At 38.3% G+C, this 144,179-nt stretch overlaps 1 protein-coding gene across 1 annotated transcript; it reads right to left on the reverse strand.

Moving 5' to 3' along the window:
* Positions 1–1,504: 1,504 nt before the first annotated feature.
* LOC140245588 (von Willebrand factor D and EGF domain-containing protein-like) lies at positions 1,505–121,033 on the reverse strand. Its single transcript, XM_072325152.1, has 31 exons — positions 120,970–121,033; positions 110,384–110,547; positions 106,746–106,971; positions 91,356–91,415; positions 80,866–81,002; positions 75,661–75,759; positions 73,684–73,773; positions 71,217–71,352; positions 70,596–70,813; positions 68,846–68,919; positions 59,960–60,023; positions 57,266–57,475; positions 55,908–56,122; positions 54,637–55,565; positions 53,287–53,423; positions 52,389–52,526; positions 52,112–52,210; positions 51,432–51,546; positions 50,208–50,476; positions 49,110–49,347; positions 48,110–48,250; positions 37,224–37,322; positions 36,532–36,627; positions 34,058–34,153; positions 26,603–26,698; positions 23,259–23,354; positions 21,929–22,024; positions 19,720–19,815; positions 19,163–19,258; positions 13,849–13,963; positions 1,505–1,532 (listed from the first exon to the last, which is right to left on the reverse strand). The coding sequence occupies exons 1-31, from the start codon at positions 121,031–121,033 to the stop codon at positions 1,505–1,507; spliced, it is 4,737 nt and encodes a 1,578-aa protein (XP_072181253.1).
* Positions 121,034–144,179: the final 23,146 nt, after the last annotated feature.

Here is a 144,179-nt window from a genome sequence, read left to right on the forward strand (position 1 = left end):
GGGCTGGTAATTGTTCGAGTAATCCCAGATAATTCAAATCTAAGTGGTCTAGGTTTTCCAGGCCGTAAAAAGCGGTGGAGGACATTTTGCGAATCGGGTTTGACGCGAGTGTGAGATATGTCAAATTAGATAGAAAAGAAAATGGACCTTCTACCACAGAAAATATGCGATTTTTTGACATGTTTAAAGTCTTTAGGTGGCCAACACGAAAAAATTCTCGAGGAATCTGCTCAATTTGATTTATAGACAAATCCAAGAAGGTCAAATGTTCGAGCTTCGCTGAAAGCTTAAAGTCCAAGAGAGAAATCTTGTTGTCGGACAATACCAGCGTGTGCAGATTTGGAACATGTTGCAGCACTGGTTCCGCGATTGTAGTCAGGAAATTTTCTGCCAGGTCCAGTATTTGTAGGGACCATAAACCGTCGAATGAGCGATTTTTTAAACTTCTTATCCTGCATGATTTAAGATATAATGACGATAAAACATTGAAACCCTTAAACACTCCTTCTGATAGAATTGATAATCTGTTCCCTGTCAGATATAACATTGTTACGGGAGGAACTTGGAGAGTGGTGTTGAATTGGAAGCCGCTTATTCGGACAATCTTGCTACCTTGAAGATTCAGATATTCCAGTGAATCCATGCCAAGAAATGAATTGAATGTCAAATTTTCTAGATTATTTCTATCAAGATCCAACCTCCTTAATTCCTTCAAACGCTGAAATACGCCATATGGAATATATTCAATATTGTTTTTATACAACTTTAGTCGGGAGATGTTTGCCGTAGTTAACGGAGAAAAGTCATTTACGCTAATGCTGATGATGTTGTTCATCCCAAGGTACAGTATGTTGATCCTTGTTAGACGTCCTGTGAAGCGAAATTGGCTCCCAGAATTGCCATCGAAGTTTACCTTTGACGAGGATCGGAGTTTGTTTAGTGCTGCAAGGGGAATGGTCTTGAAATCATTATGAGCAAAATCAAGAAAAAAGAGATTCGGATTCATTGAAAATGTCCCTGCATCCATGATTGTATGATGACAATAAGATGATTGTAACCCAGGATTAGTTCTTCTAGGCGCCGAAGTGGATAAAAAGCTTCCTTCATGATATGCTTTAGCTGGTTTCTCAACAGTTTCAATATTGTTACTGCAGGCACATCAACGAATGACTTATTGGAGAGGATTTCAAATTCGTTCATAGTCAGGTCGAGAACCGTTATGTCTGGCGGTAGATAAGACGGAACTTTCCGAAGGCCGCGATTGCCGCACGATGCAACAAAATCTTGGCCTTTGTGCTGGAGAGTGCAGAGATGGCTGGATGAATGCCTGACTGATTCTGTGGACAATGCACGGGATTCCGCGGGGCAGAAGAGAAGAATTGCGAGGAATCCTGCTAGAAATATAAAAGTGATTGTGAAGGCTTGGCGATCGAGTCCTTTGGTGCGTCGTGACATTGTTGCTGATGGTGTAATACGGGACGTGGATAACGACATGTTCACGCCTCTATGCAACCTCCCCTTCGCTGCTCTGCCTGAAACAATGCAAAGAAAATAATATGGGGGAGAGAGGAACACATTATAGCGCCAATCAATTAACCCTTCCTATACCAGTAATAGGTGAACGCGTTTAAGTGCACAGTTTTTTTCTATTGGAACAAGAGGGCTGTTACGCTGAATGTATACCAGAAGATATCAGCATAAAATTTGTTATAGCGTGTAAAATGTGCGCAGTACTGATGTCATTTAAGTTGTACTGTGACATTAAATGCAAGACATGCAGAACTCAAAACGGTAATTAATCACGTGAAATGTAATATGATAAATATCATTTTGTGGTCAACATGCCGTAAGAAGTGAGCACAACAAAAATGATTTGATGCAAAGGATAACCGTCAACCCCCCCCCCCTCCGTAACACAACATTAGCCTCGTGTTCCCTTTGAAAAACACATATCGAAAAAAGTTTCAACTTTGAAAAAAAAAAAAAAAAAAACCTCCACGTTTCATAAATTTACATATTCACACCTTTACACAGCACGGGAAAACAATATGAAAACTCGAAAATCATATTAGTAGAAAAGAAATTAATATAACTTCCTGCAGTGTACACGAAATAAAAACAAACCTAACAATCCATGTTAGATCTTTGTTCCCCTATTGCATGTATTGGGTTACCAAGAGATAAATTTGGTGTCCAGACACGAATTTTTTGTGGCCTCGGGCCACCGGGCCACTAAAAACACCGCAGGAGCCCAAAAATCGGACTTTTAACTTAATTGGATTAAAAAAAATGGATTATTAAGTCCAATTTTTAGGCTCCTGCGGTGTTTTTATATGACTGTTTTTACTTTTGATATATATATATATATATATATATATATATATATATATAATGATACATATATATACATATGTATATATATATATATATAATATATATATATATATATATATATATATATATATATATATATATATATATAATACTATCTACCACGTAGCCTGTACAATTTTCGGATTCACCGATACATTTTTTATTCATGATGACATCCTGTTACAATCATACATGTAGAACAATGATATAATGAACTACTAACAACTACTATTAATAATCAACGACTAAGGTATTGCTTACCTGCTTACCTGGAGAACCAATCTCTATTTCCAAGCGTGAAGATGTGTCAAAAGAAATTCTTAGGGCGAGACTTCCTGTCTCAGGATTTACCTAGCGAGTAGTTAGAGTTTATTTACTACACCTTTACAAGTCACAATGAATGCCTACCTTCTGGTGTCCCTCTGAATATAAGGGGAAAAAGTGAATAATACCCTTTGCTGATGGATTCTGATAGACATTAGCTGCAAGCAATAACACCTGATGACAGTCTTCTCATTTTTATCTTTCACTTCTGTAAACCTGCGTCGGTAAAAGCATAGACTCCTATAACGCCAGTCCATTAACTCTTCCACGACAAGCTCTGCCAACGTGCCATAGACATTGCATCCTTTCACGCTGATGATGGTAACTCATGAGCTCACTAGCGGCAATTTGATTCCTCTCCGTTACCGGAAGGCACCTCCTCCTTTCTTGCGATTGGTTCTCATTGGTTCGCATCGAAAGTAACAGCATTGATCACTATTCAATAGCTGTGTCGTCATGAGGACAAAAAGCCAACACAATGCCCTCTGAGGTATCAAAGTCATAAGATATCAAGATAAAGATAATCATTGATATCAAGATATCAATTCGCGAGCTTCTTTGTGCAAAGTACTTCTAAAAAGGCAAAAGTACTGTGTGTCGCTTGTGTGTTGACTATGTAATTCTGCGTGGACTCTATTTCTTTTCAATCACTTCCTTCTCGTCCATTTGTTGCTACTCCCTACTTCCCATGTCCCATATAAAGCTATAAAATACAGGTAGTGCAAGATCGGAACTCCTAACAGAACAGATGTTTGAATATTTGTTTTATTGTTGCTGTTGTTGTTGTTAATTTTTTTTTAAAAAATTGACTGCCCCTAAATCATGCGATGGACAATGGTGTGTATATGATGGGTGTATATCTATATCTATATCTATATCTATATATATATATATATATACACACATGTATATATATTTACATATATATATATATAAAATAGCATACATACTTATGATACAAGCCGGCAGTGCATGACAAAAGTTATAGTGCACGCAAAATTAACGATTGCAAACGATAACCCACTATCGATTTGATATCGGTTTTTGCTCCCTCATTTTAATCATCGAGTACTTGAATCCCGCACCTTATCAACGCGATTGCGCCACAACCGCGATATGCTTTGCTCGATATTATCGTTATTCTCAATTCTCGCAGGCTGGCTATGCCAGCAACTTATCTGTGTGGGACTAGACTTTCAGCGGTAGATTTAAACATGGAAGCTGAAATGAACAGGTTCGCTACTTTTAGAGAGACTTATCTATATAAACAGTATCTTAGACAATAAGGACACAAAGGATGCCATCAAATACGCCCTACGAATTTTGGACTCCTACTGTTCTGAAAAAAGGAATCAATCCGACCGATATTACTGAGCAAGTCAACCCAAGATTTGTGCCGCTTTCTCCGTACATTCTACGCGGAAGTGCGCCGTGGAAATGGGCAGCGTGTGGTGTGTACAGTATACGCTAAGCGCTCTTTGATCACGCTACGCTATGAACTTTACTACGACATTCACAACACACTCTCGGAATCCGCATGTGTAGCAATGGGGCCTGGCACGAGCCTTGTGTTTAAATCCAGTAGATCCCTAATCCTACAAAACATCATCTAGTCCTGGTCCTGGACCCACAGTGCAGTAAGTAGGGCGTCTAACGTGTTACTGTTAGTGTTACTGTTAGATCCATGGTAGACCTATTGTAGGGTCAAGTGTTAACTAGCTCTGTCGCTCGCAAGTGACGTACAGTACAGTGTACGTAGATCTAGTATAAAAACGTTAGGCCAGGGCCCCTACAGGCCTAGACCTAACCTATCGTAGGGCCTAGAAAACGTTATATACAACCACGTAGACCCTAGACTCTATAGGCCTAGTTGAATTTGGATCTTCAGGATTTTGTCCACACAGGTTGAAAGAAACTGGTATTATTGTTTGTGTAGACACGTGTAACTGTTAGAAATGATCTAGGCTTATCTTGCCTGGGTATGTATGCTATTTTATATATCACATAGTGCATGACATCTTATTGCACTATAACAAGTACCAAGCACCTCCAAATTCTGAATTTGCCCTCAGGCAATTATATTCAATTCGGCCTGCGGCCTCATTGAATATAACTGGCCTTCGGGGCAAATTCAGAATTTGTCGGTGCTTATATTGTTATAGTGCATTCAGCCTCATGCACTATATATATAATATATATGTACATATATATGTCATAAACATATTCATATTTATATTTATGTTACATACATACATTCATGCAGACACATGTGTTATTTGTGTATAATCTACTAGTATTTCACTCCTATCCCCACATCTAGCACGAATTCAATGCTCAACACAAGGTGACGAAAAGTGTTAAAGGGATGGTATAGTTTTGGTTGAGACCTAATTTCAGGTTTTCTACATCTTTTTTTTTTTTTTTTTTTTTTTTTGGTGAGATAATGAGAAACCTCATATGAAAATATGAAAGAGCATGTAATTCCATGAGGGATTCAACGTTTATTTGATGAAAATTTGTTTTGAAATGGCCGAGATATCCAAAACAGAGCGATGCTAATAAAGTGTGGGACCCATATTTTATTACGATCGCTTTGTTTTACTTTGTTTTTGGATGTTTCAGTCATTCCAAACCCGATTTTCATCAAATAAACTTTGAATTCCTCTTAAAATGGTATGCTCTGTACTATTTCATGTGTTTTCTTTGTATCTCGCAAAAAGTTAAAAGCCCAATTCTCATCTCCACCAATACTATACCATCCCTTTAATGTGTCACACTTTTAAGGAGTATAATGTATACAGTTTGATTGAAAAATGGGTTAAACACCATGACATCACGAGGAATATTCTTGAATTTATGATTCAGAAAATCCCAAATTTCATTAACATCTTTTAAAGCAGATTTAATCCCAAATATCTCAACTTAAAGGACAAGTTCACCTTCATAGACATGTGGGTTGAGTGAATGCAACAATATTAGTAGAACACATCAGTGAGATTTTGAGCAAAATCGGACAATCCGTTAAAAAGTTATGAATTTTTGAAGTTTCTGCTCAGTCACGGCTGGATGAAAAGACTAACATAGCTTGTGATGTCACATGAGTACAACGATATAAGGAAAGAATAAAGAAAATTCAACATATTTCCATTTTTTTTCTCGCATAACAAAAGAACACTCGACTTCTCTCTTTCAGAAGGCAGGGGGAATAATATTACCCTTAACATACGTCAGTAGCAAGTCGAAGAAATGGGCTTTTTATTAAAAAAGTAAAGTTTTGTGAAATTCTCTTTTTATTTTCCTTATATAGTTGTACGCATGTGATATCATACACTGTCGTAGTCTTCTCATCCAGCAGTGACTGCGCAGATACTTTAAAAATTCATAACTTTTGAACGGATTGTCCAATTTTCCTCAAACTTTCACTGATGTGTTCTACTGATATTGCTACATTCTCTCAATCCTTATGTCAATGAAGGTGAACTTGTCCTTTAATGAAGAACGGAGAATGGAGTGATCTCATTTTATGCTCACACTCTTCATCTATTTAGTACAGCATAGTGACAGTAGGCTACATACAATAATTGTATTTCACAAACAAAAACAAACACACAACAAAATACAGACAAATGGTTAACCCTTACTGCGTCAGCTTCAGACTTTTGAGTTCAACTGCACGTCAAAAAAAAAAAAAAAACACACACACACAAAGAAGAAAACATTCACACATGCGCGCGCGCTCACACGAAGCAAACAAACACACACTATACCCGAAGACAGACACATGAGTAAGCGAATAACGTAGTGTACAAGAACCAAGTGGTTATAGCAAATAATTTTATGTAGACTTTATACATGTTCATATCGACAACACTATTTGATATAATAATTTCACAAGATGACAAAATATGAACGCACAAAGGCTTAGCATCACATACGAGAAGAAGATGTGCACCACAAATGAAATATATCTATACAAAATGACGGTATACATACTGGTTTCCTGTAAAAAAAAAAATGTGAAATGTCCCTCAATCAGAATGTATTGTATTCTTAAGGCATATAACCTACCAGAAAAGAAGTACAGGAAAGTCTTAACCTGAATTCACAGCAGAACATGTGTTCTGACATTTTTTTTTCTTTTTTAATGTTCAACCGTTCCTAAATCCTGAACAGTATACTATAATGATAGCAATCGTGGCAATGGGTGATTTCAAGTTCGGTGCTAGTGCTAGTGCTAGTGCTATAGCGCTGAACTTGATATCACCCGATGTTTAACACAATAGGTGTTGAGAAGTGTAAGTTTGTTGCCACGTCTAAGTTTAATAGGGACAAAAAAAATCAGTTGTATATTATTGACTACACTTAGATAAGAACATAATTGCCTGCTATCAATGAAAGGTAACTAGACTTTTATTCTTGCTTTCACACAAAATCTTATGTGAAAAGCACATCGGGTTCTACATTCAGTACAGCATCATATTGTGTTGTGCTCTGCTTGTTTTGTTCATAGGCACCTATAGTACAACATTTCAACGACAAATTTTAAATTTTACGTGGAAAAACAAAGAAAATCAAAGTCAGTACTTAAAATTTTTATTGCGTCGGTTCCATATTAAACACAACTGAACAGATTAAATCAATGCTTTATATGCACAATGCGGCTTCCATTTATGGAGCATTCCATTTATGGAGTCCATGCGCACACACAATATTCACAACGCAAACACACATCGGTGACATACAACGCGGTATTACATTTATAAGGAATAATTATATTCATATATTTGTACGCTACACAGAACATTCAAAGACAGTAATCGCATTACATTGACGAGTTATAAGAAGTAAACAAACTTGAAAGACTGTTTCAGTTAGATTAACCTATTATCTCATCGTTTTATCTGTCCTCAAACTACTAAACGGGTTGTTATTTGCAAATGTAGCCTTTCTGCGTTATTATTCTGATTCCCAGAGTAATTTATTTATCAGCTCGTCATTTTGGAGAGAACTTCAAAATAATGTATTCACAGTAAAGGGATGGTGACGGCCTAACGAATGAATAATGTCTTGCCTAATTTCTTGGCAACTTTATGCCATTCACCAGTTTATTATATGAGCTAACAGGAGTGCATGATAGACGGGAGGATTTATTCTTATACTCGGAAGGACAGTATCAAGGATCGTGGACATTAGCAAATAAGACTTCACATTAAATGTAGTCCCGAAAACTTTGATTTAAGAGGTCATACTTGTATCACGACTTTACATACGTACATTTTGTTCCATTTCAAGGGATAATCTTTATTACCGATCAGTAAGACTTTTCGCATTCTATACAATGTACAACATTTTTCACACACACAGAAGAAAATAAGGAGATCATTAATTTGATCAAGTTGGCGTCCTTAAACGCCCATTGTTTCAGCGGCTAAAAGAAAAAAAAATCCCCATAACAAACAACAATTACAATCACTGGAAGTGACATTGCATTTCTTGTCTTCGTTATGTACTCTATCGAAAATCGAAATGCAATTAAAAGGTTACCATACACACTCAACGAATCATTCTGAAACATTATACATATTCAAAGCTGCAACGTTCTCATAGCAGCTCGGCATGCTATTTCATCGATGCTACGACAGCCTATATGCATAACACTTATAATAAATATTCATGAGTTTTGTATACCTTATATGGACCATGATCAAATACACCACATGTGTCGCCTTTACGATAATTATATTTCGCAAACTACACAAACTGAGTAATCGTACACAAATGGCAGCAGCAGGCTCGCGCGGGTGCGTTTCTGATAATATTGGTGTTGTTTGTTTGTTCTTTAAGAATTAAGTTTGTATTCTGTTGTCCAACAAGTCGTGGGTCTTATGCACTGAGCTACCACAGCGCGTAAATGTACTAAAAGACTCCTTAAAAAAAAAAAAAAAAAAAAGAAGAAGAAAAGAAAATAACATGTATCCGACATGTACATTAATGTAATAATTATTATCCTTACTGTTCCTTTGGTAACTATACAATAAATGTGAGACGCAATGAAGTAAAATCCTCATGAAAAGGCACCAAATCTTATTTTCTCTCTCTAAAAAAAAAAAAAAAGATGAAATGTATCACGTAACCAAACGTCTTCACATTTGTAGACATCATATCACAATGACCCAGACTTTCTTTTTGGTCTGTCTCTAAGCAGAAATATTCACACACAAAAAGAGTCAAAATCATCCTTGCTAGACTCGACTTTTCATACTCATTGACTTACAAGACACACACAATTGTCAATTACCCCTGCTCACGTAAAGTGAATCCCAGAAAAAAAGGCACATTTGTAGTTACTATTGCTGTAATGGGAATATGAATATCTTCTGAATCCATTCTTGACTTTCTGCGTCATGAATACGTTGCATGCTTTTCAGCTGACGATGAGGGCAGCATTCATATGATTATATTGGCAGTGAGGACGAAAAAACAAATAAGAAAAAAACAGCAACAACGTATTCAGTTGAGGGACAAGTTTATAATGTTTGATATGATCAAACAGATTGCAAACACTAAATCTGCTTATCTGAAAGTGCACGCTGTATTAAACAAGTTTGCTGACTAGATATAGGTGGAAGAGAGAATGCTCGTGAAACGTCCTAACGGTCTATTTCTTTGTGTGTGTCTGTTTGTTGTTGCTGTTTCTTTTCTTTGCTTCGAGGATTACGGAATTATGATTCTGATAATCTTGATAAGCATCAGCCAGACCTTTGTTTCTAACAACAACACACACAGATTATAACACATTCTACACCCACGCTGTAGACAAGCTTAGCTGACAATTCCACCGGCTGAGCCCCAGGCCGAAGTGACAATCACATACGTGGATGAGACACGGTTCTAAAGCTGTTTAAACAAGCTATTACTGGAGCATCCTTCAAAGTCCTGGGCGCTTGTGGCGTGTAGGGAATCGTCCTTGTTGGCTATTAGAGCAGCTTTTATGCTTGATGAATTCCAACAAGTCCATTCAGATGACTGGTGATGAGCGTGATGGTTATTTACAATGTTGAAAAAAAAATGCTGTCACCATTCTTAAAAGATGGGTACCATTTGAGAAACATAGAACCAAGTAAGGTAGCGTTTCAAGTGGTTGATTTGCCTGTTGAAGTTGATGTCTGGGAATATCTTCAATATAACATCACATAATCCAAGGCCTTCTAGGAAAGCGGGAAAGCTAAGATATTCTGTTCAGTTTTTGAACTCTAGATCATTTTGTTTTTCGAACGATTGACCTATCAAATAAAGTTTCCTTGCTTTTCGTTGATATGGTGATTAACATTGCTATGTTTCCCCCTCTCTCCAACCATTGTTATTACGTTTTTCCGTACTGCAGATACTTTTAAGAAGGAATATCTGAAATTTGCGATGTCTTGTGCGTTATAACCATACTGTGGTTGTAAAGTGATAAAGCATACAGTTGGAGTTATTCTCTTTTTCTTTTGGAAATCATTGGTGGTGTCCAACAACAACTGAATGCTTGGCAGGACACGTATGAATAAATGACATCTAGGGAACAGTAAATATACCGCAAAGCGAAGAATCATGTTTATGCCTGACTTCCTCCTATACGTTGCGGGAAGTAAGTTGTGTACTGTCTATCTATTCAAACACGGGGAAATGTAGCCCCTGCCTATTAAGTTCAACTCGTGGTTCGTACTTCACTAGTGGCCCATGTGAATACAATGCCGATAATTTGCTGAGGTTGTGGCTTTGAGACAATTATCAAGATTTAAACGAGACGAACTCGTGTGCTGTGTCCTGCGCGTGGATTGTAGAGTAGGGACAACATTATGTGTGGGACTTTTGTTGAACTCCCTGAAGAGAAATACGAGGGAGGACTTGTTTTATATCGATCGAATCAATTTCAGACATGACAGTCTGGGCAATGTCGCTTGAAAAAAAAAAATCCATCTGTGTTTGCATAGAGATCGACAAACCGTCTAAACGGTATTTCTCTAATAGTACTGCACGGCCGTCCTTCGGCGTTATCTATATACAACTCGTTTAAATTCGCTGGCCCCCAATGACACGAACGTAAGCATTTCAAGTCGATTGTTCTAGAGTGAATACTTTCTTTTCTCAAGAGAAAGCCCTTTAAGCTCACATACAATCACTACTACTCATACCATTAAATGATCTATCTCTATACCTGGAATTACATTTGGAAAAAAATAATAGAAGTCCATTCTAGGGCCGTAGATCACTATGCTATCTATTATAATTCTGTGACATTTTGATTGTATGGTGTCTACAATGAAGACAGAGATAAGACAAAGATCGATACAGTGGCAACTGAGTTCTATCCGGTTTTTAGAAACAAAAGATGTCGTCTCTAAAAGCTTCCATGCCGCTTGCACAACGGTTTAACATTTTAGCGCCTCTAATTTCTAACTAGATTCATGGCGCACTGAGAATGTTTATGCCAATGCCTTCATCAAAATTGAGGCAACCATGTTGCCATGTTGAATGGTTAGCGGTACACATCGAAAGCGTCCATACAATAATTCACCCAATCACCCCCAATTTCTTAAATCAAATGTTATAGAATGAGAGTTTGATACTATGGTAGTATATTGTGTGAAAATGACATAGGATACAATGATTACATGACTAACGTCTAGTCTCTACTCACGTCACTCACAGAAGGTCTTGAGAATGACTTTGAGAACACTCTGATAGCATCCAGTTGGAAGCTATAGTCTTTAAGACACACCAGAGTAAAGTGAACTCTGACGGAATTTGTACGCGGCACTACCTTATAAAGTGAAATGAACGGAAACTACAAGGGGATTTAACGAATTGTGGCAACCAAAGAAGGGTTTGAAATGTCCAACAAAAAATTCCAGGTGAAAAAAAAACCCCGAATATCATAACTAAAGATGTAAGAAAATCGTCAATGTTTGTAAAGCAAAAGTGAGCAATCACCGTAATGAATATGTATGACGTCATTGTAGTCGCAACGCGTAAAAGAACTAACACGTGTACTTACAATGCAGGATAAAGTTCATAAACGTCATTGTCAAATGTAAACACAGAGATGCGATATTATTGGGCCCATTAACATGATGACCTATCTTGCTACAGCTCCAAGCAGAAGGTGTATGTAGTTAACGTTCAAGATTCATCAGAAAATAATTGTCCGAAGCAGCACCCACATTGTCAGATTGTGCATATTAAAGTCAAAGCATCACGAAAACGTACAAAACATAATACACACTCCAGGGACAACAAGGCACACACAGCGAAATTGTTTTAGTTCAAGTCGAAAAAGTACAAATAGACAAGACATATTTTTCCAATCCGAGGGAGAGAAAAATAAAAAAAAACTCCCTAAACTGAAGTCATGATGAGAATAATAATCATGATAAAAGCCAATGTGATATTAAATAACTTAATACAGGGAAAGCATCAAGTCTTGTTACATCAATATTGTAACGAGATTGCAAAATATATAAAGCTTTGGATGACGTCAGTATGCATAGCGTTCAGTCTTCTGTTTGAAGTAGACGACCCTATACTTGACCCTCTATTCGCCGTCTAAATCTGCACGGAAAGCGTGAAAGATGGACGAAAGAAACAAAGAAACAAATAAGCAAAATGTGCTTACATCTATTATGCTGTGCACGTTTAAATTCAATGTAGGTGTGGACATTGCATAAGAACATGCTTATAAAGACTGCAAACAAAATAATCATCAATGTTTCCTTGCACACTGTAATATGGGTAAATCAAAGAAGGCATTGCAGTTGTGCTATGGTGTGGAAGTAATAAAAGTGAAAAAAGAATAATATACGCCTACATATCGGCATTTCCACGAAGTAACACGATGGGTCCACGATGGGTGGGAACGTGCATGACGTGCGCCTTGTGTTTTATAACTCGGCAATGACGTTTACTAACCCACACATCCGCGGTTAATAGCAACATAGTGGGTAATACAAGTGGACTCAATCCAATCTCAGCATCTTCCGTTCAAAAGTCCCGCAAATCTTCGAGTGTCCACTACTATACCAAGGAGGTTCGAGAAATGGAGTCACAACAGTCTTATTCGCTTTGATCCCATGCTCGAAGCCGCCACTCAAAAATATTTGAAGTATGTGTCAAACTGGATCTGCCGCTCAGATGCGAAAACAATTGACTCGTGTCTCATTGCATAATCACCAGCCACTTTCCAAGGAATATATGTCTTTGCGATGGTAATTACTTTTCGCTATCCGTACTTACAAATGATGGGCGGTAGACAATGGTAAAGGGGGTGCTGTTCGTTATTCCGAAGGTTCGCTATTCCGAAGGTTCGTTATTCTGAAGGGTCGTTAATCCGAAACACACAAATTCCCTATACCTAGTGGTTCGTTCATCCGAAAATGAAAAAAGGGTTCGTTAATCCGAACATTTGTGGCGGTATTCCGAAGGTTCGTTATTCCGAAGATTCGTTAATCCGAAAATGAAATTCGGAACAATGAACCTTCGGAATGACGAATCTTCGGATTAAAGAACCTTCGGAATAAAGAACCTTCGGAATAACGAGCTATAACCGGTAAAGGTATGAGGGTGCGCGAATAGAAATTGCTCAAATATTGCTGAAATAGATATCAAAATTACTCGACTGTACGTGTCTGTACGCTAATCTGACATAGTGATTACATATTGATTTATAAAGAACTATACTTGAAGATGATACCATATTAGTTTCATTTGGCGGAAATAAGGAGAAAAGTGATAAAACCGGCTTTCCATGAGGGTAAAATTTCAAACACTCTCACAAAATACAGCCCAGATTTAAACTTTTGCACATATTTTCGAACGGAATTGACTTTTGTTTCATATGCTTTATCATTAGGTGAAATTTCATTGCATTTGATATATAAACAAGCAGCATATACCCGATATTATGTTAGCGTTAAAAATGAATCTTCAGATTGCTCAGAAAGATGGCGGCTTCAAGCATCGAACATCAAAGGCACAAATGCACCTGTGGAATTCTTTTGTCCATCCATAGAAAACTGACAGCTGTTTGAATAATATTATAGTCAGTTGTAACTCCATCTCTCGAACCTCCTTGATTATACCACGCAGCTTTAACTACTGGTAATAACTCACCTCGTGCGCGATAGCCGGTGGTGCTGGCATTGATTCCCTCGGTAGCCCTTTCTACAGGCACACTTGCCAGGCTTGACACATCTTCCGCCGTAGAAGCACGGGTTCTTGCACACCGCTGTGTATTTGCGGAAAGAACAGCACGAACATGTGATTAGCATATAGGGCAAAACAGAAAAAGAAAAAGAAGAAGACATAATAAGTTCCATATTTGATAAAACTGCTGACATTACTGATAGATCGGGATGTTTAATGCTGTATTAAACTTATGGGAGAATTGTGATATTATATAACCTCACTAAATTCAACTAATTTTCATGAGCAGTTATGACAAAAATCACCTCTTTTTTTTTTCAAATACATGAAACATTTGTTGGGGTGTTTTGTCATGGTTTTACATGTTTTATGATAATAAAGTTAACATACGGTAGTGGGCCCCTAATAAAATCATTCCCTGACAAGCCCGACAGGACATTATACATTTGTGACGCCTTTGATCATGTGAGCTAAGAGTGAATGTCATTCGTATCCTAAAATTGAAAGGTAACCACTTGCGCAACAGGAACTAAATCGTACAGCCTATTCATTCACACTTGCCTGTTGACTTCAATTCCCAAGGATTACCAAGTCTGATATTGATTACAATAGCTTTCATAAGGGTCTTAATTTACCGATCCAACAATGATCATAACACTAAATATAAGATCAGTTTCATCGGATGCAAATAATAAGCTGTTAGAACTCAATCAAAGGCTCTGTAACTTGCTTATTCTGCATTCAAACAATGACTTTGTTTCTCATTAGACATTTGTTGCAAAACTGTACACAAATGAAATCGCGCATTGCTCTATATTTAGTGCATCTTACACGAGGAAATAACTCATATGACCACAGGTTATCATTACTTTCGCAATTACTTTCAGAGATTAAAATTTACAATTAAAGATTAAAATCAAATCAGATCAGATCAAATCAAATCAAATCGATTCAACTTCAGATAATTCCCAATATCACCTCAATTATCTGAGTACACGAAATCAATGTGATAAAAAAGACCACAAATTTGAAAGTAGAAGAGAGAGAGAGAAAAAAAAAATCAAGTGCATAACTTCTTTTGAAGGTTTGAACAAAGTTTGTGATATTGGAAAAGAGAGGCCCACATTAAAGACAAGCTTGAAGAAATGTGGGCAACTCATATTGATTCGAAGTACAACGATGGGAACACACAAGAGCACACAGAAGTAGGCCTACATTACACACCCTCTATAGCACACAGTGATAGAGAAAACAAAGAAGGAATGCGTGCCAACAACATTATACCATGTATACCGTCATTATCACTATGTCGTAAGAACATAACCTCGAATATATCTTTAAGTTGTCCCCATGATGTCTCAAAGTGTAAAGATCACTAATTTCGATAGAGAGTGGGAAGTACAGCCAGAATAGGTTGCGGGAAAAGACCACAAAGCTTCGCCAAAGGTCTTGCCAAACCACAATAACACGTCGATATTTAGTATCAAGTTAAGAGTATAGATAGTAAGATGAGACGACTGATCCAGATTCTGTTCGCTTTCAGAACAACGCCTCCACTCCATGTCTAAGTTGACTTTCGTACACAAACTAACATCTATAACATCTAACTCGTCAAAGTCGGATATGGAAAAAAAAAAAGGTTTCGAATCGTCATCTCCCCCCCCCCCTACACACAGACACAGGCACACTCCCGTCAGAGAAAATGGAGAGAAACACACACACACACACACACACACACGCACACACACATACGCACACACAAAGATAGAATACAGTCAGAATCACCGAAGGCGACATCGCACAAGTTTTAAAATCATCCATCAATAATGGGAGAATATCCTACCCCGGAAAAAAAAAAAAAAAAAAAAAAATGAACTTGTGTTCACTTCATTGTGTAAGTCGAAATTCACGTAGGTCGAATTATTTTCTCTGGTCCTTTATTAAACTTGACCCATTAAAGCGATGTTGACTGTAGTAATCTATGTCGCCATCGTGGTGTAGATGAGCTGAATGTTTCATCACCTCAGAGCCTTTCAAATGGTTTTGTCCATAAAATTTAATGTATTACATCAAACAGTTTTTGGTCAATAATTTGGCACATACTATATGGACTAGCACTTCTCCAGTACATCATGATTGCTATGTTTTTTTACAACATAAACACGTTAGAAATCCCGCATTTTTACATGAATTTCAGCTATAGTACCGACGTACGTGTGTGTGTCGAACAATCACATACCTGCGAATCCTCAACATAGTTGCGACTAATACATTTTTTTAATGGAAACTTGTGAAGTGCTACAGTCTTACAACGTTTTTGTAGCTGTAGATCTGTATTCAATAAATCCTATGCTACATAATCTTATCATTATTATGTTGAATGGATTACAGGCTGTTTATCTAAGCCCCCTGATACATTCAGTCGCTGAATTTCTAAACGTGTCACACCGGTCCTGCGACTGGTCTATCTCGCTCTCTCTCACTCTTGTTTTATTTTCTCTCTCTCTTTCCGTCTAGACGGAGGCCATATCAAATCATTGTGAAACTTAAGGCGCTGATCAATTTTGCAAACTATCAGCAGTCGTACGCTTTCGGCAATGGGCGATCATTACAGAGACAATACCCGGGAAACTGCACCTATAAGGTAATTTGATATCATCCTTTGACGTGTGTGTGTGTGTGTGTGTGTGTGTGTGTGTGTGTGTGTGTGTGTTGCTCTTGGTTTTAAAGGGATGGTACAGTATTGGTGGAGATGAGAATTGGGCTTTTAACTTTTTGCGAGATACCAAGAAAACACTTATGATACAGTACAGAGCATACCATTTTGAGAGGAATTCAAAGTTTAGATGATGAAAAACGGGTTTGGAATGACTGAAACTTCCAAAAACAAAGTAAAACAAAGCGATCGTAATGAGTGTGGGTCCCACACTTTATTAGAATCGCTCTTTTTTGGATATCTCAGCCATTTCAAAACCAATCTTCATCAAATAAACGTTGAATTCCTCATAAATATAAAAGAGCATGTGATGTCAAGAAGGATTCAACGTTTATTTGATGAAAATTGGTCTTGAAATGGCTGAGATATCCAACAAAGCGATTTTTATTAGGATTTTTTTTTACCTTGGTTTTAGATATCTCAGTCATTTCAAACCCATTTTCATCAAATGAACTTTTGATTCCCCCTAGAATTGTATGCTCTTAAACATCTATTTTCATAGTGAGGTTTCGAAATAACTCGCAAAACGTTACAAGCTGAATCTTCACCTCAACCAGTACTGTACAGCCTATTTAAGGGAAGTCGAAAACAAAATATGGTGAAATCACGCACGATTTTTGATGAAAACAATTATTGTCTGCAGTCTGAGTGCGGGGAACCACACAAGAAGTAATATTCAACTACACCTCGAGGTTAGTCAAAAAAAAAAAAAAAACAACAACAACAACAACAACTGATGTGAGCTATCTAAAAAGCTCGCCAAAAATTCTTACAGAAGTATGGCTATTGTGCTTGACCGAAATACCAGTATATCGCATGAACGGAAGAAAAAATGACTATTAATCCACCATGCTTTCAGTATGACATTTGAAATCTGAATGGTTTTAATGCGTGGTGAATAGGGTCGATGATACCCGAGGAAGAATTTGCCATAATCCGCTTAGGTGGAGCAATGGATTATCTTCCAATAGACCACCAAGTCTATGTGATAAACTTCGAAGAGAGAAAAAAAAAAGTATGCTCGGATGATTTGTTCAGCAAACGATTCTTTTGATTTGACAGAAAACACTAAAAAGCGCTGGCTTTACATGTAGACGGGAAAATGGAAACTAATGCTAGACGACGAGTTGAAGAAGCGGTACGCGTCCAGCATTGAATTTTAAAGGCTAGAATTAGGTCAAGAGATTAAATGTGACCATATTATTATCCCCCTTTTTAAGAATGAGAATGCATTCTTCAAGAATATGTACGGTTCTGATAAAAAAAGTGAAGACACAGAAAGAAAAAAAAAAGCCTGTAAAACTGAGCGGATCCGTTGACAAAGAAAAAAAAATAATGATCATAATGTTATAAGCAAAACACGAAGTAAAAATAGGTGAAGGAACAGCTTAAGTTTCCTGTGAAGACACAGAAAGTGAAGACACAGAAAGAAAAAAAAAGCCTGTAAAACTGAGCGGATCCGTTGACAAAGAAAAAAAATAATGATCATAATGTTATAAGCAAAACATGAAGTAAAATAAGTTAGGTGAAGGAACAGCTTAAGTTTCCTTGTGATTGTTATCGTTCATTTACTTATGAAGGTAGAGTTTTTTTTTTTCTTCTTCAGCCATGGAACTGCAAATGAGCTTAATGGTATATAATCGTATTAGTCGCAAAAACCCACCATAACTTCTACCTAACGCACGGTATTGTGATGTATCTTTTATTTCTCATTCTTAATGTAAACTTATCGTCCAAATTAAACGTTTCAGGAGCCAACACGTGGCTAGGAGTCAATATGTCTAAGTGGACACACATGTGATCGTCAACCAGGACTTAATGGCCTTCTCTAATCAGCGACTCAGATACCATCTATACATCTAACCCCCTCTACAAAACGCCCACTATCTCTTCATTAAAAAGCATCTTTATTTTGGTCCCTTCTTGAATCGCAACAGACAGACGGTCTTATCAAGATAAACATGCTTACATGAATCTCCGATTCGCTATGTTCTAGACTTTGTCAAGCCAACGTCAAATGATGGTGATGTCGGTCCCGCATACTGTTTTCTCTAACCTTATATTTGATTATAATTTACAACATCCCTACTCTATAAATCTTGTCATGATATCAGATGATATCAGAGTTGTTCTAATCACTAATGTTGTGGACGTAAAAGTCCCAGATTGTTTCGCATCCTCTACTTTCCTTGCATATTCTGTATCTATGTTATTGCATTTGGCACGTCGTTTGGAGAAAACAAACCTGAAATAAAAACGTACCAAACCAAATCAAATAATATGACCAGTCATTTATTGGCATTGTCAATGTGCGTTTCTAGGTACATGTATATCGCTTCTTTCTATCCCGAGTTCAAGCACAGCGCATATATCCCCTAAAAATCTTTGAAGTATGATTCACCTCAAGTCATACAATGAGAATACCATGCAACAATAATCTAGTATCAAAATTCCTGTAGTTTGAGACTAGCGCCTTCATTTTTTTTTTTCAATTCATTTTCTACTCTTGTTGGTGCCTTCTTGGGGGGGGGGGGGGAGGTGCAATTTATATCAACTTTCACTTACGCGTCTGACAGCTGGAACCGGTGTAACCTGGCTTACACATGCAAACGTTTGGTTGGACACACTCGCCGCCATTCCGACATCCAGACGGACATATTGCTACAGGAAGAGAGGGAGAGGGGGAAAAATAAATCAATTAAATAATAAATTAAAATACAAATTATATATATATAATTATATATATATATATATATATATATATATATATACATTTTTTTTGGAGACAATTAAGGGTAGGGTTACACTTTCACTCCGAAACTAATAGAAGACAACAATTTATGGCATTACATAATCAATGTTCCACCTTTGACACTATTCACAAGAAACAAACGGGGTTGCTGACTTTGTGATATGAAATGGATGAATGTAAGTGTCTCCCGACCCCTTCTCCTTTCTATGAGAGAAAGAGAGACACACTGATTGGAAGAGGAAGAGAAGGAGGGAGAGAGAGAGAGAGAGAGAGAGAGGGGGGGGGGGGGGGTGAGAGACAAAGAAGGACAACAGGCCAGAGTGAACTTCAAGAATATTACACATTCGACGATCTACTTGTCACCACTGACCTTTGTGACACTTGCGACCCCTGTAGCCGGAAGGGCAGGAACATCTTCCGGGGGAGACGCAACGGCCGCCATTTTGGCACCTCGGCTCACAAGTTGCTGCAAACAGAGCCGGAACGGTATAAAACAGGAATATGTGTTATCATGTCTTTCAGTCAATGCGTAAGCTCATTTGTTTGCCCATGGAAACTAACAAGACAATAATATCCTTTCTTTTACTGAGGCTGATGGTTAGCTAAACTGTCGACATAATGCAGGTCCAAAGGACATCATTATCATCAAAAGCGACAGGCGGAAAGTTAATTCCACTACAGCACAGATTTTAGATTATGAAATTATGTATACTCAGTCAATTCATTAAAAAAGAAATATAGTTTTGAAGTATGGTCCTTTGAATTTATGATTATATAAATGGATTAATATACAGGTGAGATAAATGGATAAATAACATACATTTTATTATACATATCTAAAATCGTAATAATCGCATGAACTGGTCAAGTATAAATGCAGACAAAAAAAAAAGGTTGTAGCATCTCTCACACGTTTACAGGGATATGAGAAACGTCGCTTATATAGAAAGTAAAATGTTCATCTACTAAAGTCATATACAAATAAATGTTCACTAATATAAGTAAAAGTGCATTGAAAAAGAGGAAAGTGGAATATTCACCACAAGCGTCACTTGCATTGAAAAAAAAATTGGATAGGCGAAACTGTGATTGACATGGACACATCGGATGAGTCGCTCATGATTAGATTGCTATTATGACTCAAACTATATCAAATGGACATTAATGAAAGTAAAAACGCATGGTAAAAGAAGGTCTCGTGAATAGTAATTACACTTTAATAAAAACAAAAAGTACTTGATGGGGAACCTGCGGTTTACATTGACACTCAATCCCATAAATCTTTAATGATAGACTGTTATTATGACTTAAAGCCATATGAAAATAATGAGCACTAATGAAAGTAAAAACGCATAGTGAAAGAAGGTATAATGAAAAGTCGTCGCACTTGAATGAAAAGATTGATAGACGAAACTGCAAATCACACCGACACCTAATCGCATAAATCGTTGATGACCGATGAGGCATTTAAAGGGATAACACTTCACTAACTCGTTATTATTTCTTTTACTTGGGAATGTATAGTTTGATACAGTCATTTCTCAATTGAATGACCTAGCATACATATTCTTCTCGCCACTACTTACATATTTGTCATTATTCTAAATATCACTCTGCCCTTTAACAGCTGTAATGATGTATCTTAAATCGGTAATAATCATGTAGTGTGATATGTAAGAGCAATAGTATTATGTGATGTTGCTCTACGCTAACATGCTATTATGATTGAGCATGATGACACAAGCCTGTTGTGCATTTCGACATAATAAGGTTATTCATATTATTCTTTCCTTCCCTCCCTCCCTCTCTCTCTCATTTTAATCTATAAACATTGTTACAAACATGCATATATACATACACACACACACACACACACACACACACACATATATATATATATACCAATATACATAAAGGCTGCAATAACTACGTAGGAAAACTATTGGATCAAAATTTGGATCAAAATTTATGAGTTTAATGTTCAAAACTTAATTTTCGAAGTCTAGATATGCTACTGCAACAGCGCTAAAAATTCTTCTACAATACTTCTACTACTACTACGAACATTACTATTACTACTACTGCTACTACCTCTGCAATATTATACCAAAATATACATGTAAATGCACATTAGGTGCTTGGAAGAATTATCCACCCTACAATAATTTTTCGCCTCGTTTTGAATTTTGAACAGTCAGAATTCACCTCGTGTCTTTTTGATTGTTCAAAAGTTATTGAGGGTGGATAATTTCTCTAACATTCTACCAAATAATGTGTATCACTTGTTTTATAAAATGGTGACATGATTTCGATTCCGTGGCAGCCAGTTTGCAAAACTCGCGCGCCAGCACCAGTCCCAGGCTAAATGAACTGCACACACAAACGTTACATTTGTAATACACAAGCAATACCGCTGAGAGCGGTCTTGAGTACCGATCATTTAGTATAATAACGTCCGGTCAAAAGCACAGTTAGGTCCTTTAAAGAAAAATAAGAAACTAGTCACGTGACAGCTCTCAGCGTGTCATTTTGATAAGATCCATATCACATGGTTCAACTACTTGAATTTTAATTCTCACCTCTTTCGCATCTTCTCCCCGTGTAACCTTTCGGACAGGAGCACATGTCTTTCCTCACACAGGTTCCTCCATTACGACACGATAATGCGCACATGGCTTGGTAACAGACGAGGATAGGAAAGATAACATTTAAGAGATTACAAAATACATCGACAGATGATGATTAGACAAAGGGAGACACAATGTTTAGGAACACATACGTAAACAAGAGCTAAGACGGACGTACCAAGACATTAGATAGATAGATAGATAGATAGAGATAAATAGATAGAAAGATATAAATAGGTAGACAGAAATAGATAGATAGATAGATAGATAGATAGATAGATAGATAGATAGATGGACAGATAGATAGATAGAGAGGCAGAGAGAAAAACTAAGGGAGATGGACAAGAAAGAGAGGGAGAGAAAGAAAGTGAGAGAATGAGAGAAAGAAAAGATATACAATTATGCGGAGGTGAGTGAGAAGTGGGCATCTGCATACAGAGAGGAGTTAAATGTATAATTTGTTCTTCAAAGGTATAAATTATCAAGATGAAACAACTGTATCAATCACCAGCGATCAAAGATAGTCCCCGGTGAGACAGATATTAATGGAATATCTCTCCCGCGAGGAATAGCGAGATGTCCTTATACATCTCAGAAATTAGTCTGAATACACTTTTCCTGACGGCATTGATCAGAAAACGTGCCTTTCAACAGCGAGACATTTGTCAAAACAAATCACTTTTTTTTTTTCAAGACACAGAAATACGCAAATTCGCGCGGGGAACACGTGAAGCAAATTGCACAGACATCCGCTTCGAATGTATGAAATTCATTCGCAAACGAAAATTCATGCTACGCTTTCAATCTTTTCGATTTATGCATTGTTTCCTTAAATGTATCTCAAATTTTATTTCTCCATTCGATTATCTAACATTCATAACATTTTATCTGCTCATATTTACTTCATATTTTCTCTATTCATTATCAATCTGTAAGTTCATCTCTATAAAATTTCCTTGATAATAACTGGCTAATGATTAACATCATGTTTATACAGAGCATAGCTAGAATTCTCAAGGACATACCAGTTCAAAAATTACAAACATTTTCTTGAAAGAGAGAGTCTAAGATGACAGAAAACCATGACACTAAAGCTTCAGAATTATCATATTCCTTTAACAATAGCAACAATAATAAACAGTGGTCATACCCACGTACACACACAAACACACATAGACACATATATAAACACACACCTTATCTTCAAAAAATATCAGTATCATTATTACCAGTATAATTATTATCTGCGTAAGCAGACGTCCCGACATATACCTGTACCTACCTCTTTGACAGTACTGGCCTTGAAACCCGCGCGGACACGCGCACACACCGGGCCGAACGCACGTGCCTCCATTGCGACACATAGGTGAGCATGTTGCTGTTCCGAGACGAAGGTAAAGGAAAAAAAAAATGCCCAGATAAGATTGTACGTAGCTATATGCATGAAGAGGCGGATATAAAGACAAGTACACTCTCTAATATCTAAAGATGTAATCAAAACACCTTGTTAATCTAAATGACCAAAGTCAAGTTTCATGACTGTATAAGGAAAATGTTGTTTTTTTTTTCCATTATGGTTATAATGAGATACTTTATATTATCCTTATCATTATCACTACTACATTATCTCAACGAAGATACGAGTCTAGGGTGAGGATATTCGGAAATTAAGGACTTTCTTTTGGCACAAAAAAAAAAAGAAAAAAAAAAGTTAAGCACTAAATAAATGACGAGGCAGTCACGTGTATCCAGCACATTTAACAACCCATAAAATGATGAGTTTACCGACTTTGAATTGATCATACCGTCATATTATATTTTGTACCTGATCTTACGATTCCTCCTAACTTTCTTTCAGAATAGGTGTATGATGAAATATGTTTGATCTCAAATCACTTTATGTCTTAACGTGCTTTTCGTTTTGTGAGAGTATGAACACTATAATTGCGCGTAGGCTTACTAGACTATGGACAGTAAAACAAAAACAAAAGCAAATAAAGTAACCTTAATTGACCAAATACTTAGGACTTCATTGGTATTTATAATGATGAAAACAGACAAGGAATACACCTAATGGGAATGACCCCGAAATAACCAATGGAATTAAAAGTAAATGTAGAGAAAGACAAGAACTCTAGAAAGCAGAAGAAATAAAAGATACCAAATAGAAGAATAGATCTCTAAAGACAGATATAAGAACAGGAAGGTAGACAAATAGATGGATGCATAAAGATATTTATATCCATAAAGTACATCTATGGAGAGAGAGCAGGGAGGTGCTTATAGCACTTCCCTGGAGAGAGGGAGACATATGGCTTCACCTCCACGTGAATCTCTACTTGCATTTCCTTACCGTGAAAGGCAGTATTGTTTATCATATTGTCTGCTAGGAGCAGCTAATATGAACCATTCTTCTTTTTTTTTTTTTTTTTTTTTTTTGGTAAAAGCTCATAATTATTATGTTCTTTGCAGAATGAAAACAATGTGAAATTCCTAACCTGCTTTCTGAAACGATGATATTGGATTGCTCGTAAAGACACACAAAAACAGCAACAACAACACAACAACAACAACAACAGCTTATGTTTGATAGTTCTTGTGTCCATAATAAGGGAAGGAAGAGAAGAAAAAAAAAGTAATATGTCACAAGAAAGTTCTGAAAATCCCAAATTATCTTTTTACATCTACACCAAAGCAAAACGTCACGCAACTTCTTGTTAACAACAAATACACAGATATTACTTTTTATTGCCAACGAGTTCAAAATCAAGAACAACAATAATAGTACAGAGCACGAGCACGTTGCTCATTCCCCTCAGAATAGACAGGCCCCGCTATAATACACAGCGCCTCTCTCATCGATTTTGTTACATCGCTGCCTGAAGTACCTAGCGTCCAGCCGCTGCATCGTGGGGGGGGGGGGGGGGGGGGAGAAGAAAATCCTCGTTTAGTTTGGCGCAAACGTGACCGAGGGCTCACGTTGCCACGGGAGCACGTTCTTGCTTTTGCATTCATGTCCGTACCTCGTGCCTTTGAATTGTTTCATCCCATCAGTACCCTATGTGCTACCTTCTACTAATGCGCCATGAGTTCTACTCTCCCCCTTCATTTTCGTGAGCATGCCGTCTTTATGTACCGGTAAATTCTAAATCTCCATTATACGTAACTTAACCCAAATAAGGAACGGAAAACGGCTCTTCCATGTTGTAAATCAATGGAGAATTACTACTATCTCGAGAGCAACAAGGTGCTAACGCTGAAAGAGCACGTGAGGCGAAGACTCACTGATTCTAATAATTTTTCCCTGATATCAAATATTCACCAATTTCTATCTAAACATCATAATAAAGTCCTCATTTCGAAAATCAAGACACAATGAAAGTATTCAGCATAAATAAAGACACTGTTCTTTTGAATTTACTCTTGATGTCACGGCGACGTTTTCTCAAACTTACTTAAAAGAATCATAAAAGAAGAGGCCCGTCAATCCACACTCTCACCTTTTCCTCGAAATTCAGACTGAAATCATCCCGCATATTGAGAGACTGAGTCTAATCGATATCAATATGATCTTTACAATATCCTTCCACCCTCTTAAAACGAACTTGAATTAATGGTTTGTATAGCGGTGTAATAAATGGGCAAGCTACTCCGTGGACACTTTTCTAATGATTACCAAGAATCGCACTGAAATGACTAAAAAGAAGAAAACGAAATACCTAAAAAAAACAAAAAAAAAACACACACACACACACACAAACAAACATGGAAAGACGTGTGAAAAGTCACAAGAGGACACCCGGAATTGAGTGAATTACCCAATATCAAGTGAGAGTCACAAGAAGACGAAAAATCATTTGAGAGTCATTGGAAGGTCACAAAGTGATCGATGGAGAAGGTGAAAATGAATTGAAAGCCAAAGACGTTTGGAATATAAAGTCTCTAGTTACCCCTTTTCCCGAGCAAACGAGACACACATACACACACACACAAACAAAATAAAAAGGTATGGGTGCATCATCAGTTACAGTTCGTTATTCCGAAGGTTCGTTAATCCGAAGAATGAAATAAGGTTCGTCATCTCGAAGGTTTGTTACTCCGAAAACGAAAAAACATTCGTCATTCTGAAGGTTCGTTAGTTCACACCTTCTTTCCATTTTCCGGATTAACGAGTCTTTGGACTAAGAAACTTTAAGAATTACGCCACATTTTTATTTCATTTTTTCATTTTATTTTCTCCCCCATTTTTACATAAACTTCGAACTGACAAACCTTATTCGGAATAACAAACGTCACTCATATCATCATCATCATCATCATCATCATCATCATCATCATCATCGTCATCATCGTCATCATCATCATCATCATCATCATCACCATCATCATCATAATCCACACAAACACACAGTGCGTTTTTAAGTATGTGGGAAGATAAGATGTAAACGATCATCAACCATATCATCATCATCAGTATCATCATCCTTATCGTCATCATCATCATCATCAGTATCATCATCCATATCGTCATCATCATCATCATCACCATCATCATCAACAGACACACAAACACACACCGCGTTCTTAAGTATGTGGGAAAATGGGATTTAAACGACACTGACTTACGAGTAGAACACGTCGGCCCCGTGTACCCATTTCTGCAGATGCATCTATCCGGCGTAACGCAGTAGCCCCCGTTCATGCAATTCAAATGACAAGACACTGTGGGAGATAAAGAGAGAGAAAGTGCGAGCGATTAGGAGAATATTCTACATACCTGGGAGCCATTTATCATTCCATTATTACAAAGGCATCATTTCGAGGAAAAAAAAAAAAACCCTAATTGATATACCAGTGAATATATAAACATACAAGTCCGACATTCTGGAATAGCCTTGACTCTAACATCACTGAATCGTTGTCACTGAATTGTTTTAAACGCAAACTGAAAAGATTCCATGTACAGGTTTATGTCTAATCATACAACATGCAATTTTATTCGAACTTCCTCTTCTTTATCAGATTCGTTGTTTATTAGGTATTCCGGGTTTGCTTTTCGTTCTTTTTACTGAGTCATTTATGTCAAGGCTATTCCTGAATTAATGAATCATTATGTATCATGTGCATTTTTGCGCATTCATACAGTTACATAACTATGTTGCTCGGGTGACGAGGAATCCTGCAAACGCAATACAGGTGGCTATTTCGTTATGCTGTCATGTATCTTATTTGCTTCTCTTGCTCATTTTGCTTTCTTTTCCTTTCCGTCATTTTCCTTCTTTTCACAGTTTTCGTTACTAGGTTGTTTGTTTAAAGAAGACCAACCTTTTCATCTATGGGGACCTACACATTACAAGTTCTGCTTTTTAGTAGGTCCCCCACATTTCACGTTTGTAAAATTGTCTTCTCTTTTATTCTTTGTAATTATGACGCTATGTCCAGTCTGCTGTTTAATCGATTGTATCATGTTATTTGTATTTGAGATGTGGAACAATAAAATGAAATAAAATCAAATCAAAACATAGTGAAAACATTCCTGCACGAAATTGGTATCATGTTCGGAATTTTTGCTAACTGCAAATGATACACATAATGATATTCTACGACCGCAAGCACAATATTGATACTACTATCTAATTGAAAATGGGGTTTAAATAAAAGAAATAAGTAAAACGTACCACTGTGAAACAATCACAATCATAATTAAAAAAAAAATAATGTTCTAACACAGCGCTTCTGTGCACACGGAGATATCGTTTGTTCAGAAGCCGTATGGATATACACGACATCGTCTTGACTTGAAACTATCTATACCAACGTCTGGATATATGCGAAAAGTTTCACAGGATAAAGATTTCGCGCATTATTGCGTTTCATGAGAAGCTCATGAATATGTATGATCTCCCCCATGCGCAGTACGAACTTTTACGCTTTTGGCATTGATTGTGTGTGGTACGTTCGTTCCGTTGGATTCAGTCAGCAGTTCGCGACAAAGCTCCGCCTATCTATACGACGTATGACTATCGTAGTAAGCTCTCTGAGCGAATAAACTCCGCAAGCAAGGAAATACACTAATGACACCTATGAAATCCAATAGCCAAACGTCGTTTATCCGTGCGTCGTATATCAATAACAGAACTCTTTAGCGCACAGAGGGGGGGGGGGGGGTGGGGGGGGGGCAAAATACATATGGCTTTGTCATTCAAAGACAGCGAAAGTACCGATGACAATGATTGGCTGAAATCCCCCAACCATCAGAAGATGTGGAGATTTCTTTTTGATGTCTGTAGCATGGATGGGGGATACATCGAAATTCCTAAAAAATTACGATGTCAAGCTGTTCGACTTCTTGATCCTAGGTGTCCCACTGCAAGTCCCACGAATCGACCTGGAGTGTTTCAAAAAACTGTTCTTAAAGTTACAAACGACTTAAGAACGACTGGTGATCAGTTCTTGTGCTGAATCAGTGAAATTCTAATGAGTAGAGTCGTTCGTAGCTTTAAGATCAGATTTATGAAACATCCCAATCTGGTCATGGCACTGCACATCTAATCCTCGGTATCGCCAACTATACCTAGGTGACGTGCGCAAAGCAGCGTTTTAGATGAACTATGGGATACCTGAGGGGACAAATTTGCCCCGGCTTTAGCTGCATATGCACTTAAGTCAAGTTCTGTCTCAATCCAGATGTATTTTTTTAAATTTATTTTTTATTTATTATTATTATTTTTTTTTACGATTTCTTCGCTTTCCATTATGTGACCAGCACATTGAAGCCTTGCAGTAGTGAACCATGATTCTACTGACAGCAAATCAGGAAAAAAAAAATGAAAAAATGTCAAACTCTTTTTTTTTTTTTAAAGTTGAATTCTAAGCGAATAAACAAGCCGGTTGCAAGCATCAACGAAAGAAAAGCAGACGAAAATTGCATTGAATTGTATACATGAACACTGAGACACGCGCAAGACAAACGGAAGTGACAATGGCATCGAGGAATCCCACAATGCATCTGTGACGGACCTTTTTAGCATCCGCAGAAAACTTGGCAATACCGAGGATTGCGCAATCCTCCTCAGATGTCTTTACGCGTGAGAGATGTTCAGCTTATGTAGTATGCTTTTAATTTATGTCGTTGTGAAAAAAGAAATGAGGCGTTCTACGAAAACAACGTCACTGGCAACGAGACCCGAAATGGATCATGCCAATAGACAACTCATTCCGACATTGTAATCCTAGAAACTGTCCAAGTACTCTAAGATTTTGCTGAAATATACGCTCATTTCTTATTCGCTTGTTACAATTTCATCGATGTCAAACCATGTAAGTTTTCTCTGAAAGCTAAGAAGAGTTTCATCGTTGGTAAAGATACTTCTTGAAAACGTGTGTGGAGAAGACAAGGGTTATCCTCTTCGATGAAGATGGTGATGACTATGATGTCATCGTTATCATCTTCTTATCATCATCATCTTTATCATTATCATGATTTTCAAAATGAAATAATATTAACAATGTTAACAATAATAATAATAATAATAATAATAATAATAATAATAATAATAATAATAATAATGATAATAATAATAATAACGACAATTAAACGACATAAAAAACAACGATTTCTCATCCAATGGACTCTTAGAATAATCGATTGTATGCTCCTTAACATTAAGTGTTTGCTATAAAGAATCTTGCAGAAAGTTAAAGGCTGAATCATTATATCAACCACTACTATACCATCCTGTTATTTACGAAAAAAAAAAAAACATTTGAGAAATTTTGAGAGTGAAAAGATTCTGGAAATACAGAAAACCAATATAAACTGTGGCATGAAATAATCGATTTCAAAAACGATTAGCGAGGAGATACTCCGAGCGGGAAGGTTGGCCCGACTCGGACATATTCGAGAATCCTCGTAATGATTTGTGTATATCTTTATCACTGATCTCTATGTAAGTACACACACAGCCGAGGAATCTCGACTCAGTTGACCACTACCTATGATAGAGCATACGCTTCGATGCATATTATTCGCTGAAGGGCGCCACCTGTGGTTTTTGAACGTACCCCGATGGGCAGCGATTGAAGATCGATTCAATCGGGGCCACCCCAAAGAGATTTTTCTCTTTTGGGGAAAAGCTCTTTGGGCCACCCATGTCTCCTTGAAGCGCGACCGCGTCTTTAATGTTCAGATAATCAGTGACTTTGGACGATCACGTTTAGACGAACGTGATAACAAACAAGCTCTTTTATAAGCCTGAAAACCTTCTATTTCCCTTTTAAGAAGTATATAAACAGTGCATGCTCAAGAACTTTTTTTTTTTTCTGGGGAGACAGAGACAGATGTGTGTGATCATTATCGTATAGTTTCTAGAATAAAACAATTAGTGGCAAAATGATCAAAAAACATATAGCTCAATCAAAAATCCTATCTTCAAAAATTCTTATGCCCTCCAGGGACACAGCCAAATAAGGAAATTACGAAAAATGGGCAAAACTAAATAATTCAGTGAACAACAACAGCAACAAAAACAAAGGTATCCGCCAAAGGCAGGCCTAAATAGAAACATAATCATGAATTATAAGGGGGAAATATAATTAATAACGTGCTGAAGGAAATGAAAGGAATGATTGTGGTAAATGAACGTATCGAGAAGGCCAGGAATGACTAGGTAAAGATATTCCCGATCTCCAGCTGCGTAAATACACACTTTTTTTATTTCTTTTTTTTTTTTGCCAACAGAAGGCAGCTTTAGAGCAAGACGAGTCAGAATAGTCAACAAGGCACATGGTTTGTCAAGGTCAGCATGTAGAATGAACAAACAAGCTGGTTGTGTGTCGCCTAATAATGGGTTCCAGCACTGCGCACACACTCTACTATACAGCCCAAATACATATGGGCAAGTTCGTGTGCTCACACGTGGTAGGGATACCGATTTCTGCGTAATTACAGGCGTTGCCATGGCAACAGACAACTTAAGGTTAAAAAAAAATCCCGAGACATGCAGGGTGAAGCGCACATACTTAAAATGGCTTCGAAACTTTCTTACTGCCAAGTTCAACTTACTGATAGAAAATAAAATGTTGTTTGTTGCGGCGTGTTAAGTTTTGTTCTTTCATTTTTACTATCAGAGATGAAAGACGACGAATACGGCTCATTCATCAAACTTTGTCTGAAGAAATACCGAGTAACCCAGTAGCATAATTTCAGGAGATGAAAGAAAAAGACGCTTCATACTAAAACATTAAGAATGAATGTCTACCACGATCTAAGACGCTAAATTCCTTTTACATCATAGCTTGTGTCTGCTTCCAGATCACACTTAAAAGGAAGAGTAAAAAGGAAAATAAACACAAGGCAAGTGCCAAATTGTGTCTCGCCCATTCGCGTACAAGGAATTAATATTTTTTATAACTCCCAGAAGTTAATTGACCTGCTTATGACCTTTGACCTTGTGGTGACCTTCATCACCCCAAGGGACATTTACCATCCAAGTTTGGTCACAAACTGGCATAGGGATCAAAAGTTATGAGCCACAATCAAAACGCGCCCTAAAAACATAACATTGGGCCCTAAAAGTTTGTTGACCCCTGTATGTGACCTTTGACCTTGTGACGACCTTCACCTCCCCAAGGGACATCTTCCATCCAAGTTTGGTCACAAACGGACAAAGGGATCAAAAGGTATGAGCCATAAACGAAATGCGCCCTAAAAACTTAACATTGGGCCCCAAAAAAGTTCGTTGACCCCTGTCTGTGACTTTTGACCTTGTGGTAACCTTCAACTTCCCAAGAGACATCTACCATCACCCAAGTTTGATTGCCATTGTAGCAACATGTGCTGAGTTACGTGTGATAAGAGAGTCTTGTAAGTAAACTTTAACATATGACCTCAAACGACCTTTGGCCTTATCATGTGACCTCTTACGGCACCATAACATGAAGGTACCGCCAGTGCATCCATCACCCAAGTTTGATTGCCATTGTAGCAACATGTGTCGAGTTACGTGTGATAAGAGAGTCTTGCAAGTAAACTTTAACGTACACTGACCTCAAGTGACCTTTGACCTTATCCTGTGACCTCCAACGGCACCATAACATGAAGGTACCCCCAGTGCATCTATGACCCAAGTTAGGTTGTAATCCAAGCAACTTATGTGAAGTTATTTGTCAAAAGAGAGTCTTGCAGGTAAACTTTAACATAGAAAAGAGAGTCTTGCAGGTAAACTTTAACATTTGTGACGGACGACGGACGGACGCCATTTGGATCCCTTAGTCTCGCCTTCACCTCCAGTGGGCGAGACAAAAAGTTAGTGTTTTGGAGTCCTTTTTTCCATTTTTAAATGTATATATGTAATCTATATATACATATATTTTATTTTTTTTTTGAAGAGTTCATAATCATACCACGGTAAGGTTTTACAATACCACACGAAATTGATCAAAGTGACTTAATTAGATATTTTGAAATGCATGAAAGAAGATATCCCATGGTACAAAACAAACAATACACTGCTGATTAATTCGGTTGGGAAACAAGCGTTCGCAGTTCTCATATCGTATTGCTTGATTTTTCATATTGATACGTTTAACATGGTTCAATGATATACAGTTTCCTCTCGAAATGAAGTTGATTCAACCTTCTCTTTTGCTTTTTTTTTTTTTTGCTTTTTTCTTGCACATGTATCAATCAGAGAGATCGTTACGCTAAATGCGGCATGCGCCTTCGTTGTGAAACAATGCTTCGAAAAAGCGGGAGCAGGGACCAGGAGCATGCAAACAGGCACTGTTGTGTAAATCAATAGAAAGGATCCATGGGGGAGGCCAAAGAAATGCTTGATTCAACCCAATCAGCACCAATATTTCAAGCGTGTTATTGTCTTCAAATACGGACAGGTTGGTTATGGTAATGAGGAGTTCAAGAAACAAACTATACAGCAAATAAACGTGCGAATTAGTGCAGAGTGCATGCATGAAACCGGAAATGGTCTTTTAACTGTATTCTAACTGGGGGGGGGGGGGGGGGGGAGGTCAAATGTCATAATGTAGATTATTTCAACTTTTAACCATTGAAATTAATCAATTCTAGTGTAAATAAGCCTGAAAAAGTGCATGCAACAAATTTTGGCAAAAAACAATAGAAAACAAAAGGTCGAAAACACAATAAAATACATAAGAAATTAACAAAACAATAAAAAACAAAAGAAATTGATTTCGATTGTGCTAATTTTTTTCAAGAAAATTGTTAGATGTGTCTTGAGGAATTCTAACACAAAAATTTAGCAATCCTCCAGTCTTTTTAATGGAGTTATAGGTGAAAATATGATTTCATGCACAAATTTGCATAATTAAATTATTAAAGATAGAAAGGCAATATTCTTCTATTGTATGACCATGTTATCTTGTAGTTTACATCCAGCTCTATCTTCAGGCAAAATTTCGCGGCGATCCCACGATCGGCGGCCGAGATCTGAAGGGGGGGGGGGTCAAATTGACCCCCCCCCCCTCAGTAAAAACTTGGTCTCAAATAGCCCAGTTAGAATAGGGTTAAATGGTGAATTCACAAGCTTTTGCAGGAGATGCACTTATTCAGAGCAGCAAACCGAACACGTTACTATCTCTATCCATTGCGTGTGTTTGTGTGTGTGTGTTGTGTGCGTATAATTGCAAAGCACCTCATATTTCTCAGTGATGCTTGTTGGCAAAAACTCCTTTTCGACTGCCACGTATAACGCACGGGACTGTCCTAACATATAAATGCTATGGAATTTTTTAATCATGCCATTGTGTTAAATACTGTATTTTTGGTTTATGATGACTAGCATATCAAGTAAAAATGACATCAAAACGAACAGCTGTTTATCATCTCGAGATTCAAGCGCGCAAAAATTGAGATAGTGAAGCTGCTATAAGATTTTGATAGCGCATGCATGGATATGGCTTTGAAATCTAGCTACATGTGACTAATATGACAGAAGAAAAAATGCATGGATTTCTCATGCCGTCGTGAATATTTGGCGAATGTCATTTTGGATGATATATGTTTTATAATTTTTCATTAAATATTTCTTGAGGTGCACTTACTAATCTCACACGTGCGTCCCGAAAACCCAGGCCAACAGTGGCATCTGTTAAAAGCTGTGCAGCGACCATTGTTTAAACACGCAGGTTCACAAAGTGCTGTGGTGGAATGTGAATAAATTTGCAATAATAATATCATAATCATTATTCTAAAAGTTTTGTTTCTGATCCATATAACTCTGTGTACCTTTTCATATACTTCCATTTTCTTCTCTTCCTCGCCGTACGTTGAAAAGGCAAAGAGTAGTAGTGGTATTAGGGCGACAGAGAAAGCACAAGAACAAAGCAACGAAAATGCAAGAAAACAAGAAATCTAACAGCGAAAACAAGGAGACGCTGTGGTTAAATAAGAGCTGATTATTATCACAGACCTTGATACAAAGAGATTGTGCGATAACAACACAAAACTTCGGCCCATGAAGAGATATAAGGACATAAACTCTACTAAACGACATATGATTGAAATGCAGTGGGCCATTAATAAATCTGAGGGTGGACGTTGGACGAATAAATTGATATGACCTTACCGAGGCGGACCTAAGACAGCAGAGTCTGAGAAAATTGTGATAAAATGATTTTGTGACTGTTTGTCGCTTTCTTTCAGTGCCGCGATTCATCGAGCTCAAGATGTACGAGTATATCATTCAATCGCTAGATTTCCTTGCAGGAAAAGGCTGGTGCCCATGGAATGCTAAGATTATTTCAAATGAGGTAAACACGTTGCAGGAAATCAAGGTATTACAGTACGGATGTCTGCGTAACTCCTCCATATACCATTTGTAGCTGTTTGGATACAGTGCAAATGATATTTCAAGATGGCAGAGTGGGAAATGTTAATAATAAAATGGTACACTGATCGCCAGGATTAGTGCTCCCCTAAAACAAACACAAGACCAACAAAACCAACAAAACCAACAGATAAACAAACCGACTCAATGCTGAGGGGCCTACACGTCCCTTCAAGTTGATTGGAACTCTTTTGATAAGAATAAAAGGAGAGTTCACTCGCCAGCGAGAGTAATAAATTAAAGGCGATTTGATCATATCGTCACACCCCATGGGCTGTTCATATTATACATTTCGTTGGGCTTTCAAAAGGAAACTGACATGATTGTAACAAGTGCAAAGCAATAACAGCTACGCCACGTGACGAATAGAAAATAAACAGTCAAACGAATAAGACAACTTTGGATACACCATTTCAGAACACAAGAAAACCATCAATAACAACTAAACAGCAATTGTCTCTGTCATTTTGAAACAAAACAAAACAATACAATACAATGTAATAAAAACATAAAACAGTGATCCATCCAGTGAGAAAAAAAACAAACAACCTATTTCTGTTTGTACTCGATTAAGGCGTGTTACATTTAAATACAAGATGGGTACCGTTAGAGGAGCGGGGCTTAACAGGCATGACATTGTTGTACAGCAGAAAAACGAGAATTTATGTCGCAACATTGTACAATGTATGTCTGATAGATCCACGTGGAAACGACTCGAACCCAATGGAGCTTCTTCAGCATTACGAACAGTAGAGGGCGCCAGAGGCGATAGAAAAGTGACTACGACAACTAAATTATTTTGGTTGAAAGCTTCGTCTCGTGTTGGGCGAAGTCTGAGCTGAGAGTTTGTATAATATTATTTCGCTTCTACTCTTAATAGAATTCGGCAAGATCTCAGTGAGGGAATTGGAGGCAAGGGAATTTTCATCGCCGATTGAAAAAAAGGAAGCAGAAAATTTCATTCGCTCAAAGATTGTACCCTTTAAATGTCATGGTTTTACGAAACATTTTCAGCATCCAAAAGAATGTCACCTCATTAGCTGAGTCGGTAGCGCGTCTGCCTCACGATCGAAAGGACCCCGGTTCGATTCCCGAGTCCCATTTAGCAATGTTGGGTGTAATCATACCGTCCCGTCTAGTAAATGCAAAACACTGTCCCTCCGATAGGACATTTTTTTTTTAAATGGAGGTCCCGTGTGTGAGAGAGTCACAACTAATGCTCGTAAAAGATCCCGCTTCACTTATTCATCGCAAAGAGAAGCGTGTTTAACCCGTTGAAGTGGTCCCGCCTTACATCCGACTGGACTCCATGAAAGACCAGCTATTTCGGCTGAATATGGGCTATCCAGCCATCATCTCAGATGGAAAAATGAAACAATACTGTTCACCCGTTGGGGACCAGTCCCGAGTATACTTGGGCATATTGTGTCTATGGGAAAATGTATGTTGTCGCAAAATCAGCCCGTCTTAAATGGGATAACATAATAACATTCAGATATTAAATTGAAAAGGCTTTACTAACCACTTCACGGTCTCTGTGCTTCTGGTGTCTACAAAATAGACTGAAATATTGATACTGTGTTCTAAAATGATTGAAGTAGAATATGAAGATCCTTTGTTAGATTGGGCTTTAGATAGAGATGGTAAAATGTGTAAATGCAATTTTGTGAGCTCGGCAGACTCCCATACCTCTTTCGCATCGCCGGCCCGCGTATCCCACGGGGCATTCGCAGGTGTTGGGTCGTACACATCGCCCGTTATTTAGGCACGGTGGACTGCAAAGAGCTGTACATAGAAGATGTGATGTAAGAAAATAACGCTTCTATAGAGTCATCACAAAAGCAATGTACACGAAATTATTAAACTACCGCGGATAATCAGCGATTTGACATTGGCATGTCACTGTCATATCAAAAACGGAATATCCACGCGGTTCATTTTTTTTTTTAAAGTTCCGATCACAATGTTTCCCCAATGTAGCACTACTAACTATTGTTAATACTTTGTATATTTAACAATACTTTTATCTTAACATTTATTACACTGATGAACATTTTTACATTGATTGCTTCTATCCCTAACTCACATTTTAGAACTATTTTGAAGCATTAAAGCTGGGTTTTTGTTTCATCTGGAAATATTAATGCCTTTAATGCGTGCTCAAAAACCTTGTAGGGCAAAGCTAATGAAGTGTAAGTGCATCGTCTCGTTTCACAGAAATATGAACTGGAGTGCATCAATACGTCAATATTTGAAAAGGAAAGTGCTTGGATTCTATAGTGTTCATGTTTATAAGCAGCATTTCATTCTATGCGTTGCGCGAATATCCCATCTTTAAAAGGTTTTCGGTGCACTTCGCAAATGGAAACCCATTTACTCACGTCTGTAGCACGCGTATCCATGGTAACCGTCCCTGCACACGCATCCGACGTCGGGGTCGCACTCCATGTTTCTCGGACAGGGAATTTTACATTTCGATTCTGCGTAGCAGGGAAACACAAAGTAAGTCAATACAAAATGTAACAGAGATGATGGCGTTCACCCTTTCCGTGCAAAAAAACAAAAACAAACAAAACTTTGACCAATGTGTATGCTCAGCGCTATGGGGTTTTCTGTACCAATCGTCAATCAAAGCACACAAAATGTTACAGTACCTCTACATCGAGATGCATATCTTTGGAAAGTAACTTACAGCGTCCTGAGCGTCGTGCTTTCAAATAATTCTGCAAGAGATATCAATCACTTAATCTATGGAACAACTAGAAAAGTGGAAGAGGCATCAAAAGAAAATAAGCTATTGACGGGAAGGAGTCGTGAATTCATGGCACTCAGGAGTATAATCAGAAGAAACAAGAAGAGAAAAGCAGAGTGTAAAGTATGACAGAGAACTAAAGTTGTCAAACCACAGCGGTATCACTCAATATTAAATTTGCAACTTTTTTTTTTTTTTTTTCACAAAGAAAATTTATTCATATAAACATTCAGGTACAAAATAAAATAATGTCACATGCAGTACATAAAGAGAGATGATCGAAATTTGACAGGTAAATGCGAAACAGTTAAACAATATAAATACGATTCCAATTGATATTAGATACAAAACCTTTGGTTTTCTCAGACATATATTTGTCTATTTTCTGTGCTTGTTTTAAGAATTTACAAAATTGGCTAAAATGTAACGATTTCTTTTTATTTTTGACAGAAAATATGAAGTATTTTGCGTACAAATAAACCACGTTGTAACATTTTGGATTTTCTGTCGAACCAAGTATAAAGGAACTTTTAGTAATTTGAATTTTATTCTGTAACATAATTTCTTGTATTTGAGCGATAAATCTTTGGGTAACGTCACATTCCCAAAATAGATGTGCGATTGTTTCTGTGGAGCTCGAACAAAACGTACAGAGGTGTGTGTCAGATAGCCCCATTGCAAAAAGTAATTTGTTAACACCAATATTTCTATGTAAAATTTTGTACTGAAAATAACGAAGTCTTTGATTTAAAGTAGATGTAAAAGGAACATTATATATTTTAGTCCAGTCTAAGTTTTGATTAAAAATTTCTTCCCATTTCCTTTCTGATTTAGGTGGTTGAAATATCCTCTCACATAATATTCGATGTATATATCGACATATCTTAATTCTTTTAAACAAATTATATATTGCTTCTTCTTGTTGCGTCTTTATTTCATTATCATATACTGATTTCTCTTCAATATATTTTTTCCATTCTAAGGGGATTGCATGAATAACTGAAAAATATTCTAAAAAATTACAACAAACACCGTATTTATTGCGAAACTGTTCAAAATTTAAAAAAGATAAACCATCATCACTCAATAATTGTTTAATCTTTATTACACCCCTTTGAAACATCATTTTCTTAAATACAATCTCATTATTTATACGAATTAATGAATTAAACCATATTACTTGGTTTTTCACTTGTTCTACAGATAACTTGGGGGAAAAGGTATAATCACACCAAGCCCTAAGAATTTCACGTATAAAACTACTTTGTATCAAATTGATTTTGTTTTCTGTTCGGGCCATATTACAATACCAAATCATATTGTGCCCTAAGTTTTCTAAATAATATTCAAAGAAACATTTCCACTTTCCTCTATTTTGATCATTTAATAATCTTTTCACCCAAGTGATTTTAAGTCCTGAAATTACAGATGAAAAATGAAACATCTTTAAACCTCCCTGACAGTAATCTCCAATTATTGTGGTCCGACTGATTTTATCGGGTTTATCATCCCAGATAAAAGAAAATACTATTTGTTCTATTTCTTTTATAAATTGTGCTGGTGGAGAAGGTAATACCGAAAACAAAAAAATTAATTGAGAAAGAGCCAAAGATTTTAATATAACAATTTTCCCGATGGGTGTTAAATATCTTCTCGACCAAATTTTCAAAATTTCCAATAATTTTCTTTTCTTGGGTATATAATTCAACTCAAACATGTCATTTAAAGTTGTAGTGAATGTGATTCCGAGTAACTTAAATGGTCCATTAGAAAAACTAAAACCGGAGTTGTTTATATCTGGTGGATATGCTTTATAATAGCCAAGAGCCACAATCTCACTCTTATTACGGTTGATTGCTAAACCTGAAAAAATTCTAAATTGGTCCAATATTTGTAACAACCTAAAAAAAGAATTTGGATTTTTCAAAAAGAACGTAGTGTCGTCGGCATAAGCGCTGATAAGAATTTCACGGCCACAAACATTAATACCTTTTATGTTGAGATCATTTCTAACCCATATTGCAAGTATTTCACTACATAAAATATACAGTAACGGACTTAAAGGGCACCCTTGACGAACGCCACGTTGTAAATAAAAAAATTCAGAAGCGTGACCGTTGTTTACAACGCAAGACATTATATCAGTGTATAATATTTCAATCCATGTTATAAACTCTTGTCCAAAATTAAAAAAGTGCAATGTTTGAATAATAAAATTCCATTCTAATTTATCAAATGCCTTTTCAAAATCAGCCAAAAACATAAACCCAGGAATATTCGTCTTATTCGTATAATCAATCATTTCAAGTGTTAATCTAATATTTTCTCCAATATATCTCCCTGGAAGAAATCCGGTTTGGTCATGATTTATAATTTCTGGCAAAACTTTTTTAAGACGAAGAGCCAAACATTTCGCAATGATTTTATAATCTGTATTCAAAATTGATATTGGTCGCCAATTCTTCAAATGTAATAAATCTTTATCTTTTTTAGGAATGAGATTTATAACACCTCTCCTTTGATCAACTGTTAATTTCTTATGAGCAAAGGAATAATGAAAACTTTGAATTAAACAATGACCAAGGTCTTGAATAAAAAACTTATAAAATTCAGAAGGAAAACCATCAGTTCCAGGGGTCTTATTATTGGGCATAGTTTTAAGTGCTTCAATGCATTCTTGCAAAGAAATTGGGCCTTCACATTTTAATTGCAAATCATCTGATAATTTGGGGGTTAGATTATCTTGATTTAATATTGCAAATCCCTTTAAATCAACAATGGGAGGGCTTTCAGTGGCATATAAATTTTCAAAAAATACTTTTTCAGCGTTGAGTATATCTTTTATAGAATTCAAAATCACACCATCCTCAGTGGATAAAGTTGTTATAGTTTTTAAACGTTGATTTCTTTTTTCTAAGTTAATAAAATATTTTGAATTTCGTTCTCCATATTCGACCCAATTAGCCCTTGAACGTATAATATAACCTTCTGTTTTAAATTCATAAAAATGTTCCAACTCTTGTTTACATTCATCAATTTGTCTTTGAATATCAGAATCTAGATCGATTGAAATCTGTTCTTCTAAATTCTTGAGTCTATTTAATAAATATTTTTCATGATTACATCTTTGCCTAGATTTTTTAACAGAATACTCAATAGTAATTGATCTTAAATGACATTTAAGATACTCCCAAAACATATTTGGATTCATCTCTTGCAAATGGTTATTTTTTATCATCTGTATATTTTCTCGAATCAGAGAAGTGTATGTTTCATCTTGCAATAAAGACACATTAAACTTCCAAAATCCCCGACCCCTTGTTACATTATTCACTCTGATATTACAAATAACAGCAGAATGATCACTTTTATAGCCTGGTAATATATCACAACGTTTCACTTGAGAAACTAAATGGTGTGAAATCAAAAAATAATCTAATCGGCATTGCACATATTTTGACCGCCATGTATATCTAAATTTCAGAGGATTCTTGAATCTCCATACGTCAATCAAAGATAATTCTTGCATAACACTTTGTATGACATTAACCGCATGAAAATGGGTAACTGAACGCCCACCTTTCTTATCAATATTAACATCCAATACACAGTTAAAATCCCCTCCCCATATTATTGACTGACATTCGAAACGTTCCAAATACATAACAATATTATCAAAAAATCCCGGATCGTCTGAATTGGGCGCATAAATATTAATTAAAGTGATGATGGTATCTGATATAGATATATCCAATAAAACAAATCTACCGTCCTTATCATACAGTTCTTGTTTCACCACTACTTGCTCTAAATTGCGAAACAAAATACACGTACCCCTGCTATTCAAATTTCCATGTGAAAAAAGTATCCCAGACGATCCCCACTGATCTTTCCAATCTTGTTCAGTTTCTGGGGTGGAATGTGTTTCTTGTAAAAAATATATATTGGCATCTTGATCTTTCAACCACATAAATAATTCGGCTCTTTTTTTCCTATCTGCTAAACCGCGAACGTTCAGGGAGCATAAATTAATGTCAAAACGACTCATCTTGGAAAATATAGATATCTAAGGGACGATAAACATCTGACACATTTCACTTTATTGGTGCGAGCTCCACAGAAAGAATTTAAAAATGGTAGTGAAACTGACAGCGTTGCGTAAAAAGCATTCAAACAAACATATATAATTTCGTTTGTATCATTTATCTTATCAATATCAACAGGTAGATGAAAACTGCATTTTGTGATTGTCATCATTCCGCGTACCTGAAGTGCCAAATATGAGAAACATGGAAAAAGAACTTCACCGATGTGGATTCCAACGGATAAATGAAACAAATTAACACTTTCATTTACTTCGACTAAGTGTATGAAAAGAGAAAAAGCCAGATTTATGGCATAGTGACGTGACAAAAGTAACAAAAACATAGCTATATACATACAAATGACTAATACACACATCGATAGCGAATTTACTGCGAGTAAAAACGGGCGATGGCGCTTTGAAATCCACATTAGCAATAAAAATCAAATTCTGATGATTCAATAATCTTGTCATTAGTACATTTCCTTAAAATGTATATCTATGTGCTATCTATAAATCACATCCTTTCTGCATGTATACCTGAACATTGTATATAATGATTATAAATGAATGTGTTTACATAATTCGTAAGCCAAGTGTGACAGAGACAGTAATGGGAATGACTTGCGAGAAAAGGAGGGGGGGGGGAATTTTCTCCCTGAGAAAAATGCAAACACTAGAGCTGACAGATATCTTACACTGGCTGCTCTTTTATTTATATACCTGAACCACTTGCAATCCGTATATAAATAATTCTAACTACACATGTATACATGCTTCGTGGTTAAGTACAAAGACATGGGACGAAAATGGGGGGGGGGGGGGGGGTAAAATTCTCCCGAGAGGAAATTATATTGACTCCGATAGGGAAAAAAACCCCACAAAAAACAGAGTTCATGCATTTGAACTGATTGATATCATACATTAATTGCCGTTCTGTTGTTATATTTGATTCTCATATGTAATCCATATGAATGATTTTATAATACATGTATGTGGTTCGAACACATAAACCGGGATGGTGTGGGGACGGGGGGGGGGGGGGGGGGAGGACAAGTAGATTTCTCACAAAGAAGAGCTAAGAAGGCTGCGGGTACTCAGGTAAAAGCCAACACTTGATGCACTCGAATAAATAGTAATCTATCCTTCAATAGCAAATATTGTTTTTTGATAAACATTAATATTCGTCTGTATCAGAGGAAAAAGGTAGAAATTAAAGTGAGTGTTTTTTCATGCATGTTTATGATCAATAGCCACACTTCATTTCAACGTATCCGGACATCAGAAAATATTCCAACCACAAGTTGGCGCTGTTTATACATGTTTTACGCACAGTTGCGCGGTGGAACTTCCAAACAGCAATTTTATCATTAGCTTACAAACAAACAAATATATGTACTCGAACAAGAGGACAGTAACATCACCAGACCGAAAACAACCCAGCAAAAAACATAGGGCCTAGCGAGTTTCAATAAACAATAATGTTTCGAATCTTACTTTTCAACAACAATTTTATTTCCTAAAGAGGCAAATTTATTATGTGATGCATAGGGATGCGGATGGGGAGGGATTGTCTCTAAAGACAAATGCGGCTACTCGTGTGAAAAATCGATAATATTGTTCTTTTCTGCATTCACATATCATTCTTGAGCTGATCTCTAATATATACCTGGACATTGTGTAGTCCATTGAAATACTGTGACATAGTGTGCATGTTTCACACACAAAATGCATGACCGTTAAACCTAAATCATACATCAGCAACCCTTCTGTTTATATATCTGAACCTCAAATGCAACCCGTATAAATGATTATAAGTTTACGTGGTTGGACGACTAATACAGAGACATAAAATGGGATGGTGTAGGGGGATAAAAGGGGAGAACAAAACAAATGGGAGAGCAAATACCTTTCATACAAAAGAAAGCTGTGTTTACTTGGGTATAGAAGCCGAAACTCATGCCTTCCAGATTACAAATACTCAAAATTAAGATCTAGTCTTTAATGGCAAATATCATCTTCAAAACTAATTACAACATAAATAAACTCTGATACTCGTCTGTATTAGGAAAAGTAAGAATTATTTTGCTTTTATTTTATTTTGTTTTATTTCATTTTTTTTTTCATACCTGCTTATCTTCAAAAGGCACAACTCATTCCAAAGTGTCCGGACATACGAAAACAAACCAACCGCAAGTTGGCGCCGTGTATATACGCGCGATTACGTGCTGGTGCTTTCAAACAACGAATTACACACTTTGACTTCTTATTTATCACTAGCTTGCAAACATTCAAAAGTATGCGATCAAACAAAAACAAACGGGACAGTTTCTAAACAATACTAAAACTAAAACAATTTACCAATAACACAACGAGAGCCAGTATACAATATATTTCAAACCTAAATTTTCAACAACAAAATAACCACCTCAAAAGGCAAATATTGTTAGTTGAATTTAAAGGCTGCGGAAGGAGAGGGGTTGTCTCGAAAGACTAGTGTGTATACTCTGGTGAGAGATCAATGGCATACACTTGTACATTCAGATATCCTTCTGGGGCTGATGATGTAATAACCCAGGGGATTGTATGTAATCAATGTAAATAATGTTACATTATATGCATGTTCCATATGGAAGGTTAGGCCTAGATCTATCTGCCACTAGCGAACAGTGTTACATATTCCCGCACACAAGACCTATAAAGATAATAGCGGTCAAAATCTATTATATCTTTCCTATGTAGGGTAGAAACTCAGATGAAAAAAAGAAAAAAAAAAGAAAAAAAAAAGAAGCTGCCCAGACCTTTGAAAACTGGAAGATTCACGCTTGTTGTGATAAAAACTTAAACGCTGTAACTGCCAAAGTTATTGAAAAAGAAGAAGAAAAAACAGTTTCGGGTAAGTTTGTGCTAACAAAATTTTATTCAGTCTCTTTAGGGCTCTTCAGACGGTCGTGAGGTGCTCAGCTGGTAATCAATTCATTTATAACAAATATTGTGTTTGGAACTGAATACCACCTGGATGGGCCTTAACGGTCGTCTCTATCAACAAAAAAAAAAGGGGGGTAGAAAGCTATTGTAGCGCATTCATTCATTAGCATGCAGGTGTGTAAATAAAAAAAAAAATGCCAATACCAATACCAATCTCGAGGTGCTGTTGTATATATTATACGCTCAGTAGACAGATGTTTTGCTTCCAAACTACAGATAATAAGCTTGCTTCCAAGAAGAGCCGAATACACCAAAAAAAAAAAAAGAAAAAAAAAAAAAAAATGGTGGACCTAGCGCCCCCTGGAGGCAAGCCTCTCGATTATAATGGGATGTCATATAGAGCTCATCACGGATTACAAGCTCAGGAAAAAAGAGAGCAAGAACACTAAATCTGATACAAACAAACAACAGACAAGAGCAGCTCAAAAATAACCACCAAAGCAATGTGACTTTTACAAAATTAGATCTTCATTCACAAAGAAAGAATGGAGTAAAATGTATATTGAATAGCGTAGCAAGCTGTGGGAAAAAAAAAAAAAAAAAAAAAAAAAAAAAAAAACCGGGGGCGGGCAAATTTCTCCCTCAAGGAAACTCTGGTTACTCGGGTAAACATACGGTTATCATACATTGGCTGCTCATCTGTTTGTTTACCTGGGCATCGTAACAATACATATGAATGTTTATATCCTACATAGGTCTTACCCAACTACGTAAACTTAAAGTGGGGATTAGATCGCAGATACGCGTTAATCAACATCTCTGCACACTCGCCGTACAACCAAAAAAAAAAAAAAAAAAAAAAGTTAAGGCACTCCACATCAAAAATTTTGATATCTTTCGTGTCTGTTACTAAAATTGCGCTAAAAGATAAGAGCAGACCAATCTTTGAGCGCGAAAAAAAATGAGAAAGGTATTATTTACACCTTTCTCGTTTTGCAGTTTTGCAGTGTATGAAAGAGATGGGAAAAAAAACTTTCGCAAATAACCCTTTCATCAATCCGGTTTTCTTTTTTTTTGTAATGGACCATTAGATTACGTTTGCAAAACCAAAGAATCCCCTCTTTTAAGGGGTTCTGCTTGATACCTGGCCAAAAGAGAGAAAAAAAAAATCTCACATAATTCCCCGAGTGCTTGTACTGTAGATGCCACTGAAGATCGAGCCATAGCTATTTTTCTGTCTTGAGCGAAATATCGCACCAATAAAACCTATGGTTAATATGCTGCTATGAAACATCTTCAGCATCTATCTGCATTATGCTATTGCATAACCAAAGAAACAAAGCAAGCAAAATAGCAAGCAAGAAGAGACTCGCTAATATCGGGCCTTTTTACCATTCAATCATATCATATTAACACAAAAAAGACTGATTACATGATATCATCTAGTAAATTCCACAAAAGGATTCTTTATAAGATTCAAGTAGCAAATAAATGGTAATAACCATTTGGGGCTATACATTGCGAGAGTAGTGAGAGAAGTATCGAATAACTGTAGAATTCTTGTGGATTCTTTCATTTCACACATTGAACATTAAAATGTTACGGAAGCTATTTCGTGGATATCTAAGGGTACATTGAAACTTATAGATGCACACAGTTATCATCACATTAACGAAGAAGATTTAAGGTGGAGCAGAGCGTTTCGTTGCGGAGGTGCCGTTTCAGTCAGAAATCTCGTGAGTGGGGTGAGAATTACGTAACTCCGTAAGTCCGTTGCGCACTTGACTGTGACCAGAATGTATCAGATTGCGAGGCTTTGCATAGAATGCCGATAATGAGTAGAAATTTGAATACCAAATAAAGTTTGGAATTCTTACTATTTCTAATTTGTATAATCAGTCAAAGGGGGGATCCGATATTGCGTTCGTGTTTTGCGTTCTTGGTATTGGCGTATTGAAAAATAATGTCTGAAGCAAAAACACGATGGTCATAATCAATCTGTCATACGAGTTTAAGAGCTACATAATTTTCAAAAGATAATAATCCGTAAGTCTTATTGCGTCACTTACGTTGCTTTAAACGCCGAAATGAGCTTAGTTGAGTAGATATAGATGCACGGGTACTGAACTGTCTAGATGCAAGTCTCGCATCGAATATAAACGGGTCTATGGTGAAGCGGGTTGACCACCGACAGCTCCCTCCGTCATGGGCGCCAGGGATGGGGGTTGTTGCTCCTGGTTGAATTCCACGGTAGCGTTGGGTTGGGGCGTGGCTTTCTCAGCGTTGCGGGCGGCTGAATAAAATGGCGCGAGGTTGCCTTTTTGATCTCGCCATCTTCCGCCAGCGAAGTGGAAGCGGGTTCCGGCCTGAAATGCGCTCTGCACTTCTGTTTTCCACTTGTTCTTTTCCAGTCGATCCATTTTAGTGAGATCTTCGATGACATACATATCTTTGCCGGCGAGTAGTCGTCGTTGCTGCGAAACCACATATCTCTTATCTTGATACGAAAGTAGCTTGACCAGAAAATGTCGGGGTTTGCCAGGCAGTTTTGGTCCGTCTCTGTGTGCGCGTTCAATCTTAGGATTTTCCATATGAAAATGACGGTACAAAAACTGTTTAGCCACTTCCATAGGGTTCTCATTGAGTTGTTCTTGCAAGCCCACAATGCGAAAGTTGTTTTTACGGGAGAATCTTTCCAGCTTGTTTTCAGCCGCGGCGGCTTTTTGCAGCAGAGCATCATGATTTTGAACTCTGAGTTCTAAATTCCGCATTTTTTTCTCCAGTGGGTCAACTCGCTTCTCCAAGTCGTTGGTTCGAGTAGCTTGAAACTCCAACGCCTTTTCAAGTTCCCTGAACATGGAGCGAATATCTGCGATTCCCTGTCGAACGAAGGTCTCGAAGTCAGCATGGGAATCCTCCATTCGCTCTAAATTCTCCGCCGGAGTTCTGGCATGTTCCTTCCTTTGAGCACCGCTTCTTAGTCCGTAGCTCATGATTGGACCGCGCGCTTGAAAAATTCTGTACTGAAACTCGTGGATTATCAAGAGCGCACACCGCACACGTCCTCACAGATCGATTTCCATGTTACGTCTCCTACGTCTCCTTAAATTTGCAACTTACTATGACATGAAGAGAATTCGCTCCGACTATTGCAAAAAACACTTCAAGTGTTGAGTATCTATCATACCCTAGAAGATTGATAATGCTGTATACATACACGGAAACTGAGTATCATAGTTAATTTTTTTAATGTTGGCAAATACCTTTGCATGTTGCCCAACAATTTAATAATGTATAAGTGATATCCAAATGTGGTAATACAGTATATTTTTATACGAAGTTGAAGTGACGAATTGAAAACATAGAGTGCATTAATTGCGTTATGTCAACAGTGGAATAACAAGTGCACAGAATGAAACAATAACAATGAAACACAAACAAATAAATAAACAAACAAGCATTTAAAATACCATGTTGTAATCTGCTCATAATATGTGACGTACCTCGACACGTGATGCCATCACCATAGTAACCTTCGGGACACTTTCCGCACGAGAATGATCCAAAGCCCTGCACCGTGCAGTTGACTCCAGGAAAACACGGATTGTCCTTACACACATTCTCCATGATGGAGCAAGTAGAGCCTGATGAAAGATGAATAAAGACGGCTTGGATACAAAGGCAGGCACGCATAAAAGGGCAAAATACAAAGGACGAGGCCAACTTCTGAAGAAAAGATGGCAGCAATCTATCTCCCCGTTTCCCTCCTTAGACATGACATGATAAACTTATCTGGATGATTTGTGACAGCCGTTGATTTTCCACTTGCGTCGTCAATTGCTCATGATTACAAAGGCAATCTGCAGCTTCATCTCAACCCCTACATCCTTTGCCCTTTCGAGATTATTCAATTCATCCTAATCAGTTGGCAATCCACTTTTAATCTTCAGAATATTAAATGAAATTTTCATGGTATAATCACAGACGCTTGCATAGGTTGCCCGTTTACTTCGAGTCAATGGTCAGTACACTGTATGTGTTCAGGCTAATTAGATAGCCCATCTATCCTAAGGTCCCGGGTTTGAGTTTTCTGGCAGCAACGAATATAACGTCCTTCAGTCATTGCCTTATCTTTCGATTACGATTTCTTCTTCTTCTTCTTCTTCTTCTTCTTCTTCTTCTTCGCCCTCCTCCTCTCTTTCTTTCATTTTTTCCCCTGTGCCTATCATCTTTTATTCGCTCTTCCCCAGTTCTTTTCTCCTTTACATTACTTCCAATTCGGGTCCTATCTCTTTTATCTTCCGTCTACAGAGTTTAAAACGGGGAAGGGGTAAGTAGGAATTGAATCTCAAGAAAGATCATACACACACGCACAAACACACTCGATTACACGCGCATTACGCGCATGCGCATTTCAAATGTACATGGTCTGATCATCCAGCGCAGAAGGCGCCAAGAGCAAAATCTACAGTGTACAGTTTACTACAAATATTGGTAACACACCTGTGTAGCCCTGTTCACATAGACAAATGAATCCATTCACGTTGTCTACACATCGTCCGTGCATGCACGGGTTAGACGCACAGCTGCCGGGTCCAGGCGACATATCAACGCTGCACAGCTCGCCCGTGAAAGATGAGGGACAGGAACATAAGTACGGCGTAGGATTCGTCAGAACATTCGATTGGGAAGCCGGCAGGCACTCGCCGCCATTTTGACACGGGCAGTCCAGCACGGTTACCTGACCAAACGACAAGGAACCAGACATTTATTGTGCAACATTCACACAAGGTACCAAAGCGCCTTTTTAGTTAACGCTCGAGGTCAGGTAAAAGAGTTTAATACTTCAGAGAAATTTAAAGGTAAATTATATACAAAGAGTGTATTTCTGACGATCTTACACCTAGTAAAAGGGTGCCATGGCAGCGTGAATGATAATGGGCACTACCGGCTTCTCGAGGGAATACCTTGTTGTGTACTCATTTGGGTGAATGATGTGTTACACGAGCCTTCACGATGTGCCTTCTCCATGAAAACAACAGTATTGTAACTGGGACTTAAGATACGGGATTGGCGTCATGAGAGCGAATATTGCATAGTTTACTAAACGATGACATAATTAGCTGGTGAAGCTTCATATCTTCTTCTCTTTTTTTTTCCATCTATATGGCAAATTATATAGATATGGCTCGCAAAGTTCTGTTGACCAAAGAAGTGACACAGTTTTCAGCTTATCATGTCAACGAAATCTGATAACGATGATCTAAACTCTCTTTCCAACTTCCAACAGTTCCCAATTATATAGCCAACAGTGACAGAACAAAATATGAAGTATACGCATAGGAGTACGTACTCTGTATGTATTGGGAATAACATGAAACTCATCTTCATTATCACAGATCTAAAAGTACTCTTGTATTTCTCATTGCCACAGTTCCTTTTATCATTCAGTATAGAAATATCCGAATGAATCAATTAAACACACAAACTTATTGTGACGTCATGCTGTTTGAAAATCTTGTCCGGAATACAATGAATCAGACAGCGAAACGACACATGCAGAGAAATCAGATTGCAAAACTATCCCTCTCGCTGTGGTACCTGTAATTCGAAAGCCACACTAGCGCCACACACGTCCGTCAGACGCACAGGGATGGTAAACTCGCCGGGTATGTCGGAATACCAGGACAGTCTCCCGAATGTAGAGATGTTGACCTGGAACGGTGCTCCCGGAGCGTGGTCCTGCACAGTGAACTCGACAACCTCTGCTGCCGAACCGTCGGGGTCGATGGCGTCAAGCTGGTGGGTGAAGACTCGCTGCGTGAATGTTGTCAAGTGTGTGTCGACACCCAGTACAGGAGGCACGTTGTCTAAACACAGAAAAAACAAGAACACGCAAATTCAGACAACGGGCAAGTACAAAACAAACTCCCGAACAGAGAGAGCAACATAACAACAGAAAGATTTACACCGTCTAACATGAAAATTAAAACAAGACTCAAGCCTAGGAAATAGGTAAATTTAATAAATAACTACTACGTCGCCCCTAACCTTGAATGTTATGTTGCCGTCTATTTTCTTATTTCATAAAAATTTAGTGCTGAAAGGGTGGGGATCTGTTCTCAATAACAGTAAAGTTGGTTTTCGAAAAATCGGTACTCTGCACAGTGCAGTGACGTATTGTGTAGTGTAGTGTAGTGTAGTGTGATGAACGTAATGTGGTGCGTAGTGTGTTGCAGTGTACTTTTAATGTAGTATAGTATAATTGAGTCAAATGCGGTGGTGCATGGTGAGTGTAATACAGGGTGGAGTATATGAAACAAATATTGACTGTTCCGAGGTGTACAGTGAAAACTTTTTGCCCAGAAGTGATTTCTAAACAGTGGTATGAAAGCACTGTCGAGAGATCACCGAGGGCAAACAGTCCAACCTTGGCACGAAAAGATGCAGTCAATATATCTTTTGTATACCGCATCACCAGCCTCTAATAGTTTGAAACAATTATGCTAGATGAAGGCATTGGTACCAAGTTTGTCTATCGGCCAGAGAAAATACATTAAGTATAATTTCACAATGCGCAATAGATACTCTTGCAAGATTGTACTTACGCGCATCTTACTCACTAGCTGACTGCCGGGCAGTATAGCAAAACTAGTGACTGCACCTTTGACCAATCAGAGGCTTAAAAACTTCTAGAATCTTAGAGTAAGTTATAGAAAGGGAAATATTGTCCGTTCTTTTCCATAAGACCTCAGCAGTAAACCTATGTAGAATATTATGAGGCTGAACAAAACTGAAGTGGCTGTATTTTCTGGGCGGACAGACCTTCCGATATTGACCACTCGTCCCGACTGACCAGCGGCCGGCATTGCTTGCACCGATCCCTGTCGTTGTGCTGACCAGCTGCAAAGCACCGTCTGTCTATGATGCACGCATTCTCCTGTGGGGAAAAGCAGGTTTGGAATTATTGACCAAGATTAAAGACACACAAGCACAAGGCAGGTACTGTTGCGGCATGGATGTCTAACATAGATCTCTACCCCGAAGATGGTAAAAATCAGCGAGGTGTACATGTTCGTGTGATTACTTCTCAGTAAGGTCTGGTAATTAATACCCTCTTCTACAGCAAACTGTATTCTAGTAGGCGTCGGTACAAAATATCCATTCAGTCATTATAGCCATGCGGTGCACTCAAGAAGTTATGTTTTATTTCTACAATTATTTATTTGTTCATATCTGCCTTTGGACAGATAACAACTTATAAAGAGCATGTATACTTCAAATAGGCATACAACAACGATAATACAATAATATTCACTGAAGTCAATGGAGAAAACTTGTATCAGTTGTTCCTTGTTGGATATTCTCCTTATGAATTGTCTTTAATTGATGCATTGACAGCGATTAACGCGGTCTCATTGTATCTTCTGTGTCATAGCTGTTTAAAGACAGCTACACCTTACACAGAGAACAGAATCGAAGCCTGATGTGTCAGGTACGCTTACCTTGACAATGCATTCACCGAGCCAGTTACACACGTGACAGGTGGAATCAAAGTGGATCAATGTCATGGTGTTACTCGGCGAGGAGCTGGCGTACATGACCTACATAGCATGGAGAATGAAATGCGATATAATTAACCCTCTAAGAACCAAATGCCTTTAAGAATGTATTAGAACAGGTTGTCTACGGTACCGAGAGAGTTAACCGAGAACACTTGGAAAGGGAAACTAAGTCTACTAAACTAGCAAGTCGAACCTTCTAAATCTCGGGTGTTCTTACCTGAACCTCCCACCGCATTGTGCCGTCTTCATTTGCAGCGCCCTCTATTGTTGGTACATTGCATAGAACTGTCTTCCGGTTGACGCGTATTGCAATCGACTGGGCGTAGATCACAGAAGAGACATCGTTGAGTCCGTCCTTCGGTCAGAGTGAAAGGTCACAAAATATAACACTTTAGAGATCACTACTTGAAAATTACGATGCGTCATTGTACTAAACGTATCGTTTTATATTCATCTAATAGAGACTCAATTTATATTACACAACGCATCGGCGAACTACAACATAAAAAAGTAAAGGTACAGGGTGATGATAATGTAATAACAGCCCTGCTCTTACTGAAAAAAAAAAAAAAAAAAAAAAAAATCCCACCATCCTTTTCGTCAACATTCATTTCTCCGTATTCTAAGCTCCTTGCATTTCATTTTCTGTCATTGTCATAATTAGATGATGGTAAAGTGGTGGTCATAATCATCTTCATTGTATGTTTTTTCATGACATTGCTTCAAACACATTATATTTGGCCTCAATTATACTCATCACCTGCTCGTCCTGATTATATAATTAGGTAAAAAAAAAACAAACAAGCAAAGAGATAGTTCTAAAAAACACGGAACAGTTCATGTTACATAAATACAGATATCTCTATTTATCATCACTTTTCAAGAGATCAGTCCGTCTTTTGTTCCGCTGTAATCCGTTTTCTTGGATTCTTGTTCAATTAATCCGTTGTGTGCTAGGGATTTTCAATAGTGTGTACAACACTATGGGGTTTTCGGTGCCAATCGGCACTCTGAACACACATAGGATTAAAGCCTGGAACAGCGGTCAAAGGTATCTTGCGCTGACTCTTAAGATATCAAATAGAGGAAAACAAACCACACAAACAAGTACGTACCTTCACAAGGGAAAAGAGACAAGTGACCGACTTGCCCTCGCGATATTCTCGTGCCGTGATTCGAACCGAGTCGCACCGCTGTGTTCCCCGGTCGCACAAACCGTTGTTCTCGAGACGCACGATTTGCGGGGCGGCTCCTGTGGGACAGAGAGGGACAGACACGTACAGATTGAGACAAACACACTGGAATGAGACGAGACAGGCATTGGCTCCCAGCCGGTGAAAACTGTGTCATTTCTGTCACTAAGCTCTTGGTGAATCAGTTACGTACTACCTTGCGGCAATTGGGTTTGCAGGATTTCATGAATATGAAAATGATGCCTATCTGTCTGTGAACTCACACAATTTTCAGGAACATCTCTTGAGAAGCATTTTTCAATAGAAAAAGAAAATGCCTATTGGTGGGGAAGATAATGTAGGAAAAAAAGTGGTCGAGAATATTTTCAGATCCGGAGGAGAATATGACATTTTGCATTACCATTGCTGGGTAGGGTTTTAGGGCACTTATCTTAGTTAAATGTGCATGGTCCCAGTGTTTTAGTCAAAAGGGTACGCGGGCGCACGGCGCAAGTTTCCTATAGAGACCTACGCTATCGACTCCTCTTTAGCGCTAACGCTTTGGCCCACTTCCCCGAGTCCGAAAGAGTCCGATTCACTGTAGTCAGTGGTCCGATCACAGTTCGGCTCATGATTCGGCTGAGGGGGATGACAGCTTTAGCAAACTTCTTTTGTGATGTCATAATAACAAGCACATACGCACGCACCCTGGCATTACATGTACTACAGACTGCGCGATGCGCAGAGAAGACAACGAAGGCAACGTTACTTAGCAACACCTACGCACTTTACTCGTCATGACAGCTCAACTTTGGTAATTTTCGTATCAATGCTAACGGTGATCGGCAGTATCATCAACAGCGCCCTCTACACTACCGGGACTATGCACCTTTAAAGGTTGCTGGAAACAAGAGAATTGACCATTGGGTCGACCGCCATCTTGAATTCCAACATGGCCGCCATGATGAAACAAATCAGTGCCCCGAATACCCTTATAATGTAACTTTTCATACTCTCCGCCGGAAGTGAGTATTTTTTCACATGTATGCCCCACTATAATATCTCGAAAGTAGAGGGAGGGAGAGAAGGGAGAATAAAAAGAGAAAATACAGATAAAATCTTAAATAGTTTTCATGTGTTCTGTTTGGTGCATAATATAGATATATATATATATATATATATATATATATATATATATATATATATATATATATATTAATATAATTATATAGATATATATTTTATTTCATCACCATTATCTTCTCGATAACCACACAGGTATGACGCTCTCACCATTTGTCCATCTGCAGTCCGGCGCTTCGTAGCCATTCTCGCAAATGCAGCCAACTTCAGTGCAGACGCCATGCCCGTTGCATTCGTTCGGGCAATTCAGTGCTCTCAGCACACCCTGCGGAGGAAGAGCTTCTCCGAGCTCGTTTCCGGCATTGGCGTCGGGTCGCCATAGCGTCCTGTTCGACACGTAGGCCGCCTCGCACTGGTTCTCGATCAGGGGCAGCGTCTGTGATGCCCAGGTGAGGTCCTCCGTGAGCTGGACGTCGCTGAGACACATCTCCACCGCGTCGTCGATGTACATGTTCGTCCGCAACCCGCTCAGCCCGCATGCCGTCGCGAGTGTCGTGTTCCGTATCGTCTGCGCGCAAAATTTCCGCGCCTGCTGTTGGGAGATTCCACTCGGCGTTGGCCACGTTCCTTGGAGTGGTCGCAGGTCCGAGATCCTGTGGTCGGGTAGGAACAAGTACCCGTTCTGCGCGTTCGATGGCCTCGTCGGGCTAATCCAATCAGTGGGGATATCCAAATCAAACAAATTCAAAAAGTCGAGCAATGACGTTGGGTCAAGCGAAGAGTCAGGTGATGAAAGCTGCTGTCGCTTGCTTCTTTCTCGGAGCGACGGATTTCCGTCTCCCGATGCATCGAACAGGGTGTCTACCGCCCTCTTCCGCCTCCCAAAAGGCGGTGGCGACTCAACCAGGTTCGAGTACGACGATGTGAGATCCATCGAATGCACGAGTTCCCGCCTGTTCACGTCGTCGAACCGTCTGCACCGAGGCATACAGCTGGTACCGGGTTGACATCCGATACTCTGAATTGGATAAAGGTCGCCGCTAGAGGGCACTATGGGTGACAGACATGAGCAGGCGGGCAAGCGTAGCTGGTACGGCACGGGTAGCGGGATGGTGTTGAACATACCACCGTTACGCAACCTAATCGATGTCAACAGAAGGAATACCATTCAAAGCATTTCATTATCTGGTCGGAAGGAATATTACAAATGATACATATGGCTACGCCGTTAAAATGACATCTTTCTATATTTATGTAGCCCTTGCTGTCCTCTCTTTTTACAAAATTTTACGAACAGACATTTTGAACCTATGAGTTATGCAAAACAACCTGCCATTATTTTCATCTCATTTTCCTAACATGCACAGCAAAATATTTATATATCAAATTGACAGAGATATAGAAAAGGAACAACAGGAACAAAATATTTCGGAATTAATAATGCAACAACAACAATGTCGTAACGACTCCCCGTGACTGACCTCCATATTTCTACGAATTCGTTAACCTGTCCGTAGCGCATCGCCATGGCGAAGCTCCGTCCCGTCTGGTCGTGAAATTCGTTGTCCGGATTGCCGTCGAACGTGCCACACAGGCCGACTGTCCTATTAAAGTCGAGAGAAGGCGCCTGCACGGTGATGCTCATTCCCCAATCGGAGATGTCGGCGCGCACGAAAGCACCAGACGAAAACTCCACCTGTGAAAGGAAAAGTATGCCAAGCCATTGCCTTCTTGTTTTGTTGGTTTTCCTTTTCCCACCAGGTCTTAAATCTAACTCGCGATAAAGAGGATTTCTAACACAATTAGCTATTAAGCAATGTTCGGACTTTTGATTCATTAGATTGATTTTGCAGTACATTGGTAATGACATAACACATGGATGTACTGTCTTTATAGCTATATACATGTATTATGCTGAACGACGTGTGATTTGGAGCCACATGTTTGTTTGAAATCAGAACATTGATTTGCTATGTGAAGAGGAGGAAGATGACTGGAACATGAGAGATAGTGAACAAAATAAAATACAGTAACAATCTGCGATATACCAGAGATCACATTACCTGCCACCACTTGCTTTCTATCTCTTCCTTCTGAATAAAATATACTTCTTCACACACCAAACCCGGAATCCAAATATGTAGAAGTTTGACTAGAATTTTATTAAAATCAAATCTTGCTTAATTTACGCAGGAATGGATCATCTTGACAAATGGGATTCCCTTTTAAATTAAGTATATGAAGAGTTTGTTCGCAAAAACCGATTAGTCCATATTTGCCAAATGAAGATATTTGCGATTAAAGGTCAAGAAAAATAAAGAGAATAATAAGAAAAATTTTGCTTTTGACCATAACTTCAAAAATATACCTTTAGTAGTGACCAATATATCATTTTAAAGGTATTATTTTGTACTTTATGACGGAGACCGTACTTCAAAATCTTCAAAAATGGACTTATCGGTTTTTGCGAACAAACTCTTCATATTTTTATCATTATCACAATACCTATTCGTTTACTTACTTATTTATCTACTTGAATTCATCTATTTTATTTCAATTTATTTGTTTCAGTATTTGCTGAATCTGATGCACTTACGCACAACAGATGCTTTTCTCTGCTCCCCCTTATCGCACGAATCCAGCCTGAACCTAATCTCGGAGCAATCGCGAGCGTCTCGGCTTAATGTTAAATCAGCCATTAGAGGAAATTATCAACCAGTCGCCCAAAATACAGCTGACCGTCCTCCCTCGCAAGGTTTTATTATTCACCCAGACGGGTGCGGAATACAAACTCCCTTCCTTCTCTCTCGAGAAAAAGAGCTGTTCGTCAGTAGCTCACCGTAATTTTAGTTCCGTTCTTCGCCTCTTTTATTTTGACCCCATCCGTCAGCGGAAGCGGACTCTTGACCCGAACTTCCGCCCGCGTCTCCAGCAGGTTGCCGTCGCACATGTCCACCGAGATGACGTCATTGTCCTCCTTAGCAACGAAGCCGCAGTTGCAGGACACCTGCTCGCCGATTCCTCCGCAGTTCCAGATGCGGCTGTGCACCTGCAGCGAGTTTACGAGGAGAGAAGGGGCCATTGACACACCGATTACGGGAGCTGATTTCAATTCACTAGCCTTGATTGGTTAAATTCCCGACTTCTTGGTCATGCCACATGCCTCCTTCCTTTGAGAATTTGCTGACTTGCCACTGACAAAACCCCAAGGACCAAACAGAGTTAAACAGAACAACAAAACAAAACCATAAACACCTACAAACGTAAAACGAAAGTGTAAATTGGTGGCGAGCAATGACAGAATCGTTTATGGCCATGAGAAGACGGGCAAAAGCACAGAAGATCACGCAACAATCTTCCTAGTAAAGAAAAATAGAGATGGTGAAGATGATAGAGTTGTGAACAGGGTGAGCAGGGACGGATGGGGAAGGGGTGGGGTGGGGTTCACGGCATTGACATCATATTCATAAACAATGTATCATAATCTCGATGAGATCAAAGATAACTCATAAATAACTTATATGACCGTTTTAGGGACGATGTTAATACTCAGATAAGGACATCTGGACTGGACTTAACAAGGCCAAACACTTTGTTCTGCACGTACGTACGTGCGTGTTCACGGACAGCGTGCCTGTAATATGACGGAGAACATGTGTTTTATTTGCTCTTTTCTTTCTTTGAACGGGAGGGGGAAGGGAAATGAAGAGGGTACATACATGAATTATCTCTGCTTAGGGGATTAGACTTGTCAACCCACTGCGTGAGAATAATTTGACATAAGACACCCTTACTCGAGAGGTATTCGAGGACACGCTCCAGTTTTAATTCGCGCCTGACATCTATTTCCAAATAATTTACTCTGAAATATGATCTTGACGTTACGCAATGAGTAATTGGTGTCGACACGATCACCAACAACGACTGAGAAAATGTCCACGACCTCCTCAGAGATTGATATCGTCGTCGTCGACGTGGGATTACGCATGCGCTGGCATCTCAGACAATGACATAGAAGGGAAAACCAACACTGTAACCATTATTATGTCATTGTTATGAAGATGAGTTTCATGCAATGTGTCAGGCAATAAACTTAACGTACATGATCTGGAGAGACGTATGAGGAGAGTGTAATAATCTACTGACAACTCCATTCCTCTTATGTCTGGTCTTCCACCTAACTCCTCATCAATCACATGCCAGCACACATTCCACTGTCATGACTGTCCAACCACTACCGCTTGACCAACGATCTCACATAAACATCGTTGACCACTTTCTATGTAGACTAACCACAGCACCTCGCACCCTCATCCTAACATTAACACAATTGAACCTCTATACAGGGAGGTGGTCACCTCCCTGCTCTATGCAACTACCTGTACAGGCATGTAATAATAATGTCAGAAAGATTCACCAATAAAGATCACTTATCCTCCCAACTACGATCGAGTAAAGGCCTCTGAGTATCTAACTCCTCCACATACTGTAATACGTACAGCGATACAAAACAGAGTGCACCCAAAACTTTACAGATAACAGGTGCTCCATTGGAAAGAGATGCACAGAGTGTGCAAACAGTAAATGGTAAACGGGGCCATCTCACGAGCTCGACAACCACGAGTCATAAAGCCCACGAGTCATACGGCCCAGTGTCGAGTTGGTGGACCGTATAGCTCGTGAGCATATTTCACTTGATGTCGAGCTCATGGACCTTGATGACTTCGTATCTATTTTGTGGGTTGTAGAACCTGTGGACTGTATGACTTGTAGGCTGTACGACTTGTGGGCTGTATGACTCGTGGGCTGTATGACTCGTGGGTGTCGGTCTTGTGACGGGTGCTGTTCGTTATTCCGAAGGTTAGCTATTCCGAAGGTTCGTTGTTCCGAAGGGTCGTTAATCCGAAACACGCAAATTCCCTATACCTAGAGGTTCGTTAATCCGAAAATGAAAAGGGGTTTGTTAATCCGAAAATTTGTGGCGTTATTCCGAAGGTTCGTTATTCCGAAGAGCGGTTAATCCGAAAATGAAATTCGGAACAATGAACTTCGGAATAACGAATCTTAGGAATAAAGAGCATTCGGAATAACGAACCTTCGGAATAACGAGCTGTAACCCTTGTGACTTGCACCCAAACAAACACTACCTTATCATTCTGTATTTCGTTTCTGTGTAGCATGTTTCGTGGCGAGTCTTCACGGTTTTAGTGTGTCAATCCTGATTGTTCATTCTCTCATATCCAGTTTGTACGAGAAAGTATATAAGAATACTTGACACTTGTCGTACTGATAAATGAAGATGACGCTATATACACTGATAAGCTCTACTTTAACGTTGCCAGCGTTGCTGGTAGTAACTTTCCATATAATACATTCAAATGAATCATTGAGAACACGTGGGCTTTCAATTATTCCAATTATAATGACAGTGCATATACTCTCAGGAATTTCCTATGCCTCACATGTTCAAATTCATTTTCATATTCATCTTTGCAAAGTCATTTACATAATAATATATACGTCGAACACTTACCTCAAATTCTCGACTTAAGCTCTTGTACAGAACAAAGGTACCAGTTTTGTAGAAATCATACTTCCTGCAAAAATCGAGAGTAGAGACAAAGAAACGTTGCTTTACTTCATTAGAATTCATCACAAGTTCAAGAAATAAGCACCACACCCATTAACCTCAGGCATATTCACAAAAACATACATTAAAAACAAAAACCAAACTTAAACACGCTTATCGCTAAATTGTCGAAATGCTAGCAAAGAGCAATGTGCACTATACTTTGCAGGATATGATTTCTTATTCTGTAATTCGTTTCCAAAAATGAAAATTAGGAACAAAATTTTGTGTAAGCGAATAAAAGATTTGAGGAAAAATTATATCATGATAGCATCATGTTTGAATCACATACCTGTATCTGTTCTATCAAAAAACAGTGAAAGTGCAGAATGCAGCAACCTTCTAATCTTTCCTCATATTTGCATGAAACTTTCGTTGTTCTGTCCCATACGAAGTCAAAACTTTATCCTGTTGCTTTTTTTTTTGTGTGTGTGTGTGTGCAAGTGTGTGTTTCCATTACGTGGACAACGATAAAATGAACACGTTCGCAAGATGCATCTTAAGTCCGCGTTTCTCTATTACCACATTGCGAGTAAAATGCATCCATGACAATATCTTTTAGAATCATCTCTCCTTGAGCTGCCTTTATTCACTTTCACAGTTGAGAAAGCTTTCAACTTGAGAGAGCGCCGTCCTGTCGTGCGTCCTTGGGTACAAATTTGGCACGACATTGTTTTTGGCACCCTTATGTTATCTCTAAGAATATGTTTCTTAAATAGGGAACTGACGTACCACGAAAGAATGTCACGGTTAATTGTGACGCTGAAGGGAATACGAAACACCTGCCAAGGGGAAAGGTGTTGGCCCATTTGTTTTCGTTTTGTCTTGTTCTTTCTCTGTCTTGTTTCTGCGCATATAGATGCAAAGAATGAATTTCTCTGTCTTTAATTAATGACCTTCACTGGCGTCAACATCTTAAAGTAAGCTAGTGTTGACGCTATTGAGGATGATGATGATGATGATGATGATGATGATGATGGTAATACTACAACTACTACTACTACTACTACTACTACTGCCATCTCTACTTCTAATACTACTACTACTACCACTACTACTCACTACTACTACAATTGTACTACTACTGCCATCACTACTTCTAATACTACTACTACTACCACCACCACTACTACTACTACTACTACTACTACTACTACTACTACTACTACTACTACTACTACCACTACTAATATTACTACTACTACTGCTGCTGTTGCTGCTGCTGCTACCAACAATATCAGAAATACTACATAATTAATATTACTTTTAATATTAGTAACTGTAATTTTATTTAAAATGATAACAATAACGGTGAAACAATAATGGTGAACATGAATATAAATCAGAGACATTGGCATCATAATTTTTTCTACCTTTATTCATCATAAAACATTAGTAAAAGGAAGAGGAGGAGGAGTGTTACTAAGGGATGACAATGTAATAAATGCGTAAAACAAAATCTCTTAGCATTGCAGGGAATCGGGTGCAATTTTTCATATTCTCCTTCGTTCTTCTCAAACACACTGTGCGAGACATCTTTTTCTTGGATATATTGAACAGGATCAAAGACTTGTGTTCATTCTGAAAATGAAAACAATCTCGCTGGGGAGGCTTTCAAATGAAGAAAAAAAAAATAATGCTGCGTAATCATCAGCTACGGATCGGCATCTTCACGACGGTGGTTAAGAAAGTAAACAAAAAGAAACGAAATGAAGAATCGAGGTTCGAGCATCGTTTCTCTACCATAATATTACCAATACGTGTTATCTTTTCTTTCTTTCAATGAAGAATCCTCTATGGCCTTCTTATCGACCAAATATGAAAATGGCGGCCCTTTAAAATATTATCAATTACATGTTCCATGAACCCGCTGCCAAAATAATGGCGCGTTTTGTGGTCTTGAGTCGGAAAAGGGCGAACAGGTGGTGGTGACGGCCCCGGGGGGAACGGGAGGGATGTTGGTGTCGGGGGAGGGGTTGTTTGGGGTAAAGGATGGGGGTGGGGTTGGTGGAGAAAACGAGAGCTGAGGATTTTAAGATCATCTCTCAGGTGATGGATTTACTTCAGCACCTTGGGGAGAGCATAAAACAAAGAGCCACTTGATCGGTTGCGATTACTTCTGATACATCTGCATGCCCGAACAATAAACGTTGCACGCTTAAATTTCTTGAGAAGATCTCAATATAGTTAAAGAACCGTGAAAGGAGGGAGAAGACGGCAATAACACAGGTAAGGATATAAAGAAAAGTGAGGACAGAGAGGTAGGTAGGCAAGACAGAGTGAACATGGACGCGCACACGTGCGCCTCTAAATCAAAGTGAAAAAAGCAACAATTTATTTATTTACGATTGTATTTCCAGGATAGGATGGATAGCCCTTTCAGCAAGGCTGAATTTCAAAGAGGTCCACTTCTTGCAACACACAATCTTGCCATGAAAACAAATATTTACACAATTTGTACTGCGCTGAGCATTGGACACACATACATCACCGAGACAAATACGGCATTTTGGTACGGCATGGACTTAGGTTTGAGTTGAGTCTAATAAGTGATGACACAACACCTCTGGATGGGATACGCAAGAATAAAAGAACAACAAGACAAGAGTGACAACATCGTGTGCTCGACCTATTGACATCGCCCTTTTCTTTGCTATTATCATTATTCAAGTATCATTTCCTGCTATAGAATCGTCGGTTATGTAATAATAGACTGAGGCAGTCCGATAGGCAATCACGACTGAAAAGAACGAATACATAATGACAACCTCAACAGCGCTAAAGCAGTCACATCCACAACAAGCCGGAAACGCCGACAACAGCTCGTCGTGACCTCAACGGACAAAAGGGTCATATGTTGCTGCGTGTTTCATGTTCCAATATTACGAGAGCGACTGTTTGGATGATGACAAGTGAAGTAGTTGCTTGACATGAAGTCCTGGGCACTGCAAGATGACGTGTGAATGGTTTGCTTCCGGAATGTGGTTACCCAGGCAACGGGATGAGAAAGGACGAATCTCTACCTACACGTAACGTGTAAGATCATCAATAATATAAGAAAGTCTTTGCACTGACTTGAAAAACTGTTTCCACGGAGACATCTGCTACCCGTATTGTGTATTTTGCGAAACAATGGAATCTGAAACGTTTTGATAAAATTACCTTGTGTTTGTTTCCGCTGAGCAAAAGATGACAAAACTCTCCACCACACGAATGATTCTACCACTATCAAAAGATTTGTGAACAAATTTCATGCTGATAACCCGTCTATTAATATGTTATCTTTTTTAAACTCCAAAATACTAGCATTTACGGGAAATATTCAGTATGGTAAAGCCGGTCAGTCACAGCTTTTCATACTTCTAAGCATTTAGCATAATTCTAAGTCCATTCATAGCTTCATGTTAATACAATATCAGAGACTCATACAGCTCAGATTTTTTTTTTTTCAAACTGAAAACATTGTTTCAAAGGGGTACACGAGTCCGACAACTACGAATCATACCGCCCACGAACTCGACACTAGGCAAATAAGGCCCATGAGTCCAACATTTAGAATAGGCAAACAACGCCCACGAGCTCAACACTGGGCAAAAATAAGTACCATGAGTCCGACACTGCAATATGAGCAAACAAGGCCCATGAGTCCGGCACTAGGCAAGCAAGACCAAAGAGTCCGACACTCGTTACGTCACGGGGCTTTATGTACGCAGTGTCGGTCTCGTGATGGGCCATGTTTGCCCATAGTGCCGGACTCATGGGCCTTTTTTTTTTTTTTTGCTTTGTGTCGAATTCGTGGGCCTTCCATGGTTACTGTCGGACTCATGAGCCTTATTTGCCTAGTGTGAAGCTCATGGACTGTCTGACTCATGGGCCTTTTTTCAATGTCGAGCTCGTGAGCCGTATGACTCGTGGGTGTCGGGCTCGTGGGATGACCCCTTTTCAAAGTGTCTGTACGTGTTGGGGTTAGAACTTCCTATGAAACCTCGATGATCGAGACACGAATGTCGAAACATTACTTAAAAGATGGCGAGATTGTGAAAGAAAGAGACAGAGAGAGAGAGAGAGAGAGAGGAGGAAGAAAAAGAAGAAGGATATAAAGAGAGAGGGAGAAAGAGGAAGACACGAAAATGAAAAGAGGGAGAGAGAGAGGGGGAGAGAGAGAGAGAGGGGCGGGGGGAGGGGGTGTAGGGTGAGAGAAGGTGCGTATCAAGATTCAGATGACACGCACACACGTTCGTATTAATTAACCGCAAATCGAATGTTGGGGCATGTGTTTCATCATATGCAGCCACATTTTGACCTTGACGTGACACCTTGCCAGCAAGATTAAAAAAAAAAAAATCCATTATGCATCGGATATTTTTTCTTCCTTTCTATCCAAGCGCAGACACTGGCCTTTTGCACCATATGTTTTCTATACCGAGGGCGGTGGAAATAGGAAGTGGAAAGTGAGAAGGTGAAAGAATTTGAGGATCAATTATTAAAACACCCTTCCTTCTCTCTCGCCATCAATTTCCCAATCTACAGAGGCCGTTCGATGTGATAAAATGTTTATTACTTTTTGGGTACGTACACACATACAAGTATAGTGTATATATATATATATATATATATATATATATATATATATATATATATATATATATATATATATATATATATATATACAATCAATGCTGTGATGAAAATCTTAAACAAACAGGATGGGGCGTTTTAATGCCATTTAAGGTGTTCATCATTTATGCCTACATGTCGCTTGAACTTAACTATCATCGAGATGAATGGTCGAAATGATTTATTAGAGCGAAGCACCGACTTGTTGCTTTTGTTGTTGTCTTATTCATATCCTCGATTCTCATCGACACCGTCAAGTCAGATTGAATACGAGGTGAGAATGATTTCGTTGGTAAGAAAAGAACGCGTAAACGCAATATTATTTACTGAAATTCAGATACACATAGAAAGGTTTGTGTGTGTGTGTGTGTGTGTGTGTGTGTGGGTGTGGGTGTGTGTGTGTGTGTGTGTGTGCTTCATTTGCTTGTCAAAGATTTCGCGCCAATTTCGAATTAGCACGGGGAGAAAATTGAAACATATCTCCTGATCAGGTCTTCTACAAGGTTGGTAAAATCTCTCTAAACTCGTCTCCATTCGTTGATTGTTTTTCATATGAACTACTCGCACTTGGGATTAGTTTACCGGGTTAATGTCCATGAGGTTAGACAACAACTGCTTCTCTAGGGAGAAAAACATCCTGACCAAATCAAAATCGCAAAAATCCATAATTATCAAAGTAAAGGAAAGAAGTACGAAATGTTTATTACTATCCTGCAATAACCACAGGGTGTCGGCAAAGGCAAATTTTGCTGCTCCACATTCGCACGGACTGGTGACTGAAAGCAGAACGGACAAAAAAAAAACAAAAGCAATATCAGCGCTTCTTGGGCAGGAACAAACGGTGGCTGGAGAGGAAGTATTTGAAGTCGGGAAACTCCTAAAGTTTGGCGTGGCAAAATAAAAAGGCCTCCAGCTGAAACCAAGCTAGTGTTAGAAATTCTTTGTTGGGGAGGGATGCCGGTGGCATCTTTCAAAGGCTCTAACAAACAGATCTTAATAAAAGGTGGGGCTCACCTTTTATTAGTACCACTTTATTTTACTTTTTTTTTTTACATCTCAGCCAATTTCACAACCGATTTTCATCAAATAAACACTTCATTCCTCTTAGAATTGTATGTTCATTCATACTTCATAGAAGTGGTATCTTACGATCTCGCAAAAAAGTTTACATCTGAATCTCCACCTCAGCAAAAATTAAACCATCCATTGAGAGCGAGACGGTCTTTGACAAAGGCTAGGGTGGCGGAGGGGAAAGAATAACCGAGAATTTAGCGAGATTGAAAAAGATGAGGATAGGGAAACGTGAATTCGTGGAGAAACGCAGGCAAGTAAATAGAGCACCCTTCCTTGCTTAGATGCTTTGGTTCTTCCTCTTAAAATGTGGTAAAATGGGACGTAGCGTCGCGCTCGTGTGTTCCCCATCGGGCGGCAGCATCCGTTGACCATGCTCGTGCAGCACTGGCGGGAAATTGCCCGGCGACACCTAGGTCAGATTCGTTCACGGAGCAACCTGACGACATTGGCGACTTCTCGGCCGGTCGCGATGAGAGACGTGCCCGTCTGCGATTCATATTCTGCGTAATCTCACCTGAGCGAATGGCAATGAAGGGCTCATTTTTGTGATCAACATGAAGATTCGTGATAATTCCAGGGGATACCCCCAATTTCCCAAATGATTTCGCGAACTGTAGAAGAAGGACGATGTGCCTCCTCTCTTTGAAAAACAGCTTTATTCTGTATCCTTGCTTCATAGCCCTGCCAAACTAGGGAAACTAAGAGTGAAAACAACAGATGCTCTCTTTAACTATAACAAAGACAATTGATATAAAAACATAAATCTTTTGTCAAGGCATCCATCATTCGCTCTTTTGATGACAGCCTGCATTATTTCTGCTAATGTAACGAGACCAGACTGTTCACGATTGAAATGTAATAATTGTCATCGAATTTGACCTCAAGTGACACTGTGATGTCTACGTAGACTTGATGTCCAGGATGCTACGAACAACAAGAGCAAATGTCACAGACATCAAAATGTGAACTTTCTCTGATATCACAGACAGCATCTTCAGATCAGGTGAATCATTGTGAGGAGAAGTCAGTGATGTGACGAAGCAAGTAAAGAATTCACCACATATATTTCGAATAATTTATTTGAAGATCACTGCTAGGACATTTTGCCAGAATTCTGTACTTCTAGCGGCCAGACAGAAGCAATGAGGGACTGTATATCTCTACCCTTTGGTACACCCGAGATGCAACGTACTTAACTACCTAGTGAAGTTTACACACGGCCCGGTTCAATGAACTCTGCTAGTTTAATAATTACAGCAGCGGCGGATAACTTTCCATGGAATGAGGTAATTAATTTCAGACGGCGACAATCAATGCACTGCGGAGTTCTAAACTAAGGAAGGATATTACGGGGGGAAACGAGACTTGACTGAACGTGGTGATCGAGGAAATCAAGACAGTGGTTGCAATGACGAAAGGGAAGGAATGGGGAGTAAAGAGTTAACGGGAAAAAAAATAACAGGGGATGGTGGATATGGTGAAGTCACTGCACGGAATTTATGACTTGGGAGGATATACGGTGAGAACGAGACTGACACAGAGTTAGATATTGGAACAAAAAAAAAATATATCTAGAGATGGAACAAAGACAGAGGTAAGGTAAGGGAGATATGACAGCATTTTTAAGATACCAATTATTTCTTATCACTATCATTCAGTATTCATTATCAATATCATTACTATGTTCACATTTTTTGTATAATGACGATTTTAACATCTTTCACGATATTCTTCTTCATCTTAATATAATCATTATTACATCTATCATTATTGTTATTGTTGTTATTATCACTACTACTACTACTACTACTACTGCTACTACTTCTACTACTACTAGCATTGTTGTTATCAGCAGCATTATCAATGATATTTTATTCATTATAGTCATATAATTCATTCGTCATCATCTTACTTGAGGCAGACTGGAGCCAGAATAATTAACCTAAGTCAAATCCTGGCTAAATTTGTATACATGCGGGACCATTATGATGGAGGCGATCATTACAACTAGCTTTAGACGCAGAGGACTAGAAGGAGCAACTGTGTCAAAATGTGAACGAAATCAAAACAAATACAACCACAGTTCCGCAACTGTCTGATTAGCTATTGACCATCCATCCATCCTAATTGGTCATCTCGACGGAGTGAGAGAGGCTACGGAACTCAGACTGCGCATGTGCAGCACTTTGATTTAAATTTTGGGAGGGTTTCATGTATGTATTAAATCTCATTATGCCCAAGTCTCGATACTCATCTGTTTAGAGGTTCAAGAGAAAATTGAGGCCATAATTTTCTTAATAAGAGGAACCGACCCCTCTGAATTCATGTCAATTCATAAAGTTATATCATACTATGCAAAACATGAAACACTCATGCAAGATGGATCACAGGCAGCTTGAAGTTGAACAAGATTGTTTGTTGTAGTCCCCCATGCAATCTTACGTACAAATGCAAGTTCCTATCATTCAGCTACTTCAAACGTGGGTGACTACATTTTGTTCTACGAACTTTTTGCGAAGCGATAGGGCAACATTGTCTTTCAGCTATCTCACTGCAATCATATACACTTATGTATCTTTGCTTTTCATATTGGGGTAGATTTCTCTTTCGTGACGATCAAATGAACCGTGGTCGGGAGGAAGGCGGAGCAAATTGGGAGTAGCGATGAGGTCTGGAGTCTGTCGCGTCTGACAAAATATGATAAAACAAGCAACACGTTTACAGGGGGGTCATGTCTTGGCCTGGCCCCCGGCTCGGCTGGGAGGTTTGCCGTGACGAATCGCGTGCAAACACGAATGAGCTCAAAGAAGACATTCGTGTCGACATGACAAGAGGGAAGATGGAAGGAAATAGAGACGGGGCAGGTAATTTGGATGAAGCACACGGGAGGGAAAATACAACGTGGGGAAAACGAGATAGAAAGTGGGGGCGGGGGGGGGGGGGGGCTGTCGCAAGAGGGAGAGGGAAAGGGGAACAGAGAGGAAAGGGGTGGGGTGGGAGCATTCTTGAAGAAGGAGTGCAGAGAGTTAAGGCATCGTGGAAAGGGACACGCAAACGGTGCGTGAAAGTCACACAGAGGGGTCCCACTGCGGCACTTACTTTCTGTCGAACGTGATGAAGTGCGGGTCGGTGAAGGAGTAGCACTGCGCAGTGGGTACGTCACTCACTAGAACCTGGGAGGAAAGGGAAGAGAGACCAAGAGGGGGAGAGAACCAACTCATTAGGGAGTGAGGTCAGGGAACGCACGATGCCTCGCAGCCATGGAAACCGCATCCAAATCTCATGGTGGTCTTTCAGGGCCTGCGAATATGGCCAATTAAATTGTTATCAAACTTTTTCAACCCCGGCAATAGAAAATAAAACCTAATGAACTGGAGCAAAACCATGCATAAAACTTGAAGAATAGAGTTGAATATCATCAACACACAAATAATTTGTATGACCTCATCACTTAAGGTCAGACAGACATGAACAGTTTGACACGAACACGTTTGTTGTTGCGTTTTGTATGTTTAACGATGCCCTTGACTTCAACGCATGAAATGATTGACGTATATTCGGAATACTACCGCGAAAACTCTTGACTTTCCGCATTTTCTTCCCCTCCAGCAAACACATAACAACACAGAAGACATAAAAAGAACAGAAAACATTTGCAGTAAATCTGAAAGTATTCAACTCAACATGTAAACAACCAGTTTAAAAGTGCAGTGGCCAGTTTCGAGAATGAAGCAGCGGAATGATGTTCGAATGCATAGAAATCATTTTAGGATATACAGTATATGTCCCCCCAAAAAATTACAATCAGATTTTCGCATTTATGACACCCAATATGATTAAACTGTCTAAATGCTACTTCAGGGTCTTAGAATATTACGTCTTAGCTCTATTCTGCAGAAAACCCCATCCGATTTGGATAAGCGGTCCCAGAGAAATGTGGATTGTTGTAAAGCATGTCATGAGTCTGATTCTTCAAAGTTTAGCACTTTGATGATCTTGTGTGTGAATACAATAGACAGAACTTGGAGGGAAGAGATTCCTGACATCCTCTACAAAATTTCTTATTTCTCTGTGACCATTGAAGCAAATCGAATGTTTGTGTTTTTTTGTTTGTTTGTAAGATGTTGGCAATGAGTTGTATTTTCATACCCTGATATTGTATTTGGATTGATTCACTATTCTTAAAGCTATCACTGTGGAGGGTACCACAGTAATTTTTTTTTTTTTTTTTTTTTGGGGGGGGAGGGGGGACATACGGTATACATTATTGATAATGGTATTGTCACTCAAAAGAGCTTCATGAATAGATGTCACCATGTTATTGAACGATTCCTGGATGATTCATTCTGTAATGCTCTCGAATGTCTTCGGAATATATTGACCATGTTGACTACGGAAAAGTGAGTAACTTGAAAATTATCACTCTTTTTGGAAGCATATTTTAGGTTGTTATTGGTTTTTTTTCAACCCTGATTCTTTTTTTCCCTCGCTGACTTAACACAGATAAAACAAAAGACATTGACGCTCAAAATTATCATATTTTTTTACAATCTTATTTGTTGTTCAAATTACTCTTATTGCTCTGATGTTTTGCTTTGTTTACTAGATTTTCAAAGGAAAAGACCGCGTCTCATTTTTTGTTCTCAGTAAATTGCATTTTCCTTTATGTGTATGACCTCCATTCATTTTCAAAATATCATACGCGTCATCAAAACAACAACAACAGTACAGCAACAGCAACAACAGCAGCAGCAGCAGCAACAAGAACAACGAGAACAAGAACAAGAACACCACCAACAACAACAATAAGCAACCAAACGAACTAAAAACCAAAAACGATATCCCTCACCTCCACGTCGCCTGGGTTAAAGCCACTCCAGAAGGGATCCGAACTAATCACGGGGCCGGTCACGATCTCGTTCCGAGTTCTTCCGTCGTGCTGGAAATCTGTCACGGCCGTGACGAACATGAAGGCCTGCCTGCATCGGGCGTCCGAAGAGCCGCACGATCGGGGTCGAAACTCGACGAAACATTCCGACAGCGCAATATCGTATCCACCCTGGGCGTCTTCGTCGGGGGTGAGAAATTAGAAGGAAATGACTGTTATCATTAGTGTTATCATTGATTGCAAAACAGGCCATTATTAAAGCTCCATCGTTGTTAGCATCATTTGTGGATGGGACTCATTTATCAACTCAGGGAGGTGAGACGGACAACGGTCACCTCCCCGATTCACGTTATTGACACATGACTAATAACCCTTGACAATGCGTTATCTGAAAGATGTTTAACTCACCCCGTCCAATTGCAGATATTTATTACAACTCAGTTTTTCTCTCATAGTTCTTAGCATGGCTTTGAGGGTCCTGTAAAAAAAAAAAAAAAAAAAAAAAAAAAAGTGGGGATCTATTGATGTCGTAAGGGAGTGATTTGTACGGATTTTTTTTTCTTTTTTTTTTTTTTCTGTTACCGTTACTTATAGTTGAAAGCGGAATGAGAACCGAACACGAGCGAGTGTCGTCCTCGCAGTGGATGGGTACTGTGCTCTCGAACGCCACAAGATGGCGCTGTCCATCCTCTGCAATTTCCAGCGTCCCGGGGGACACCTGTTTAGTCAGAAACACAAGGAGGTTAAAGTAATGGATTGACCAGTGTTGCTATGTCAGGCGAACTGTGCTATAAATGTAGGTGAAGAGACAATATAGTGAAGTTAACAGTCACTCGAAAGACACAAGAAAGACGAAACGTGATAACAGTATACCCTTGTAAAAACTAACCCTATCACCAACGCATGGAAACAGAGATAGATAAATGATGCCTCGCTCGGGTGACTATAATATTTGCTTGATCAAAATTGTTACTTTATTTTGCATTGATACCTTGAGTTTCATCATGAATATGATAAACTGTTTTGCACATTCTGTAGATTTTATCATAATCTCGACATAGAAAATTATTGCATATTTCGTCATCTTTCGTGATTAACATGTTGTACTACACGCTTATATTATAGCTTAGGAACCTACATCCTACAATCTCATAACAAAGTTCCTCATATTACACATGATTATATTATATGTTCTTATACATTTGTGCAATTTTATCTCAAATTGACTGTTGTGTTTAATATGTTTTTTTTTTTTTTCGAAATCAAATGGAATATAAAACCTGAGTATGAAATGTGGAAAATGGAGCGTGAATAAAAAAGGAGACATATAGTTAGATATCATAGAGAGATGGATAGAGAGAATGCGGGACGAGGGGAGGATAAACTGTTAAGATTTATACACAGATAGTCCAGACAGAAGGAAAGAAGAAGAGGAAGCTAAGGAGAGACAGAGAAAAACGAAGGACTAGGCCTATATCCTTGATATATATATATATATATATATATATATATATATATATATATATATATATATATATATATACTCTCGGAATGTACTGCTTTCTGTCTAGGAAATATCTTCATAATGCATGGTAATTTGTGGCCTCGCAGAAGCCAAGGCTGTGTATGCTATTGTTGACAGGTGGTAGCTGCTTCTACGTGTTCTGTACCTCCGAATTTGGTATGATCATAACAACGCACGCACAAGGCATGTCTTCGCCATTCTCTACTCTTATGGCTATATATTACCTGAACTTACGTGACTGGCAGCACTGCATGTCATAGGAAATACTGCATGAGATTTTAAATGTAATGTGCCATGTTGACCACTATTAAGAAATACCAGGCCATCTGAGAAACAGTCATGATGTAATCTCACCAAGGTTGCCTCGTGACAAAGCTGCACATACCAGACCACGACGGATTTCTCGTCGAAAACTCTCATTGTGAAATCGACTCATTTATATCCTGATTAACTCAGTACCAGCAACCATTAGAGCCTGAATATTTCGTCATGACGAGTTAATTAACCTCAAGAAACACACACACACACACACACACACACACACACACACACACACACACACACACACACACACGATTCGAACGGGAGGGTAAAGTGGTGACAGTGGTTGTGGTGGAATGGGACTTTGGATTTTTTGACCCCCTTGTTGGCATACACGTGCACATAACAAATCCTTTTGTTATTGCCACATGGGTCTGCCGTATAGCTTTTGCTGCTTTGTTGTTTGTTGTTTGTTGGTTTGTACTTAACAAAGTTCGAAGCAAATTTAGGGTGCAAAAAGCAGTCTGCGACTCTCGCTCAAGAAGCACACAGCGGCGATATACAATGTGCTATTGTTTTGAATAGGGTCGTCATCCAAAAATACAAATAATGACAGTTACCAAATGGTTACAGTTACAGACATACTCAATAACAAGTAAACCAGCGAGGTGTTTTCCTGAAGCTCTTCACAAACCCGTTTGTGTAGTACAGGGTTGAATGCTGTCATTGTTGTTGTGTTTTTTTGTTGTTGTTGAAAGAAGGCGCCGCTTGTGATCAATGACACTATGAGGACACAGTCTCCTTTTAAACACACACACGCACAAACCCAAACGACGTTAAGTTAAATTTCAGAGAAATGAAGTTGAACTCACATCAGGCTTTTCGAGCTCAACAAGATCTGAAAACGAGACTTTCGCCTCAAAAACTGGTAGAATACCGAATAGTATGTCACCATGCAAGTCATGCATTGTAATTACAATCTATTGCTGGGGTAATGCACAACACATCGTCTTCACTACCACCGACTAGGAAGTCACTACACTGATACCATCATGAATATCCCCATCCTGCCATTACCTTATTTTAGTACGTTTGGAGAGAAAGTGAGTCTTTACGGCTCCTTTGGCGATCTTTCTCTTTTAAGTCAAGTGGAAGGTATCTCGGATAGCTCACTCATCTAATGATACAACTGACATGACCTTTGGTGTGACGACGTATCATCGAAACGCTAAACTTTCCCTTGGGGGAAAAAAGTATTCTTACCGTGATCGTGATGTGGAACGGATCGCTCTCGATCGGAGGGCTTTTCAGCTGCCGCGTTTCGTTGAAGAACGCCTGGACCGTGCAGATCACCTGGGAGGAAACGGAGAAAGTGAGGTTTATTCGTTACCATGGTAACCTGGATGACGAATGGTCGTGAGCTTAAACAGGACAGTTGGACGAATGCCTTGCTACGTTTGCCGTAGTAGTTGTGGATGTTATTGATGACGACGACGGCGATGATATCAGTGATGATTGAGGAGGTGATCAATAATAGTGATGAATGATGACGATGACAAGAACAACATCGATAGCGACGATGAAGGTCGGGGTGAAGAACCCGATTCTAATACCGATTAAGGCATAATGAACTCAAGAGTGTGATAATCGAATAAAGCAAAGGGCTATACGTTTTGAAGTGTGTAGGAAGAGATAGACACGACAGATAGATGGAGAGAAAAGATAAGATAAAACATAGTTAGAGAGAAAGTTAGTATGGGGAACAAGACGAGACACTCAGCAGTGAGTATCTTATTAATGAAGAAAGCACACTCACCTTTCAGTGTGCAACAGTGATACATTTTAGGGTGGCGTAGGAAATGACAGTGTTACACACTGCCGGGCATGCTAGGCGAGTATGCTGCTGCAGTGAAATAGACACTATAGGACACTGGGGAAGGGGTTAGGACTATGTTCGCATATCAAAAAGAAAATGACAGCAAAAACACGCTCCGGAAAGGGTCTTTACACTAAGCGTAGAAAGAGTTTGAAACAATGCGGCGATGTGAATTTTCCATACTTGGAATATGGTTGGTCCCAACGATGTTGACCATCGCACCTTAAAATTTATTACAGCATTATTATACTCTCAATATAAAGTTGATGGTATTTTTATCTTCACCTAACAAAGAAACCCTCTTACCCTCCCACTTCCCCCTCATGGTTGACAAAAACGTTCATACAGACAGAAATAAGAGCTAGGCACCTATGTATATTATGTGTTTTCATTAACCCTCCATCTCATGGCACACTGAAACGTTCATATAGACAAACAAAAGAGGTATGTATGTGTTTTCATCAACCCAGAAAGAAAAACACAAGTAAAGCAATACACGCAGTGTGATTACAAGCAGAACTCTGAAAGAGTATGGAGCTCAAGGTTTAAAATCAGAGGAGAGTGTGCTCGAGAGCCAGTGGTGGGGATGAGGGAAGAATGGGATGTGTGCATGAGTAAACGAAGATGACAAGTGCGAAATGAGAAGCAAATGCGAAACCGTGTCTAAATGTGATTAGGAAGACAAGACAACACGTGTAGTCTCAAGAGGGGGTGGGGGCCACTCAAACAACAATAGACAGAAGTCATCATTCTCTCAAAAGTGTGATGTATGCGGTTTGGCTGCGAAAAGAAAAACTATAGACACTTTGGAGGACGTGGTGACAAAGTGCTACAATAACAACTTCCCGTAAGGAGTTCATCCCTGGAGTCTTAGACAATATAATTTGCATTGTCTTAAACTTGCAATGCCCCCCCCCCCAAAAAAAAAAAGTAAAAATGAAATAAAGAAGGCGAGTCGGAAAGACTAGCACGCATGACACGGAATATGAAAATGGTTTGTATAGCTACACTAGCCACGAGAAGGTCTGAGTATCACTGCAAACATGATCGTATGACAGATATCACGAAAACTTTCGTGTAGACAACACGAGAAGTTCATTAATACATTAAGCACACACATTAGGGAAATAATCATTGCCATTTTGCTTACAAAATCTCTCGCAGATGTCAGCACAATATCCTGTGTCACGCTCTTGCTCTGCCATTTTTCATTATTGAAAGTTGTATTTTTTAAAGCCATAGTTTCATGTGTGTGTGTATGTGTGTGTGTGTTAGAGCGTGGGAATGTGCTTGTGTGACCCCTGAAATAGGGAGTGGGAGAAGGAAATAAAGAAAAAAAAAGTATATCCCCTTCTTATTCTTACCTTGTCTCCCAGAGAGAAATGAGATCTGAGGTCCAGCGAGGCGAAGTTATCATAGGTGTCGTTTGACGCCAGTTCTTGGTACATTTCATCTGGTCCTGCCTGACAAAAGAAAAAGAACAAAAAAAAAAAACAACAACAAAAACAAATACATCGTCATGGAAACAGGCGGAAGAGGACAGGTTGAACAGATATGACATAATTACAATTGATAACTCATGTAGCAAATACCAAGGAATTAATGTTTATAAGATGAAACATTTACCAGATCTTTCACTGACCCATCATGCAGTGACTCACCCATTCAATCTTTCATTGTTATATTGATTCTTCGCCTTAATGAGTTAAGTAGTTGTTCATCTGTGACATAATGATTGGCTTATTCATTAGTCATCCATTTTTCAACAGTTTCAACATTGGAATAAAGAATGGGCAGATTTGAGAATGCGTATGGCTGGTGTAGTTGAAGTAAGTTGTCATACACTGATTTTACACAACAGCGATATCAACGCCCTGCATAAAATATACGTATTTAAGATTCTGTAATATTTGCTGTTGTCACCTCAGTTCCCCGTAAACCACCTGGGGATTTGATTTTTATATTCCTTATTTTTTTATTGGTTTTCAAACGTGTTCTTAACAATCCGAACTCAAATTGTATTCGACAGAACACTTTTTTTTTTTGGTTTTTATTTTGTCGGGGGAAGACACACGAGGGGACGAAGCCAGCCTGAGGACAACAAGGGAAAAAGGTGAGAGTCAGAATTATACGAGACCAGGAACAAGAAGCAGGTGGTCGTCTAGACAACAGGTGATCTCACAAAACTATCAAGCGATGCTTTCGAGCAGCCAGAACAACTAGACATCGAGAGCAAAAGGAATAGAAGCGACAATCATCACGGAACAACGTCTTTGTAGAAACACCTGTTTATAACGAAAACCTAAAACTTGCTATGGAACTGAAGTTCAGATTGACTCTAACCAATGCAGCAAAAAATCACACATGAGATCTGTGAAGTTTCAAATAGAAGTCAGTGAGACAGAACAAAAAACTACCAACCCCTAAACGACAAACAAACAAACAATAAACAAATAAACAGAAATAACTTCGTAACTATGGGGGGAGGAGGCAAGTGCGCATTCGTCCTAATCAATGGGGCGTTGACATCGTCACCTTAACCTGATTTACATAATGCTACTGTGAGTACCATCACAGGTTCGTTAAACCCCTGAAACTTTCGTATTCCAACGACTTTAAAAAATGTGTCTAATCTTTCGCTGTCCAGTCAAGGGGAATGAACATGGTGTGACATTCCCCTCTAACGGGTGACATACCCTTTTAACATATGACGGCGGGAGAGGGTCGGTAAATGGGAAATGATGTAATATCCCCCTGGTTTCTTGTGATTGCTAAGACCTTGGGGAGTGCTCATTGCGGTAATCTATTGAAGAGAAGTCTAAAAAAGGGTGCCACCGCCCCCAGCGCGTTTTCTATTCACGGCAGCATCGTGGCGTTCTGAGTAATACATTATCTCCCTGAACTTTCACCCCTCGCTTCCGGAAACTCTCTGATGGGTAAGTAATGTGGGTAGGGCTCCTGGATCAGTCGAGTCCTGCCCGTTTAATCAATCCTTAGACTATACGATGTTCATCATTACATACATTTTTGTAACTATGATTATGAGTATAATGACAACTATTTTTGGCAGGAGCAGCATTACTACGACTCACGTGTTCTAAAAGTGTATATCATTTCCTTTCCTTTTATTTCATTTCATTTCATTTCGTTTCATTTCATTTTATTTCATTTATTTCACTTTTTTATGAAAGAGTAGGCTCACTGAGATAGATGACAATGGCATGAAATGTGCGTCAAGCAATTTCAGGTTGAAATAACAACGAGGTGCGATTGAAAAAGCCCCCACAACAAATCAAATGAAACCGGGCTTCTATAGGCCTACCCTTTAACTCCGAGGTCCGTTTTGACATTTCTGGATGCAAAGGGTAAAGTAAAGAGCAGGAGATTTACGGTTACCAGCTTCGATGCCAACATACCAACATGTCATTTCCTGATCTAGATACGAAATGACATTCATTTCCCTGATGACAAAATTTTGTCCCTTTAAGAAAAATACGAGTTACTAATATTTAGTCATTATTAAATGATTTTGAATTACAATTTCTTCAACACTAATTGCTTCTGTTTCGGGGAACCTGCAAGTGAATTTATGATAACTATTATGTCGCGTGACTTATTCTACATCATTTGTAAGTAAATCAAATAAGGGAACAAAGAAAGCATAAAAATAATGTTCCAAAGAAAGTATGTCCTAACTTTCCGAAGCGCAGGTTTAAGTCGTCACTCGCCAAATTACTAGGAAAGCGCACCCCAACGTAAATCACTATCTAGCATCAGGACTGCGAAGGAAATGTGATTTGGACATCAAGAGAGTAAAGGAAATACGAGAGGAGCGGGGGAGGGGGTTTCTATTAAAATTGAGCAATTTCTGGTGATAAGAAGTTTAAAAGCGTCACTAATATCAACCGGCGGCTTCTGTTAAGCCATCATCACGGTGCCAAATGAATGTCTTATGCACAAAAAATCCACACACTGGATTTATCTCTGATAAAGAATTTTAACGAGCGCAACAGGGCTATTGAGAATGTGCACCAACGTAAGCAGAGAAGGAAAAGAGTAAGACAATCATGATCATTCGTTATCACGTTCTGTGATAATTCCTTAAATGCCAAAATGGCTATCAAGTAGTTGGGTTAAGTGTTTGAAACACATGGTAATGAAGAAAAAAAAAATGTTGTTCTGCACATGCGCGGGAAAGGTGCTACAATCCTCCAATCCGAGAGGAGGCGCTTGATAAGCATAAGATCGCAGATTTGAAACTCGCTAACATCAAGCAGGTATCACAGTCAATCAGTGGCAATGTCACATGCAATCATGTCATCGTTTCACAACTCTTCATGCAGTCAGTGGGCCTATTCAAAAGCATGACCAAGTCAAGAATACATTTTACCCATTTCATGTGAAAAATGGGGATAGTTAAGATTTTAGCACACTTTAAATATTGGGTTTCTGAGTTGATGACATAGGCCTAATTAATCACCTCTGCTAATCGTACGATTGTGCGTGCGATTTATGCCACGAGTTCGTGAAATGTAACTCTCTTAAAAAGAGTCCGACTGTGATGAAATCTCAACCAGTCAGTTCACCGCAAACACAATTAAGGCCAATTTGGACAAAGTGTGGAATTGCACTGATTGAATAAGGTTAGTTTCCGAGGCCATAAACGGTGTTAGTTGCAGGAGTTTCGTAGTTATCGGTAAGTTAAATAGCAAGTCTTAAAAGTCCATGAGAAGAGGGAATTCATATTTGGGCACATATCTTGTAGAAAATTGCATAAACTTTTTTTTTTTTTAATGTCGCTACAAAAACTGATATTATAGGCCTACTGTCTATGCTGGGAAAATAGCTTTGGTTTCACCTAACGAAGATAAACAACTTCAGTGCCAAGATGTTCATAATATTTTCAAATGGTTTTGTTTGGTATGTATTATTATGCAAACGGCGCGCAAGATTTTATTTTTTTTTTTAAATCGTAAACAAATCTAGGACAGTACGAACATCTCCATGACGCAAGCACATATAGATATACCTCTCGAGTTTTCAACCAACTGTAGACGTAGTTGGTATCTGGCTGGTTAGCGTTTCGATTTGTGGCAGGCACTGGTTTGGTTATTGAGGGTGAAAGGTATAAGTGAATCGACAGTCACGCTTTACTCTTTTTTTTTTTTCTTTCGACGGGATGAATTGCCCCTATAAGCCTATACCCCTTTATTCCAGAAACGAAAGCAGTCGGGGATCTCTCAATGAAAAATAACAAACATAACAAACCAAACAAAATACCACAGGTGCCACCTTCCTTTCTTTTCCTATTTGATTTCTGACAAATAAGCTCTTCCTCCGAGATTTTGTGGGTGCAAAACAAGCATACGTTGCCCTTTTCCCCTCTACCATGAAAAAAAAAAGAAAGACAGGAAAGATACAGCTACATAGTGAGAAAAAAGACAACTACAATTACGCATTTCTCCCGCGTAAGTAGCTTTATTGAGATTTATGTGCTGTAATCATGGACCTAGGTCCATGCTGTAATACAGTCGTAACCCCTTTCCCAGTCATGTAGCAAGTTATGGGGGACGAGGCAGGTATCGGGCCCGACAGCGCCTTACCTTACAATCTCCAAACTGGTAATCATAATGAAATTATCAGAAAGAGTCGGGGCAACAAAAGAACAATTTCCATGAAAAGAAATCTGGTAGGAAGAGGACGGTTGGTTGTCAAAGGTCAGAAAGGATTTCAGCTCTCTTTTTTTACGGTTGACGACGAATAAAAGTGATCCTCTCTGAACGGTCCGACAGGCTTTTGTCCTAAAGACCAGACGAGCAGCACTAGCAGACGGTTAATCCCGTGCGGAAAGGCATTTATTACAAAATGTCTGCAAACATAAGAAAGTGAAATCGGTGTTTCGCACACCGTTTCCTCCTAATACACACGAAAAAAAAAAAAAAAAAAAAAAAAAACCGACACAAAAACAACACACGTGCTAAAATGTAATATGAGTTCGTTGCATCATCTCAGCTAAATCGTTTTTTTTTTTTCACATCCCGAATTTAATGTCCACCATTCGCCGTAATCAAGCGATTAAAGACAAGATGTGAGAGTTTTTTATGCCGATTTGATTTTTATTACTATACCGACGAGAGCAGTAGATATAGATTTATGACAGCAATGATAAACCAATTCACTATTTCAGTCTCCCTGCCTGAAATACGGACTATATGTATATTTAACATGCGTACAACTTCGAATGCAACCACGCTCTGACGAACTGACAATAAAGAACTATCTTCAGTCTTTCGTTTCGAAATATTTCAGCTACGTCTTCCAAAACGTAATTGACAGTGCTATTTCATTCCAATTCTATCATTCTTTTGCTATCATGAGTCTTCTTAACAACTGTTACAATGAACCATTATCAAATGTATTATTTTTCTTTTAGTAGCTGAAAAACAGCTTAATCAATGCTGGGAACATTAAGGTTGCGATTTCACATGAGGATATATGAGATCGCGAGGTCAAAAGACAAATCGGACATTACAGGTATTAGAGAAGCAGGATGAAGTGAACGCTCAAACCTTGAACCACGTGACGGTGTATCCCTTGGTCGAGTGCTCACGTGACTCGAGGCCCCTGAACGAGCATCGCAGTTCCACCGTGCGTCCAAAATGAGTTGGAGTGATTTGGGGAAGACCTAGAATCGCCGGAAAACTTTCTGAGATGGGGGGAAAAAGAGGAAGACAGAAGGATCATGATAGATGAATGACATTCACAACTTTACCTGCATTAAGTACTGCTGTCACGACTCTGCACTTACTCGTAAAATACATCCCCCCCCCCCATCGTAATATAAACATCACTCAAACACTGACAAGTCAAAACCCTATGCACTCCGTTCTCTCTCACTATTTTCATTATCGTGTTCACTTCAGATACAATTTATAATCTCAATACTTACAACTGTGATTAAATGTGTGAACATGGTTCTGATGATTTGAATAATGACATTCATAAGATTAGCTGTTTGTATTTTGGTATCGTTATATTGAAACTATTCAAGCTAGAAACGGTACTCGAAAAAAAGTGACTACGTGGTTCCCAGTTGATTGACTTGGGAAATATCAGTCATAAAAAAAAAAAAAAATTGCATGCTTATACATAAATGAAACCACCCCACACAATGTACGTATAGAAACAAGTAGAAAATCATTGTTAATCATCTACCATCATGCAGTGCCAAACCATAGACCTACTTAGAACATGACTTAGGTCTATTGTCAAACGATTCCTTTGTCATATCTTGTCCTTTCCCACCTTTGTTTCTCACCTTTTTTCATCTCGCTAATGTATGTGATATGCATATCAACGAATGTGCTTCCCAGTAATGTGTGAATAATGTTATGGAAGTGCTTTCGTACGTGAATGTGTGCGCGCGTCAATTCCCCAAGACATTTCGGCTTGAATGATGTTCGACCGGCATTTTGTTTGTTTTCTTTTGTTTTCTCTCAAAGTTAGAGAGGAAAAGAAATAATGAGTAACGATTCTCCATGTACAGAAAGCTGTCTGCGTATTGATTCATTTCCTGCAGAAAACATCTTCGGGGGATACATGATACACGCGATTCCCTGTTCTTGTTCTTGTGTATCTTCTTCTTTGAAGAAAGAGGAAACAGTTGAACACTCGTCGAATTTCGAATTCAAGAGTTTCTCGTATTGAATGTCACCGGGGGGCCTACTATCAAGTCTTGGCATCCACTAGCTGTTTTCGACTCGTAACTTTGACCCAGTTCGGGCAAGAAAATCTCACTATCTCTCACCTTGGGCGTTAACAGAAGTGCGGGAGAGTGGAAATATCTAGTCATTCAAGCAATTGCTGACATTTTCCCGTGTTATTCGAGATGAATGAAAGTTACGACTCTAAAAATACCGAGCTCCACCACTTTTTCCCCCTACAACCGATCTCGAATAGTATCTACAATGTCCTTCCTCCCACTGTAGCCAACTAATAAAAGACAACTAGGTTGACTCGATTCCCCTTCTGAGGTTCACATTTCCTACCCTTCTTCTCTCCGAGCCATCGTTAAATTAAAAATAATCATGTAAACCGCATGTTCAAGATTACATTAAAAAGATAGAAACAGAATTATCCAATTGTGTCCAAAGAAGCGATAATGAAATCGGAATAGAATGGTAATGGCCCTTTGAATCTCACAATAATTTTACTCACATGATGTATGTACATTAATAAAATGTAGGCCTGCAACCTTTTTCGCTAGAGCAACAACGAGAAGGTGAAACATGCATAAATCATGTGAATTAGGTGCATGGGTGTGCAATAATGTAATTTCTGTGGAAATGACAACTCAAGAGTTATTGAAACCGTGTTCAATCTTCAAGTATTAGGAAGACCAAAAAGAAACAAGAGACCCGCGGGTCTAGCGCTCATCTGAGTATCGCAAGTTCACCTTTCACGCAGTCACTTATCTACATTATTCACAGCTCTACTAAAATTTGACCCGGTATTTTCAAGTAGAAAATGAAAATGTACAGTAAGGGCCCAAATTTTTAGGATTCCTTAATTTGGGGGGATTGGGGCCCCCTGGGGCCCTCTGGGTGGGGCATGGTGCCCATTTTAACAAATTGAGATCCTGACCCCCTAGGGATGCTACCTACCAAGTTTGACGAAAATCCATCAGGAAGAAGATGACAATGTACAATTCAGGCCCCCATTTGGACCTTCCCAACCCCCCCCCCCCTCTGCCCCCAAGAGGGGCACCCTTGGATTTGCTATGAACAAACTTGAAACTACAGTCATTAATGTATTCACTCATAGTATTATCTTAGCTCTATAACTTCTGATTCTAGAGAAGATTTTTAAAGATTAAAAACTACAGTCATCACTGTACTAACTCATAGTATTAACTTAGCTCTATCATTTCTGGTTCTAGAGAAGAAGATTTTTACAGATTCCTTTAATAATTTTGGGGGGTTTGGGCCCCCCTGGGGGCCCCCTGGGTGGGGCATGGTGCCCATTTTAACAAATTGAGTTCCTAACCACCAAGGGATGCTACCTGCCAAGTTTGATGAGAATCGGTCTTGGGGATTTCAAGAAGAAGATGAAAATGTAAAAAGTTCACGCACGACGGACGACGGACGACGGACGACGCACGACGCACGACGCACGACGCACGACGGACGCCGGACGAAGGGCGATTGCAATAGCTCACTTGAGCCTTTGGCTCAGGTGAGCTAAAAAAAAAATCCATCATACAGACACAATGTTCTGGAGGTCACGGATGGACTCATCTATGTTCTATCGTGGCTTGGTTCTATTTGAAGGAGGGGTATTCTAATGTGGCTTGGCTGTATTTGGAGGATGGGGAAGTCACGTTGAGCAGGAATAACCTTCACCGGAATCAACAAGCGCCCAACTCCGGAGAAAGGGAATGATGAACGTGCTGCAGTCTCTTTCCTACCCAGTCTCCTTCCCGCCTCAAACTCAGCTCATCTTCCTTCTGCAACATCTCACATGGACCTCCTCTTCTCCCTTAATTCCCTCCCATCCCATCCCTCCCTTCCCCTTCCCCCCCCCCTCTCTCTCTCTCTCTCTCTCTTCAGTCATCCGCCAACACCCCGTCCTTCTAGCCCACCCCCGATAGAACTATAATCATGATATGCATTGCGAAAGTAAACATGAAACATGTGACGAAAGTGATTCAGTTCTTGAAAAAAAAGGAGAACAATTTATATTTGAAAACTCCGCTCGAGAAAGACTTGATAAACAACAATAGCACGAACAAACAAACGAACAAACAAACAAACAGACAAACAAAGGAACGAAAAACAAACGAATGGGTGGAGGCAATGTTGTTTGAACCAGTTAAATATTAGTCTGAAAAGAAAGAGTAACAACAGTGAAAATTTGATCGAAATCGGACAAAGACTTACCAAGGAAGTGTTGAAGCTTTGATGATCATGCATGCTTCAGTCTCAAATCCTATACTTGACTGATCATTCTTTTGAAGTTATTCAGCCAGAAATAACAGTATGTTTTACATGCACCTTTATAGTAGGATAATTTCATTTCGTCATTATTTTGTACATAAGCAAAAGAATTGCGGTGATGAATCGCAAGTTCACTCATTGAATATTCATATCAACCTTTAGAAAACTGTTTTGAAAATCGGTGAAACAACCAAAAACAAACAAACATGCAAACAAAAATATCATAATTTCCTCATGTTTATTCCGATTTTGATCAAAATATTACCGTCACAGTTGCGCTTATTCAGTTTTCCTCTTTCCTTTTGGACTTTCAACTGGTCCAGAGCACCCTTTTAAGACAAACAAATAGGTGTTTTTGGGTTCGAATCGCGCTGAAACATCTCCTGACGGGATGTTTTCCCCACTAACGCTCCAAATGACACAGGTGAACATAATTATCATACTTTAAAATGCGGGAATGAATGCACGGCAATTAAGAGATATGATACCTCCTTGGCACTGTCAAGGACCTCTGAAAGAACAGACCTTACACTCGGAGGCTACCCTGGGTAAACGGGGCATCGGTCACTGCTCCATCATACTAATTTACTTCTCTGAAACAGCACACCCTTCCATCTACTCTTTGAAGATCTTTCTCATCGCTTTTCGAATCATGTCCACATTTACGGCTAGTGTAATTTCACTTCCACTCTGGTGTGCAAAACGTAAAAGGAACTGTTATCGCCATCTGATCGCAGACACCTGCATACAATTTACCACTCAACCTAGAAACGACATCATACCAGGAGAATAATTCAAATCTCTCGCGAAAACAAAACAAAACAAGAACAGTTACTGTTGTTTGCAACTGCATTGACATTTGTGTCTCATGAGAGATAAAGTAGTTAAGAGTTTGCAGGTTAAAAAGAAAGAGATAAAAAATGCAGCAAAATAAGAGATGAACATGGACTTGAAACAGGAAACGTGTAGAAAGTGAGAAGCAGGTGAGAAGAAGGTAATCAATGTGAGAGGTGGGAGGCCCGATTGAATTTGAACCTGAACGTGCAAGTGATTTCGTTAATTGATTGTGTCCAACATACTAGGGAGATTGAATCTGCGAGTGGATTCGAGAGATACGGGTTTTATTCAGCGGTTTGATAAGGGGTGCCGATACAGAGATCGCTGGATCAAGAGAGTGATGAAATGTTGCTAATGGAGGCACAGGCATGGGGATGATGGGGGCTGTCTCGGATGGGGCGTAGTGGGTAAGGGAGGAGGTTACCAATCAAGCTAGACAAAACAGGTCTGGAGGGGACAATCGTGAGACCGAGCAGGAAGGGGGATCGGGGTCAGGATATCCGAAATATCCGCCACCTGAGGGAGCGCAAGCTTGGAACGTTACCAGCCGAATATCCGAAAGAACATAAATCAAACACGGTTTGGTATGAGACTCGGAGTAATCGACGGAATGGAGGTATAAACACGTCCACAAGTAACAACGGAGTCAGATCATATTATTATCATTACATTTGCTCGTCTTGCGAATCATTCCAAGCTTTGACTAGTCAGGATTCCGCTGGTATAAAAGTATTTAATTTCTTGAGTATTGCAGCACGGATATCAATTGCACACATATCACGAAAGTAGATAAACCAACAACATCAATAAATACTTTTTAACAACGCGGTGTGAATGGCTATGTTATTCTAAAAATTATTAAACCATTTTGGGGTGAATGGGGCTGGTAGAAAGAAGATCCTCTGGTTAAAAAAGAAAACAACAACAACAACAACAACAACAAAAACACATTAACTGACTGCTAGATGATGCATGAATGGCTAACGACATAATGATTATACCAGCCGTTGAAAAAAAAAAATATTTACGCCGACAAATGGAGTATACACAAATATCGCGTCAATAATTACGCAATTCCGTATTTGTTTATTCTAACTCTACGGGCTACCCATCCACATGTTTTATCATTGAAATATTGTTATTACCATTATCTAACGATTAGTTTGAACCGCAGTTTTTTATGGGTTTTGGTTTCTTCACAAAATCATGGACACTAGTAGCAAACATGGCATACAAATTGACATATAAACGTTCATGATTTTCCTTTTATTTTGTTCATTTTCGCTCTGATATGAAATACCTGCAACTTGCATACACGAAGTCTAATTGTCTCTTTGCAAGCAATTTGCCTTTTACGTTCTACAATGGACCCTCCATTTGGTCAGAAATGTGGAAGAAAAAAAACCCCAAGAATTCTGAAAAGAGAAGCACGGAAACTTATAATATACCGCTTAATTGGCATGACACTTCTGGGCAATTTGTTTTCTATTCAACGATGCCAGCTTGCCCATTCACAAAACTCTCTAGACTCTACATTCTTCCCTTCTCATGGATTGAGAAAGTTGCTGCACTTAAGTGGCTGCAAAAGCCAATAATCATGCACTACCTCCGTGAAGGCTTTGATTGACTCTTGTATTTGCCAGTAGTGACACACTTTTGTCTCTGTTTTCCGGATTTCATCCATTTTGGTGCTTCTGAAAGAGGTCATACAGCTTTATAGCATTTTGAATGAGGGAAATGTCACAAAGAAAAAGGGCGGGAGTCAGAAAAAAATGTTAGAAAGATGGTATCCTTGTACCGTCTCCTCTTTGTGCTGGACACAGTCATGTGACAATGGTTTTGATTGGCTGAAACTTGTCTCCAGTGACAGCCCTGTCTGCTGTCTGTTTGTTTGTTAGTACCGCGCTCTATTTTCTCCCGTTCAGTTGTGTTGTAAAAGATCGTATCTCGCTTAAAGGTACAGTTGACCATTTGCAGATGTAACAAAGACCCAGCATTATTGCTTCAAAATAGTTCTAAAATGTGAGTTAGGGATAGAAACAACCAATGTTAATTTGAATCAGTATAATCGATGTTAAGTATTGCTAAATATACAAAATGTGAACAATAGTTATAATAAAAAAAAAAAATGTTTCCAGACTAAACCGTCTACAGTTATATGGTTTAATGAAAAAAAAATCAGTGATACATATATCTCCTTATATTCTACACTTTATTGCAAAAATTTTATATGGTAGGATGTTATGTGATGCAACTGACCTACACAAATACATCAAAAGTGATATATTGAACATTTTCTAAATCACTGCCCCCAAAGGTAAACAGGACCTTTAAAGAAAAAAAAAAATGTGTGAGCCGCCAAGGAAATATCAGTGTATAGTAGCAGTCGAAAATAGGGCATAAAGATCAGGCGACGCCGATTTTCGTCAAATGACAATCTCACTTTGTGGCGATGTGTTTTGATTGTTAGAGCACACTTACCTCCTCTGGAATTATTGTTCGTAATGGTCAGGTCAGAAATCGAATTCAAATACTATTATCAAATCTCTCTTTGATATTTTACGGAATCGCATCAATTCATTCTAGAGCCAATATCAAAAAGTGAGAACTTTAAAGCGTGAAAGGTATAAATACAAACAACTTCAAGGACAAAATACCACAAATTTCAAATCGAATGATAGCAATGAGAACATCCATATCAAACAAAACAATGACAATAAAAGAAAACCCCACTACAAAAAAGAATAATAATTATTAATGGCAACTACAGCGCTACAACTACCACTACTAATGATGGTGATGATGATGATGGTGATGATGATGATAATAATAATAGTAATAATAAAACTAATAACAATATTAATAATAATAATAATAATAATAATAATAATAATAATAATAATAATAATAATAATAATAATAATAATAATAATAATAATAATTGAGGAAAAAGGTGAAAGAAGAAGAGGTTTCATCAACAATGTTGTTTTCATATAGCAATGATGATAGTGATAATGATAATAATGATAATGATAATGATGACACGTATTTCGAAAATGCTGTGATGCCTTCCTAACCTTGGCTCTGTCTTCTCTCAATTTCTTTGTTTCATCTCTAGATTCTTTTTAGTTCCCATGCATGCATATCTCACCCCTTTCCAGTCCTGTTTCACCATAGTCATCACTTTCGTGCGGGGATTTCACCATGTGCAGCAATCCTCATCCGTGTTTTTTGTATTACTCCTTATTCCCCACTCCCCATCCCGTTCATCTTTGCAACCACTCTCTACTTGATTTCCTCGATTACCTCGTTCAATTATAAGTCTTGTCCCCCCCCCCCCTCCCCATGTTATCCTTTCTCCGTTTAGAATTCTCCAATGCCTTGATTGTCGACGTTTGGACATGTAGCTCCATGGTTTGAAATCAATTAACTAAAATTCTAATGCATCGGGAAAGTTTGAGGAAAGTTAGACATTCTGTTCAGAAGTTTTGGTTTAATCCGCGTGCTTTAACCCCACGCTCCATACAAACGCTGACTAACATGAAAGCTGTATAGTACACTTATACATACGCAGACTTTAACATGAAATCTGCAGCGAACAGTGCATTCGTTGTACTTTTTACCTTCAAGAATACAAAACAGAAATCCATCCATTCATTATTTCTCCTTCTCTGTCACTGTTCTGTATTCACTGAAGTTACCCCAACACCCATGTATAATCGGAAGTACTCGAAGGAATTTGTCCCTTAAAGGGATGATATAATTTTGGTTGAGACGGAGCTTCAGGTTTCCAACATTTTTTTGGGTAGATAATGACAAACCACTTATGAAATATGAAATGACATACAATTCTATGAGGAACTCAAAGTTTATTTGATGAAATTGGTTTTGAAATGGCTGAGATCGTATCTAGAGGCAAAGAGGTCCTAAGAAGAGGCGGGACCCACCTTTTATTAGGACCACTTTGTTTACTTTGCTTTTGGATATCACAACAATTTCAAAAAAGATTTTCATCACATAGATTCTGAATACCTCTAAGAATTGAATGCTCTTTAATATTTCATAAATGGCTTTTAACTACATTATAAACTCGCAAAAAAAAGTTTAAAATGTGAACCTCCCCATCTCAACCAAAATTATACTATCCCTTTAACTGTTGTTTTCAGTCAAGGAGCAGCGCTCTTTGATAAGCCAAGTGGGATCGCACAAACACACACACTGACCAGTCTGTTGTGAGAAAACTAAATTCTGACTTCTTTAGAGACTAATCATGGTCACATTCACCTGCTCGCAAAGCCTGGATAATCCGTCGTCGGAGACGGTTTACTCTCGGTCATCATTGTCAATGCATTTTTAGATTCCTTTCAAGGTATTCTAAACGCTATTTCCGCCACGAGGCACGATCTTTAGTCAGACTACATTTACTCGGATTACGAAGGGAAAGGAACCACCTCTCCCCAACCCCTCCCCCCCCCCCCAAAAAAAAAAAAAAAAAAAAAAGAGAACAGAGAAAGAAGAGAGCGACAGAGTGAGAGAGAGAAAAAAAGAAAAGTAAAAAAGGGTGAAGTATGTGTGTGCATGACTGCACGGAAAATAGTCGCACGTTTTGTCTGATGAAAATTCTGGATAGAGTAAAGCAAAACATAGAAAGATAAGATAAGATAACTATAATATAAGATAAAATATAAGATAGCGAAAGATTCTACGCATGTATTGTCTTTTCAAGATTGCAGATTTGTTTGTCTGTTTTTTCAATCTTGATCAAAGCATATTAAATGTTTCCTTCGAGTCTTGAAAACGCATATATCAACTCAATGAAATTGCCAATCAAATATATTATATAACTAAAAAATAAAAAAAGGGAAATCAACGTCGTGCTTGAAAATAAAATTTACAAATTTTGTTTCAGACCGTTGATTGCGATGATGCACTTTGCCCACAGACATTGATATCATTTACTATCGTGGGTGATAGATATCATGAATATTGCGATTGATTTCACTATCAGTATGCTGATATAGCCCGCAGTGCATTCGCTAGCATATTGTGAACCCACAACAGCACAAGCTGCATTTAGCTGCGTAGTTTTTTACTCTCACTTTCTTTTTCAACGGGCAATGACGGGTGTCCGCGAAATTTGGTTCGTTGCCAGATAACAAACGAAAGGGGAAAATACACTCGTAATGTGATAACGAACAATGCCAGCTTCGATTCGTATCAACCGCTCCAAAATAGCATAAAACGCGGCACGATTTTCTGGTTTATGTGCAATTTCCTGCGATTTGTAAGCCACTTTCCTTACCAAAAAAATCCTGTCGTCGTAGAGTGGACAAATGTTACGACTGCGTAAAAATGCCCAGATTGTGCTGATAACTCCTCAACAAGATTTTATTTTCTCTCCAGTTAACATTTGAAATGATGAAGCGACGCCTGTAAATAATTTTTGATGCTTCCATTAAGGGCTTGTTCTTTCTTATTCGTCACACGAATGCAAGCTGCTTCGAAGCTTCCAACTTCCAACATAAACCTCGTCATCACCCTACATCATTCATTACGTCCTATCCACCTGTACATTATCTCATTATTCCTACGTTATTAGCATCATCATTTTCGTCGTCACTGTCAAAGAGAATAATCATTAATATCACCAAGGATGTAGCCTTTTGCTATCTTTGTCTTTATCATGATCACGTCTCTGTTACTTTCTGCTTTAACGTTATCTCCACCATCTCGGTCATATATCTTCTTTTTCGTCATCATCTTCTTCTTTTCCTTCTCCTCCTCCTCCTTCTCCTCCTGCTCCTCCTCCTCCTCCTCCTCCTTCTTCTTCTTCTTCTTCTTCTTCTTCTTTTTCTCTTACTGTGTCTTCTTGTCCACCTTCCTCTCTTTAATTCCTCCTCCTTTTTCGTCTTCCTTTTCTCGTTCCCCCTTTCTTTCCTGGTCATCTTCATCTTCTTTTCTTTTTTTCATTCTTCATTGCCATCAACGTTATAGTTGTCATAACGATAAATCCCCCCAAAGTTTGTCTATTTCTTTGTTTCTTTTTCCTTCTTTGATTGAAGAAAGTAGAGAGAGAATAATGTAAAGAGGGAGGGTGGAGTTCAAGCGGAGGTTGATGAGGGAGGATGAATACTACGTTCATACAATTACCATGGCAACAGAAGCAACTAATTTAGACAGTCATCGGAGGGGTAGAGATTGAGTGGTTACAGTTCTGCATTACTTACCCCTGCACGGCTCGAAGCCATCGGGCGAGATTTCTCCTGGACCACATTTTTCACGTGCCTCTGAATAGATACGAAACAACAAAAATAAGGATGATGACGCTACTTCTACTGCTAATATAGGTTTTCCCGGTCAATTTCATACTTTTGTCATTCAAGTTCCTATTCCGAGCATTCAATTTCACGCATTCCACGCTCGCAGCACTGAATCAGCAATCAAATTCAAAATCCGGTCATTCGAATTCACTATCCGAGCATTCAAATTCACTCTGGGAGCATTCAAATTCACTATCGGAGCATTCAAATTCGCTATCGGAACATTCAAATTCACTATCGGAGCATTCAAATTTAAGAGAGGAGCACGCATTTCATCATTGAGCATTCAAATTCATGTCAAGCTGGCGACGGAATCTCGTCGGTCATTCAAATTCGTGAATAGGCAACCATGTTCCGAATAACTGCATTCAATTTAAAAGAAGTCTTGAATTTAGTTAGTTTGGGGAAGTGTATGCATGTGTTTCTCACTTGGCTTTGGATATATTGGGATTTATGATTATTATTTATTTTGCAGTAGAGGTCCACCTGTTAATTGACAATTTTGAACTCGCGCTTAGCAAATAGGAATATACAGGCACATGTCCCTGGGATTGGACATAAAATGGAGGTCCCACGTGTAAAAGAGTCACAACTCATGCATGTAAAAGATCCCACTTCATTATTCATCGCAAAGAGCAAAACATCTAACTGGACCCCATATGGAAGACCAGCTTTTGCAGCTGAATATGGGTTATCCAGCCATCTTCTTTGATAGAAAATGAAACAAACAAAAATTAGGCACTGTATAGGTTTACAGACGAACATAATACGGAGGGTTGGTTGACACTGTCGAGGAAAAAAAACACCATAATTTCGACTATTTTGAAAAGCATACATGAGTATTTTATACGTGTTGTTTGTTGTGTATTGCTGTCTTATTGATTTAATTTTGCGGGACTATGTGAGATCATTGTGTGTCAGTTTGTCTTAAATTGATGAATTGTCATTAATGTGGTTGGTGTTAGGGCGTTGCAGTATCATCAAGAAATATGATTACTCGTCGTTGTGTTGTTTGGATGCACTGCTTATTGGACATTGCACTATGAAATTTATTGAGATGAATAACAAAGAATACATGAACAGAGAACAATGTAGAACATGTTAACAATCCTAATTACACTATATGCAAGCATTCATTGGTTGTGTTGGCCCTTTTTCCTTTCTTAAAAGTCTCCTCCATTTTCCTCGTTAAATTGATTGCACGAAGTAGGAACTTGATCGCCTCAAAATGAATTTGAACGCTCCAAACAAGCTCATTGGGACTATCACGTGACTATCGCATGAATTTGAATGCACGAGTAGGAAAGTCGGTGCTCGCATTTTGAAATTGAATGCCCAATCGTGAAATTGATTTCACGAAAACGAAATAGAACGCTCATAAATGAAATTGATCGCTCGGATTCTGAATTTGAATGCCCCAATATTTTTGCGTGCGTGCGCTGCGTGAATTTGAATGCACATTAATGAATTTGAGTGACAAAAATATGAAATTGACCGGGAAAACCTATACTACGCTTAGCACAATCACTACTACTCTTACTATATTACTAATGATGATAACGACAACAATATCAATGCTGACGATGCTGATGAAATAACAATTACGAAATTAATGATAATAATAATGACAGTAATGATGAAAGTAAAAATAATACCGCTGATGATAGTACTACTACTGACCAGAGCAGCCACTAACACCACACCTGTTACCTTCAATGTTGCCACTATTGTTTCAGATACTTCTACTACTACTTCAACACCCACTACAAACCAGCCACCTGCAACCTCTGATCTGGGAGGTGTGTTGTTGATGCGTGTTCTGGTTCATGCAACTCGTGATAGAGGCGTGGTGCTTCAATCTCTTTGACAACTATTTTGGGATACATACGACACAGTGATAATGTTCATGCAGACTGAATGGTTTGATCAAGGGCTTGGAGATGGATTATACAGGAAGTCAGGGGCGTGGGAAGTATAGGAGAGGAAATAAGGCTAGAGCTGCATCATTTCAATGATTATGAAAGAATAACTTGATCGTCTACGGCCAATCCTTGGTGTCTAAAACATGCCTGGTGAAAAGTCTTTCTTTCAATAATAATATGATGTAGTCAGAAAGTGCAGCAGTCAAAGCAGATCAAATCAAATCAAAATCGAAGAATTGCGAGGCTATATCATCACTCCTCCAATAATGTCCTCTGTTTTGCCGTGAAACGATGCGGGAGGCACAGTGGCTTAACGGGTGAGAATCCCGACTCCCATACAGTCGGAGGACCCGAGTTCGATTCCCGTACCACTGCTTTACGTCCTTGGACAAGATGTTTTTGCCCACTATGTCCTTCTCGACCCAGGTGTATGAATAGGTAATAATAGGGTAATGATACTTGCTTATTTATGTATTATTATTATTATTATTATTATTATTATTATTATTATTATTATTATTATTATTATTATTATTATTATTATTATCATTATTATTATTACAATTAATATTAGTAGTAGTAGTAGTAGTAGTAGTATTACCATCATCATCATCATCATCGTCATCATCATCATCATCATCATTCTTATTATCATTTTATCATCTTACCTGACACTCGATTCTTTATATAATCAGCAATGTGACGCAAGTATTCTTTCTTTCTTTTTTTCTTTCTTTCTTTTTTTTTTCTTCTGGCGAGAACTTCGCAAGAGGTAAAAGTGGAAAAAGAAGATAATGAAAGACAGGAGGGGACGAAGAGGGGGAAGGAGAAAATATAATAAAGAAAAGAAGTGAAAAGAGTTAATGGAACATTTTCTTTCTTCCTAAAAGTAACTACTGCTCAACTTTACGGCCCACGCGCACAAATTTCGTGACCGACTATTCCATACACACTAACGACAAATCCAGGTCGACCAAAAAAACAGAGAGAACGATGTCGGTTTTAACCGAATCTTCACCTCCCTCGGTTGGGGAGACTCGTCCAAGGCATGACTTATACAACTGGTGTGAGACGGGCATTTCCGATGATTTCGATGATTAATTTGACAATTCCTTGTGCGTTTCGTATTCGTCATGCGGATGTTTCATCTATCTGCTTAATATGACAGGTGGAGAAGGGTTTGCGAAACAAGCCAAAGTTTTTATAGGAACACAAAACAACAACAGGAACAACAGTATACCCAATGGGGTAAAATCTCGTCTCGCCAAGAAGAGAAGTGCAGGTGGAGCGTGTGAGGATAGGGACGGAGAGGGAAAGAGACGACAAAAAGAAAGATAGACAGTGGGAGAGAGGAAAAAAACGGATCTTAACCAGAACAGTAAAATAACCAGAGCATGCATAATTATTACTATTGAACTGACACAGTTTAAGCCCCCAGGATCACAATTGCAAATTTCTATAATTCAACAGGTCTCAAATTGTAGGCCCTACCTATAAAGCTTCGGAGTACGGAAGTGTTTCATTTCACTTTTTGTATAAATTCCCAAAGACTTTAAATAAATCTTCAGCAGATCAATTCATGACATTAAATCAATGATATCTATTACTTTGAGATTTAAGAGCTTGAGCCGTTTTAGTTTGGGGTGGGTTTTTTTTTTTTCTCATCTCTCGTACGGGCTCTTTCCTTTTTGCATTTATCCTGAGCGGTTAATTTCTCTTGCCCTTCATGCAAAAATATTCAAATAATCCAGGAATATTCGAAAGACAGACGTTCAGTGTTTTGGCATAACGGATCCTATTGTGCAAGGTGCATTGCGTAATAATACTGTAATAGATCACGGCGGGGTTCATTGGCGGACAGGTAATGCGTGAGAGAAATTAAACTTGTTCCGTCTGGTTTAAAAGCTGGCACTTGTTACTTGTATTTTGGCGAAAAAAAAGTAATGATGAACACTACTCCCTTACAACTTTAGATACCCCACTACCTTTTAGGGACTCCATGTCTGCAGTATTGAGACTCTATCGAATGTCATTACAGCAAAGTCTACCTGAATAAAGGGAATACTCCCCCTTAACTACCCCACAAAATAACGACAACAAATTTGATAGATATATCACATGCAACGTTATATTATCACAATAATAACCCTCTGCGTCTACATTTGTCAAAACGCAGATGGGTTCTTAAAGGGAAAATACAGTCTAAAATAATGAATGAAAAACTGGAAATTTTAAAATTCTATGAACAAACTATATGGCAAGTTGTGATGGGATGACATGCTCACTTTACCATTTGCATATTCATATTGACCGTTCAAGAACTGTTTTGTGAAAAATTAGTGAAACTTCAAAATGTTATAACTTCCATATTTTTCATCCGATTTTAGTCAAATTTTTACCCTTGAACTCGTAAGATTTTACTCTTTTTTATCAGACTAACTTACATTTGGACTGGATTTCCCCTTTAACCGTCACGGTTAAACACAAGACACTCTACTGCGTGGAGTCACGTTCACAAATATTTATTTCTTCTGTAAATGTTAGTCACATTGGCTGACCACAGTATATAATGATCAACAACCAAAGCAATTCACTTTTTGTCTTCTTTCTATATCTTTAAGCTTAGTTTTGTTTCGGTTTTTTTTCTTTATGTTGAAGAAGAAATGAAAATACAATCGCTGATAACAGATTGACTCAATTACATGCGTCTTTATTGGTAAGGCGCAAACATATATCAACATGAAATACACTACACCACTTTCGATTGTATTGTACGGCTAACAATCCGCTGGTTACTTGGTGTCTCCCCGTACGATCGTGAAAGATTCGCGCAACGTCATTGCTTTGTACACGATTCTCGGTACAGTAATTAGAACGTAATTGAATTATGTTATGTGTATTTTAGACATCCCGTTAGCGCGCAATAATTACTCAAACGTGACAAATACAGCGCCTCGTTAATTACCGCTGATGGCGGCCTATTAATCACTCGCTTGGGATTACGTTTACCAAATTTCTTTCATATTTTCGCCTCTTTCGGATGTAGAGTTGTGAGTAAGGATGACAGTGTCTTTTGAGAGAACACCGCAGAAGGGAAGATGACAGAGGCAAGCCAGATGACGACATAAACGGTCAACACCGAACGGTGTCGATCCGAAGCAGCAGAATATGGTTACCTTAAAGATAGGCCTACTCGCTCTCTTCAAAAGTCTGTCACTTTTTGAATGTTCCCTTCTCTACCTTGAACGACGAAACGAACCTAACACATAACCGGCTATTTCAGACAAAATCATAGCACGAAAAATTCTACGCAACGAAAATGTGGATGCCATCTACGTAAAAAAAAAAAAACGTGTACAAAATATGAAAAAAAAAATACAGATGCATACTATTCCTGTCACCATGTCAATAACAAGACTGCCCAATCTGTTGACCAATTCAACTATAAATGGCGTCCACTAAGTTAAACAAGTAGAAACAACCCGGAAGATGTTTACGTTATTCAGACAGCAGGACGGGTGAATACCATGTCATGTGCAAATTGGGATGTACATAAATATGACAGTCGGCCTGTCACGGTTTGATTTCTTTAGTTTTAGGTGCTATCCTTCGAGGCCGGCGACCTATTTTCACCCGAATCTCAGTCAGCAGTTGCAATGACCCCTGACCCGGGCGGAGAGAGGGAGAGGTCAACGCCATTTCGGTTTGTGGGTCACTCTCCAGTGACGTCTCGCTGGGAAGCGAGTGGCGAAGTGCGGTCAATCGATCCAAAACTCCATTAACTCGTTTGAAGAGAGCCACTGAAAGGGGACACAATACCACGCCCACAAAAGTTTCGTCAACCTGTCCTGTCCTTGTAATAGGGATGGTATCGTTTTGGTTGAGATGGGTCTTCGGGTTTCCAGCTTTTCTTGAGATAAAGAGACCTCTTGTGAAATATTAAAGAGCACAAAATTCCAAGAGGAATTCAAAAGGTTTTTGTTATGTTTTTTTTTTATGGAAATCGGTTTTGAAATGGCTGAGATGTCCAAAAAAAAAAAAGAGGTCATATTAGGACCACTTTGTTTTACTTTTTTTTTTTGGATGTCTCAGCCATTTCAAAACTGAATTTCATTAAAATAAAATTTCTCTTGGAATTGTATGCTTTTTAATATTTCGTATGTGGTTTCTAATCATGTCACAAAAAGTCAACACCTGAATCCCCTGTCTCAACCAGAACTATACCATCCCGATAGCTCATCCCACTTAATCATACGATTATGTCCCATCTCCCCGTGATAATAATGAATAGAGTAAAATGATGTCATTACCGCTCCTAGATTGCAGTAATTATTAATAGGGCCAATAACACAGCTCGATGGAAATAATTAGGCCTACATGTAATCTTTATCATTCTTACTTCGATTATCTCTAACTTCAACGTGGTAAGTACTGAGGCTAGCACTACGATAGTCATGTCAGGGCGGGTGATGGTCCTGCATGCTTCCATGTTGCGATGACGCTTGCGAGGTCTCTGGGAATTTCCAAACCACACATACCCTCGGTGTGTCAAATTATAATCTGCGGGAGCGCGTCCATGTCACTTACAGGACATTGACACAAAGCAACAGACAGTACCCTCGATTTCTAAAACCTCCCACGTAACTCGCTTGGCAAGAGAATGTGACGATGCAAGTACGAAAATATATTACATGTATCACAAAACACCTACTATTCGCAATATATCTCTCTCTAGAATGACATAAAGTATGTCATTACCAAACGCAATTCAACACCATGTTCATTTACCACTTTACAAGAATAATGTGCATCATTTTCACTATCATCATTTCTTCCATAGAATGGATAACAGTAAGTTTTATTCCCGTCAAAATGTTGTAACGCCGATACAGGGCCTACTACTAACGAGCAACGGAGAATTCAGATAACGCTGAAGATGGAAGAAAACTGAGTAAAACTTTACACTGTCGCTCGTCTTCAAATTATATTAAACCACCCCTATATGATACTATATTACATGCTGTCAATTCAACACGAATGTCCTCCTTAAAATGTCGATGGTCATTGAAATCTTTGATTCTGTTCACGAGATCACTTTACCATCAGAACAAGGGACGAGTGTTCAAGAAAGTTGTATTTCGCCCACGCCATCAACCTGTGCAAGTGATTTGAACTTTACATTTGATGAACACAGACAAGATGAGTATAAGGAAAAACAAACAAAACGGCAAATTGGACTTCCATCGAATTATCCGAGAAAACGTTTCATTCCTCCCTCCTCAACTTGCTCTCAAGTAAGGCTTTTGTTCTGTCCTTGGCATCCTTTCTCTTCAAGCAAAGTTCTTATGTACCTAAAATCAAAGCGCAGGGAGTTTGAGGTTTCCCTGATGTCACGGACGTATCTGTTTTCTCTTTGTTTCCACTTTTCACTTTTGTGGACGAGTGTTTGGAGAAATTTGAAACTTTTGATTTTTGGCAATGACAGTAAAACGTCAGCTCTGTAACCCTCTCCACTGACAGTTCAGGACAAATCCTGTCCCTGACCTTTCGGCAGAGTTCATGTCCACTCCATCACTAGCTCCAACTACGGTGATAAACCGCCTCCATCCTGCCGATTACTCAGCCGATTTGCTTGTTAGACCGAATTACGTTTTCTCTTCTTCTCCTGTTCATCTCTCTCTCACCGCAGCAGCCGTGGCTTATACTCCCAACAACCGCCAAAAGAAACAGAAGTCCCCTAACTATACATACGCCACCTTTTGCTGTCACTCTCTCTCTTTCTTTAATTTACAGAAAAAAAGAGAAATGTTTTTATCTTACTTCATCAATATTACAGGGGAGTCGTCTGCAATTTGAGTTCAATTATTTGGGCGGCGCAAAGCCCCGCGTCCAGGGTGGCTAGAGAGAACCATGGGACATGGAGCTGTCACAGATTTGTCACCAAGAGAGACTTGATTCGAAATGTTCACAAAAAGAATGTGTGTGTTGGGGGGGGGGGGGTGTGGGAGAGAGAGGTAGAAGGGACTTGCTCCCCCCCCCCCGAATCTAGTAATTGGGGGCTTGTCCGGGAATTATTGCAAGCTGGACAACCATTCATCACACGATCACCAGTCAAAACCATCTCTTGATGGCCGTCACAGATTAACGACTTAGGCGGATTTGCAAAGTTGCGCAAATGTCAACGACACTTCGCTATAATTTGGAACCCTCTTCAATTTGAGTAACAATCTTTTTGTATATTCATAACACTGCAAGAATTATAACATTTATGACATGTTTAACAAAGCCTCAATATTACAGGCAACCATCTACTTCACGCAATTAAGATAACAATGTCGGCTCTTCAAAAATTTCCAACTGACCTGAATGCAAACATTCCCTAAACTTTATCTCTGGTGAAATCAATAAGATTATTTCCGCATCCATCGTATCGTTCAAACTTCATTTATGTAGTACTGTACTAATCCTAATATTTGCAACTGATCGAGGGAGGATATGCAGTTATTGAAAATGAAATTCCATATCATGTTCAAGTTGGCCTTAATGAAAGGAGTAAAATCAGACAAAAAAAAAAATGTATGCGTTCAATCACAAGCGGACTTAAAAATGATAGTGTTCGATTTTTTTCCCCTAGAGTTCCCTATGTTTTCACAAATCTATGACATTAGTCACAGTGGTATACTTAAATTGACAGAATAACGATGTTATCATCTCATAAATTTTCCAGTCAACTGCGTAAACATCTTCATGTATTACTCTTTGGGAAAATGAAATCTATACGAGTATTAAAGTTTGGTATCATTTTATCATTTTAATGTCAAATTACTGTAATTTGTTGAGAACCTATAAATGATGTCTTTCCGGGGAAAGGGTTAAAGTTGGGTAATTACAAACTACAAATAAATATGATTTATTTGATATGTTTTCGACAAATGATTGCGACAAATTGAAGGGTAGTGAGATGGTGACATTATCGCCTCGTCTGATTTTGTATTTTGGGGGAATATGCGTGACAATTAAATAGTAGAACGTAGTTTGTTTGGCTTTATGCAGGTCTGTCTTTTTGATATTACACAAATTGATTGTTTATTTATGTTGTTGGGTTGTTTTGCTATCTAAATAGAATAAGCTGATGTTTCTCTTAAAGCATCTCTGGGATTCCAGGAACCACGCGCAGGCAGTCCTTGTGCCAAGTACCGGGGAGGACCCGGGAATGGTCCCCGAGAGTGGGGGACAAAGCGAAGCCCAATTACACTGTTGACGAACGCCTAACAAGCCGGAAATTGGGGCTTGAACTTCCAACCCCCCATTGACCCGCGAGAGGTGGGCTCAGGCTGGGCTGCTGGTAGTCTTCCTTCCAGTTGTTTCACAAACCTGCCCCTCATGTCATCACGCAGAGGCAACATATTTCGTTCTGTTTTGTTTTATTTTGTTTGTTTGTTTGTTTGTTTTGTGGTTTGGGTACCGAGTAGCTGTGATTTTTAGATTCTGATAGTGCTTTATTATTGACGCTATATACATTCTTAAAGTTACTTTTACGTGCTCTACTTCCAATTTATACATAACAGATCTTCTTCAGACCGAAAACAAACTCGAACAAAATAAATCCTGTCTGAACGGAACAAAAAAGGCAGTTTAATCTTCTCACATATGTACATGTATTCTTTCATTACAGTGAGTAACCTCGAGTTAATAGGGCCTGTTGAGCCTACAGAGAATCTGATTTGCACATCGAGATTCCGATATTATGCCACTGCATATAAGATTAGTCTATAGTCTGTCCTGTCACAACTTTCTTGCCCGTCACTGGTCTGCCTGTCAGAAGTAGGCCTTCAGTGTACTGTGGTAACCGTAATAATACTGTTGATATATTCAAAACGAGAGGGATCTAGACTAACTACGTTTTCCCTCTAAAAGGCCGCAATAACATTGCTGTGTACGTACGGTACCAGGTACGTCCGTTTCTTCTCGAGTCCTTCTAACATGCTTCATGTGAAGGATAATGTTATAATGATAATACATGGAGCAGAGACATCTACAAGGCTTTCACAGAAAACATGCGCTCAATGATTTTTCTCTGAAATACTTCCTAACATCAGCAACCTGTCCTATTGATTATACCTGTAGCTAAGGCACCGCATTAATTATTGTTTCGCACATTCTCATGTATGTATGGTTATGATATGATTCCTGATTTATTCTGTGTTATGTTTTGTTGGAAGAAAAATGAGAAAGAAAATAAGTGAATTGAATGAACTGAATAAATTGAATACTATCATGTATACACAGTACAAACAAAAACTGCCCTTTTGTTATTGTTTTTTAGTATTTTGTTCAGTTCACGTTTTGAAGAGGTTCATCGCAAAACGAATGAACTTCAGCGCGATTGAATTAAGCTGCTAAAACAAAGTACAGTGTAAATATTACAATAAGATGTAAGATATTTTCAATCATAACTTCAAGAATATTCCTTGTTATGTTGCAAGTGAGATATCACTGGAAATGTTTTATTTTGCTCCATCTGACAAAGGGCTTACTCTATTCGTTTGTTTTTTTTTTTTTTTAATGGCGCTTTTCCCATTAGCGATTAAACTCTCCTTTTTAAAACTTGTACAAACACAGTACTTGCAGAAAATGCTCACTGTTTAATGGTCAGTCGTGATTGCCGAGCCATGTAAGCATTGAAGAAAACGGTTATCGCTTTTGGCGCCTTCAGCAATTTAAGTGAGCTCATGCATTTACTACACCGGCGCACATGTTATCTTTCGAGAGAGAGAAAAAAACAAACAAACAGAGGCACAACAACAACAACAACAACAACAGCAAAGAAGAAGAAAACACAGGCCAAGCAACAGCAGCTATTATACGGTTGTATATAGGCCTATAGTTTGTTTATAGATAATGGGGTATATTTCTTATTGTTCCAAATCTTATACGATAGCAAAAGGTTGTGGAGTTCCAAAAGATTGCAGATTAATCAAAAGAGTGTAAAAAGGAATACAAATAAGTAAGGCTAGAAAGTATTACTGAGAATTGAGGGTAAGTGTGCAAAATATGTTTTGAAATCCTATTATTTTTTTTTTTACCTGAGCCATACGTGTAAGTAATTAAGAATGCTTGCATACCATTTCAGGGGACTCTTTCAATTGAACCAACCTCCTTGAATGATCCTATTGAACAATATTAAGTTATAGTATCGGAGCGATATTTTGGGGCAGTTTTATTTTGTTTTATTTTGCTTTGTTTGTTTGTTTGTCTGTTTCTTTCTTTCTTTCTTTCTTTCTTTCTTTCTTTCTTTCTTTCTTTCTTTCTTTTCCAAGAAGTCACAATGAAAGTGCGGAAAACATTATACAACCACTGTTTTTGATTTTGCTTTACACTGGATTTAAAGGTCCAGTTTACCTTTGGGAGCAGTGATTTTAAAAATTTTCAAGATATCATATTTGATGCATATGTGTAGGTCTGTTGTATCATAAAACATCCTACCATATGAAATATTTGCAATAAAACCTAAAATATAAGGAGATATCAGGGTTTTTCTCAATAAACCGTAACTGTATACGGTTTAGTCTGGAAAAATTTTTATTATAACTATTGTTCACATTTTGTGTATTTAACAACACTTAACATCGATTATACGGATTCAAATTTTGACAGTGGTTGTTTCTATCCCTAACTCACATTTTAGAACTATTTTATAGCACTAATGCTTTCAACTGCAAATGGTAAATTATGCCTTTAAATATGCGGATCACCATAATGAAAGCATTAGTCGTTGAAATCTGTAAAGAAATGGGCCTACAGCGGAAATATCAAGGACAACTAGCGTCAACAGTATCTTCATCTTCCGTCTGGCTAAAGATATGTTATAATTGCAAAGACAGAGGGGAAAAAACGTTTATAAAGAGAAAATAAACTATTATACGACACCTGTACAGATGCTTACATCTTACCATCATGTATGCATGTGGGCTACTATGTTGATGATATTGCTAGAGAAAAAAAAAATAATGCCTCCGGCACCCTTCGGGTGGAGGCATAAAAAGAAAGAAGTGTAAATGATGTGTTATACAGAAAATAAACAAATAAAATTAAATCAAATCACATCAGTTCCTCCCAGGTAAGACTACTTCCGAGTTACACTACGATTTCTGCATCTTGCATGGGGAATATCTGAAAGTGACGACGTCTAAAATTTCGAAAAACGTATTTCATATCGCGCACATATCATGGGCAGATTGTTCTAGTTTGGGGTTTGCAAAATACATTTAAACCCAATCGAATTCAAACTCTAGAAATATTGGGGGGGGGGGGAGGGGGGAAGGGGTGCGTTGACCTTCTTCCATCAAAAAGTCTAATCTTAGGACCTAAATGAGATCATGTTAGACTAGATAAGATCGAGCGTAAGAGAATGTGATTTATATTTCAGTCTAAACAACGGGGGAGAGTGTACATTACCCTGCGTTTTCTAGGCATAACTCTTTATTTCGAGGACTTTTCCTCCAAAATCCTGGTTGTAGGCTACATGACAAAGTGTAGGCTGCGGTCCTGTCGGTTGACCCTGTGTGTAAATTTCACGACCAGTGTACCCATATATCACACTTGAATTTGACATGAGACCTCAACAAATGCTCAGTGTCAACTCGGCTAAGACAACAAAGACACTCTGAATACACAAACAGCGAAAATGCAAAAATAACCCGAATAATAGACGAAGACGCAAAAACAGCGCAGGGGACAGAATATCATGCCCGTCGCCGAAATATGCGAGAAATTTCCGGGACTTTCAAACAAAAATGGCTTTGAAGTTTAACGGAGAAGGAGGATACGACACCTTTTAAAAATACCGCTTTTCATCATTATCAAGCCTGAAAAGCGTTTAAACAACCTATAGCTCATGCGAAAGCTTTGATGCTAAATAAGTTATGTTCAGAGCCCCAAGCCTGGGTCCAAGCCTTATATTCTGATACCCTTTCAAACAAATCCATGTCAAGGAAATTGAGACCATTTACGGCACCATTATGTTTGTGATTTACTTTACGAAGGAACAATACTTGACAATGCAGAAGACAGGGGATAATAACAAAGAACTTTGCTTCGGCTGTTGTTCGGTAAGTGACCAGTGTGTATTATCATCATATTTCACAGACCCGTTAATGCATTTATGTGTTTGTATTTTTGCCTATCATGCGTAGAAATATTTTTGTCTTTTTTTTTTGTAGGTTGCAGGCCCCTTTCATAAATTTCATTTCACTTCAAGGTTTCAAACGGAAACTCAACCACTTAACCCAAATGTTTTTGGTTGTTACAAGTTTAATCAAGAATAAGCATAATGATAAATTCAGGCCCTCTATATCTCAACCTATAATGAATCAATCTTCTGTACCCATGGATCATCGAATGGTCCTTCAACGTTGCCTCAAATATGCTCTTTCGTGAGGGTGGGTAAAAGGAACTCAACCAGTCCTGCAATGTCATGGCAGCTTTGTCATCTCCGGGTGGTAGTAAAACTTGACAGACAGACACACACACACATACGCACACATACACACAAGCAAGAGAAATAGCATAACGCGACTCAGCTTCCCAAACCATTAGTCACGGAATCACATCTGCGACTTATTGTCTCTTTAATGAGCGGAGGGACCGCGTGAAAACTTGCCCAACCCAACCCAGTCTGCTGGCACTATTATAACTATGGTCGTCGGCCGTTACCCTCTCTCACCATTGCAGAGTGGGATACGGTCTGAACACAAAGTCTGGTGACCTGCAGTGTGTAGTCTAGAACAGCCAGACAGGTCTGCCTCATTGATTCACCAGGGCAGGGAGGTGGCAACTCACCTCCCTGTTTTCAGCCCACGTGGGTTCACAAACATAATACACACCTACTAACTTACGCAAACACACATACATACACAGACATATTTCCCCTATATCAAGCGCGCATGAACATAAACTAATACGAAAAACAGATACACTGGCATCCGCAAACCTTTCCGCCCATCCTCTTTTCACACATTAGTAAACATCGATATCAATGCATACAACTACATGTATACCAACAAACACAAGCACCACGAAAGTGTTCATCAATATCTGTCCGTTTTAAAAGACAAATACTTCCACGCCTTCAGTATCCACACCGCCAATTGTAGAACTTGCTAAACTTAGGATAAGTACAAAGTGCAATAAGTACAACACTGCTGCAGATGTTTAAGTTCGGCGTGTCAAGTCAAGTCGCAAATTGACATCGTCAATGAGGTGCTACGCCACAACCACTGACGTCAAAACTGTTCTATTTTGTTTGTTTGTTTGCTTGCTTTCAATGCGAGTAAAGTGTATAGAAGAGGTACGGCGGAAAGACGCAAAGATACAAATAAGATCCTTATAATATTTATTAATTCTGGATAGAAAGCTGTCACTTCTACTTTTTTAAGCTTTAGTGTGAAGTATGAAATATTGACAGAATACCCCTATCAACAGCCACTTAAAGGTGATGATGTGAATAAGATAATTTTGTTACTGACCGACTCTTTAGGCCTTGTCATAGTGGTTAAGTAATTACGAGGTAGCAAAAAGGATATGAATATGCCCCCATTAGTCACTATCCCGACTTCAACATCTACAGCAGATAGCAAATTGCCCTTACATAGATTTCCTGTAGTACTTTGGTCTGGGGAAACAAAAAGTATCGAAACATAGGTTACTGACAGTTAGCAGGCAGACAATAACATGTTCGATGACGAGGTTTGAGCAGATGTTCTCAACCTGCAAGACATCACCATGTGGCAGTGATGCCAATGCATATTATGACGCATTTTCCCCACGCATCATGCATGCGGTATGAGACAATATAGAACTTTGTCTCTTTCCTCATTGTGCCAAAGAAGGACGCTTTGGGTGCATTCAGGAGCATTTTGTGATCAGCAACACAAACAAAATGTTATCTATCCAAGTAAGCATAAACTTTCTCCGTTTTGTTGCTGTTCCCGTCTGCATTACAAAAAAAAAAAAATACACAATTAAAAAAAAAACCCAAACAAACAAAAAAGTTTCTATTCGGCGCCTCACGATGTTGTCAGAAAATTTCTCCGATCTTCTGGGGATGTATAATAGTTCCTTACCAGTTGAAAACAAGTAAAATGTAGGACCTACTTTGTTCTGCTGATCTAAATTATGCACCGTGCGAAAACTAAGAAGCTATATACAGCTGATGAAGTCACCCTAGTTCATCGAATATCGATCAAGCAAACACACTTCTCCCTCCCCCCCCCCCCTCATCTCTCTCTTTGTACCCCCTCTTAGAATAAAGTTTTGAACGCACGTTGTCTCCTGTGCGTTTGATTGGTTTCGATCTGAACTGTCTGGAACTCACTTTTAGCACAATAGGCCAGGTTGCATCCCCGGGCGGGCTGGAGGAAGTAGACGAAGAAGTCCCCGCAGTTGGTGACGGATACGGGAAAGGTGAATATGCAGCAGGCCTGCGTGGTCGACGGCGTCCACGAAACGCAGGCCGAGTGTCGGGCGCTCTCCCCTGGGGGTGGTAGGCTGTCTCCTTTGGTGTCCAGCCAAATGGGCGCCTCGGTTCCACACTGATTAACCTGGGGGAGACAACCGGGTATTATGTGGGCGTTGAGAAGGTAATATGAGCGTTGAAAAGGTAGTATGATTTTCCACAAAGCACAGAGACCTACTGTTGATCTTACGCAGAGAAAATCGGCATTGGACTTATACTTAGGTCGTATTTACCTTTGGGAGCAGTGATTTAAAAAATGTTCAAGATATCACATTTGATGCATATGTATCTAGGTCTGTTGCATCACAAAACCTCATACCATATCATTTTTGCAATAAAGCCTACTATACAAGGAGATATCAGCATTTCTCTCATTAAACCGTAACTGTACACAGTTTAGTGTGGAAACATTTTTGTTACAACTATTGTTCACATTTTGTGTATTTAACAATACTTAACATGGACTATACGGATTCGAATTTTAACAGTGGTTGTTTCTATCCCTAACTCACATTTTATAACTATTTTAGAGCACTAATGTTGGGTTTTGGTTTCTTCTGCAAATGGTAAATTATGCCTTTAAATACATGCATCGTTGATGCGAATAGAAATGATTGAATTGAGTGACAAAGGCACACGGGGGGAGGGGTTAAGTAGGGGTGTCTCTTTGAATTTGCACCCCTTCCATCGCAAAGCAGTCTTACACTAAGATAGCATGTTTGGATTTCAGGTTTCACATGACGCAGAACATTTACATGCAGTTAAGCTTGTGGTTGCTTCTCAGATCGTCACTTCATCTTTCATTGGACTTTGAAGAATAGGAGTAGGTATAAACAATGCCAGAAGTTTCACTAATATCGGATTAAACAATGAGAAACTGCTAGAATCTTGAGATCTCAAGAATAACCTCAGTGACCACAACCATTATTAACCTAAATAGAGTGAGAGTGAACATGCCGTCAATTCTGATGTCTCCCATTTCCATTCACATGTTATGATGTGTTTTATTTTTGTTTTATCTATTTAGATACTGATAGAAAAAATATGGCACTCAGCCGTCAGGCTGTGTTTCTGTAAAACTATATGCTTGATGGAATAGTGTAATGTGTTACCATATGGTTTACTTAATTTTCAACTGGACATGAATTGATTAAGAATACAAAGGGATTTTGTAATTCTCACTGGCCAGGAAATTGATATATCAAATGAAATAATTACATATATATTATGTACATATATTATGATACACAAATACATTTATCTATGAATTTAATCGAACCCTTCTGACCATAATTTCAAGTAGAGTTGTAATATCAAACCATGGAGACACATGTTAAGCTGCTAAAACTTAAAAACAAATATGTGTTACATTGAATCCTATTCCTACTAGCCAAGCTTTGCTTTAAATGAAGATAATTCTTGTATGCCCACTATGTTCTTTAAACGTTACAATGATACTTCCTCTCTTCGTGTACAGTCAATATGAATTTCCTTTTTATCTTTGCTTTGCTAAAGAGGAAGTTGGATTTTTTTTAACCTTAAATTTGCATGTTGGCCTAATTATTAAAAAACACAAATTGAGCAGAACCTTACTGAGGAACAAAAATTATTGAGGAGGATTGACACATCCCTCGATGACCGCACTGATATTGAAGGTTTAATATTTTACCAATTTTAGTAAAAAAAAAAATTCTTCAGTTCTCATTTATCATTATTTTTGAGGCAAATAATAACTTGATGACTCGTCAGACATACTTCATCAACGAGCAGAATATGACGTCATTTCGCCATAAATATACCATGACACCACGTCTGCTTTAAAAAGATCATGATATAACTTCTGCATGTAACGTGTAGTCTTGAATATCATTATATCGTGCGAAAGGACAACTCTCAATCTGATCTGTGGATGATAAGAAAAATGATCCGACTTCTGACATGATTTCATTATAGGTGCGTTCCCCCATTATGTATCCTCATGTAAAAGCAACAACAGCAACAACAATGTGAAACAATCACAAATCACCGCATGTTTGACGACATGATAAGGATTGTATAGGTTCCTGGGCTAATTTCTCGCAAGGCAACTGAAATTCAACCTGCCCCAAGGAGTACCGCATTTCCCGCGGTATACTTGTAAAACATTTAGAAACCAGTCCGTCTTCATGCCAAGAATAATCTAATTCAGAGGCCACTCTAATTCCTTTGGCAATCAGTAAAAATTCACAATTTCCGCCCGTCGCATCTGGTCCAGGTTTTTCTCGACAATGCAATAAGAATGAAACGAATCAGGCATTTATTGCTGGTTTGCTGATAAATTAAGGACGTAAATCTGAAGGCCAAGAAGATAGAGACATTTACCTAGATATCGTTGGATGTTTTTTGATACTGCCAGGGGCTTTCCTGGATGGGTAGTATCAAGTTTGCATTGTTGGCCCAATCCAGTTGGCACAATTGTGTTTTTCTCGTCTTTTTTTGTTTTGTTTTGTTTTCTTTTCTTTCTTGGTTTTTTTTTTTTTCAGTTTGGAGTTCTACAGTTGGCCTACTTATCAAGACAACTACCGAACGCGTTATCATCGATGAAGCAGTAGAGAGGCAGATTTCAGGCAAAAGCGGTATCAAATTTACAATGAATCATGACGATAAGGGAATATAATTTTATACCTCACCGACAACAACTCGTGAAAAATATACACAAAGACTAAAATACACTTCATTTATTTATACATCTCACTACAAATATTTCACAAGGTCCTATGCCTATACATAGGCTGCATTATAATTATTACGTGTCATATCAAACGAAAATACAAATCTCACAAATGCAATTTGTAAGATCGCAACTGCTGATCTACTTTTTCAACAGACATGTCGGGGGGAAAAGGGAACCAGCGGGAATCGAACCTGTTATGTACTACTTTCCGGGCAGCGACATTACCACCAGGCTATCCCTGGTTGTCGGCAGTGACACATTTAAGGGGATGGCTTGTAACTGATCAGTGGGAATCAGTGGGAATGCTCGGGGATGATTGTTCCAATCCTTGTGGGATTCATTTAAGAGTACATTATATATCTATTGTTGTGTGAAAATTATTTGCTTCAGAATGGTCTCATATTCAAGTAATGTTTCCAGGTTAGCATGCCTGTACAGTGACGGGGAGACCGTTAACGGGCCGTTAACGATCGCCCGGCATTCCCACTGATTCCCACTGATCAGTTACTAGCCATCCCCTTTAAAATGCGGAGGGCAGGCAAGTTGAAGAAAACCCATACCTCATATAATACGGTTACTAAAATGATGAATAAAATGGTGCAATACAAACGCAATACGACCAAGCACAACCCCCTCCAGTTTGAAGGCGTTTTCTTCTTTCAACCTAATGTCTGCAATGCAGACTAACGTGTTGACGAGTCATACATGTGTCTGGAAAGGGGGAGGGGAAGGGGTACTGAATGCAGTATGTAAAGAAGAATCGTCTGAGTCAGAGAAACGATACCTTGACGCACTCTGTTGGCATTTCAGCCGATTTGCCATATATGGTGAATCGATACCAGCCCATCTCTATCGATTTATCGCACAGTTTGGTGGTCATGGCGGACGCTGCGTACTCCACGCTCCGGAAGGGACTGTCCAGAATACGATGCTCTTCCGGGGAACATTCTGTGGTGCAGAGACAGAGAGAGAGAGAGAGAGAGAGAGAGAGATAGGAGGGTAAGTTTGCAAGACGTGGTGGTAAGTTGCCTGTCATGATGGGTAAACAAAAACAAAAACAACAACAACAACTACAACAACAACAACGCCAGCAACAAACAATACACGAAATTTCTTTCTGACTCTCGTGAACAATATTGAACATCATGTCTATTCACATATTGCTGACATGGCGTTACGCTTAAAACAAACAAACAAACAAACAAACAAACTGTGCTTTTTGCTAGTACGTTTGTAACAGCTTAACATTTCGGGGGAAAAAAAGAATGTGATGTTTTGATGTATCTTGCTTGTATTTGTGCTAATTCACATCACATAGCTTTGGGTTTTATGAATACATTATTTCCACCGTCAGACCGCCTTTTCCTTTTCGGTTTTTAATAACGTTTTGAAGTCCCTCGCCGAGGGGTGTAATTCTCATTAAGTTGGGGTATTCCCGGAAATCAATTTCCGTTACGCTTCCCGTTGTCAATGTCAGCTTGGTTCAACTTCGTCCCTGTCATTGCCATATATTTCCACTCCACAACGGCAAAGGCAAATAACAGTAAAATCGATACGAAATGTATGTTAAGGTTACTGCTTTACCATTGGGAGCAGTGATCTAAAATTAATGTTCGAATTATCACATTTGATCCATATGTGTAGGTCAGCTGCATCACAAAACATCCAACCATACACAATACATCCAACCAAACAAAAAATCGCAATAAAACATATATATATATATATATATATATATATATATATATATATATATATATATATATATATATATATATATATATATATATATAAACATGTTGCGAATTCACGTATTGGCTCCAATATAGCGAAGAATCAAGAAATAAACTAGTAATGCATTATTTCGCCAATAAGAATGAGTTTATTGAACAACTCAAATTTTCGGTGGCCTCCACCTTCTTCAGGAGTCTCGACGCGGAATGTCAATACCAAAACATAAATTGAACATGAAGAGCGCGCACTCATATACACAGAATTGGTTGCTATGAGAGTGCGTACCCTTTACAATGATGTTGCCATGTAGACGCAATGTAGTCAAGGTACCCCACGCATAAGGAGGACATTGACATGTTTATTACGTAACAATGGTGTTCAATTACTTTGTATTATCACATGTTAAGATATCGACATATGTACTCATCAACGTACCATAAGTTACAAAATTAGGTTAAAGAGCGCTCCAACAATCAAATTGTTTCATGACTTAAAATACAAAAATCATCGGTAGGAAGAAGTCGGTATAATAATTCCTGTTAAGAAACTGATGAAATCGTCAATTACAATTTCCGCGTCGAGACTCCTGAAGAAGGTGGAGGCCACCGAAAATTTGAGTTGTTCAATAAACTCATTCTTATTGGCGAAATAATGCATTACTAGTTTATTTCTTGATTCTTCGCTATATATATATATATATATATATATATATATATATATATATATAAGGAGATATCACTATTTTTCTCAATAAACCAGAACTGTAGACGGTTTATTCCAGAAACGATTTTATTATAACTATTGTTCACATTTTGTATTTTTAACAATACTTAACACTGATTATACATGTACTGAATAAAATCAATCTTTAACATTATTGGTTGTTTCTATAATGACTACCTCATATTTTAAAAGTACTTTGAAGCACTGAAGCACTGGGTTTTTGTTTCATCTGCAAATAGTAAAAATGATGCCTTTAAAGAACTACTAGCAAATTTGACAAGGCCTTATTGTCACATGAGAAAGAAACATTGACGAGGTAACGCCTTCTTCATGACGGCAATCATATCGTGACAAGGATGAATTTCACTCACTCACCGGGAGTGTTACTTTCAGAATCTCGACAAGCATAAAAATAACTGTGGTGACATTCATGACAATCGCAACAAAAGCCACAATAAGTATCTTTACGACAGTCCGGGGGAAGACTGGCATGCAAAGAATTTTACGGTAACTTGCCTTGGTATTTTATGACAGAGAGCAAAAAGAAACAGATTTTGGGGTGGAGTTCCCATTTGAGTGGAGCAAAGCTTATTACAGTGAAACAATAAAAAACACCAGTTAAATTCTAGTCGTTTTGTGTGAAGCAAACCTGTGCTACATTCCCAATGAGGCCGTCAGCCCAGTCAAGTCCTGCCTATGCTGACGATCTCTTGCTTCCTTGTTGAATCAAATGTATAACTGCCTTTTTTTATTTATATGCAACTGGAAATGTTTTATAATGATTATGTTAGACCTATAGTATACACTGCACTTTTGACTGTATTGTTCCTTTGTTATTTGGTTATGTTTGTTTTAATTTTTCACAACCATGCAATTTTATTTTGTTTTGATTTGAGAAGCAGAATAAATGTGAACGAACGAACGAAACAGAACACAATAGTTGGAAAAATAAGGAATATCAATTAGTCGTGCAACATGGCATTCGATGTCTTAATCAAATAACAAAAGTTTTTTGTTGTTTTTTTCAGAGAAGGTAAACTAGTCTGCTCTATTTGGTTCTCATTCAGTTCGTGGCAGTATAGGTTATTGATGAAATGGTACTAATGTGTGACAAAATTAAGGAAAATTTGCTGTATATACTTTTTGTACTCATCTATCCACTTTATTATCAACACTCCTTGTTTCAACGACAGTTTCAATACACGTATAATGAATGAGGTCACGCTCGTGTGTGTTGAAATGAACGAGTAACCCGGATGTTTTCACCTTGAAAAAAAGAAAAATTGCTGATTCCGCCTTTAATCCATTAAACCTGGCGTGCAATGAGTTCCCATGGACGTGATTCCAATATTGACATCCGAGTGTTTTCCGCCTCTCAGTGTCGCGCTCTTTCGTTCAATGCCGCGCTCTTTCCGCGCCGGGCAGCGCGATTCTTTCACAACCCGTGTAGACTCGGTAGATATCGAATTTAGTGAAACTGATGAATGGTTGCAATACGATTCCATGTCATCTAGTAGGCCTATAATAGTTTGGGTCTACATCTTATCGTCTCGTATACTTTCAAGTGGCAATATTTAATGATTTTTAGTTCTTTTCCGGGAGACCTGCATTTAAAGCGATCCCGGTTTACGATGATTAAACGACTCAACTCTGCTCATCTCTCAAAATTTCGTATCAGTCTCACATCGATGAACGTACAATATTCTATGTGCAGTTAAACCATTGATGTTTGTTGGGAACCTTCTTTCCATATTTGTTACTTAGTGAGGTAAGGGCAACATTAAGTCATCTGCACAGCATAAAACAATACCAATATAGCAATATGGGCAATATGGTAATAATTTTTATATCACTGCTCGCTATACAAACATAAGAAATTCCTCATAATTTCATAACTTCCGCTTTGATGACACCTCCTCCATAATACATTCAATGTGTATGGAGTGGTATTGCATTTCCATCTGGATTATTTATGATTACATAGTTGAGCACCAGAAAATTCAATAATGTATGCACTATTGTATACACTTAGTCACATACATCTTGATGGAAAGATGAACTAAAAAAAAAAAAAGATGATGATGCACATGCTTTCATTCTGTTCTTCATCCTGTACACTATATTTCATCCTGGTGAGCCCTTCTTCTTGCGTGACAATCAACATTTTGTAGGCCTACATGTTCGGCTTACGGTTTCCTGTGGATAGGGGAACCTGTTTGCACGAAAAAAAAAAAAAAGAAAAAAAAAGAAATGCCATTCATTTGACGCGGGTTGTGTGTCATCAAATTTGGGTATAACACGTGCGCGTTTTTTTTTTTTTTTTTTTTTTTTGTTGATTTATACATGTTCCCGTTATTCTAATGCATCCCATGGGAAATTCAACCCATTGAGGCAAACAAATGCATTTCCGTACTACAACAGTTTTTACCAAAGGCATTAACAAAATAAATAAAAAAAAAAAATGTGTGTATCGATAACAGTACTTCCGGTAAAATCTAAAAGCATCCCGTCAAACGGAATCACGCTGATAACAGGACCTTCCGATGTCAGCAAAATAACTTATGGTCGGTAAATCTTTAAAGGGGATATCCAATCCAAACATAAGTAAATTTGATTTTTTTTTTAAAGTAAAATAATGCGAGTTCAACGGTAAAATTTTGATCAAAATTGGGTGAAAAATAAGGAAGTTGATAGGACATTTTGAATATGAATATGCGAATAGCATAGTGGGCATGTCAAACCCTCACAACTTGCCATAATAGTTTGTACATAAAATTTTGAAATTTGTTGTTTTTCATTCAAACGCAATTATGCCCGAGGCTCATTTATTTATTTATTTATTTACAACATCTTTTAACAGGGACATTCCGTTCAGTTCTGCTGACAGCCAGCAGACCTGCTTTTCAAGGAAGCCCTGTATACAATAATACAATGCATACATAAACTTTCAGGTAAAAACAAACAGTAGGTGACCTACACAAAAACAAACAAACAAACGATTATATACAGTATCTTGTATCCTCGTATATTCAACTGATCACTATTCTCAAGTTATTCAATCAGGAATAAAATCAAGTTTCAGACTTCAATGACAGAAACATTGAATTTTCGTCATGTTTTTGTACAGGATCAATGGGAAATTGTGAGGTATGCCATGGTTAGCTCACCCATTTGTATATTCATAACCACTGTACAAGAACTGTTTTGCAGAAATTTGCAAAACTTCAAAATGTCATAACTTCCTTATTTTTCATCCGATTTCAGTCAAATTTTCACCGTTGAACTGGTAAGATTTTATACTTTTATAACTTATATTTGGACTGGATTTCTTCCATAATGATGATGAAAATTATAGTGGTCCTTTTGTGTGTTTGATTAGGTGCGTTAATCGACTCAGGCCTCGAAAAATGGTCACAGCCTTACGTAACTCAGACGTGGTCCCAACCCATGTGACCCCAACACCAAAAACGTGGCTATAAGATAGGAATATACATGAACAAATTATACCTCGATGAAAAGAATAGAAATTGATTCCGGAGTTGAAGTGAACAAACTGGGATGACGGATGATTTGACTTTAATCTTCAAACGCACGAGCGCATGTGTATTACTGAACATTCACCTCATCAACAAATTGAGGAAACAATTAAAAAAATTAAGTGGAATGACATATACACAGAAATTATTATGCAACTAGTGTCCTCCAACCATGTCTACAAGATAACTAATATCATATGCTGTGAATAATGTGACTTGTGGAAAATGACCACAAAAAAGAAACGTTCATCATGTGCAGTAGGCACCTATGTCATGTATCATGTTTTTCATGACTATGTGACCGGTCAATCACCTATATCACCATCTCCCTGAGGTCATAATGTTTCGCGTTGCAACTGTCTGTTGTCACTTCCTTCTCCACCCGATTCCCTCGCCATTAGCACTTCTCAAACAACCATCATCACAATCTCTAGTCATTCTTTAAATCTATTTTTTCTCCTTTACTTTTTTGAAAACAAAAATACAACTGAGCAAAATGAATCCACGAATAAATTAAAAAAAAAAATTGATACGCTGTATCAAAACCAAACAATAGGTAACATAGCACAAAGTATTATCGAATAGTAAGGGTTAAAATTAAAAGTGCTAAGTAGTCTTTTTCAAAGACCCTTTAGCTTTTGTCTGGAGCGTTTATGAGCGAAGAGAACGGAACTAGCATCTCCTTGGTAATTGTTCTCTGGCGGCTCGACTCCCGTGTTGTGAGACGAATATCTGCTTGCTTCTCATGCAGTTGTACTAAAACGAGAGGGCCTTCGAGAAAGACTGGTGTCATACCTGAACATTACTTTAGCATTTACAGTCAAGTTTACAAAGTTTGCCTGAGTTGTGACGCAATACGTTCCATTTTCTTTCTCACCATCCCTCCCACTCAAACCATTATTACACCTTTGCAAAGTATGCACTATTTCTGTCATTCATTCACTCGATTGTACATAATGTTCTGTATTATACTTTATGACGTGTACTTTTTACAAGTTGTTACATTCATTTATCATATGAACACTCTGCATTTCATATCACCTTTTGTTTGATGTAATAGAATATAATTGCACTGCATTGAATTGAATTCGATTAAAATCTTTAACAATGTGTTACGTAGTTCAGTTCATCGCCATTGCAAAGTATGCATTGTTTCTGTCATTCACTTGTATACTTTTGTTATGTAATTATACCCTATGATTTGTCCTGCTTCTAATTGTTAAATAATATAATTTGTCAAATGTGTACTTAGTGTTATTTTTAACCTTTTTTTTAACGGAAATAAATTATTTTTGCATTGAATTGGATTGAAATGGAATTTTAGAAAATGTACATGACGATTATCATGTAAATGTATGGCCGTTCTATTTGTCACTACTGCAAAGTATGAATCTTTCCCTTACACATTCACTCGTACATAATTATATTTCGCATGATATCTTAGGACTTTTACTTCTTACAAATTGTTCAGCAATCTTTGTCAAATGATACTTCATATTATTTATCATCTTTTGTTTGATGGAAATAAAGTATAATTGAACTGTAATGAATCAAAATAGAATTCGAGATTTATTACACTATGTATTACATATTGTAGTTCAATGAGAACTAAAGCGATTGAGCTTGGCCACCAAAAAGCTTTTGTTGAATATGCATTTTTCTTCACAGCGAGATACAACTGCATTCCCGTGATCTCTCAAAAGCCATGGAATTTGGAATAGTGTATACCACGTGTATCAACTCAGTCACTGTTACAGGTTATGATAACAGATAACACGCTATAACTCTATGATAATTCGATCCCACTGTCAATCACATAGTCCATTTCAGTTTTATCACAAGCGTGGCCTTTTAATGAAGGCATTCGTCAGGGAGTCACGCCCGAACCAGCATGGCACCTTCCTTTATAGTTGACACTGTAAAGGAACGGCACGCGAGTTCAAAAGTTTACTCGGTAGGGCGAGGTGATCGAAAGGAGACGGATTTAGTTAGAGAAAGTGCGTTTACTCGTGCGACATGGTTGAACCTTCTTATTTCTCCTCAATGAGCACATTATTATACATCCCTCCCTATCCCCTCTCTCCCTCTTTCTCCCTATCTTCCACTCTCTTACTCATGATACGTTAGTTTTGAGGGAGGAAAGGGGGTATAGATAAAATATCCAGAAATCCTATAATCATTAGCAAAATAAGGACATTAACACGAGGACTTGAAGGTCGAATATTTAGGGGACCACAACAATGAATGCACCATGCTCTCTCCACGGTATCTGGAACGTCGATAAAAGGAAAAATCGCTGTCTGGAGTCAGCGAGTGAGCACGCGAAGCGAAGCTGACGGAATGGCGACGCGCGGAGAAGACGCGGCGTACCGGTCGATTTAACTCTCTGGATACAGATCACAAGGACATACGAACTAGCGGAACCATGCAAGCATTGGCAAGTGGGAACTCATTTCTTGACAACGCCCGTTTTCAATACACTCACTGTTGGATGGGGGGGGGGGTGGTCAAACATAATTGTTTCCCATTCTAGGCTCAACATGGGAAAAATAAATGTCCTTTAGCGACAAAAACACGCAAAACAAATATTGTGAAGAAATTGTAAATATTTCAGATCACCTGAAAGACGCAGCCACCTGATTGCTTGTGGAAAATAAGAAGTACCGTGGCAGACAACGTTTTACATTAAAGGTCCTGTTTACCTTTGGGAGCAGTGATTAGAAAAGTTAATGTTCAAGATATCAATTTAGATGAATAATTATGTGTAGCTCAGGTGTATCACAAAACATCTTACCATAATGATAAAATTTTTACAGTAAAGCCTCAAATATAAGTAGATATCACTACTTTTCTCATTAAACCATAACTGTACACGGTTTACTCTGGAATAATTTTTATTATAACTATTGATTACATTTTGTAATCTAACAATACTTAACATCGATTATACTGGTTCAATTTTTTACACTGGTTGTTTCTACCCTTAACTCACATTTTAGAACTACACGTGTACAATGTATTTTGAAGCACTAATGTTGGGTGTTTGTTTCATCTGCAAATGGTAAAATATGCCTTTAATGTTGTGAGCTGTCAGATTTGTGTTTGGACTGGCTCCGTGCTCGACCACCGATGCCACATTCGTGACGGGTGAACAGCTGATGCAAAGGAGGCAAATTGGCAATCACAAAAGACATCAACAGGCGTGATTGGGGTCAGCGACCTCGCTCTGCCGCTACATCTCATTAGAACAAAAGTTTCGTCAAGTGGGGAAGATAGCTGTGACGACATGACTTCATACCGAGGTGTATGCGGTTACAAACATTGTGTCGTTCCAAACGTGATGCAGTAGGCCTATAACGCTCCAAAGATTGAAATGTTCAAAACATTGCTGGTCCGAAGTATCAACCTTTCGCAGCATGACAAATTGGCCATTGTCAAGGGTTGTAATCAGGGTGTCGGTTGGTATTATGCTATTTTAACGTGTGTTAGACATGTTAGAGGTCAAGGATAATTGTCGAAGTTTGCAATCAGGGTGTTAGTGGGTCCTCAGGCCTACTAAACTATGTATTATACATCATAATAATAACTACACTTCAAATATAAATAACCATACAAACGAACAAAGCAAACGGAAAATATGAAAATCAAATGAAGAGTATTGGCCGAGTTAACAAGACATCTGATGTGAGGGGACATAATATCTGAATTAAGGTGTTTTTGTTGTACTTTTTACTTTTTCAAGTATTTCGATGCACGCAGATAAATGCTATTGCAGAGCCAACTGTGTGATACCTTTCTCATTATCACAGAAAAATTAAACACTGATGTTCTTGAGACAGCACATATATTTTGTATGATCTCACAATTATTTCACAATATCAGAAATTAACTACACGCATTTACCAAAATCAGATGATATAAGTAATCAAAAAAAAAATGTTAAGACATCATTAAGATAACATGATAGTGTCGTCGCATCTGAGTTGGAAAAAAAAGTTAAAATAAAGTTTGAACTGAATTGAATACGCGCAATTCTTGAAACATATACAGCACTTAAAAGTTCGATTAAAAAACCCGAATACATTGTTCATTGTTAAACTTCGCGAAGAGGGGGAAGGGGGAGGATACACACTATTCAAACGGAATGATTCTTCGTTTCTATTTATACAACGTGAAACCATAAGAAAATGAGTTTGATTTCATACTCCAACCCGTCGAGTTTTCCCAACGGAACAAGAGTGTTCCCATGAAAAATATAATTGGTTTGTCGAAGGAGTAAGAGGTTGTTAATTGGGTTCCGAGGGGATCCCCCGTCCAGTGTCGGCGTGTTTCACTGCCCCCCCCCCACCCCTTAATCTGACACTCGCCTTCTCCGTTCACCATCACGTCCCACCCAAACACAAGGAGAATCATGGAAAAAAAAAATCTTGAGAAGTGAAGCGATCGTCATGAAATAATAAACGGCCGACCCTTTTTCTCCCTTTTTGGGAAACAAATAATCATCTACATCAAAACACTGCAAAATATCACTTTGCACGCTAATTGCACACGACTGTTGCTTATAGTGACTTCCTCTTTTCCCCCCAGATAATTAAATTTGGATTCTACTTATCAATCATATTTAATGTTCCTCCCAAATACCGAGCAGAGCACTAAAATAATTATTGCGACCCCCCCCCCCCTTCTCCATCTTCTCCCTCATTCGTGATCATGTAACAAGCACGGGGATACAATGTATTTTATATTGGAAAGGTCTCAACTGGGTACAACACATACAAAAACAAACAAAAAAACAAACATATAAAAAAAAGTTCGGCCATTCAGCTGATGATAGTTTTCTGGGGGAGAATGCTTTAAAAAACAAACAAACAAAACAATGGTACACAGTGCGAACTCAATGACCCGAGAATTCGCGTCAGGTATTAAAACGTCACAGAACATATGTATCACGTGACGTCTGAACCGTCACGATTAGAGGGACAGGTGCTTTTTTTGGCTGCTCGACCTGAGCACGCAACATTGCTGGGGGTTCGTCAGGACAATTCGCCATCGCGCGTCCGTCAGCTGCAATCACAAAGACATTCGAGACGAACACCTGATCTGATGACAGGCGAAATAGAATCATAAAAAAGAAAAATAAACAGAGAGGGAGGGCCAGACAGACAGACAAGCGTGTGTGTGTTTGTGTGTGTTTGCAAATGATAATACTATTATAAAAACATTAAAAAATGCACTTGTTATAAAACATGTAACGGTCAATATCGAAGTTGTTTTACTGCTGTCCACAGTTTGTTACGCAGTAAACAACAAACGGGAGATGTTTGATAAATGATAATTATATTGCAGTGACAGACAGACACACTCACACTACACGCACCGTGCCGACACATCGCAGTATAGTCACCCTTCCCATCCCGCTTCTCCCACGTTGTGCGAGCCATTTTCAACCAAGATCATGATCGTTCTCGCCATCGTTGCGGAACATTCGTCCGTGGCCATGGCAACGTGAAGCAAATCGCGCCTAATCTTGGCCTACGTGCATTTGGCGGGAAATACCGTGTCTCTGAGGACTGAATGACAAACACACGTGACATTTAAAAAGAGATTTCCATTTCGGTACCCGGAGCCAACTATAGCAAAACATTGTAGCAATGGTAAATGTGAGTGTCACATGACACTTCAATCCAAATTTCACATGAGGATGTTGTCAGAATGTAAAATTATTCCACTTTTAAAGGACAAGTTCACCTTCATAAACATAAGGATTGAGAGAATGCAGCAATATTAGCAGAACACATCAGTGAAAGTTTGAGGAAAATTGGACAATCGATGCAAAAGTTATGAATTTTTAAAATTTTTGTGTTGGAACCGCTGGATGAGGAGACTACTAAGGCTCGTGATGTCATATGAGTACAACAGTATAAAGAAAGTGTAAAGAAAATTCAACATATTTTCTCTTTTTCCGCATAATAAAAGAGCACTTGACTTGCCTCTTTCTAAAGGCAATGGGAATAATATTACCCATAGCATATGTCGGTAACGATTCAAGGGAATGTGTACTTTTTTCAAAAGATGAAATTTTGTGAAATTCTCTTTATATTTTCCTTATATTGTTGTACGCATGTGACATCATACACTGCAGTAGTCTTCTCATCCAGCGATGACTGCACAAAAACTTCAAAAATTCATAACTTTTGAACGGATTGTCCGATTTTCCTCAAACTTTCAATGATGTGTTCTACTAATATCTGCTGATTATCTGTCCAACAGATCTCAGCTGCTATCTTATAGAGGAATGGTCTCGACACCGAAGATAATAACTTGTTAAGTGTCCCGCAAGGGTCAGTTTTGGGGCCAACACTCTTTTTGATATTTATAAATGATTTGCCACGCTCTTGCTCATTCTTTAAATTCAGATTGTTTGCCGACGATTCAAATATTTTTCATACTCATGCTGCTCGCCAAAAAGAAATAGATGTGAATGAAGTAAATGAAAACCTGCACAAAGTTCAAACATGGTGTAATGCCAATAAGCTTACAATCAATTTAAAGAAAACAAATTATATGGTAATCAGAAGAAAACGCCAGTTAGTTTCGATGAAGGGTGCAATAAAACTATCTGACACAGATATTGATGAAGTGAGTGTTGCATCCTTTATCGGAACTCAGATTGATTGTCATCTCACTTGGAAACCTCACATTCAATTGGTAAATAAATGTATTCGAAGGAAAGTAGGTGTATTGTATAAATTAAGACAGTATGTTCCGCAGCGCATTCTTGTGCTTTTGTATAAATCTTTTATACAACCACACATATTATATGGTATTGAAGTATGGGGCAGTACTTATAAATCTCACTTAAATTGTGTACATATTTCTCAAAAAAATGGCTCTGAGAGCTATAACATTTTCGACTTTACGAACACATTCAGAACCATTGTTCCAACGACTCAAACTTCTATATGTTGTTAGGTTACATAAGTTCTCAGTTTTAACATTTGAAGGGGTCGGTGCAATATAGTGCTAACCCACACAATGTTCATTTTGAGATAATCGCTGTTGAATGTTTGGAAAGTCCATACATTGTACATTGATGAAACATGAATGCATGCATTTTTTACCATCTTATTGGTTGAACTCAAATATGATATTTTCACGGAGGTTAGAGTGAAGGATAAGGATTATGAAAATGCATGTAACTCAATTTTGACAGAAGTGTGGGTTAGCACTATATTGCACCGACCCCTTCATTTATGTACGATCTCTGCAATGGAACTATTCCGCACCCTCTGTATGACTATTGCCAAATTGTGCATCATACTTACAGGACAAGAACAAATGAAAAAAGAATGTTGTACTTACCAAAATTTAGAACCACACAGGGACAATTTTCAATTTCTTACTTAGGACCAAAACTTTGGAACACATTGCCACGAGAAATGCGTGAACAAAGCAAAAGATCTACATTTCGTAAATGCCTTGCAGATTTCCTTCTCTAATAGATATTGTATCAAGTATAATTAGTTTTCTATGTTAGAAATATATGATGTACGTTGTATTTAATATTAATAGCCATTTCAACCAACCATGTAATAATTTTTAGTTTGTGTTTAGCTTTTAGTATGAAGATCAAGGTGACCAATCTCGACTAGCACGTGTGCTAACTTTTGGTTTCCTTGTTAACAACAACTTTGTAGAATTACGCTACATGTATCACATTTAAATCTCAAATGTCTTTATTTAATCATGCTATTGTAAAGGAGTAATAGATAAGTATATGAAGGGTTTGTTTGCAAAAACCGATAAGTCCATTTTTGAAGATTTTGAAGTACGATCTTTGTCATAAAGTACAAAATAATACCTTTTAAATGATATATTGGTCACTACATATAATGGTATATTTTTGAAGTTATGGTCAAAAGAAGCAAAAATTTTCTTATTATTCTCTTTATTTTTCTTGACCTTTAATCGCAAATATCTCCATTTGGCAAATATGGACTTATCGGTTTTTGCAAACAAACTCTTCATATGTAAATACAATTGAATAATGATTGAAAATGTACATGTTCAAATGTTGTTGCTAATAAAACTTCAAACTTCAAACTTCAAACTTCAATATTGCTACATTCTCTCAATCCTTATGTTAATGAAGGTGAACTTGTCCTTTAAGGGTTTCAAAGATATACACGAAATAGATACGTATATTCTCAAGGATGAACAAGAACCGGTCATGACCGTCCCAAAGTTCAACTTCCGTTTCCACACAAATATATAATATAATAATAACTTATAACTTATAACTTAACGTATAACTTCATCAAGTGCACATTTTCTTCCTGCCTCAACTCAAGATATAGACGTTATAGAGCATGCTCTATATCTTTTCCTATTTATTTTTAAATGGATTGATATACATCTAACTTTTAAATTTAATTTAAATGTATTTACAGCTGTTGAGCTTTTAATTCGTGACAGTGTTGCATTGGGGGCGTTGCACATGCAAACAAGCAATGCCCATGTGTTACTGTTTATATATATATATATATATATATATATATATATATATATATATATATATATATATATATATATATATATGATGAACTTAGCAAGATTAATCTCAGGTGATACGAAAGGCGCGGGTATGTTTCCAAGATTGGAATTCAATCAAATTCAAGATTTAAAATCAACAGGCCAACAACCCAATTCGGGTTGAGCCTTCAAATACTACGCAAACGATCCTCACAATTTTGAGTAAAGAGAGGCAGAAAGAGAGAGAGAGAAAAAAAAAGAGATTAGAGGGAGAAGGATAATTATTGGGCAGAGGAGAGAGTGAAAACACGATCTCACAGCTGCTATGTGTCAACGATATTCCTGTAATGATTATGATTCCCACGATAAAGCATGTCCGTGATGGCGGGGAGTTGACATCCCATGTTAATTTAGAGCCAGCACTCGAGAGAGATGTAAAGAAAAGCGCAAAAGACTCTAGTCCGTAAAGTTTGGAAACTTTTTTTCCCTATCTGTTTCATCCTCTAGAAAGATTATACCAGTCACAGTGGGTGGTTTCTGTCATTCTACGTTTCATATCTTGACGGGTGATATGATCATATTCGAACATAATAATCTCTCACAATCACACACACACAAACAGACGCATATATATATATACATATATATATATATATATATATACATATACATATATATGATTATAATATACATGTTTGTATTTATAGTATTAAAGAAACGAACAATGGAAGAAACGAAAACAGAGAAAAAGAACTTCTCTGAAAAGTGTCATGGAGAAACACTACTGACAGACGACCACACACTATTCCAATGTAATCGTAATCTCGCCAACTCTTTTGACAAGCTGTGCACAGGCGCAAACTTACTCCCCCTCAAGCGACGTTGTACTTTGCGACCTCATCTTTCGCGATGTGAGGTGAACTACTCTTTGTTTTATTTCCCTCTTGCTCGTATTTGCACTGTTATGTCTGTACCTCTAGTTTGTCCTAGGTATAATATGGAATATTGTTTTAGATTTGAACGTGAAGTGTCGATGACTATTATGGAGGAGGAAGAGCTCTTTGCTATGAAGAAAAAAGAAAAAAAAACGAAATAAACATAGCGAAAATTGAAATTCGACATTCCGAAGGACGCCCAACACAGCATCACACAGCGAAAGTCGCAGTTGTCCATACAAGGGGTCAGTGACCTTACACAGCGGGGACACTCTAAACAGGCTGACCCAGTCATGCTGTAATGACAGCTACAAGCAAATATAACAATGGCGGCGTGAATGAACGATATCAACAGGACAGGAAAGGAAAGGAATGCGGATCTGTAACTTTTTGACGCATCGTATATTTGCGCTGCGCAAAGGCGGGCGGTAAATACATTTTAGCTCGAATTTCACGCGGTACATTTTTCGCGGCGCACCGGGTATATAAAACGCTAGGGTGGGACGCGGTAAACAAAACCCAATGTCTAGATTTGACTAGTGCTCATTTCATGACGCTTTGACGTGCGACCTACTTCCTCTCAATATCAAGTTTACTTCGCCTCTTTTCTAGATAAGGAAACTTCTTAGAGGTTTGAAAGGAGCCGAGCAAAATGGGATCAGATGGGGTTAATGGAAGGTGTCCGCGTTTGATCAATTTCCCGCCGAAACATGACGAAGCAATATACGCTTAACACCTGTACACCGCTGTAGGCCTACATTGCCATCGGTGCTCGAATGCCCCGCCTAGTGAAGGGGATGGCTAGTAAACTGATCAGTGAGAATCAGTGGGAATGCTGGGTGATGATTGTTCCAATTCTTGTGGGATTCATTTAAGAGTACATTATATATCTATTGTTGTGTGAAAATTATTTGCTTCAAAACGGTCTCATATTCAAGTAATGTGCAGTTTAATGTTTCCAGGTTAGCATGCCTGTACAGTGACGGGGCATTAAATTGCACATTACTTGAATATGAGACCATTCTGAAGCAAATAATTTTCACACAAGATATAATAATGTACTCTTAAATGAATCCCACAAGGATTGAAACAATCAATCCCCGGCATTCCCACTGATCAGTTACTAGCCATCCCCTGAGGATCGAATCTTACCCGCGCAACGTATCGGGTTTCCGTCTATCATTATTAGCATTACCTTTATTATCATTAGAAATAGTAGCAGTAACAGTCATGACAGTAGCAATAATAGTAATAATAATACTAATTTTATACGTAATAGTAAGTAATATTAATAGTATTTATGTTATCACTGTCAATTATTATTATTATTATTCCTCAAAAATCTGATGCTTACCTTCTCGAAGCAATTACATCTTACTCCTTTATGCATTTTGTTGTTCTATAATTTCATGAAACTGGACTGAGACGACAGGATTGATAGAACAAGTATTTCACCTTCATTTTTAACCTGAAAACATTAATAAAAAGGGAAACGGGAAGGAGAATTATTAGTGTCGATATTATTATTATTAATATTATTATCATTATTATTATTATTATTATTATTATTATTATTATTATTATTATTATCATTATTATTATTATTATTATCATCATCATCATCATCATCACCATCATCATAACATCATCATCATCATCATTATTACTATCAATACTATTGCCATCATTTTAATCACTATTGCCATTGCAGTCTTTGCATGGTTGTGCCTGTGATAGTATAGCTACATCTAATTCTAATAGAATATTTATCCATCCTCTTTGTACACAAGGCTATCAAGTAATATACTGCAGGCTACAAATAATGGTATAGCTCCATAATACTGCTTAGCATCCACTACAGTCCTGTGTTTAGGCAGGATTGGCATCGGATAAAATCCAAATCGTAAGGTAAGACCGGTACCTGAATTAAAAGAGAAAAAAAAAAAAAACAAACAGACAAACAAACAACAACAACAACAACAACAACAACAAAAAGGCAAACTACAGATTCGAAAAAAAAAAATATTCGGGATGCCCCTGCAGTGCATGACTGTACATGAAAGGAATGGTTGGGAATGCCCGTATACCATGCAAGTGGATGTGAACCTCGATAAGTACTCCTGGAGCTGAACCCTGTGTTCTCATCTAACCCTGTCACAACCAATGATTTTTCGATTCCTTTGACATCTTACGCCGCGGAATGAGATACGTAGTGTCAGCGGCAATGACCGAGTTAATGCAAGCGGGAGTAATCTGAAAGGAGGTCGACACCCACATCGCCAGAGAAGTCTGCTTTTTCGTCAACGACCAGTCCGTCGAAACGATTTTCATAGCCATGCCCATATCCCGACACGCCCCTCGTCATATTGAGGCCGCCGGACGGAGACGATGCGGATGAAAAACAAGTGAGTCTAAACCCCGAACGATTCGCGGTATGCGCTATCACGGCTTTTATTGTAGTACATCAATCAAAACCGTATCACAGTTGACACTGATCAGCTCTACGCTCTTCTGATGGCATTTGCCGAAGTCGCGTAGCCTTCCTTCCAGTCCCACTTGTACTTTTTCCTCTCTTTTGTACTCTTAGTCTTACTACAAAAAAAAAAAAAAAAAAACCTCTAGGTAATCAAGATAAGAAACTAGAGTTTGATATACCCGCGTATAACCACATCTGCAAACAATTTGATACATTGCGACTTCAGACTTCTTGAGCAGGAAGTAAACAATGTTGATACACATAATATGTTAAACACCTTGAAAACAATAACAAAACGACAAGCCTACTTCCACTCTATGAAAAAAAAATCGAAATGCTTCAATTGTTCTTGGTATAAATATATCGGCTTCATTGAGAGAAATTGTAATGAAGGTAATTATCAAATTTCGAATGACAGTGAAGGCACCAATGATTTAATTGATCAAAATAATTGCTTTTTCATTCAACGTACATAGTCCATGAAATGAAAAAGAAAAAAAATCATCTAAAGTGTATTCATAGAACTTGAAGTTCGAAGATTATTTCACAACTGATACGCGCCACATACAGCAGCGCTATTAGGCTCATTTCGTTTCCCATGTTAGCTCCTTTGTTTCCCTTGATATATTTCAGCAGTCAATATTATATGTCATGCTTCAGCTGTACATCATCAAAATGGACGTAAACAACCGTGACTAAGTGAAAATTCCCACATTTATCCTCTAGTATCATTTAAATTCTGCCATATTCTTCCCATCTCTCTCTCTCTCTTTCCCTCCCTCGCTCCGACACGACACCCGACGTCAGTTCGTAATTGCAAAGGCATGCGATTCTGTCTTGTAGCATGCCATTTCATTCTAATAGATAATTTCCTGCTATTAACAATCCTAGGTTCCTGAGAGTTATTGATAACTCGAGACTCGCATTAGGGAAGAAAAATAGAAATAACGAAAACAGGTGGAAGGTGGTTTTAATGTAGCGGCAGTTAGGGCGGAGCACGCCTGAGGGACTGTGGGCCTCATTAATGCGTCTTTTTACATTGGGTAACATGACGCAGCAAAGTACCGGGAGGTGTCCAACAGTGACCCAGCAGACCAGGCACAGCGAGCTTTGAAATGTCCGGTTAAACCCAGGAGCGATATTCGGCCAAGAAGTTGCATCGTAGCTTAGATAGTACATTATTTCTCCCGGAAATTGCAGAGCGACAGAAAACAAAAATAGATGTCGTCCCTCTTCATGTGCTCTTTGCGAGTAGGGCCTAAACTTGTCATCTCAGTTTGACCTTATGATACGTTGCACATTAAGACGGAACCCCCTTGAAACAGTGTATGTTTGATTATTATTAGGCTTTAGTACTCTTTAAATTCAACTTTGCGAAGGGATAGGACATATTCATTAATACATATCGTTGAACTATATTCAGTGCTTTCATGTGTCTCCCCTTACCATTCCAAAGTTGTTAAACTTGTTTTATGTTTCTTGGCAGGAAATTTAATCGGTTCCCCGTTTCTTTCTCTCACCTCACCACACATGTAACACCATAACTAGATCCATCTTCTAGAACGAAGTAGGCCTAATTGAAGTTTAATGTCATTAAAGATTATTATGCTGACATATGGCAGCTGAACAGACACACATAATTATTGTTTCTGGACTGCAAGTGTATGACCAGTGTATGAATGCAGCCTTGGTTGTGAGTGACGAAAGATGCCTGAAATCGAGGCTATCGGCACGGCCTCTCGACAAATCGCTCTTTTCATCCCCCTCCCCCTTCTCTCTCCCCACTCCCGTCAATGAGTGTCACAATACGACAGGGTGATTACTGTCTTTCACTAGCGCGCTCCGTATGACCTGAATGAGCAATGTCCCGGGATGGCTTCCCTGGCGAACAGCGATGCGAAGCCACGCCTGCGGTCAACGCACCCCTGTCCCTTCTGTCGTGGGACAGCATCAGTTACGGGTCCGTTCTGGGTCGCTGCGGTTATGGGGTCCAGCATTGTTCAACGGCACGATGTGTGTATGTTGTAAAAGCGGTTCAAATTCCCGTTGGGCACACTGTATTCTGGACCGCGTATATCATTTGGTTCTCGCCCGACCTACTTCTATTCTAATGTCCTCCTCTTTTGCTTGCACTGTGTGTGAACCGAGCGGGGTGATGTGTTGGGGGATGGGGAAGGAAAAGCCAAGGAGACTGCTCCGTTAGGTAGACCCAGCCCGTGTTCCGTTCCTCGTAACAACAACGCCAAGGAAACCCCAGCTGAAGCGATATTCGTAAGGATGCCCTCACACGGAACGTTCGGCGAAGAAGGGGTACCACTAATGGAAAGGCCATAATTGTTAAAGGCAATGATAAACAAACAAACGAATATGCATACATCCTCCCACAGATTCTCTCTAAGAAAATGAAATAAAACAAAGCAAAGCAAAAACAACCAGTCCCTGTTATCCGTGGCTGTTTTCCAATTTGAGTTCTCCAACTTCCAGCCGTACATACAGAAACGATAGAGAAAGAGCCACACGGTATGATATTGAGGAAGAAAGCAATAGGAAAGGATTGGGGACGAAACGAGTAGGAGGAGGAAGACAGACCGTGACGAAGAATTATCTAAAAATGAGGCCCAAGGAGGAAAAAAAAGGGGGGGGGGAAGGTGAAAGAAGACGTAAGAACTTTACAGCCAATCAATCTGTTCAAGCGTTAATCAGTTCATAATTATCTGCTCAGACCTTTCCTTTCCTGAAAGCCTTTAGCGCCAGACATCACAACCTTTGACCTTGATGAGGAAGCTGATTGGTCAGTGATTCCTGAAATGACGCAATGAGCAAGACACTTTACAGTAAAAACCATTATAAGGAGACGGTTGGACAACCGAACAAGCAACAAGCGTTTACCGTCTTTGTACTGTCGGTTTCCTTTGAGACATGGAGTCCTATAGTATTATTTTTAAAGAGCTTCATAGGTTCCCATATTGGGATAGAATGGAGGCAATAAAGAGGGATGAATGTGGTGAGGAGAGTCATTCTTGCTATAAGCTTCTCGACTAAAGACAGGACACTTGTAATAATTCTGTATACAAGCGGATGAAAGAGACGGGAAGTGATCACACCGCCATATATAGGTTGGACAATAAATGGTCATTCACGTTACTATTTCGCGAAACAAGGGTAAATCTAAAGCGTGTGTACAGTTTTGGTTGAAGTGAGGACTTAGCTTTAAACGTTTTGTGAGATATTCAGAAACCACTCTATGAGATGTCAAAGAGCATGAAATTCTACGGAGTATCAAAAGTCTATTTGATGAAAATCGGTTTTGAAATGGCTGAGATATCCAAAAACAAGGTGAAACAAAGAGATCCTAAGAAAAGGCGTGGCCTGTCGCCTTTTATTATTATTACTTTTTTGGATATCTCAGCCATTTGAAAACCAATTTTCATCAAATAAACACTGAATCCTTCTTGAAATTACATGCTCTTTCATATGTCATAAGAGGTTTCTCATTATCTCACTTAGGAATGTTCAAAACGTGAATCTCCACCTCAACCAGTACTGTACATTCCCTTTAAGGTGCAGTCAACTTCCGAGTCTCATAAGTGATTTTAGGGATTCTTCTCCCCGTTAAGTTCCTCTTTAAAGGATAAGTCCAGCTTAATAATACATGTGGGTTGAGTGAATGCAACAATATTAGTAGAACACATTGGTGACAGTTTGGTGGAAATCAGACAATCCGTTGAAAAGTTATGAATTTTCAAAGTATCTGCGCAGTCACTGCGCAGACTATACTACAGTCACGTGTATGATGCCACATACGTAGAACGATGAGGAAAACATGAAAAGAATTTCACAAATTTTATTCTTGGAACAAAAAAGTGCACATTTTCTCGACTTGTCACTGACGTATGTTAAGGGTAATAGTATTTCCCCTGCGTTCTGAAAGAGGAAAGTCAAAATAATGTTCTTTTATCATGGGAGAAAAGTTAAGAAATGTGATGAATTTTCTTTATTATTTTTCTTTACATTGTTGTACACATTACGTGACATCACAAGCTGTAGTAGTCTTCTAATCCAGCAGAGACTGAGCAGAAACTTTACAAATTAATTACTTTTGAACGGATTGTCCGATATTCCTCAAACTCTCACTGATGTGTTCTACCAATATTGCTGCTTTCACTCAATCCACATGTCTATGAAAGTGAACTTAATTGTCCTTTGATATAGATACATTTTATTATACTCCATGACATTCTGAACACGGTACATTATAATGCACTTTAAATTGAAATCCACAGATTTGAACGTCTATATTTCGTTCACTAAAATTTATCATTTTTTTCCACTCACGTGACTGGGCTCTCCCTTACTTATGGCGGTTTCTTTCCTAACAAAGCATGTTCATTCGTGTTATGTAGGACAAGTGACTTAGTTGTATCATCAGCGATAATTACGTGGCACTTTGCGTCGGAAAGTTGTGTCATACAGAATTGGCACGTTGGGGCAAAGATATCCGCCAACAAAAGGTGCTTTCGTGCAAATCCGGCCGATGAAATGCAGATCGCCTTCAAAGAGCTGAAACACACTAAAAAAATAAAAAAAAATAAATGATTTCCGCCTAAGCTAAGATTATTTGACAGCAAACACGAATACCATGTGGATCTGACACGGGAGCTGCTTTAAATGAGACTGAATGGAAGCAAGGGTTGATTAATCCCTTTGCGTCGTTAGTTCCGTTTTTGGGATGGACTGAAGTTAGGCCTACCTGTTTCTTTCCGTCTGCATGTTATAGTCTGTGTGAGGGACAGAAATATGCTGATCTTTAATCCGCTCCCTTTTTGATGCAAAAAAAAAAAAAAAATGGTACAACTTTATTCAACTAATCGTTATACACGTACTGACATCTCGACTCTTGAATATACTACAAGATGTTGCCTTCCAAAGAGAACCAAATACACGATATGGACAGATTTGAAACAGAGGACAATACTATTGCTAAAAGACAAACAAACAATCGGACAAACAATCAAGCAAACAAACACCTGAAAAAAAAAAAACCACGAAACCATCTTGGCAGAGGTTTAGAAAACAGGTGATATGAATACGGCAATAACACATCTAATTAATTACCTCATCTCCATTACGGCTCCACTGAAGATTATTAGTTTGTTGTCTGTAGCTTGGTTGTTATTTCCTTTTTTATGACTTTGCCCTTTTAGACTTTATTTGCTTGCTTGTTTTGATCTTTCAAAAAAAAAAAAAAAAAAAAACAACAACAACAACAACAAACGTCAAGGAACAATTAAAATTGTTGCTTCCGGAAAGAGTCACCTGACATGCATAGCGTGTGAACATCTCGAATGAGGGGCCTCTTACTTGACCCTTCACACCACTGGTCAGGGACAGCCGAGGTTTCAATTTACATGTATTTTCGTTTACAAGTCACAGAACTTTTCATTACAGGGCCTGTGATTGGTGTTCTCTCACGCAATGTGAACAGAGACTCTCGAGATAATTAGTCTCATCCCCATTCTCTCGCAGATTTTTTTTTTTTTTTTTGGGGGGGGGGGGGAGAGGGAGATGGGGGTAGGGCTTTTTGAAATCCATCTAGATACTTTTTGCGAAAGATAAAAATGACGAAAATCTAAAATCATGATAAATATGAGGCTAATTACAGTAATGGGGTCATTACTACTTCTACCATTGATATAATACTATTTACAATGATATCACTGATGTTGATGGAACAACAACAACAATGATAATGCGATAATGATAATAACAATAGTTTTATTACTATCATTATTATTATTATTATTATTATTATTATTATTATTATTATTATTATTATTATTATTATTATTATAATTATTCTTATCGGTATTATTATCATTATTGTTATCATTGTTATTGGTATTGTTATTATTATTATTGTTATTATCGTTATCAATATTATTATCATTATCATTTCTATCATGGAAATAATAGTATTATCAATATTAGTAATACTTATCATTATCCTAATTATCAATGTCAGTCTTAACTGGAATGCGTGAAAACTCAACATTTACAACAATCCAGACCAATAAGATGATAATAAACCAGACAAGAGGCGAGCGCCTCTTCCGCCAAGTGTTTTTTAGTGTTGTTGTTGTTGTTGTTGTTGTTGTTGTTGTATTCCCAAATGTAAGACAAGACTGCAGTTTTAACACAGGAGCTGAAGTATTATACAGGTTGTACTGAGTATTTATTTGCTAATAGATTATTTTATATACAAAAACATTGAGCACCTGGCTGTATAACTTTTGGCGTGTGTGGTACGAACAGAACGATCCGATCCATTTTTTTTTTTCATCATCAATTTTCACCATTAATGTATCCCTGAACAAACAAAAAAAAACATTAAAATTTGTTGGTTGTACATTTTGTGTTTGTTTTTCTATGGAGGATTAATGGAGTAACAGTTTAAAGAAGTGAGGGTACTGTAAAGTCTACAGTCACTTCCACGTTCTTTATGTCATGGCTCGTAGCTAATCTGTCACGTATGAAATACTGGCAAACAAATGCAACGGAACTTCCTTATTTCCGTCCGACTTTGCTAAGATCCTCACCGATAACGCTTGCTATCTAAGACTGATAAAAAAAAAATGACGATGTTTTGATAATTTATGTAGCTCCCGTGTGTCTCTCTGTGAAAAGCAAAACAAAAAACAAAACAAAAAGAAGACAAAACAATAACAACAACAGCAACAACAACAATTAAAGAAACAACCGTTATTCGCTCATTCTTGATCTCCCTATACAGCGCTTTACCGAAGAACTTACTGACACCAAAAAATCCAACACAAACCGGACGAGGATAGATTGATCGCCTGAAGCTAATTCAAGGCCGAAAAGGGGGGATTTTCTATATCCAAAAATAGTGAATATTCATCTAATAAATTACAAAATCTGAATATCAATAACAACATTGTCTGCCGTATACTGTATATCCACTCTGAATAGAAAACGCTATAAAAGTAAATAACAACACAACTGCTATCTGCACGTCTGTCGGGTGTAATACGTAAACTTGCTCATGAAATCAACAGCACGGCACAAAGCGAAAACTGCCAAGATGCATGAGAACAATCGAGTAAAGCAGAAGAGGGGCTTCAAAACTGAGAGTGAAACGAAACGTACATAAAATACATACATTCTATATAATAATTATATTACATATTTACAGACATTTATAGGCCTACATAACATTATATAATGTAATATTATCATGATATAATATCATGTTATACTATATAATATAATGTAATATTATATTATATTATATTATATTATATTATATTATATTATATTATATCATATTGTATTATATCATATTATATTATATTATACTATATTGTATTATATCATATTATATTATGCAGGGCTCCACACTAACTATTATTTTTGGTGACCCGACGTGCGTTTTTGATGGCCCCGGGCCACCGGGCCACCGGGCCACCGTTAGTGTCGAGCCCTGTTAAATTATGTCATGTCATATATATTCCACACAAACATAAAGCATGTAATATTTGTCAGCCTATCATGCAGTCATTATGCAGACACTTTCTACATTTCTTCTTCCCTTTCTTTTTATCTCGTACTTTCTTCCCTCTCCTCAAAAGATGACTAGTACTCTTGATGACTGGAAACAAAACTCTGACCCTCGACGTTTTGACCGCAGTATAGGCAGGCTACCCATCAGGGGTTTACACAGTGCAAAGTCAGCGGCGGATTCGAATCTGTCAAAGCCCATCATCTTTATTATGTCGTCATCGGTTTCATCATCGGCAAGAGGCGATTAGCTAGGATGACACATTCCCTGATCCCGCTCCGGAAACATAGGGGCACTCTGCTCCGACGGCAGGACCCTATACAGCTTCAATAGTCTATGCCACCAGACTTTTCACGCTTTGTGTTGTTTCAGCACGCCGCTGAGTCCCCATTCTTTCTTTCTTTGTTTTTTTTCTCCCCTTACCCCCTTCTGCACTTTGAAATAATGAGTCATCATTTTCAGAAAACCGCCGGATATTTGTTCTGAACGTTAAAGGATGCTCTGTGATGGCACTGAAATTGGCACACCAGTCAGAACCATGCACATGTACAAGAACGAAACATGCTCTTCATACTTTACTAGACTTGCGCCAACAGGAACGACTGTTAAAGGCGCACATGGAGTCATGGGCTACCTTCCCCAAGACCTCATTTTCTCCTGTTCTGCTTGTTCTTCAATGGCGCTGTCGAATAAGGCTTCCAGTTATCAAAATTTGATCTACAGTATTTACATGGTCAGACATGCTACCAGAGTCTGCATGATAGTGGATTGTGAAGAAAGATTATGAACAGGAAAAACGCCAAGTTCTCGTTTTACAGAATGCATTTGAATGTCACTCGAAATTCGTGAAAATTTCACCCCGAAAAAAAGAAGAAGAAAGTCATCAGCTCCAATATGTGTCTGGTTTTACCATGGAACTACTGTATAGTAGCTCCATGGTTTTACAACACATGTATTCCGATATCCCAGACGAGCCTGAGACGGTTGGCTTTTTGCACACCCCGGAAATTTGTGCTCCCTTCTCCTTTTTTTTTTTTTTTTTTTCAATTCCCCCTTTTCTTCTTTAGTTCGTAGACGTTCGTGAGAGGCACCGACGTGATCTCTGCACACGACCAGCTCTCTTTTCTTTTCTTCCCTTTTAAAATTCCAGTCTCCCTCACGTTTGGAGGGGATTAGCGAAAAGCATTGAAAAACAGCGCAATTTAATCATTGCCAACACTCTCGCTGAGAAGAAAAAAAAAAGAGAGTTTGAAAACAGACTTGTTCCTGCTCACCTCTCCTTAGTTTATTGCCTCATATTCATGATAGCTGAGCTACGACGGATTAAGCCACACAATCAGATTTTCCCCTCGCTTTTGTGTCCATTTACGGCCACTACGCGGAACCGTGGCCCATTTAGAAATTCGGACGCACTACTGTTCGGTTGGAAATAACGCGATCAACAGAAGAGGTTGACGAAAAGGACACAGAATTGTGGCGCTGCATTTTTTTATATCATTCCACGATGATGACTTAACTTTGCATATAAATTAACTGTGGTATTTATCTACAGGGTAACAGTACCCCTCGAATAATTATATAGGTACCATGTTACACATAGACAGACATACTATTTGCTTTTAACTGTAGTGTTCTGAAATTTGTGTGCGTTTGTTTGTATGTTCGTATGCTTGCTTTCTTCCAGGTAAATTGTGTCGATGCCGAGATTCCCAACTGTGCCTCAACATGTCTTCCCTAGCTTACACGTTAAAGGGATAGTACAGTAGTGAGGAAATGAGAATTCGGCTTTTAACTTTTTGCCAGATACTAAGAAAACACTTATGATATAGTACAGAGCATACCATTTTAAGAGGAATTCAAAGTTTATTTGATGAAAATCAGGTTTGGAATGACTGAAACATCCAAAAACAAAGTAAAAAGGGTCCCACTTTTTTTGGATATCTCAGCCATTTCAAAACCAATTTTCATCAAATAAATATTGAATTCCTCATAGAATTACATACTCTTTCATATTTCATAAGGGGTTACTCATTCTCTCACCAAATAATGTTTGAAACCTGAAATTAGGTCTCAACCACACGTAGGCATATACACAAACAGGGTGTTAATAATCACGTACAAAGGGCACACGGCCAACTATCCTTTTGCAGATTCTGTTTAAAACGATGTGAAAGTTCAGAAGGTTGTATCACAAAGGATTAAAGGTCCTATTGACCTTTGGGAACAGTGATTTAAAAAATGTTCAAGACATCACTTTTGATGCATATGTGTAGGTCAGTTGTATTACAAAAACATCCTACCATATACAATTTTTGCAATAAAGCCTAAAATATAAGGAGATATCACTATTTTTCTCATTAAACCATAACTGTAGACGGTTTAGTCTGGAAACATTTTCATTATAACTATTGTTCACATTTTGTATATTCAACAATACTTAACATCAATTATACTAATTCAAATTTTCACATTGGTTGTTTTTATCCCTAGCTCATATTTTAGAACTATTTTGAAGCACTAACGCCGTTTTTTTTTTTTCATCTGCAAATGGTAAATTATGCCTTTAAGTTGATGTTAAAAGCTAGATCAACTTAAAATTATGGTATGCCGTTGGTTTCCCCTGTTCAGTTTCATTTAATGTTTTCAGAATTCACTTCAAATTGTTATCAGAATAAAGGCCTACAGCATAATTCCCTACACTTTGTTTATTTTGTATATTAATGGCTGTATGTAATAATCTCCAAAATGTCAATTGGAAGTTAGGATATCGTTAAAGACACACACGGCATTTCATAATTTTACGTTGATCTTAAGTTTTAAGATCGACTTCAATTCTTTGTGAAACATTCCCTGGCGTTGCATCAAGTTGACAGTGAAAAGAGTGCAAGGTGATAAAGAAGAGTAAGGAATATTGGAAATATGATTATAGATACCAAATTGTTTTCATGAATGCTACCTTCACTTTTACAATAAAGGAACAATGATAGTGATGATGATAAAAATAAAAATATTATGATCATAACTATCATCAATCTTACTTCCATCATCTGTGCAATAACAATAATTGTTAATGCTAGGAAATAAAGACGGTGCTATTAAGAATGACAAAGCAACCTTTATTTCTCCACATGACAATTATCCGAATCTCTTTTGCCATCATTATCATTACCATGCGCCAATCAAAAATATGATTCATATTTCGATTGCAAATATTGAGAGTGTATTATATACTGCATGTATTCCTCAATGCAAGTGTAGCATGCGGAAAGATGAGAGAAAACAACAACGGATGAAAACCAAACATCTGTCGGTCACCTTCTTGAACTTGCATTATTCATCACAAGTCCCAGTTATTATCCTTTGAGCTATGAAGTCTGACAGGATTAGGTCCTGTGTTGAGTCTAAGAAACATGAATATTCCATGTATTTCATCTCAGCATTATACGAGATCCAGAAAGTGAGACGTTAACACGCCTATAAATACCGCATTCAAAGGAAGAGGAAGAAAAAATAAAGTAATTCTTCATCGAAAATGAAGATATCAGTTTCGTGGAAAATGGAAATGCTGGAATTCTCTACTCCTTTTTTCTGATAGCTGTACATGCATTACAGTCTCAATGTTTGCCACAGATCCATGGATTTACACACTAAACCCATCTCGGATATCTATAAGCCTTTTCGCAAACCTAGAATAAAGTGGGTCGTTCAACAAAATGTCTGTCAAATCTTGAAAGGTAAGTATATAGGGCAACATGAATATACAGCCAGAAGGGGAAAAGGAAGATGGTGCGAAGCAGAAGAAATGCCAACATTAAAATGTCGTTCTCTCTAACAAACTGCATCCCTCCCCCCGAAAATTATGTCCTTTATATTTTCTTACTCGGAATTCAGTTGATATTCTGACACCGACAAATGTCTTCTCTCATTGGATACATATTATCTTCCTTTCTTTCCATCTTTTATTCTGTCTATCTATCTATCTATCTATCTATCTATCTGTCTATCTATCTATCTATCTATCTATCTATCTATCTATCTATCTATCTATTTATCTATCTATATATCTATCTATCTATCTATCTATCTATCTATCTATCTATCTATCTATCTATCTATACATCTATCTATATATCTATCTATCTATCTATCTATATATCTATCTATATATCTATCTATCTATCTATCTATATATCTATCTATATATCTATCTATCTATCTATCTATCTATCTATCTATCTATATATCTATCTATATATCTATCTATCTATCTATATATCTATCTATCTATCTATCTATCTATCTATCTATATATCTATCTATATATCTATCTATCTATCTATCTATCTATCTATCTATATATCTATCTATATATCTATCTATCTATCTATCTATCTATATATCTATCTATATATCTATCTATCTATATATCTATCTATATATCTATCTATCTATCTATCTATCTATCTATTTATCTATATATCTATCTATATATCTATCTATCTTTCTTTCTGTCTGTCTGTCTTTCTTTCTTTCTTTCTTTCTTTCTATCTTCTTTCTTCGTTGGCGTCTGTCTGTTTTCCTTACCACAGTTTTACGTTACTTTCTTTATTCTTCTCTTTTATCTTCCTCTGGCAAGGATTTCACGCAATACGTAAGTTCGCACTCTGCATGTATACCGATTCACTATGGATAACGGACACTATTCAGTCGTCAAATATCAAAGAAATGTCAACGATGCTACACCACAATGTAGCTGCCATGAATGTAAAGATACATGTTCTTTGTAACTTCCCTGTACTCGTCGAACAGATGAGGGGAATACGCTCAAGTTTTCATTTCAGAGCAATATCAATATCGGACATATCATGTTAAGAACCCTATATGGAATTCTTAAGTGTCCACTGTTTTCAAAAGTCAGTGGTATTACTCAAAACCGCATGCTCAAACTGAACTCCCACTACGCTGTACACATACCATCACTATCAATTTTTAACATGAAATTAATATTGATACCTAAGATGTATTCTTCGCAAATTTATTGCGGTTTTGTAAAGCCAGAGGTGGCAGTTGCTAAATTATCGATATAAATTAGGCCCATAATCTCATACATTACACTTTTAAGAATAACCTTATGTTGTGCTCAAACCAATGTGAAATATGTGAGGTGACCATACATACAATCGCCTGCAAGCTGTATTAGGTAATCAGTGAAAACGTGTGAAGCATTAAAATCCTGCGATTTTCTCAATTTATGACTCATATTGCAGAAAGTTTCCAACGTTCTGATCGTCAAATTTTTACTCAATCTATTGTTCTCAACCTAAATCTTAATCTCTATCTAACACCAACTTGAACATCGTGTAGTATTGCATTAAGTGTTTGAATAATAAGTACGCAAAAAAGTAAGTAATCTGAAGGGGATCGTAAGCTGACATTCTAGTAAGTTCAACAGCTGCAACAAGTCGCCGAGAAATAAATTCTTTCCAAACCTCAAAAACAGTACACGATATGAAGGGGTCTCTGCCCAAGGAATTTTCCAACACAGAAATATAAATAATAACATCCTCATAAAGTCCAAACGTCCTTCAGGGGATATCAATCAGTTGTCAAAGATTGACAGAGATTGAAAAGAGAGGGAAAATAAAAACAAACAAAGAAACAAACGAACAATCAAACAAACAGATTCTAGGTCTTGAAAAAAGTCAAATATACAGTGTATAAAGCTGATCACTTCTTTCGTTGTCTGTCACCGGTCTTGCAGTCACGACAAACGCAGCACGCTGATCGCGGCTTTGACGTTTTTTTTTTTGTTTTTTTTTGGTTTTTGGTTTTTGGTTTTTTTTTCCTGGGCGACGTCGATCGACGGCATGACGCCCCCCCCACTCCCCATCTCCCTGTTAGAGTGTGATGAGGAGAGATATTCGGGATTTACTCGACGAGTCAATTCAGGGGGATTCAAAGTCAGGAATATGAGCCAAACAACTGACACAAGCCGACGGAGACTAATCCCCACGACTTTAGGCCCTCGGTTCGAAAATCGTGCAAAGATGGAGATTATGAAAAGCAAAAAGCACTCCTACCCCCTGGGGAAAACAAAACGGCCACAAAAATAACATGCACTCTTTTGAGAGAAATCTGTTTGTACCGGCTTTTGATAGTGTGTTGACGGATGAGTCCTTTATACAGTAGGCCCTATAGGTTTCGGAAAGACGGCCCAAAGAACATGATTTAAGGAGTGCTTTGTTGAGATTTTCCCGTGAAGATTTAGCAATAACGGTTATGAGTTGGAGTCTTTCTCCTATTTTCTTTGCTTTTTGGACAACTACAATGCGTAAACTGTTAAAGGTCAACTAAAACATTTGCCTTTATGGATAACTTTTGTCATCTATGTCTTCAAAGAGGCATTTGTCCCCAATGAAATTTTGACTATTATTATGAAGACTGTTTTTTTTTATAATTTCCCTTCAACATTTCAGAAGTGAATAAAAAGTCAACACGCAAACCAAGACGACGACAACATCTAACGTCGACATCATTTCTCACATTAGTTAGTAGCAAGTGACTTCATACACAACAACGAGCCAAACAGACAAATGTAAAGATCAGACTCTTTGCCACGTATCATTATGGTAATTATTATAACAATATCTATCGGTTTGCAGTGTGATGACACATACGAGGGGGGGGGGGAGGGGTGGGGAGGGGAGCAGAAGAAGGAAGCAAATAACTAGAAAATTTAAATATATGACGTTATGATTACAGAAAAAGAAAGGTTGATATTCCCTAACCAGTTTGAAGAGGTATACATCTATTGTATATCTCATCTTCCAAAAATCCGATTTTGCGCGAATACCGAATTAGTCTTCAAGAAGTAACGGATGGACAGTCTATGAATTTGCTGGAATAAATCGCGCACCTGGGGAAGTTTCAAAGACTGAAACCTGCCGGATCAAGAAAAGATCAAGAAAATCCTTCCAATAGAGTCTGTACTTTTGATAGGGTTTTGCCTTTTGCTTTTTCTACAGGCCTACATATTCATATTTCTATTTACTTCGAAGAAATATGTCCAAAAATAAGTATAAAAGCAAACTAAAAATATAATAATGATAATAAACATTTTCCTTAACAGTATAATTGCTTCCATTTACAAGCTGTACGTCTAACCACTCTAAACTTGGTAATGCGGGTCTGTTTCTTGAGACTATGAAGGGGGAAGCCCCGACGGAATACGTATGACGTGCTGGTTACCGCGTGTCACCTTTGACCTGTTGGCGAGGTCAGTTACTCGTACGAATCTTCTATGTAGAGAAACGTTTACCTGGAAGAGATATCCTTCGGGTATGGGTCCAAAGATATCGAACGAAAAGGCTTCAGTTGTCCTTCTCTCTTTACCTGAACTATACGCATCGTTAAAAGAATGAGCTCAGACGTTTTAGAGACCCTTTAGAAAGCGAAGTACAAGCGAAGAATATAATTTTGCCGTATTTTTCATTTCTTTCTTTTTTCTTTTTTTTTTTAAAATCAAGACAACATTCCAGTTGCAGGTTAGATAAGCGGGACATACAATGTATTGTAAACAAGAGACACGGGGGTCTCGCGCTCACCTGAGTATCGCAAGTTCACCTTTCATGCATTCTTGCATACTCTTACCCGTTAACATTACTAGCCTTCGGCTTAGGTGAGCTAAAAAGTGGACACTTAATAGTTTGATTCAATTTTAACTATGACCATACATATATTCCTGCTTTATCTCTAGCTCTTCACAGCTGTCTCGAGAGTACTTGGTATTACCAAAGAGGTACCAGGCCATTCCGTTTCCTATACAATATTTCTGCATTCTTGGTTTGTACACACATACATCATTGAACTGTCATGGTGACTCGGCAATTCTCTGCCTCCCCCAGCAAAGAAATCATCAATTTTAGGTTATCTGCTTTTTATTGATAACATCATACAACAAAAAGAGGAAATTGTATTGTGGATTTTCATATCTAAGTCAGTGGGAGATTCGTGAGGACATGGAATCACCTCATCTACGTTACATAGGTGTTGCTACTGTTTCGTGAAGATTTTCAACTCCCAGTCCATTTTTTTTGGTGAAACATCCATCATCCTGTTCGTCCAATTTCACGTTCTTTATTGAAGTCAACTTCAAAATAAATAATGTGGAATTGCATTTTAATATCGGAGGGTGTAGAGTGGAGACAGGAAGGGCGGACGACAAGTGCATGTTCTGAGATTCTGATGATTTTTTTTTTTTTTTTTTTTTTTTTTTTGGCGGTGCAAGTAGAGGAGAGACGTTCTTTACTGTAGAGGGGATGGTTCGTCGGCTGGTCACAAGTTCCGGCGGCAGCCATTTGGGTTGGGGGTTCTACGGATTTGACAAGGGTGAACGGCATCGCTTAAAATTCTAAGCCGAATTAATGATCCGGAAAAGTCGCTTATTTGGACATTCCACTCTCGTTTAATTGTCTCCTAGATTGGAGGCAAAACAAGGAGACCAGCTAAAACCGCCCAGTATCAATCTAGCCGTCTCAATGGAAATGACGTGACTTCGCTTTTGCACGAACTGACGCGCTCCACAAAAAGTGTTAAGACGAGGAACACTCATTAGAACTGCTCTTTAGCGCATTACCTTTAAATCATCTCTTCGTGTTAGCATCAGGGATGGGATGTCATCCCTGTCACCAGGCAACAAGCAAGAGGAGAACATGCCTTTCTGTGTGTACCATGGAACGGGATCGAACCAGGATGGCTCATTCAACCTCCCTCATCCGATTATAATCATGTAGGCCTATATGGCAAGATTTCGTCAATGCTGTATTTTGATTTGTGTGTGTGGGGGGGGGGGGGGGTGGGGCTGGGATGATTACGCAATTTCTTTCTTTGGAAGTAAGCAGCGTTGCCAAAGAACAATGTTCCCTGTGCAATGCAATTCAATCAAATCGATGTTGTTGTTGTTGATGTTTAGTTGTTTGCTTGTTTGTTTGTTTGTTGTTGTTTGTTATTGTTGCTGCTGCTGCTGTTCTTGTTGTTGTTCTTGTTGTTGTTGCTCTTCTTGTTGT

Source organism: Diadema setosum, chromosome 22 (assembly GCF_964275005.1).
Source record: "Diadema setosum chromosome 22, eeDiaSeto1, whole genome shotgun sequence".
Classification (NCBI taxonomy): domain Eukaryota; kingdom Metazoa; phylum Echinodermata; class Echinoidea; order Diadematoida; family Diadematidae; genus Diadema; species Diadema setosum.

Bases quoted from the DNA above. Each gene is read 5' to 3' on its own strand.
- LOC140245588 (XM_072325152.1), bottom strand. From the start codon at position 121,033: ATGGCTCGCACAACGTGGGAGAAGCGGGATGGGAAGGGTGACTATACT. The intron at 81,003-91,355 runs GTAAGTAATGCA...CCCCCATCTCAG, and splicing joins TGGCTTCGAGCCGTGCAGGG to AAAGTTTTCCGGCGATTCTA. The intron at 70,814-71,216 runs GTAACAGAAAAA...CCCCCGACGAAG, and splicing joins GCTTTCAACTATAAGTAACG to ACGCCCAGGGTGGATACGAT.